Source organism: Fistularia commersonii, chromosome 4 (genome assembly GCF_037954325.1).
Source record: "Fistularia commersonii isolate RoL2024-O1a breed Wild chromosome 4, RoL_Fcom_v1.0, whole genome shotgun sequence".
In the NCBI taxonomy this organism is placed as follows: Eukaryota; Metazoa; Chordata; class Actinopteri; order Syngnathiformes; family Fistulariidae; genus Fistularia; species Fistularia commersonii.
Window position 1 is genome coordinate 16,106,023 of NC_141287.1, and position 143,857 is coordinate 16,249,879.

At 43.9% G+C, this 143,857-nt stretch overlaps 7 protein-coding genes across 11 annotated transcripts in view; 4 read left to right on the forward strand and 3 right to left on the reverse strand.

Moving 5' to 3' along the window:
- Positions 1–534: 534 nt before the first annotated feature.
- On the forward strand, positions 535–26,958 carry LOC147234896 (TSC22 domain family protein 1-like). 2 transcript variants are annotated; one of them, XM_086145580.1, is made up of 3 exons: positions 535–3,952; positions 24,193–24,244; positions 25,332–26,958. In XM_086145580.1, the coding sequence occupies exons 1-3, from the start codon at positions 1,290–1,292 to the stop codon at positions 25,599–25,601; spliced, it is 2,985 nt and encodes a 994-aa protein (XP_086001706.1). In that variant the 5' UTR covers positions 535–1,289; the 3' UTR covers positions 25,602–26,958. The 2 variants fall into 2 exon arrangements, with proteins under 2 accessions (XP_086001706.1, XP_086001707.1); XM_086145581.1 differs by lacking the exons at positions 24,193–24,244; positions 25,332–26,958 and adding an exon at positions 11,075–11,746.
- A 1,055-nt stretch (positions 26,959–28,013) lies between these two features.
- Positions 28,014–30,041, reverse strand: LOC147234897 (stress-associated endoplasmic reticulum protein 2). The gene is made up of 3 exons (XM_086145582.1): positions 29,829–30,041; positions 28,742–28,814; positions 28,014–28,421 (listed from the first exon to the last, which is right to left on the reverse strand). The coding sequence occupies exons 1-3, from the start codon at positions 30,027–30,029 to the stop codon at positions 28,381–28,383; spliced, it is 315 nt and encodes a 104-aa protein (XP_086001708.1). The 5' UTR covers positions 30,030–30,041; the 3' UTR covers positions 28,014–28,380.
- A 14,656-nt stretch (positions 30,042–44,697) lies between these two features.
- Positions 44,698–71,843, reverse strand: LOC147234898 (alsin-like). Of its 3 annotated transcripts, none has more exons than XM_086145570.1 (41): positions 71,651–71,843; positions 70,397–70,548; positions 69,460–69,620; positions 69,150–69,374; positions 68,302–68,492; positions 67,922–67,954; positions 67,642–67,824; positions 67,247–67,296; positions 66,882–67,117; positions 66,479–66,551; positions 66,190–66,371; positions 63,908–64,061; positions 63,624–63,720; positions 63,367–63,444; positions 62,153–62,359; positions 61,231–61,402; positions 60,946–61,141; positions 59,870–59,935; positions 59,578–59,737; positions 58,384–58,515; positions 57,605–57,736; positions 57,409–57,432; positions 56,013–56,083; positions 55,244–55,310; positions 54,918–55,096; positions 54,513–54,578; positions 54,335–54,433; positions 53,145–53,309; positions 52,422–52,533; positions 51,336–51,413; positions 50,964–51,094; positions 50,559–50,711; positions 50,333–50,447; positions 49,917–50,068; positions 48,732–48,824; positions 48,369–48,551; positions 47,934–47,979; positions 47,783–47,844; positions 46,785–46,934; positions 46,609–46,705; positions 44,698–46,488 (listed from the first exon to the last, which is right to left on the reverse strand). In XM_086145570.1, exons 2-41 carry the CDS (start codon positions 70,414–70,416, stop codon positions 46,450–46,452), a joined length of 4,830 nt encoding a protein of 1,609 aa, XP_086001696.1. In that variant the 5' UTR covers positions 70,417–70,548; positions 71,651–71,843; the 3' UTR covers positions 44,698–46,449. The 3 variants fall into 3 exon arrangements, with proteins under 3 accessions (XP_086001696.1, XP_086001695.1, XP_086001697.1); XM_086145569.1 differs by having other exon boundaries at positions 50,559–50,714; XM_086145571.1 differs by lacking the exon at positions 57,409–57,432 and having other exon boundaries at positions 50,559–50,714.
- A 13,567-nt stretch (positions 71,844–85,410) lies between these two features.
- Positions 85,411–89,576, forward strand: LOC147234899 (frizzled-7-A-like). Its single transcript, XM_086145572.1, has one exon. It carries the CDS (start codon positions 85,908–85,910, stop codon positions 87,633–87,635), a length of 1,728 nt encoding a protein of 575 aa, XP_086001698.1. The 5' UTR covers positions 85,411–85,907; the 3' UTR covers positions 87,636–89,576.
- Positions 89,577–105,615: 16,039 nt separating this feature from the next.
- LOC147234900 (sodium/myo-inositol cotransporter-like) lies at positions 105,616–111,894 on the forward strand. Of its 2 annotated transcripts, none has more exons than XM_086145583.1 (2): positions 105,616–105,802; positions 107,544–111,894. In XM_086145583.1, the coding sequence occupies exon 2, from the start codon at positions 107,830–107,832 to the stop codon at positions 109,963–109,965; it is 2,136 nt and encodes a 711-aa protein (XP_086001709.1). In that variant the 5' UTR covers positions 105,616–105,802; positions 107,544–107,829; the 3' UTR covers positions 109,966–111,894. The 2 variants fall into 2 exon arrangements, with proteins under 2 accessions (XP_086001709.1, XP_086001710.1); XM_086145584.1 differs by having other exon boundaries at positions 105,621–105,724.
- A 9,854-nt stretch (positions 111,895–121,748) lies between these two features.
- On the forward strand, positions 121,749–128,394 carry casq2 (calsequestrin 2). Its single transcript, XM_086145586.1, has 11 exons — positions 121,749–122,264; positions 124,631–124,715; positions 124,804–124,904; positions 124,999–125,110; positions 125,486–125,559; positions 125,636–125,766; positions 125,858–125,903; positions 125,985–126,039; positions 127,281–127,381; positions 127,485–127,559; positions 127,670–128,394. The coding sequence occupies exons 1-11, from the start codon at positions 122,031–122,033 to the stop codon at positions 127,910–127,912; spliced, it is 1,257 nt and encodes a 418-aa protein (XP_086001712.1). The 5' UTR covers positions 121,749–122,030; the 3' UTR covers positions 127,913–128,394.
- Positions 128,311–143,857, reverse strand: part of LOC147234902 (vang-like protein 1) — a 21,083-nt gene continuing 5,536 nt past the window's right edge. The window contains exons 2-9 of the mRNA XM_086145585.1: positions 143,276–143,506; positions 142,291–142,462; positions 137,167–137,595; positions 136,487–136,662; positions 135,772–135,905; positions 133,938–134,088; positions 132,420–132,654; positions 128,311–131,110 (exon numbers count right to left, since the gene is read on the reverse strand). Coding sequence (XP_086001711.1) covers positions 130,850–131,110; positions 132,420–132,654; positions 133,938–134,088; positions 135,772–135,905; positions 136,487–136,662; positions 137,167–137,595; positions 142,291–142,462; positions 143,276–143,337 — 1,620 coding nt within the window. The 5' untranslated portion in view covers positions 143,338–143,506 and the 3' untranslated portion in view covers positions 128,311–130,849. The remainder of the gene's footprint in view (positions 131,111–132,419; positions 132,655–133,937; positions 134,089–135,771; positions 135,906–136,486; positions 136,663–137,166; positions 137,596–142,290; positions 142,463–143,275; positions 143,507–143,857) is intronic.

Below are 143,857 nucleotides of genomic sequence, written 5' to 3' on the forward strand. Positions count from 1 at the left end.
ATTACTATTTTATCTTTCAATTTTTTCATTTCTTCTATCTATCTATCTATCTATCTATCTATCTATCTATCTATCTATCTATCTATCTATCTATCTATCTATCTATTATTAGTTTCATTGTTGGTCTATCTATTTATCATCTATCGTTTTTCATTGCTACATTGTCTATTTAATTTCTTCTTTATATCCTTATTCTTTATTATACCATCTTTATATCTTTATTACTATCTATCTATCCATCCATCTATATGTTTTCCTTACCCGTCTCCTGGCCGGGCCCCTGATTGCCGGCTTGGGCTCCGGCTTGGGCTCCGGCTTGGGCTCCGGCTCGGGCTTGGGCTCCGGCTCGGGCTTGGGCTCCGGCTTGGGCTCCGGCTTGAGCTCCGGCTTGGGCTCCTCGGTAATTTCCGTCTCTTTCCGTGGCCGTTGACGTCGGCCTCTCCCAGACTGCTTTATGTCTGGCAGCAGAGACCATGCGCGGTCGCCATATTGCGGAGCACCCCTCCCCTCCAGTCCGGTCCCAACACAGGAGCCACAGCAGCGGCGCAGGAGGCTTCACACACAACAACGCTACCGCTGGGGAGGACCAGTGAGACAGCAAAACCAAGAGCAACATCTCGGATCCGGTGGAATGGATTAAACCTTTGCGCGGCGCCGGGTCGTGATCACATGTGGATTTACATCAGAGCGCAGCGGACGAAAGGTTGCTCGTTTCTTTTGAGTTCCCGTGAGAGAATCCAGCTGCTGAGACGACTGTCCGTAGCCCGTGTTTAGCTAGGCGGTGATGGATACAGGCAGCTAGCTAGCTGACGCGAACGCTCCTCTCCTGCCAGGCTAGCATCAGTGTATCAGCCGGTTTACTCAGCAGCGAATTCGCTTTTAGCCCGTGTGTTCATCGCAACAAAAATGCTAGTTTGGGTGTAACAAAAAGGAGCAGGGAGAAAACACACCGGTGAATTGCAAGTGGCATCAGCTGACGTTAGCTCACTAGCTACCCATCCAGCCTGTCCTGCCTCCCTGAGCCGCGTATGAGAGGCTGTATCCACCGCGACATCTGCGCTTGATTTCCGGCACCGGTCGCCTTGACATTCGGCTGCTTTATTTCTTTTTTTGTTTTGTGTTGTTTTTTTTTTTCTTTTGTTTTGTTTAGTTTAGTTTAGTTTTTTGTTGTGTTTTTTTTTTTTAGTCGTATTGTCTGTTGACCGTAGTTTCGCCAAAACGGCGCCGTCAACGAACTGCAACCTTATTGCGTACTGTCAGAGACCAACTACTCCCCGGATTCTCACAAAATGCATCATCCGGACTCTGCAGGAGACTCTGGCAGTGTTAGAAAGATGGCGCATCCGGCTGTCTTTCACAGAAGGGGTAGCAACACCGGCGGCGGGAGCGGCTCTGCGCTGTCATCGCCGGCAAACTCGGTGGTCTCCAACAGCCACGTCTCAGCCGACGAGTACCAACCCTCCCTGCTGATCCAGTGCCAAACTCCCGCTGGCTCGGCCTCGCCGGGTCCCCACCATCCTCCTTCCCACAGCCTGAGTCTACATTCCCAGCCCCAGCCCTCACAGTCGGCCGGGGCTCAGATAAAGAAGAAGAGTGGATTCCAGATCACAAGTGTGACTCCGGCACAAATATCTGTTAGTACCAACAACAGCATCGCAGAGGACACAGAGAGCTACGACGACCTGGATGAATCGCACACCGAAGATCTGTCTTCTTCCGAGATCATGGATGTGTCGCTCTCCCGAGCTAACGACGTCGTCGGAGCGGAGAGGAGCTCCTCGGAGGAGACGCTCAATAATTTCCATGAGGCCGAGACCCCGGGAGTGTTGTCTCCCAACCAGCCTTCGCATCCCCATTCCCTAAACCAGGCCGCGCAGCACGGCGGAGGCATGGTGAACGGGACCGTACATCATCATCATCATCATCATCATCATCATCATCCCAATCATGCCCAGGCCTACCCTTTGTCCTCCAAGCCTGTGAGCACCCCATCGGCCCTCACCTCTGTTGCCCAGAAAATGCCTTGTAACTTCGGGGTCCCTCCAGAAAATGTTTCCCAGCCTGCCCCTCCAAGTATTGTTTCTCAGCCTGTCGGGGTTGTGGCCCCTGGATCCGTTCCTGGAATGCACAGCTCTGCTACAGGCACTACAGTTAGCATAGTTAATCCCCAGACCAGCAGTGTTAGTAATGTGAATATGTTGAGCTCTGCCAACGTGCCTGTAAGGGGGGGGATAAGTGCGAGTGCTAGTGGTAGCAGTGGAGGCTTTCCTCTCAATGTGATGGGCGGAGGTCCAGGTGGTGGCCCTTCGGCCGGGGGCAACCTCATGGCCGCCAATAATGTCAGCATGAATCAGCAACATCAAAACATCAACTCCAACATCACCATGACTTCTACAACCCCCGCCGTCGTTCCCGCTGCTAGTGCCTCTGGAGGGATGGGACTCTCGAGTGGCCTCCAGGGAAGACTTGGATCTACAGTGCCGCAACCCGTGAGTGCCCCTGCCACAGGCATAGCTGCTGTCCCCGTGTCATCGACCTCTGGCCAAGCCGCAACCGCACCCGCCCCGGCCCCCGCCATTGTCACCAGTTCTCGCTTCAGGGTGGTGAAGTTGGACTCTAGCTCCGAACCCTTTAAGAAGGGCCGATGGACATGCACTGAATTCTACGACAAAGAAAACCCAGCCTCTGCTTCCAGCTCCTCCACGTCTGAAACCGGGTCTCTCAGCATGCGTCAGTTTGTCACTGAGAGCTTCACCGGTGGCTCAGAGAGGGAAAGCACAAGTAGTAGTTCTGTAAGTAGTACTATGAGTACGTTGAGCCATTACATGGAGAGTGTGTGCAGTGGAGAGCCTGGGGGACCCCCAGTACCACAACATGCCCAAGATTATACTTCCCCACCTCAGGGCTTTCAAGCGATCATCCCGAGTGGCTTAAACATGGGTGTGTCTCAGAACCCATCTCACATGCACGCCCAAGACATCAACCATTCGCACATAAAAACTACTGTGGCCTCCTCGACTCCCGCAAACCTCCATCAGCCCGCACCCCTGCCAGGCCATCAGAGCACCATCGGACTCCCCATGCCTGCCGTACCCCAGCAGCAGCAGCAGCAGCTTACCTACGCCCAGGCTGTTGCTAATCAATCGCCAAGCTCCACGCAGGGCATTGTGGGCGTTCAGCAGCACAAGTTAGGTTATGCCTCTGTGCCGCAGCCATCTGCCGCTCCGCAAGCAACCCCAGTGCAGGTGAGGCCATCGGAGTACAGCCAGCAACACCAAGGCATCCCCCAGGCCACCGGCTCTCAAACTCTAATGACCCAAGCCGGATCAGCTCCTTCTGGCCCGGTTAACGGAGCGTGTCAGATTATGGGCGGGCCGCAGCAGTCGCAGGCCATCCTCCATTCACAACCCCAGCTCCCTGTCCCCCTCCAGGCCTCCGCCCCTCATGTCGGCGGAGCAGGTCTGGGGCAACAGCCTCAGAACCACCCTGCTCATCTGGATTGCCAGCAGCAGAAGCCCGGCCCCGGGACCCAGTTGCCCTCGGCAATCCAGAGCCAAGTGTCAGCACCAAGTGTGCCTCCTCCCAACTCTCAGAATGATACCACGGCCCAACCACAAGCCCACAATGCTGCGAATAACAGTAGGATGCCCCCACAGGGGGGTCCACAGAGCATGTCCCAGGACCATAGCAGCGCTCAGGCCCAGGCTCATGCTGCTCAGGCCAGTGCCCTCTATGCCAGTCTGCCCACCTTCACCACCACTCAGCTGCAGGATGCCCAGCGGCTGCTTCTCCAGCACCAGTCAGCACTCTTGGGGCTGCCAAAGCTGGCTGGAGGGGAGCCCGGGACAGGACCCAGCACCGGCCAGGGTCAAGAAGCTGAAGGCAATGCCACTGCCACCAGTGCCTTAACTGCATCAACTGGTCTTAAGACAGTGGATGGAGAGGAGGATGGGTAAGAGACTGTCATTTTCTTTCTATCCCTTTGATAGCGGGACTCAAAATTGTCCCTGATGATTATTGTTCTCATTCTCATGTGCAAGCATGGTGTTAATTGCCTCACAAATACGCATTAGCAGAAGAGCTTAGTGCTCAGTCTGTGCGAGTCTGCACAGTTTTACTGTTTTCTGTCACGGTTGCAGCTGTGAGGGAAGAACAGTGTTATTGTTTTCCCTGATAGTTAGCAGACGGTGGCTAGCCCAGTCTGTCCTCTGTCAGTGCGACGCAGTGCAAAGTTCAACCTGCTGTGACGTGTTAGTGATGCTGCAGTGATTAGACACTTTACCTGTCTGGCTTCCCTTCTCCCATCCCGATCGTTTGCCTTGCAGGACACATTTTTTGCTGGGTGCACAATTTGTTGCACACTCAGCACATTTGTTGTTGGCAAGCAGGAAATGTTGCAGATGTTGTATTATTTCATTTGAGGGTCCAAAGCAGGTGTTTGAAAATGTGAAGGGAAATTAAACAAGTTGCCGTTTTCTAGGTAAACAAACATTTTGCTTGCATCAAACTGGGGTTAGTGGTCTGACTTTGGAAGCAGGGGTGAACATTGTCCTTTCTAGCATTTTCTGTCCGTGAACTCTGTAGGAAGAGATGCTGGTTTACTTGTTGACAAGAAGGCTTTAGTGCATTAAACCACCTCCTTCACTAATAGCTTATTGATTTCATTAAGAGCTCTCTCTCACTCTCTCTATCTTATCGCTCTTCTTCAATCCCTTCAGTTGGCTGGTGATTTATGTTATGGCCTAACTGAAAATCCCATGGAATGTCCTTCCAATAAGACATTTTAAGAGCTCATTTTGAGTTAAGACAGGAATTTTAATCACCTTGCAGCAGCAGGAAATGTTTCTCAGTCACTCCTAAAAGCCCTAAGCCTTTTTTCCTGTCTTGTGAGAAACTTTTCATCCCCATAGCATTCAGGTTGTTTGCATATCTTGGCATTTTTACCAGGTGGGAAGGAGGAACCAAATTTGTGTTAATACATGAATGGCTTTTATTTCTTTGACGCGGAGGGAAACAACTGTCAGGATGCCTCAGTTAACATTGGTAGCTGTGTTTCTGCCACATTGGTCCGTTTTCAGGGCCAGTTAAATGGATATGAAGGATGGCTACTGTTACCACATGATGTTTAACTCGTAGGAATGTGGAATCTATGGGGATAAGGTGGATTATTGTCTTTGATGATAATCGGCATTCGTGCCAAACCCAAGTCCTTGTGACAAACGAGAAAATTGTCCTGACCAATTATGTTCATGGTTAGATACTGTCTGGTTTACCTGCTGTCTGATTGATCTGTGTAGAACTTGCTGATGTCTTTAAATCATGTATAGATAAGTTTGTGTGACGGAAACTTATATTTTCTTTCCTATTGCAAGTGAGTGGACCTTCATCCACAAAAACAGAATGACAGCCCCAAACGTGACCTCATTGACCTCTCCCAATACATAAGTTGACTATAAGAAAGTCTTCTCCATTGGCTTCGATGTACTTGATATGGACCTGTAACTAATGAATAGCTTTGTTTTATGGAGATGGTGATCTACCATGTGATCCTTGCAATATCGTACACAAAAACAATTTGCCATTCAGGGAAACCCGCATAGTTTGCATTGTTTACGGCTGTAGGTTTTTATCTTTTGGCTATTTTTCTGATTGAATCATTCTTTTGATTCATGGAACATTAAATACAAATTGTGCCAAGGGAAGAAAAAAATGTTTGTGAAAAGGGCAGTTACTTGGAAAGTTACATTGATTTGCCACAATGTTAACACCCCCGGCAGTTTTGAGTATTTTATATCACCCAGCAGTACAACTTCCTTTCATTGGGATTATAATGTGCAATTATTCTTGAGTTTATAAGGATGAAGCGTTGATTTATTTCATTGGTCTAGTTTGAGGTTGTGGGCTGTTTTGGTTCATCCAGAGGGACGCTCTCAATTAGGGCCAGACCCATAACATTTTGCCTAAATCATACACTACTTCAAACATGATATGGGCCTCTCTTCAGTGTTTAGTTACAGTATATTTGCTTGCCAATGGGATTTTCACAGTGGACAGTGGAAAACCATAGCCTTAGTGATTTAGGAATGATGTCATCATGTAGTTTGTTCAGGGCAGTGCACGTTGACACCAATAGTCATCGCTGCCTGCAGAAATTGGAAAGAAGTGGGGACAGACGGCTGTTGTTTGACTCCAGTGGATCTGTGTCTTCTGGTGAGTTACTAACAAGCTTGTGAAATATATCTGACACCCGTCATTTTCCCTTTCCATTTTACCAACCCTGCTCCCTGACTTAGATTTGGATTTTTTTTAAGTAACAATGGGAGCTGATACAGAATGCAAAAGGTAAAGATAAAGCAAGTTGGTGTTGATCTGGTTGCAGTCCGTATAGAAAAGGTTACCCTAGAGGAAAGGCCTAATATTTTCATAATACGACTTATGGTTGCTGTAATATCACCAATGAGTCCTAACTTTAATATTTTTTTGATAGTATCATATATCTTATCATATCCCATAATATCTCATTTTAGCGTTAGCATTCATTTTTACGTCTGCATCTTGAATCTGTGGTGTTCGTTTTAATTACTGTAACATACGGATAACAAACTCATTGATTCGTTGTTTTGTCTTTTTGTTAATATTGATTTTTAGTGTTATGTGAGAGCATATCAATGACAGATTAAGAATAGGAATGGCTGCTTTTAGCTTTAAGTGGTGAGCTGAATTTTGGATTTGGTGCTTTTTAAAAGAGGGAGCCCTCAATAACGTCTGCATTTTTAATTTGTGGGGTTGTTTACTCTTCACTTTCAAAGACCTGTTGGAATTCCCTTATTCAGGTCTGCGCTCACGCTCATCATCACAACATGCTGCGCGACTCGATCTAATTTTAAGACTTTTCCTCCATCTCAAGAACAGACCCAGTGCAAACACCTTGAAAAATATGAGAAGACAAACCTGCTTCGTTGCTTCCTATCTCCAGCCTAGACAGCCGCTTGGCTTTCATGAATTATGCTGTATCAACTCTCGGATTTTCTGCACTTCTAAGAAAAGTGTAATCTTGGGTATTAAAAGGCAACATGTGTGATCAGCAGTAAGGAAAGAAGTGCCATGGATGTCTCAAATGCCTCGCTCGACATACGAGCAAGCCAGTGGTGGGCAGTTGTAAAAAAGTAAAATTTAATTTTAGCTAATCACATAAATTACAAAAATTCACCTGAGAAATCAATCTATTCCAACTGTAAAAAACGCATTGAGATTTTCAAGTGTTCGCTGCTGGAAGAGATGCTGGGACTTATGGCAGCACAGAGAGTAAAGTACTGAAAAAAAAGAGTAGCGGTGTTGGTATCAATTCAAATGTGGTCAGCATCCAACCCCACTAAACTGGTGCCACAAGAGTTGAATTGAGTACCATACAGTGTAAAAATGGCATAATCCTCCCTCTGGCAGTGCTGGGAGCCAATGTGTGCTGTGCCTGTCGCTCATTGTGTGGAGATCAACATGATCCCCAAAATTCACACACATACAGGAAATGACCCAACCTGACCCAACTCAACTTTGTCAAGTATAAGCTGGTTGAGACCGTGATTGAGGACACAGCAGACTGGACTAAATAGAACCAGACTGAATTACATTTGGCACTGCTGTTCCAGCTCCGATAAATCCTACCATTGTGTTCCTCCACTATTTCCCCCACCGCTGTCTGCTGCGCACATTTTGTTGAGTCTTGAAGGTGAAAGTCAATTTCTTGGGGTTGATAGATGTTTTACCGATATGCAATTTCCAGCTTGTTTGAAACCCGCTCTACTGTTTGTCTGAGTAATTGCATTTGGATATTGATCCGTGATCATATGGAGTAATTGTGTTTCGATGGACACGTACATTATATGACTGATCTTCCCAATTCATAACTGAACGCTAGGCTGAAAAAAAAAGTTTATTGTTGATGTTGTAGATTTTAAATATTCGATTAGTCATTAAATTAAAAAAAAGACAGCAAGGAAATAAAATCTACAATGATCAAAGCTCTTAAGATATCTATTTGTTTTGGGGATATTTTATTTTCTTAAATCACTATTTGTAAGTAGTTTACATTCAGATTAACGTGCAAGTACTCAGTAATATCAGTTTTTATTACTGATGATGCTGACTACAGGTGTGGCATTCCTAATTTCTCTTACCTCATTTTAACTCAAAATTCTTAATCTAATCGATGTACTGTTTTCTAATAAGCTTTTAAGAAGATTTTACACAAAAACTTGAGGCAATCCACTAAAATAAAAAACATTAAAATTGTCACGGGAACGACAATCATGTCTGGGCTTTGAATGATTTCCCAATGTAGTCATCATGTTATCTTACGGAGAACACGTGTCATGGTAGATGTTGAAACAGTAAGTTCACTCAGGATTATATAGTGAACTAAAAAAAATAAAACAAAGTTCTTGAAAAAGGATTCTTACTCTAATTGGGACAAAAAAATTCTGTACTTTATTGTAAACTGGCAGGGACCCTTCAGGCTTTCTGTATTGTTGCTCTGATAACAATCCTTGTGTTTATCAGAAGTCTTATTCTCTGATGTCTTATTCTCATTTCCCAGCAACTATCTGGAGATGAGCCTTATGCATGTGTGAGTTGCAAGGTGTTACAGCAGTAAAAATGACACGCACTCTCACTGTATGAACAAAGTTGATGTCCGTAACAAGTACATCAACATGGGTCATTACTGGTGGCTTTTATGCAGGTTGTGGTGGACAGTTGTACATTACCAAAGTGAATCACTAAAAGTAAACAGCGTTTGTTATTTGTTTTGCTGCTGACACCTCCCCCATTCCACATAGACCCAGCCAGAGAACACGAGAACACTGCAGAGCAGCGACATGTTGTGTATGGGCCGGGATAATGAATATTTACATGTCAGTTTAAGCCAACCAGCCAAAGTATGAATGGCAGTCTGAACGAGTCGATCAGGAGCGGTTCTGTGTGAGGATACAATGGATGTTCAGACCAACGTGGTACCGTTCACACCTGATCTGATACTGACTGCAGAGGTGTGAATGCCCTAATATTGAATATACATTAACATAAGCTCATAACTGTGCCTGCGCCATTGTCCATGCAATAACTTTTAATATTATAAATATTTTAATCAAGGATTTGCTGTTGCGGGCCACTAATGGGGTTAGACAGCAATCAAAATGTATTGAAGCAGACATTACAACCTCTGACCTATTTTAATCTTGTTTATGTCAATTCACTTAGTTAATACTTTACCCTTTGTAAAAAACAAAAAACAAAAAAAATGTAACTGCCCCAAACAAGGAAATTTTGTTCAAACCAAGTGTTGCATAGAGCCAAAGGAGGATGTGAATTTTAAGGTCTGGACCCAGACCTTTTTTTTGTTTGGTTTAAATTTAATCCGTTTTCAGAGCATTAATTTCATTGTCTTGGCCTCCATTTGCTCTGAATGTTTGTTTTTACATCAATAAACACAATTGTTACACTTAGCATGACATGGGACAACTAATGGCCTGTAATGGAAGATAATGGATTGTGATTTTAGCCTGGCTTTCATCTTGAGAACATCACCTCCCCACCGCAGCACGGACACTCATCCAGAACAGAAAACTGCCCCAACTATAATGTAATTATTCATTTTTCCTTGTATCTCAGCGGAGGCCCCAATTGGAGACCTAATTACAACACTTGTTAGTAAACCAGCTATAATTGGTAGATCAAAAAAGGCATTTCACATTACGAGAACTTGTGTAGAAACCGGGGATAGCTTTTGGGCTCGCCATCTACTTGGAACAGTTGAGTTTAGTACCCTGGGAGTTGTAGCACAATATCACCAATACGTGGCCTAAATTGAACAGTCACAGATCAATTCAGTGGGATCACTTATTGATTGATGAGTGGTAGATTTATTTTAGACCCCAGCACAAAGCTGCCCTGCTCTCAGCTCGTCAAAATCCTTCGCCGTCTTCCTTGCTTTCTGTCTCTTGACTGCACGCTGGTGGAGCCTGTCGGATCACAAGTGTATCTTTGCCCCAAAAATCCAGAATGGATGTGTTGCCATCCTGCATTTTTTTTATTCTCCAGTAAGTCCTCAGGTTATCCATTGCTAGTGATAGAAGAGCACGTACCTTCACATTTTAGAATTTTAGCTTCCACTTTGTAAGTATCGGCTCTGTCAAACAACCAGAAAAAATGCAGCCCTTAATTGTTTAAGCATAGATTCATTAACGCCATCTTCAGGTGATATTTGTGCATTACGACAGCGCAGAGCAAAAAGCAATTTCTCAGCAAAGCCATTAGCAGCGTGCACAAAAACAGCCCTCGTTTAAAAACAAACAGTAGGATACCAGTCTCCATCCTTTGGTCCCCAAGAGGATTATTACTTCATGCTGGTGTAAATTGACTACTCACATCGAGGCTGTATGAAGTTTGGAAGATAAATAATGAAAAATATCACTTAGCAAGCAATCACTGTCATGAAATTACATTAAATACTACTTAGGATTTATCAACTCATCATATTTTGTTCAGCAAAATGTAATCGAAAGCTGTAACATGTAGAAACTGCCCACATTCTGTCATGCCAGCCATCTCTCTGACGACTTCCTCCCGGGCTTTGTATGGCCGTCGGGTAATCTCTTATGCACTTGGCTTGCATGGCGGTATCTTTAATTTTTACTTCTTGTGTTGGAAACCCCCACAGAGACGCTGCACAAACCTTACGAGCAGCATTTAACCGAAACTGGCAGTAGATACTTGTATTACTTCTTCCTTTCCATCTTTACGAGCCTTTCTAAGGAGGCAGTTTGTCTTTTAAAATTGCAGTTTCTTTCAAACACCGCTCAGGTCCGGCCGCTTCTTCTTCAATGGTTTGTTATTCATGCGAGTCTCTGAAGAAGATAGGCTTTCCCAGCGTTTTTACACACAGCCGTCGTCGCACAAAGCCGATATCGCGAGTAGGCTTGAATCCATTTTTGAACCCAGTTATTGTATTCAATTGTGCAGCTCTAATGAGTTCATGTCAAAGAGGTCTTATTTTCTGCCACCCGTTTTTATCTTTCAGCACTAGTCTGCTGCAGCTGCCATTCCCCTAAACATGCAGGCAATGTGCTGAATCATGGCCGGCATTCCTGTGGCCAGAACACTGTCCAGTCAGCTCCAGGAATCGCACGCACGCAAACACACACACACACACACACACACACACACACACACACACACACACACACTCACAAAGAGAGAATGCAGTGGATGACTTTGCTATCAGCCTTTTTCCGCCGTGTCTTTAGTTCATCGTCTCTCAAATTGGGTCATATTCCAAGCCTGACGATGATGAAAACTACCAGGCACCCCCATCCACTGCTCTCTCTTCCCTTGTTCTCTCAGTTCCTCTCTCTATACTCATATATAAATGTGATTTAATGTAATGACCATCCATCCATTATATTTTTTCTCTTAAATCTTCATCTTTCATTATCAAAGAACTGTTGTTTTCTGAGAACAATGCAAATACATCTATGTTTATAGTGAAGGGATTATTAATGTGAAAGATACTCCAGGAAAGCGTGAGCCAGTCTAGTGTTAAAAAAAAAAAAAAAAAAATTGTACAACTGATTTTTCTTGCTGTGATAGGAAAGCCTCCTCGTGGGTACTGTTGCTTCTTGGTTGGGTGGTTGGTGTCAGGTAGACTTTCAAGCAGCTCTGAGCTCCACTGCAGCCAAAAAGTGTCTTTTTTTCCCCCCATAGATTTTATTATTCATTCTGTGTTGCTTTGTAGGGGCTAATCCCCTTTCAATGCTGTGTTTAATGAATGAGGGAGGGCGATGAAGGGAGGGGGTGAAGCTTTCTTTTCTTAAAAAAATCTTTCCTTTGGTCGTTTAGCCAGCTGCTTCTTCTGGTCTTCGTCTATGTTCTGTGTGCATTGTTTCCTTTTTTATTTGAATTATTCAGGTGCTGCACCTGAAAGGACTCTCTCCCACCCAAAGGAATGTTTTGTAAAGCCTTCGTGTCTTTCACAAATCTTCTTTTGACTTAGCCTGAGGTGCACCCCTCACCTTATCAGAAAACTGATTTTATTTGTCTTCTCAGCCGTTGATAAGAATGTCGCCGAGTGATGTAAATTAATAGAGAGCCGTCAGCATCTCATTTCCTTGAGTCGATAGCAGCACAGTGGTGTCTGCTTTGGCAACCGGCCTGATAAACAATGTTCCATCCCCCCCTGCTGGTTAGGAAGTCCTTGATTCTGCATTCTCTGCCTGTATTCTCATCACAGGTCTGCTTTTTGCAGAGGAGGAACTGAGGCAGCAAGATTGCGAAGTGGCGCCATACACGTTCAGACTCTGTCCCTGTGAGTGTGAGATGAATTAGGCGACGAGTCAGTCCACGTCTGATCTAATGCCAGTACGGGATCATTCCACTAAAATGTCATGTACTTTTACGTTTATTATAAAAAACCAACATGCAGCTTTGCTTCAGCAGATTTGAGGCTTTGAATCACAATGAGGTGAAATTTCAGATCCATCAATCACCTGTTGGGAAAAATTGCCCCTACTGTAATTAGTGCGCTTCTTTTATTATCTGGTTGTTTATGTGATCTAAGGCAGGTCACTGGGTCAGAGGCTTTCTTTTATGTGCTAGTGAGTGGGCTCTGGATTGACTTAACAGATGAGTTGGTGTACTCCCACACTGCTCTCAACAAAAAAGAAAGAGAAAAATCACCTGTGTTGTCATTTAGATGGGGACATTTGCATGTCATACATATTCATGGCCAAAGAGCCTCAGCTGTGGGCAGTGATGATGGGATTCAAGTGTTATTTTTAAGCTTCATTAAACTTTGCCAGGCAATTGGTTTGTTTCAAGCTAAGCTCACAAAATTTGGGATTTAGTGAAGCCCCGTGTGGATCCCATCATCTGCCATAGAAAACTTTCTGGGTTCTCTAAAAAAGTATATGCAAGTCATCCGCCAAACCAGCCTTCAACTTACATTAAATTCTCAATTATAAGACACGTTAAATGAAAAAAAAAAAGTTTGCAGAACTTTGATTTCACCAACTTCTCCAAACTATCAGGGAGAGAATCGTTCATTCACGGTAAAGTTCCAGAAGGTTCCCGTTAGTCGTCTTCTAATGGCCTCCTCCTAGACAAACTGTGTGTTCAGATCTTTTTTCTCTTTGAACTAGGCATTGTAGAAAAATGATGGTGATATTTTTATTTTGCATATTACTTTTTTTATTAACTTAACTGCTTAAGTGCCCTGTTTGGACCGTTTCTGTAGCAGTTGGACTGGAGCATCAAAGGAAGCAGTCAAAACTAATGAAACCTCTGAGGTAAAACCTCCCAGACTCCTAAGCAGCGTTCAAAGACCTGTCACATCTGACTCACCCTCTAATTATGATACTTTGATTTTTTTTTTTTTTTGCACTGATTTTACATTTTGTGTGATCATGAAAGCTGTCTATTTGGAGGAGCAGAACAGGGCGTTGGAGGTTGATTGATGGTGTGGTCGCAGATCATTTATCAGCTCACTAGAATAAAGTCCTAGAGGAGGCTAGTCTACATCTGTAGGCTTAACTAGTGGTAACTTCAGTAACAGCCCTTTGCCACAGTGTGGCGCTACACCGCAGCCTGTGCATTTAGAGTCTAAAATAACACAAATGTCTGAATTTAAATATTGAATTACTGAAATCAAAGATAGTGTGAATATTCTAACAGACACGGAGATGCTTTTAGCACAGGGTTTTCACAGTATTTCTTTTCAATAGATTTGATTTGCCCTGTCACCAGAGTTACCGTCACACCCTCATAGTTTTGCACTTTTTCTGTAAGAGTACCCAGCAGTTCTGTTACTTCCAGATGCCTACAGAGTGTTTTCAGCAGCCAGGCTGTTCATTTTCAAACCAAAACCCAGAGCCATCACACTTCAGAAAATGCAAGTTTTGAATCAGTAGAAAACAATGATGGAGCTAAAAGAATTTAAAGCGATCAAGTATTGTAAAACTGTCACCTCCCTTGGTTTAAATCAGCCAGAATTTGCATTGAAAATAGCAATGTTGAGCATAAAATGTGGTTTATAGAGCTTACTGTACATAAAACACAAGATGTATAACTCATTTTTCTTTAGTTATGTGACCCATGTTATTTTCCTGAAATCTTCACAGCGCTCGGCAGTACTCCAAGGCAGCACCAGGGTACTTGTATCCACAGTTGAAACATACTGACATAAATCTCCTAGTAACAAATAAATTGCCTTGCCGTTGACTTAGATAACTGTAATGGCTGAAATGTGTTCCATCGCATACATTCTGCTCGCAGCCAGCTTCTTCCAGATTTATAGATGCCTGTGATTTTTCTCATCAGATAAAGCAGCCTGTCTCTCAAGCACGTGTTGCTTTCAGCATCTACATTTTTTATGGCCTTTTCATATTTTCCCGTGGCATGTCTCCAGGCTGTGGCACTGAAATCCGTCTGTATTCAATAAGATTTTTTTCCCCTCTTCCTTTCAGAAGCATAGGGGAATTTTAAATTTACCACCAGGAGATGGCAGCACAGACTGCCGTATAAGTCAGACTTACTTTGTCAGGAGGCAGTTGCATCCTTTTCATCTATTCATATTTTTTGTTCCAAAAAAATCACCTTTCTTTTTACATTTTTGATAAATATTTTAAAAAAATTTGCCCCATTTGTAATTTGATTTTGCGGCCATCTCAGAATCCAGCATGCCTGTTTCCATCACCGGATTTCCTGCAGGGCAACTCTTATGAAAATAGAAAAGAGCCTGGTTTGATAGCAGAAGTTGTCTGTATCGCGCTCGAAGCAGTCGTCAATCAGCTGCACCGCTGTGTTGCCGAGGAATATTTATTAATGATCCCATGGTATTGTTAGACAGGAAACTTCCTTTTCTGCATATGATCAGGAATTCACAAAGACATAGTTGTTCAGTGACAATTATGTGATGGAGGTTAATGTCAAGGCTAACTGCTCTGACCTGACTCAAAGTCCACAGAGGAAACAACGGCCTGCTTGTTTCCAGCTAAGCTGTGCCTATGATAGCTCTGCTGCCGTCAGAGATTTAGGTTCTGACAGTGGAGTCATCATTAGTTAATCCTCTGGCTGCTGTGTCCTCTTCAACTGTAATCTTCCATCAGGACAGAGACAGACACAAACACAAGTGGACTGATTAAGGTTGGTGAAAATCAAACCCCAGAATTGAGGACCGAGCGGTGGAGAAATGCAGCTGCATCACAGCTTTGATTCTCCTACTAGTCTTGGTCCAAAGAACACATCTGTTTTCTGGTTAATTTGACAGGAAAATAGTCATAGTAAGGGTTGTGTGTGCAAATTGTTAAACAGTTTCACAAAATAACATTCAAAAGTACTTTCAGCCTCCAACATGGGGCTTCCTTTTTTCTGCATCCCAGTGCTCCACAGCTACTCTGTCCTGTGGTGTCTGGACTTGGAGCGCTGTGTGTTCTTTGGCTGCTAATCCCTTTAATGCGAGGTTTCACCACACATTACTCAAACCTGCTGGTCACACACACACTCACACACACACACACACACACACACACACACACACACACACACACACACACACACACACACACACACACACTGGCACACTCTTACGTAATTTGGATCTATTGTCTGAGCGTGTGTGAGAGTGGGTTAGGGCTGAAAACTACCAGGACATGCATTAGTTTTCCCGCCTATGGGTTTTTCTCTCTTTAGGGCTCCCATACCAAACTCTCTACTTTATAGGTACGAACTGACTTACTGTCAATCACAGATTCATAGCTGTCCAATTTGTGTTAAATGATTGTATCCGTGAACAAATCTAGGCACGAGTGCAAAGGACAAATAGTGGAAAAAGGTGTGCGACAATACCACGGCTGTGACGCCCCTCGCACACAGCTCGCAGTCTCAGCTTGATGCAGGCAACATGCTCTGCAGTAAATCCAAAGCAGATTTCAAAGCTGGCCTTGGCAACACGTGGCGGCTGATGAATGACCTAGTCAAATTCAAAATACCTCTAAAAGCTTGCCTGTGTGATTTTCCCAAATGGCCCATTTTTGCAGCAGCAACCCAAAAAGCCATTGTACAAATATTAAAACACTGGCTCTGCCTCAAAAGCATTTCTAACAAGAAGACATGTTGAAAAACACATTCAGGGGAAATATTCCTCTGTGCAAGCAGTTATTTTTTCATGATCAAATGCCAGTGTTGCACAAAAAAAATTCATTGTGCTTCAAATTCGTAAACGTTAACCTCCATGTCAGTGACTGATATTCTTTTTTTACAGTCTTGCAAGCAAAATATCGGTAAAAGGATAACATGATTGTCAACTAATAATGATAATAAGCATCTGCGTGTTCAGCCAAAGGAAGGGTTCATGGCGTCAGGAGACAGGCTTGCCTGAAACACCGTCGGATTTGAAAATGCAGTGGAAAAAAAATCAAAGAAAAAGCTCAGAATCAGGTGAAGTCAGAAAAGGTTTTATTTGTCTTTTGCGTCTGCCCTCGAGGCCTTTCTAGCTGTGTGTCTCTGGCGGGCTCTCCCCTTCCTTCTCTCCCGCAGTGTGAGTTTAGAACAGAGCGAGGACTAAGGACTTGCTGCTGTCAGCCCAAACGCTCCAATGGTACCTCTATCTCTTAGGGGCCAAAGTGGCCACTCATCATTCCTCCCTACCTCTCTGACTGACTCACTCAGTAGCTCTCTGCCATTCTCCATAGTCAGGTTGGGACTATGGAAAGCCACTGCCAGGGCTTACTGGTAAAGTCTGTGCGCACTCTAAACTATCAAACTACAGTTCAGCCAAAAGCCTTTACAATTCAACAATTCAATAGGCCTCTTTTTTTCATCGCTGGGACATGCCAGGCCTCTTTTTATTAACTTTCAGAGATCGCATTTGCGCAGAAAAGCAGCAGATGTGACCGCAGAAAAAGACAGGTTACCAAAAACAGAAATTGATGTATTTTGTTGAAGCCATGAATGGGGCTTTGAAAGCCGTACATGCAGTAACCTTTTGCGTCATGTTTTGAGCTTCTGTTCTCGCTGACCTTTTTATGTCATTCAACTAGATTAACTTTGAAGTTATTTAATGAATCCAAAGAACATAACATCCACTGATATAATACTCCTGCGTATACATGCATTTACAGCATGAAAGAGCTGCACGGGACTTGACAGAGAGTGTTTGCAGCCCTGCAAAGCCAAACATTTGGGGCCACAAGCTCTGCCTTTGCGACAAAATGAAGCATACATGTACAGAAACTCTGTAGCCTGGTCAGGTGAATTAGTATGATTTACTAACTAAATTTGTTAGTAATCCATTTACAGAAGAAATTAGATTAAGACTAAAGTAACTTGCTGCGATGTTGCAGGGTTGTGTCATTGCTGTTGTCATTGTGCAGAGTAGAATGCTCGAATTACCAGCGTTGTGTAATATTAGAAGTTCAACACTTTTGCCTGCAGTTTTGAAGCTGCAGTTTTGATACCTTGAAAATGAGAAGTAATGTTTCGTCGGCTCCAGTTTGAGCCGACCATCCCCAAAGGATACAGCTACTGACTTATTGTAACTATGTCTTATTCATTGCGTTCCTTGCAACCAACAAACTCCTTAACACGTTGTAGTTATAAAAAGGAAAATGTCAAACAAGTAATACTAAGTTTACTCCCTCTGCAATGCCCTACATGTTGTAGCCAAAATCTTTATCAGGCAGTGGTCTTCCTTTGGCTCGGTTCCCTCCACTCTCTTTCTCTATCCCTCTCACATCCGTGTCAATAGCATCATTCATCATGAAGTATTAGGCTTTTTTCCCTGCAAATCATTTCCAAAAACATTTGTCAAACATGGGTGGTTTGCGCTTTTCCCATTGTGTTGTAACAAACTCTTGCCACTGCTCAAACCACATTCCTGACTGTGGTGTCAGCTGTCCCTGAAAATGCATTTTCCAAAGCAGTAACAATGGAGTGAACTCTTGTCCACCTGCTGACAAGGCTCTGGTGCAAAGCCAACACATTTACTCTAATTCTCAAGATTGGACGTAGCCAGAGATTTGAGGTCTTTGAACTGAACTCTTCAGATATGAGACGGGTTTTGAGGCTAGACTCACTCCGTTGGAGTTTGACGCGACCAGAAGTCATGTGATACTGATTCACCCTAGCACATCAAGTCTGTTAGGACAACTCAAATCCCCTGCATTGTGCTCTTCCTATACGTGTTGTTTCTTGACCGTTTGTCTCTAAGCTGTTGGAGGCTTTGTGAGTGGATGCTATGTTTTCTCTGTGCCAAGGCTCTGGGCCATCTTAAGGCAGCCTGTCAATGTGAAATGACAGGATAAGACCACGGGGCAAAGGGTCTCTTGTCTGTCACGTAGGGGACTGAGGGTACAAGGGGATAAAAACATCCTGATTCGTGGAAACTTTCAACTAAAGGAGCGGGAACATGGTCCAAAAGTTTTTTCTATGACTAATTGTGCAAACCTTTTTTCTGCACGTAGACACAGATCATCTCCTAACGGTAAATTTGTTCACCAGTGACATTTGGGCATTTGCTACAATCTTGGGATTTTTTTAAATTTTGGATTCAACTGTGACACGTGTTCCCTCCGGCCTCCATTTTATTAAGTTGTTATAAAACTACATTGTTTGGACTGCTGGCCACCGATGGAGCTGATTGGCTGTGTCAAGTGAAGGTAACAGCATGGCAGATTTTAGAAGCCAAAAGTTTTATTGAATACTCCTGTCTACGTGAAAGGCTTGTGATGTGGGAGCGTGGAAATCACTGGGCCACATCCTAATCTCTGTTGATGGTTTATGTAACTCAGAGTCACATGATCTCACGTCACCACCCACCCAGCTTCTGTCTCTTCTCAGTAATTCACCCACTAGTCAGCCATTCAAACACTCATGGATGACAGAGGAAAATGGGGAGGACACTTCTATACACTCTTCACATCCTGGCATGCTTTTAAATCCCAATGCAGCAGATCTACATATGCAGCTACGTAGAAGTGACGGTGACCCAGATCTCCTCCACTCTATTTTTTAAGAAACAAAGGCTGGTAGGAAACTCCAAACAAAGAAGCCCGAGACACAGTGCCACTGCTGCTTTGGAATACATACATGTTCCTTCAGACGGACAACTCGATGAGAGTACACGGAGTACGAGTGCAAGGCCATGATGAGATGGCAATGAACCTTTTGTTCTGGGAGCTGGAGCAGCATCTCAAAAGGTAAAATAAAGACAGTGAATCCCCGGGGAGTCAGTCCACTGTAGCGCTGCTGCCTGGGCCAATCGCCACAGTATCTGCACACAAAGGCTGCATGGCTATATTGTCTGTCTCTCTCTGAACTTTCTATTCAGTCATTCATGGTTAGAGGGTCTCTATTAACACTGAGAATGCTTTCACTAACTTGAAATGTACTGTAAACCGGTTCGAGTGGTGCTCAGGCTTCATTTCAGTGGCTGTAATTTATTAAAATGTATGGTCAGTAGTAGTAAATATTTACACATACTAAAATCTCCATGGAGCTATGACTAATTCAATTCACGTCCATGCCCCCCCCCACCTTTGGCAGAAGGCTCTCTATATTTAGTATTACGTCTGTTACCACCATGTTAGTCCATCTGCTCTAACATGAAGTCACTTGTGTCACACCATAGCAACCGTTTAATTTTTTTTTTTTTTTTTTTTGCAGACTGATTGTATTCGCTCACAAAGGCTAATCGTATTTGCCCAGCCTTGTCAAATATTTATTGCAGATATAATGTCTGTTTTGTTAAGAACACCTGAACAATTTGTTGTTAAGTGCTTTGTTGATAACATGGAAAATTGCTAGTGGAGAGTAACACTTGTAACCATACATATGATTGATGATATTTAGTAAAAAGCCCATTTTGGTTGATTAAGTTGCTCAAAAAAAGGTTTAGATTGTCCAAAACAAAGAATCCGTGTTGAATTTCTTTGCAAACAGTAGGAGACTTGTCAGTCGTAAAATAAGAGACTAGAAGAAATTGGATGCATTTGGGTCACTTCTGTCTTAAGTTGTGCCGGTAGGTCACTGGACTGTACTTGTTTTACAGCAAAGCAGCAGGACTGTCAGTTGGCTGGCCTACCTGTCACTACAGTATAAACACGTAATGATTCAAGTGTGTGTGGACATTTGGGGATGGCAGTTGACGAAATTATATTTTCTTTTCAATTTAGAAAAGTGACGATGCAGTATTTCGGAAAGACACATTTATCACTCAAGGAATGGCCTTTAATGAAAGTGAATAGCTGTTAAAGATTTTTTATTTATTTCATTTTAATATTATGAGTGATTTTAGTAATTCTCGGCATGCTGTTCATTCTAGGAGCAATGGCACTTCTCCTTAGGGCTGCCTTCACACAATATTGCTGACATTTATGGAATATAAGTCTATGCTACATAGATTCGCTCTTCCATATGTGTTGTGATATTGCAGTAGTATGCTGACAGCAAATTACCACGTTCTCTCCACAGTGACCCCCTTAACTCAGACATTTGACATCACTGTTTGACATAATGTTCAGCTCTGTGTCATTAGCATCGTAGATTGGCATTCCAGCTAACACGAAATTGAGTAAAGGACAGGTGGTAATAATTCTGGTACTTCATGAGCAGTTAACATTTTGTAAAGATCCCAACCATTTTTTTCAATCATTTCTATCATGTCACAAGTTTCCAGGGTTGTGAAAGTACTCAATTTTAGACCGCCTTGACAATATTGTCCTTGACTGGTTCCAGTAATCTATTAGTTTCTCTCAGCCAAATGCCAGCCTAAGCCAGTCAGATGGTCCTCAGTGGGCTTGTGTACCCACCTTGGATAGTTTTTACCCCTCCTGACCTGCAGTGGTACAGGCTAATTGGGTCTGGATAATTGGCTAAGCCCTCTACAGTTCACAGAAGAGACCGGAAGAGATAAGTGTAGCTTAGACTCTCATTAAGGTATTGGGCTTCTTGTTGTTTGTTAAGGTGTCTACCAGGAATCATAGCTGAGTTAGCTTATATCTGTACAAGTATTCAGGACCTATGTTCAGAGTTGTCTTACGTCTCCACTCGGGTGAAAAGTACATTACTGTGTTGTACCTAAATAACCCTAAAGGCCCTGTGAAACGGAAGTCAGAGCACTGTTTGTTTCCGCTTATCTAAATATTTCCAGTAAAAACACAAACCTAAGGAGGGACAAGCTGGTGTTTCCAAGCAGTGGGCAATGTATCCAGAACACGAAAGAAACTTCTCTCTGGGAGGAGGGACATTAAAATGTGATAAATCAGATGAATTGAATTTCCAAAACAGCATAAGTTTTAGACTTTCCAGGAAATGAATTGACTGATTTTTCTGTTAAAAAGCTAAAGTTAGATGAATCAGAATTAAACATCAGGAGACTTAGACAAAGGTAGACAAAATGTTATTCTTTTTTTTTTGGTCTGAAGGCCCCTATTTTAAAGACTGGGTTTTAAGTCATTATTTTCAGGGTTTGAATATTTCTTTAGATATGTTAAAACAGTTGCTGTACCTAATCTTTTCCCACTACCACTGGCAACAAGAAGTGCATCAATGTCACTATGTACTACCTTTAAAGCGCCTCTCTAAATTAACTCCACTTATTGTTATCACACAAATTTAATTTTTATCTGTCAGTTTACACACTTTTTATCAGCTTTATCTGTTTTCTCCAAACTACAGCTGTGCAACTATCTGTTTAGCAAAATGGTGTAATACATAATTACATATACTTGTAGTGATTTTATTTTATTTATTTTTCTATTTTTTTCTGACTATCTCAGCATGTCATCCTTTCATGCTGCCCAGCACTGCGACGTCCAGCAGATAAAGATGAAAAGTAGGTGTACCTGAAACATATCACTTCAGATTCTCTGTAACATATTTTACTTGAGGTACATTTCACAAAATCTTAGCAAAACCAAGCCCAAACAACTAGAGACCAGTCATATGCAGTAAGACCTTTGGTGCATTTCAACATGGAGGACCTCTATGGACCTCACTGCACATACTGTGACCTTCCATTTTTTTTCTTAGTCATTCCTTTTATTCAAAAGCCCTTATTTCTATTAGAATCTTATAACAACATGTTTAGTCTATTGGATGTATCAGATGCAGGATTGCAAAGAGCGTTTGGGTTCCATGTAGTGTGTGGAGTAGGTCTGTATGTGTTGGGTGTGTTTGTGTATCGGATCTTGTAAAGTATACAAGTATTTTGCTTATAGTAGGGAAATTTTTGTGTATCGCTGTTGAAGACGAAGATCCTCGCTTTGCCTTTTTTGCATTGTTTAGTGTTTGAGTAAGATGAACAACAAATGGCTTCAGTTCACAAAACCTCGTTGAAATTTTTTAAATGTCATTCACGTATTGTTTATTAATGTAGGCATCGACGTAATGTCACTAGGTATTTGTCCTCCATGGATCTGACTCTCCAGCTTAACTGGTGCAATATTAAGTGTATTTATGTAATATCAGTGATATAGTGTGTATTTGAAGTATGACTGGTATATTGTGTAGTATCAGTGATGTATCTGGAATATCAGTATCCTCAGTATCAGTGGTATAGCGTGTTAATGTAATGTTAGGGGGATAGTGTGTAACTATAGTATCACTGCTACAGTGTGCATTTTTAATATCAGTGGTATATTGTGTAACTGTAGTATCAGGGTACAGTATGTCTCTGTAGTATCCGTGGTATCATGTGTCTCTGTAGTATCAGTAATGTAGTGTGTATTGGTCATATCAATGATGTAGTGTGTATCTGTAGTATTAGTTATGTCGTGTGTATCAGGGATGTGAGTATCTGTAGCATTATGATGTGGTGTGTATTTGCAGTGTCAGTGATGTAGTATGCATCAGTGTTTTTATAGTATAACTGAGATAGTTTGTATCTGTAGCATCGTGATGTCAGTGATGTACTGTGTATCAGTGATGTTTGTATTTGTAGTTCTGATGATGTATTTGTAGTGTCTGATGTGATGTGAAAAAGAAGCTCGTACTGTGTCCTCCGCAGTGCTATCCATGACCACACGGGGACGACATGAGCCTCTAAGATGAGACCGGTCTAACCTTGTTCCTTCATCTTGTACTTTTTGTTTTGGTCTCCGTTGAAGCCAGGCAGCCGCTCCTGGCCTCTGCTAAGGCACAGGTGACTTTAAGCATCAGCGGATCGTGTTTTATATATATATAATTTTTAATGCTCACACAACTGTGCAAACGCGACATAAACCTCTCCACCTTTGTCGTGTGACAGCATCAGGACAAAGGAGATAGAGGAGATAAGAGGAGTATAATACATGTGATTCAAATGCAACCCCTCCAGATCCGGCCTTGTATCCGGGAAGAATATCTATGCGAGCGGCCGGTCCCTGGATCTTGCCCTTTCCCTGTTTTTTTCACGCTGTGGCGGCTCCTTTCTTTCTCCTTCTCCATCCGGTTTTTCCCGGTTCCATCCACCTCCTCCCCAGCCCCTTGAATATATTATGCTAAGCCGCGTCAGCTGAGCGCCAGGTGGGGGCGTTCCCGGCCGCGTTAGCCGCGGGGGCTCCGTCCAGACCAATCGGCGGCCGCGCTCGCCTCGCGTCACCGGCTAAATTATACTGGGCTCGTCCGAAGCCGCAGCTTCCAGATGAGATGAGCTGACCTTGAGTTTGCTCCGCACCGCCGAGGTCTGGCCGCCGGAGCGTCGCCGGACGAGTACGCGCGGGTTGCCGGGTGGATGCGGTGCGGCGGAGCCGGGCTGCGCGGCTACCGGGTCGGGGCTCCGAGACGCTGTTGACCGGACCGTAACGCCCGGGGCAGAGATGAATACTCCGTGCTACACCGTGGCCATGGATCTAGGCGTCTGTCAGCTTCGAAATTTCTCCATATCGTTCCTGTCGTCGTTGCTGAGCGCGGAGGGTTCGCACGTCCAGCTCGACAACAGGTACGGAACGCCGCCGGTGCCGGCCGCCCCGTCCCGCTGCCTTCTCGCTCACCTGCGTCGGCAGGGGACGGATGCTGCCCGCTGACCCGAGGCTGCATCGGTAGTCAGAATACGCCGTTGACATCAATGAACATTCTAGAGGCCAGCGGCGCCCCCGGACCTCCGTGAGAGGATAACTAGTGGCTTCCCCCCCCTTTTCGTCTAATTCGCCCTGTTTTCATTTGCAGTTCGTCGGGAGCGAGTGTCGTGGCCATAGACAACAAGATCGAGCAGGCGATGGTGAGTGTTCGGCTGCTCTTACACTAATGGATGGCTGCTATGCTAGTTAGCATAACGTTACTACCCCCCCCCCCCCCCCCCATGACTCCTCGACAGGAGCGATAACGTTTTTTGTTGTTTTTTTCTGTGTTATCTTGATAATCACGGATTATTATTTATTGATTAACAGATTCTCGAAAAGCCAGTTCAAACCGTCTTTACAAAAGTAACCGCTAACCCGACGTTACCTGTCCACCTTGAAACAATGCCAGCAGATAAAATGACGGTCTTCACCTAATATGTCCATATATTACGCGAATAACGCATTTTTAAATTCGTTCTAGACATTCCCGTGTGCCAGACATTACGCTAAAAAAACTAACAGCATTTCGAATAAATGAAACCCGAGTTATTTTTTTGTTGTAGCCGCCGTCGACTGTTGCTAGGCAAATTGGTGTCACGGGCCGGTTATAAATATCTCGGACTGTGATTGGCTGATGCTTTAATAAAGGCAGGGGGTTGGAAGAGGATGTATCTCCTCGGAAAGAGCCTCACTCACGGCTGTTTCAAAAAACAGATTTTATGTCAAAAAAAGTCAAAGTTAAATTAAACATATAGGCAAATCAACCACAACCTCATACATTTATTCCTATGTCTTGGCGTTTACATTCTACTGTATACGCCCAATTATTTACACCATGCCAAACCCTTTTCGGTTAGTCTTTCAATATTGGGATTCTTCAGTCCCCGTTGCATAAACTGATTTAATTCTATTGTTTTTAGATTTTCAAACCCCAAAGTGATTTTAAGAAGATTTGGTAGTTTTAATTGTTTTTGATGAGATCTTTTCCAGCAGGTCTCCTATCCTCATATTAACATGCTGTTGTGGACTTGATAATGGACAGAACGTGTCAATATAATTGCTGGTAGTCATAGTTTAGAGAAACTGAAACCGCAATTAATTTAGTTTTAACTTTGGTAATGACACTAGCATTACCTTTCCCTGTTGCATGACGTGTTGTTTCCTCAACTTGACACTATTTTTTTTTTTTTTTTTTATATCCAATGACAAAGTAATAATCTGTCATTACTGTATTGTCTCTGCCAGGACCTGGTCAAGAGTCACCTGATGTATGCCGTGCGTGAGGAGGTGGAGGTCCTGAAGGAGCAGATCAAGGAGCTGATCGAGCGCAACTCCCAGTTGGAGCAGGAGAACACCCTGCTGAAGACGTTGGCCAGCCCGGAGCAGATGGCCCAGTTCCAGGCCCAGGTTCAGGCCGGCTCCCCACCGGCCGCTCCAACGGTGGCCAACCAAGGACCCACGAGTAACGCCGCAATTGGCCAACCCGCCACACACAGCTCTGGACCCTCGGCGTAGCCCCACTTGCGCAGACTGCCTGACAGCTTTTGAGTTGAGCTCGGAGCTAAACCTTGCCTTCTACAGCAGGAGGCGATGCTGTTCAGACAAGAATTTGCACATATTTATCCCTCAGAAGGATGCGTCTGGCGGGACTTGCGGGGCAGTGCTGCGCAGCACGGCGGAGGGCAACAATCTTGAGACTGTATGGGGGTTGGTCTGAGAGGTGGATGAATCATTAAACATTTGCCAAATAACCCTTGGACATATCAGCTAGAATGTCTTTATCAACAAGGAGCAAAGCAGCTTATCAGTGGCGATAATAATCTTTACCATAGATACAAAAAAAGAAAACACTGTGCCTGTATCTGGATTTTAAGTGATGTCGATTTTGGTGAGGATGCAGGAGGAAGAGTAGATGGAGGACTGTATTGGTCGTTTTTGCTGAATGATGTAATGTAAATAAACACGGCGCTCTTTCAGGCGTAGATCATACCGTTGCGAGCGGAGGGGTTTGAGGAAGAGCCTTCTTAGAGTGACAAATGAAGAATGTGAGCAAATATAACAAAAAGTCCCCATCTGGAATGGGGGTTGGGGTGGGTTTCCGGGGCTCCTTTTGGACGACAGCAGCATTTACTGACGTTACTTCACCCGTGGGTTGGTGGGATGACCAAAACGTGGTTTCTTATGGAAATATATTTTCAGTATTTCACTTCATTTTGCCCAAGACCGAGCTCATCCTTGCTGTTTTTCCCCCAGCGCTGCAGTGGCAACCTTATTTGACAAGGTTGAGAAATGTGGGCTAAGCAGCATTCTTTTTCTTAGGATGGGCAGACGACCATGTATATTTCTGTATAGTGTAAGTATCCTGTAAAATAGTGAGAGGAAGACAAATGATATCTAGGTCACGCTGACTGAAGTGAGTGAGCCAGGAAGGTGCTGGTCTTGCTCTGTCGTCTATTTTTAATGCTGTATTTTCAGGACTTTGGATCAAAAGGAGTAAGGTTATTTAACTGACAACAAGCAGCCGACAACGTGCTCCACAAAACCCTGCAACATTAACTGACTGTAAAACCATTTCTTTTGTTTTCTGACGTATTGCACAGTTTCTGATTTATTTTTTTCATTTTGTTTCTTGACAGTGAACTACTTCTGGATGACTTCTATCTTAAAATTGCAACATTAAAGAAAAACAAACAAACAAACAAACAAAAAAAAAACAACTCTGGAACTGTTTTTCTTTTACATTCTGTGTATCAGTTGTATGCTCATGTTCTGTGCATGTTTCCGCAAGACCGGATGAGATATTGTAACATATGTACCACAATTGCACTTGAAAGCTGCACTTCAGGACTTTCAATAAAAGGCTTAAGAATAACTCCCTGGTCTCCTCTTTGCTGATCGCCTGTGCTTTGCTTTCTGCGTGTCAGAATCCGAACTCACAGCTGAACCCGGTCAGATGTTCGGCCAGACGCTGTTCAAGTTTCTCAAAAGTCGTCGAGAGTTCAAGGAACGAAACGGATGAGCTTTTTTCTCCAAACTGGATTTAATGCCTAATGAATTCTCTTGGAAGTTAGCAGCAGACTAATCTGGAACAGAGAAGTAAAGCTAACAGGAGTCAAACCGATGGCGGCAGTCGATTTTCGAAACTCCGGAAAGCCAGGAATTAAAACGCAGCGATGAAAATATACATTTCAGTGGATTAACAGCGTTGGAAACGGATTCAAGCAGGTTGGAATGGATGGAGTAAAGTGTAATTGGCACTATCACATAGAAGATAGGAATTGGTGGACAAGAGAGTGGTGAGACCAGCGATGCTGTATGGCCTAGAAAGTGCCAATGACCAAAAGACAGGAGGCAGAAATGAAGATGCTGAGGTTCTTTGATGAGTCCATCAGAGGGTCAGCACATTTTAGATGTTTTGGAGAGGTCAGAGAAGCCAGACTGAGATGGTTGGGTCATGAACAGAGGAGAGAAAGTGAATATATTGGTAGACAGATGCTGGAATTGGGAGGTCTAGAGGAAGACCAAAGAGGCGATTTATGGACGTAGTGAGAGAGGATATGAAGTTAGTTGGTGTGAGAAAAGAGGATGCAGAGAATAGGGTTAGATGGAGAAGGTTGATGCACTGTGGTGACCCCTGAAGGGAAAAGCCCAAAGGAGAAGAAGAAGAAACAGAGTTAGAAACAGCTTTGATTGACCTCTGCAGAGGTGAAGAGGAGCTCCTTCATCATTATGTCATCTTTATCCGTCATATGCATTGATCTTAACTTGCCGACTTTTAGCAAAGATTTTAAAGACCGGGATGCGATCGGACGTTCGAATCGGGAGGTGTTTTTTCCACGATCAGCCGAGTGTCCAAATGCTACTCTTCCCTGCGGGAGTTTGTTCTCGAAGCAGCAAACAGAAACACGACGAGCGTGAGAAAGTAGGCACTTGCTAAACGCTCCACGTTTATTTGAAATCTGCTTCGTTTCGCGCCAAACGGACGGACAGCAAGACGGGCGGGTATGGCACATGGTCAGCGGCCGCTAACGACCACGCACACACACACACACACACACACACACACACACACACTCACCCATACACTCATAGAGGTATTAGCCGAGTGGGTAACGAGACACGTTCTCCAGGAGGCATGGTTCTCAATGTCCGTAGAAAAGCTGGGCGGGTGGAGGCACCGGGTGGAGGGAACTTTTCTTTCCAAGCCCTGCTGGATCGAAGCTCCTGGTCGCCTGGAGGCGGGGCAGGTGTGTGCTAGCTGGACTCGGGGAGAACATGGGCGGAGGAGGGGGGATCACATCCCCATTCGGATGCTCTGGATGATCTGAAAGATGGCTGAGAAGATGGAGGTTTAAACAAACAGAGCAAGAAACGTCTCTGAAGAGCCAATTAGACCTTCTGACTAAATATTCCTACACATCAGTACAAACCGAGATGACCAACCAGGGGAACGGGTTGGAACAGGCGCGAATACGACAACACACTGAACGGCACAGTCTGAAGATGGAAAATGTACATGCGGAGGTCCCTCTTTGGGAGGGAGGAGGATGGAGAGCATCATAGGGACAACACATGGTAGATGATCTGGAGATAAACTCACACTGAGGTGGTTTGAGGTAGTGTGTGTGTGTGTGTGTGTGTGTGTGGCTACGTACCTGATCCACACACAACAAACACAAAGAGGGCGAGCAGCCAGGGGCCCACTGGATATTTCTCCTCTTGCGGTCGCTATGGGAAAGACACACACACGCAAAATGTTGTACATGTTGCGGAGTTTGTGGAGGAGAAGGTGGAGGTGAAGGAGGAGATGGGTTATCTCTGCTGAGGTGGTGTTTCAGGCCAATTACAGGTTTATTACCGTAGAATAGCAACAAACACACCATATGAAGGATAATGATATCTGACTTCTGGGTTTTTTATTTCTATCATCATAAACCTCCTTTTAATTGACAAGAAAAAAATAATGTCCTCAAAACAAAAGACGTTACAGCTAATTTTTAAGGTGATGTTGTTAGTATCTTTATGTTGTTATATTATCTTTTATCATTAGTATAATTATATAAATATATTTATATTTATATTTTAGTTTTTCAGGTTATAGATTATTGATTGATATTGTCTTGCTATTTTAACAGATTTATTATCATTATTATTATTGTTGTCGATCATAATGATAGTCAAAAAGAGTAATAATGATGATGTTGATTATAATGACGATATACTATTATTATTACTGTATTATTATGACTAGTATTATTGTTATTATCATTATTAACATCAGTAGTCAGTCTTGGTATTGTCTTTCTTCACCTTCCCTGTTTGTTTTCCAGCTCGGTTCTTCCAACAAATGTCTTCTAAACTATCAGACAAAAACAACAGATCTCTGCTCTGGGGTGGATATGAAATATTCAACCACCTTAAAAAAAACAAAATCTCAACATCGGTTGTTATGAACAGAAATAACATCTAAAGCTCTGACAGATATTTCTAAAAAAAAATCTGATTTAGTTCAGAGGAGCAGCTTAATATCTGAAATTCATAATGATTGATCGCACACACCGAGCCTGGGGGACCTGCGGAGGCCCGGAGATAGGTTTAAAGACCGGCATGCATGAATCCATCACCTCCTCCACCTCCTCTCTCCACCTCCATCTCCATCTCCATCCTCATCTCCATCCTCATCTCCATCTCCATCTCCATCCTCCTCCTCCTCCACCTGTCGGGCGGCAGAGAGCGGCTCACCAGCGTCTTGGCCACGTTTCCTCTCTGCGTGATGTTCTTGCTGTGTTTCTCGTTGGCCATGCGGATCCTCTGTTTGGCTACCATGTTCCGGCCAGCCTCCTTCCCCCTCCCGGGCTCCTCCGGTGGCTTTTTTTTCCCGGATTCTGTGCTTTTTTTTTTCTCTTCCTCTTCTTCCCGTCTCCGGCTGTCCGCACGAAGCATGCACCTGCGGCAAGCTGGCGCAGACCGTGACCGGAAACGGTCGGACTGCAAATAAAAGCACGGAGTCGTGGCGACAGGACGGCGAGTATCGGGGAAGAGCCTCGGGAATTTATCTCTCACGCGGAATAAAGTTGATATACCGTCATTTTATCCAAACTGGCTGTTTGTTTCGAGCTGCTGTTTCTTTTCCGGAGACCTTCCATTTGGTCATGCTCTTATTATGAAGGGACAGACAGGATGTTGCTTTGTGGATTTTAACGTCAATTGACGCTCCGTCCATCGATGGCTGATCGACTCTATCCGGGAGAAGTCGGGACTGAAAATCAATCGATTCGATCGGTGATTAGAAAACAGACACGGCGGGGAGGGGGGGGGGTCAGAGCTGAACTGTTGTTTTGCTTCTATTTATATTAAAAATGATTTTGAAATATCTATTTTTAAAGTCCCCCTTCTCTCTATAATAAAAATAAATAATACCTCTTTTTTTCTCCCGGGAGAAAAACAAAGCAGAACATCACAAATTTAACCTTTATGTGTTATTTCTGAGGGGATTATTCCATGCATTGATGGACTTCAAAGAACTTAAAGAAACTCTATTGAGCTAAACCTCAGTATCAGAGTGAGGCTGCATCGGTGCAGACCTTCTCAAACCCTGGATGAACTTCCAGCTTTTATTTCTCCACAGGTAAAGTCTGATAATCCCCCATCTCTTCAGGTTCTCCTGCAGGCCACATGTTTACCCATCTATGTTTCTGTGACAGTTACAGATTGGAATGAGCACTGCGAGTCTTCACCTCCGTGCTTCAGCCCTCAGCCTGCAGAGATGAAGATGGAGATACACAGACGGTTGCTTGACTCCACTGCAATCCCTTACTATAATGCAGGCGTCCTCCATTATTTATTCTTGGAACATCTAAGCTACTAATGCATCATTTTGGCTATTAGCAAGTAGCTGTTAGTGTTACTGGTAAAAGGCAGTGTTTCTGCCAGATACTCGCTGATGGGAGAACGTTGGGTTTCAGCAGATTGTCTCAAAGAGGCTGGTCCTCTGCAGGGACAGTGTCCTCAGAAACCTGGGGTTGGGATTTGGATCAAATCGGATTTGCCAGGTTTGCAGTTTGGCTGCATTTTGGCCGAGGTTTTGTAGTTAAGATGACCTTGTCACGTCCCTGCAGTTTGAGGTCTCCTGTCCTTCTGACAATTTCAGAAAATCCGCTCAGCGGTGGGTCTGCGTCATCACCCCTGGTAGGCCACATAGTGTGCGTCTGTGGTTGCTATGGTAACATAAACGTCCAGATTCAAGGGGACCGTGACATTTATTTCCTCTTTGATTTCACATTTCTGTCCTTCAGGCGCAGATAGACCCTTAACCTCCACAACTGTAATCCTCCCATTCCTTAATCCTCAATAATATCATTCTATCCTTTATTTACTATCTGGGCGTGAATATAGTTTGGACTCAAAACCCAACTGTAGGTTTAAAAAAAAAAAATGTCTTCTCGTGTTCGGGAAGCCGTCGATACTCACCAAGGACGGCAGATGAATGGCCTCCAGCGTGGAGGAGTCTGATCTCCTGCCCGGGACCTTCTGGGACTTTCTCTGGATGGAGGTTCCAGCTGGAACCCTCTGCCGTCCCACACGCTGACCTTCAGCGCTCCAGGCCTTTTGGAGTGTGAAGAACCGCAGAAGAGTTGGACAGCGTTGGCCTCTTACTTGCTTGGAGTAACTCTGGGATTTACTCACCTCCATTAGCTCTACCATTAATCATCTCCATCGCCGCAGCCCCTTGGAGCAGGAAGAAGAATAAACGATGACTGATGAATGAAAGTAATGCAAAATAAAGATGAAAGTTGAAAGTGAACGGGAAAGGAGCAGCGGGTAGAAAACACACACTCACGGCATTCGGATTGATTTCCAGATGACAGTGAGCTCAGCCTGGTGTCAGGCGGCCTTTGACCTCATTTCCGCTCCTCTGCCGGTCACTGACCGAAATACATCTATTCCAGGTGGAATCTCTCTTCCCAAGAAAGATTGTAAAAACAAAAACAGAAAATAAGTGTGTGCGTGTATGTGTGTGTGTGTGTCTCGGGGTGTGATTAGTGGTTCCTCGGCTGAGGAGCGTCTCACCTCCAGCTGTAGGCCATGGAGGAAAATCCACCAGACAAACACCATGGAGATGACAGCAAGGCACCCAGCCAGCCACAAACACCTATTATTCACTCAATGCCTCTGAGTCTGTATGTGTGTGTGTGTGTGTGTGTGTTGAGGAGAGAGAGAGAGAGCTCAGAAGAAGTCACCAGACGCTTCTGGCTGCAGATCAAATGTCCTCGCTTGTTCAAAGTTACCATGAATGAATGACCTGGTTTTCAAGCTTCTCTCTTTCCCATCCTGAGGGGCTTCATTGTCTGTGTCTGTGTGTGCGTGTGTGTGTGTGTGTATGAGAGAGACAGTGGGGATGAGTGTGAAGGGAGCCCAGAGCAGGGGAATGTAACTGCAGTGAGAATGCGTTCAAGTCCTGCAGGAACAAAGTCGATCCAGAACACGTGACAGTAATCGTCTCTTGTGGGCCGAGGAGGTCCTTACTTGAGCCGAGGACCTCCTTGCTCAGTGAGGACTCGGATGGGAGATGGCCTTAACTCGAGCGGAGGACTTCTTCTCCTGGACCGTTTCAGCTCGCCAGCCAGGGAGGTCCTTGGAGGTCCTGGGGAGTGTATATATTTATATATTCTTCTCAAAAAATAAAGGGAACACTTAAACAACACATTGCAACTCCAAGCCGATCACACCTCTGTGAAATCAAACTGTCCACCAAGGAAGCAACACATTCATTTTGACTTGTTTTAAGGGCATGACATCAATGTTGGATCAGCTTGTAGTGTGTTTTTCCAATTTAATTTTGAGTGTGACAAGAAATCCAGACCTCCACGGGTTAATACATTTGATTTCCATTGATCATTTTTGTGTGATTTTGTTGTGAGCACAGTCAACTATGTAAAGAAAAAAGTATTCAATAAGAACATTTCATTCATTCAGATCTAGGATGTGTTATTTTACTGGTCCCTTTATTTTTTAGAGCAGTGAATATATATATGTATATATATATATATATATACATACATACACACCACATATGGGCACTTGACTTTGGTACAAGTCTTTTGGAGTTGTTTTTATTGTGCACACATACACACAGACACACACACACACACACAAACACACATGCACAGAATATACTTGAGATCTTCATAGGAAACCTGAACAGATTTCTGGCATGAATGCAAACACTCTTTTCCTTTCCCCCGGAGGAAGGTCCAGATGTTCTCAAATGCATGCATGGAGAAACTAGAACATCCCGGTTGTGAGAGCAGAGGCGACGAGGCCTCAGAGCAGGAAAATGTAGAACAGGGGTCGGGGAAGCTGTTTACCAATCCTCCAGGTGATCATTATGAGAGGCCTCAGCGGGATGGCATGCAGACCTGCAGACACCAGTGTGTGTGTGTGTGTGTGTGTCTCAGCCCGGCTTTTATAGGGAAATACCTGAGGAGACGTGCTTATGTAATAACAACGGCACCGGATGTCAAACTCTGACTAAAGACAACGCTCTATCATCACTAGCACCATCAATTCTTCACAGCTCAGCCACTGAACCCTCACCCTCACCCTCAGTCAAACACTTGACCTAAATCCTGCCGTGTTTACCTGAAAGGGGCATCCGTAATTACAGCCTTGAAACATGTGGAGGAGAGTAAACAGCAGTTAGAGCCGTGAAAATAAACCCTGAAACGTGAGCGACGGATTCAGGTAAACAGAGACGGGGAGGTGTTTGATGTCTGCGCGTGTGTGTGTGTTTGTGTATGTGCGTGTGTGTGTGTGAACTGAGGGATCTCTGTGAGAGCACATACAGGTTGTCCGGCCGCTCCAAAGCCATTACCTCCCAAACAAGCCGTCCTTTCTTGCGGCAGCCCGACCCGCCGCCCGGCCGCACAGAATGCCACCTGTGATTGCGTAGACAGAAACACGGCAAAGCCCTGCGTCCCGCATGTGTAGCCGCTCTGTCGTGTCGGAAAACATGGACGCTCATATTCACGGCTGTCAGTCTGGCCGGGTCAGCCATGATGCTAATGGTGCTACCAGGAGGCTACCCAACCCTGTTTTCCCAACAAACCTGGAAAAACAGCCTCACACACACATTTTCTAACCACAGAAGCTCATTTTTAGTAGGCTGCCCTTCCCAGTGTTTATTTCACACACACACACACACACACACACACACACACACACACACACACAACTTTCTGTCCAGCCCCAAAACACATGGTGTGTTTTCCGTATAGCGTACACAAACGTACACGTCACGAAAACACAAAATGTTTTCTCAGACTGCAAACCTAGAGAGACGCCGCGTTTGATCCTCGCAATGGACAATTTGGGGGTTTTGGGCGGTGCGGCGGTTAACGCAGGAGATCTTTCTGTGTGGAGCCTCCGTGTTCTTCCCATGTCTTTGTGGGGTTCCTCAGGATCCAGTCCAAACACATGCAGGAAGTGCAGTACAGACCCTGAGCGGTCCAGATATGTGGATGAAAGGATGAATGGTGGGATGTGTCCATGTGTGACCCTGTTATTGACGGCCCGGGGTGAACCTGTCCTCCGGCAGCGCTCGGCAGACTATCGGCTGGCCCGCGGCCAGCAGGAGTAATCAGTAACAACAGCCGCAGCCAGGCGAAGTGCACTGAAACGTTTGTATTTTGATCCACGGTTTAGTTTAGCTATTGTCGCCGACCCTGTCTGACCCCTGGCCTGATTCAATCATTGTCATGATACAGAGGCGTGCACAAATAAGATAAGATAAGGGTTTATCGGTGAGTGTGCCAGGAAGGAGGCACCAGTCCCACCTGGAAAAGGGTGAGCTGGGATGGACGGAGTCCATGAGTAGCTCCGGCCAGCCTCACGTATTCACATGAATGATTGCCTCTTTGTTGAGAAGGGGAGGTTTGGGAGCGAAGTCAGCGTTTGGTCTGATCTTTGAAAGCAGCGCTTGGAGTGGCTGTGTTTCCTGCACAGTAGCAGCCTCTGCTGGCCAGACGAGGTCAATAATAAACTCCGGATGTTGGACATTTGGATTGATTTGACCCGAGAGGAGCTGAGACACGCGTCCGCCAAGATGTGTCCTCTGCTGTGATCACGGACATCTTTATGTGATTCTTGTTCCTTCTACTGGTGACAGTTCACAATTTGTGAGAACCTCCTGGGAGGTCTTCATGGGCCCCGACCACGCACCAGGACGGTGGGCATCTGACAGCAAATTTGGACTTTGCCGGTGCGTCTCCACGGCGTCACTATTCATTGCAACAGACTCTCTACTCTGTGTCCAACCTTCAAGCTCCTCCTTCCAAGAATTACTGGCCATTTGGGGGCTTCAAACGCCTTACTAGACGAGAAACAGGTTCATACTTCATCCTCAAAACCATCCGTCACTGGAGAACCTTCTGGATTCCTGTATGAACCCCACCCAGTCCCGAAGTTGTTATTTCCCCTCATCTCTCACCATGTGAAGGTCAGCTAAGCTCATTAGCAGAACACTGCACCATTCACTCGCTCTCCTTTTCCAGACCTTCAGTCCGACATCCCATAATATTTCTTCCCGATAGCTCCATTTGGAGGCTGTTTCCTAAACATCTCGAGTACCTCTCCAGTATTATCCATTCCCTAGCGATTGCTAGCTTGCTGGACACGCTAGCTGTGTGAGCATTGTTGCTACCAGGCTAAGCTAACACAAGCTAATGGACCAGAGCTCCAGCCCCGGGTCACTTGGGGCGGAAACACTGTGGTAAACAGATCATTCAAGTTATTATTATTATTGTTGGGTTTATTCATCTACTTTTCCCTCTAATGGTGTTGGAGGTCAAGGTGTGGAGGGTGAATTCCAAGCGTGAACACCTGAGTTTCTCAGACATTCATCATGTTTTCACTCAGAGTTCGCCAGTATTTCACTGATCCCACTAAGATTATTCAACATCCGGGAGAGGATGGAGCTAAGGTGAGCTAAAGTGCATCAAATTTACCGTTCATGCATTCACTTGAATTTCTTCACTTGAAGTCTTTTCCCATCTCATCGCAGAGACTTCTTCAGTTCTGAAAAATGAACTGAACATGAAACATCTTCAAAAGAAGAAATCAGGTTGCCATGACAACAAGGTGTGATGACTGACAAGAAGGAACGGGAGGAAAGGCTTAATGGCCCCCGACCCGTCGGGGGAAGGACCCATCGGCAGCTCGGCCGTCAGCGTGCAGATCCTCCCGGAGGCCGGAGACAGAGACTGGATTGGTTATCTCGCCCTCTTTGTCCCGACGATTAGCGCCCCCGCGCGCTTCTTTGTTCGGGTCTTGCGGCGATTCTGTAGCTCCAGCTGGATTCATATTGTCCTGCTGCTTTCGAGACACAAAAACCCACCACCGAACATCCAGCGGGGGAACAAAGGGAACAATAACTACATGCATGAAAACCCCAGAGAACGCAAGAACAAGGGTCAGGGGGTCAGAGGACACACACGTGTTTGCACTTACTGTCGGGCGTGAAGATGCGCTCGTGGCTCTCACATGCGCAGGCCCATGTGTGCATGTCTGTGCAGGCAGGTCTGCAACCTCCAGCTCCACATCGACGGTGAGGTTCTCAATGCTGGGATGGATAAAGACGTCAATGCAGATGAATGGATTAAATGCCAAACGTAACAGGAATGGAGAAAGATGGGTTCATTCATTCATGCTGCTTACCTGCACTCAGGGGGCGGAGCCTATCTCAGCTGTGATTGGGGGACAGGTGGGGTTCAGCCTGGATCCATCACACATGGAGACATGCAAGCAGTCACCGTCTCATTCATAGGTCTGGACCATTCAGGGTCTCCAGTGAACCTCCTGCATGTGTTTGGACTGTGGAGAGCCTGAAGAACCCTGAGGAAGCCCACGTGGAGGCTCCACACTGCTGTGGGAATCCTACCAGGGACATTCTGGCTGGGAGGCGGAGGATCTAATCATTGCAGTGGTTCCGTTCACGATGGATTGAATCCACCTTCATCGGTTTTCTTCATCAAGCTCTCCAAAAGCTCAGGTCCAAACCCTGAACCCTGAGGAGCAGCAGCCTCACTGCTTTCAGCTGCCAGTCCTCAGGTTTGAGGAGCTCTGATGGAAAACACACCGCCTGTGTCACTTTCCAAGAGGAGATATTTAGACCTTCTTGGCCTGAGCTTTTCATTTGAGCCCGAGGTGCAATCTCATCGTGTGTGCGTGCGTGTGTGTGTGTGTGTATTAGTGTGTTTTGGATAAACACGCGGAAAATGTTGTCACGCTGCCACAAAGTAGTTCAAAATTGTTTAAAGAATCCAGCATCTCAGCCAATCAGGATACACACTCACACACACACACACAGAGCCATCTGAATGGGCCTCTGTGCCGCTGGCAGGCGATGCCAGCCCACGGCAGAGGAGAAAGTGGGGCAGCAAAGGCCGGACCGAAGCCTCTGACGGAACTGGAATATGATGTGCTGCAGAGCTTCTGGGGTAAAAAAAACAAACAAAGGTTTCGTTGGTTTCGTTTGGCGTGAAGGTGAAGAGATGGTGGCATCAGATGGTTTGGTCCATTGGATTAATCATTCATTCATTCATTCATTCATTCATTATCTGGCCATTGGGGGGCAGAGCCTATTCCAGCTGCCATTCACCCTCTCACACACACAGCTGGAGCATTCAGAGTCTCCAGTGAACCTCCTATATGTGTTTTGATGGTGGGGGAAACCGGAGAACCCTCAGGAACCCCATGCAGACATGGAGTGTCCACACACAAAGAAAGACCTCCTGTGGGAATCCAACAAGGAACCTTCTTGCTGACCTTCTGACAGTCCTGAGGATCTGCAGCGTCAACAAACACTCGTGGGTCCAGAAGGACCTGAGGTGTCCTGTGGAATCTCCATGTCGGACTCTGACCTTTGAGCTCCATTCAGCGGAGGAGTGATTGAATCACTGCACGTCCTGCAATCAGATGCCGAGCAGGTCGGTGTCCCAGCCAGCAGGCAGATCTTCACGTCTGACGCTCCTGGAAGCGTCCAGTCTGAGGAGACCTTCAGACACAAACCGCTCATTAATAAACAATAAACATTTTTTTTTTTCTCCTCATCCTCATAAACACGCCGCTGGTCTCCGCATTCACGGAACGGAGAGCCGGTTCCTGCAGGAGACCTGACCTTTGGCGTCAGTATCTACTCTATGTCGTGGTCCATGTCTGTGAAGGTGCAGCCATGGATGAAGAATGCATATAAAAAGTGAAGCCCGAGGCAGAAACACAAGCAGACTCATAACACTGACCGGCCCGGTGGGAGGCCTCCTCTGAGGCCTCCTCTGAGGCCCTGACATGACCTTCATAAAAGTCCATCAGAAGGTCCTCAGGGTTCCTGGCAGCTCCTCTGTAAACGTGACAATAGAGACGACAGTTTTATTCTCACGTGTTTTCTCCTCAGCATGTTTAGGATTTCACCATCAAACATCCGCATGTCTGGACAATGTAGGGTCTCCTGAGAACCTCCTGCATGTGTTTGGACTGAGGGAGGAACCAGGAGAACCCTGAGGAACACCACTGGGAGAACATGGAGACTCCGCACAGAAAGACCTCCTGTGGGAATCCGACCAGGGACATTCTGGCTGTGAGGTAGAAGCTCGAAAACAGTGACTCATAAACAAATTTTTATATTTCTGGTCTGGAGGTTTTCAGTATTTTCAGGGCAAGTGATTCTCCGGAGATGTTTGGAGGTCCATGTTTGGAGCCACCAGGGCCTGGAACACCTTGCATGAGATGTTCAGCTTCTTGGGTTTCACGGGGACACACAAAGAGTCACTGTGGCTATAAATTGTTTCTGACACACACACACACATGCACACGCACACACACACACACAGCAGCTCATATGGCTGAGGGTTGCGTGTTTACCTATGTGGGCCTGCGAGGAGCAACACGACACTTGAGGAGATTGGCGTGATGAAAATGCGGCTCATTAACACACACACACACACACACACACACACACACACACACACACACACACACACACAGAGGAAGAAACATCTGTCTGTCCCTGGTGCTTTAAACATTGACTAAGGTTCTGCTGGAGGCCGAGTTTGGTCCGACCAGTGTGTTTTGCATCTTGCATAACAGTGTGTGTGTGAGATGGTGAATGATTTATTGATGTGTGCACGCCCAGGGATGTGTGTGTGTGTGCACGCCCTGACAGGTTGTCCTCTGGATGTGAAGTTGGAAGTAAATGTCAGGCTTTTCACTGGAGCGGCAGCACCCCATCATCTCCACCGTTCAGTATAATCTGAGTCTTTACCAAAATATTCAAGGTGTTATTGTCTCTCTGGTGACGCAACGCAATCATAAGCTCCAACAAACAACAAACCATAAAGGGAAACCCGATAGATGAACCTTCACCAGAGCGGTACCGGCGGCAGAAATATTTGTTGAACGGGAACCGTGAAAAACATCCTGATCGTTGCCGAAAGACAAGTGGCTGTTTGAGCTCCCGGCTTGGACCGAATAAACTCTCCCATGTTTCACCACTGAGTGGAGAAGGAGAGGAGATGGAGTGAAACAGCAGAAGGTAAATATTGGTAAATATGGAGACTTTTTTTAAGATTGCACTTTACACTTCAGAGTTTATTATAATATTTATTTTTACGTTTATTTTTAGCTCGTCTTGTCCTTGTATGTCTTGCTGCTGCGAAACAATTTCCCAAGCATGGGATCATTGAAGTACATCTCATGGTGGGAAAAACTGCTGAAAGAATTGAGTTCTAGTTGTAAATAGACTCACTAAAAACTTAAAACAATCTTTGGATTTACTTTTTTCTTTCTACGTATTTATCTATATGTCTAGATACTTTATCTACACATATATTTATCTATCAACATAGAGACAAAAGATTTGGTGATAGAGGTTCAGAAATGGAGGACCTGTCCAAACAGCATCTCCATCAATGGGACAGATGTGGACACTGCGGACGAGTACATGTACCTGTGCGTCCATATAGACAATAAACTAGACTGGACCAAAAACAGAAAGGTCAAAGCTTCCTTTTCTTTCTCAGGAGATTCAGGTCTTTCAGCATCTGCAGAGCCATGCGGCAGATGTGTGATCACCCGGTGTCATCTTCTACGCTGTGGTGTTCTGGGGCTGAAGGGGGCCGACGCTAACGGACTAAAGCTCATCAGGAAGGCCGGCTCCGTCCTGGGAGTCAAACTGGACTCGTTGGCGGAGATGTTTGAGAGGAGGATGGACTGAAGTCCTACCAGAACACCTCCAGCCGTAGACTGAGACCACCGAGGAGCTCCAAAGAACACCACAGAAGGTCTTTCTTACATTTGACCATCAAACTATGCAAGAAGGAAACCTGACAGCAAGAAAATCAATATGTTTCAATGTTTCAAGTGAATGGATGTCAGGTTGGAGCTGTCCGGCGAAAGAATTTTCCTCGAGATTGATAAAGTTCTATTGTATTTCTATTTTATATATCTTTTATTTTGTATTTTTTCTGTCTTATACCTCTAACCCAGAGATGCTGCTATTGTTGCATGATTTTGTTGTGTCCTGCCTTTTAAAGTTGTTTGTGTCTGTTTTTGATTCCACTGAACCTGAAAGCTGACAATTTCATTGAACTCTGTGTCATGACAAGAAAAGTCTTGGATCTTGCATCTGAGCAGGTGCGATATGATAGTTTTCTACCCATCTTTTCCAAGAGTCTAGACCGCAGAGGTCAGGCGGGCCGCTGCCGGCCAGATGATTGAATTAGAGGTGGTGACGAGGGCAGACGCCTGACGTCTCACGGGAAACATCGAAGTCACTTTCTCTCCCATCCCAGACCTTCTCCTCCCAGCTCAGAGGACACTCTCGTGTCCTCTGTCACCGTCCAATTTGGGCATCTGACCTGAGACAGCTGAGGGTTTTATAACTCCGATCTAATAGAGATCCTGTGACACACGCACACACACACACACACACACACACACACACAACACACACTTCTGTTAATATCCGATCACAAGACAGACAGGTTAAAAAAAAGACAAAAAACTAAAAACTTCTCTCTGCACATTTGCGTCATCTTGACATCCTGCTTTCCATCTAAACCAGGTTTTTCAAATTGTCGTTTTTCTTTTTATCGACTGAATTATTTTCAGTTTTAATGTATTTTAAGGGGGATTCCTCATTGTGGGCATGTTGACGCCACGGTTGGAGCCTCTTCGTGGCAAAAGGGCCTTGGTTGGGTTCCGACAGGGGGCCTTTCATTGTGCATGGGGTTCCTCGGGGTTCTCCGGTTTCCTCCCACAGTTCAGGAGGTTCAGGATAATTGATAACAATGTTGGTTTCTATGAAACTTCTAGAAACCTTCATTGTCTCATATCTGTGCTGACCCCGCCGGGTCGGGACGGAAAGCCTTCCTGCAAAAGCGAATGTTATATGTTCATACATCTTGTCTGTGCACGTCTTGGCACGACCTGCACCCAGGTGTCAAGATCAGAGGGTTGCTCGGGGAAACACGCCGCCTGCGCGGTGTTTGAAAAATATCCAACCTGCTGGTGTTTGTTTTGGAAAAACAGACGGAAAGGAGACATCGGAAGCCGTCTTAGACGGGCGTGGAAACATGCCCGCGACCTTTAGCCGGAGACAACAACCGCCGGGCGGGGGTTCTGGCGTTGAGACACTCCACCTGCACGGGTGGCGTCAGGTCGCGAATGGCGGGATGGTGGGAGCTCCTGGAGGACGTGAGAGCCGCCGATTAAACATTTCTGAATTCTCGTTCAGCGTGGCCATCTTTGAAATTCAATTGTTCACCTCATCAGATGGAAAAGCAGAAAAATGACGGCTTTGCATGTTTTCCAGGGTCAACGCGGGGTCAGTCCGCAGAACCCAGAAAGGCACAGCGCCTCCTTGTGGCCGAGGGCAAAATTCAACCGAAAACATTGCTGATCAAATCGGTTTTGAACGTTCGATCTAAAAGTCCCAATGTCGTTTTGGACACCGATAAGGTTATTGGGTGTTTTGGTAAAGAGCAGACCAAGTCATACCTTCGAATACCCTGACAGATGGCTGCTCAGCCGCTGCAGGAGATGAACGCCGTCCGGACGCCGTGACGCAGGAGCGGAGCGCCATTGGGCACAGCGAGTTCGACATCTTGGGTGGAAGGAAGGTGCGACATGTTCCAGCAAACCGGCTCTACGGGGGACTTGGTGACCTTTAGGAGAGGAGGGTCAAAGCTCTTCTGACCTTCAACATCAGGACATCTTCTAGAGTTCTGCTGTGAAAGCAGGTTCTCCTCACCTGCATGCCGAGTGGAGGTCCAGGTTCACTTCATGAAAACCCTGGAGCTTCTCAAGAGAACAACTTGGCGACTCCAGCGCCGGGTGACCTATATTTGAAATAACGTTATGAAACATAAAAAGGTCCTCCCTGGCGGGGACGGGCCAAGATTCAAAATGACTTTTCTTTTTCCAGCCGCTTTATTACATTCCCCCTTTGGGACAAAGCTCCGACGCGAGCTCTCGGCGCAACACGGGACGTCAGCGTCGCAGCTCGTGTTACTTCTAAGCACAGGAAGGCTGGAGAACAAGGAGTTCGGTCAAAATCCCGCGAATAAAGCGCTAAAAGTGACCCAGTTACCTGCTGCAACGGCACGCCTGGCGCCCTGACCCGACCGCACCGTCGCACCCCGCCGCCCGTCCGGACCATTAACATTTTTCCAGTTTACACAATTTAAGTCGGGATTAACGACGTGCCACGGCGGCGGCCATGTTCTTTCCACTGGAGCCGAGCGCAAATATGTGTGGAGGTGACACAAATATCATTTGCTCCGAAAAGTTGCCAAGTGGGTCAACGATGTGCAAAAGAAACACGGGACGGAGAGAAGAGAGCCGTCTTTCTACCGCGAGACGTCGACGACCTCCTGCACCTCGCGGGAAGCGGACGTTCATTCTCTCCATGTTCACGCTTTGATGGTTCCTGGAGGGATTTCGCCGCGAATAACGCCGCCGTTATGTTGTCGTTAAATGGCCTGAATCCAAGATACGGCACGGTGGTGCCTCTGCCGGAGAGCGCTTCTCTCGTTTCATTTGTCCAGGATGTCTGCGGAGGTTCTCGGTCATCCAAGTCATGGTGAATTCTCGTCGAAATCTTCACTTTCAAGTGAAGAAACGCAAGTCCAGTTGCCCAGACAAGAAGATTTCGACAATAAATTCATCCAGGAGTTTTAAAAGGTGTGAAAGGATTTGTTGAAGCAAAGAGGGCGCCTGGCCGACAAGCCCTCTGCAGCCGTTTGGGGATCTGCTGCAACCTCCACCTCCACAGAGGATTTGGACGGGGAGGCCGAACGAGGAGCGCCTCCGGGTCCGTCGGCGCTCGCCATCCCCCGAATGGCAACATCTGCTGTGAACACAAATAGCCCTAGTTTGTTTTGGTCACAGCTCTGCTGTAATAACACTTGCAACATTTTCCATCCTGGTAGACAAAGAGCGGCCCCGACTCACGTTCCCTCTTGACCTTCACCAGCTTTTCTGACCTCAGTGCCATAAAACTCGCACCTGAGAGCCGCCGGGACGTTTGGTTCAATGATTTACTTTCCAGCCCGACCCGGGAACGATCGACGCCCCGGGACGTGTTTGAAAACCATCTGGAAAATCGAACGTAGCTCAGCAGGAGAGGTCGCCTGCACAAAAATAACACCTTAGTCAGACATTTTGCAGCAAAAATTCCTTAATACACAACACCTTATGAAAATAGAGGGGTATTGTGGAGTAACAGGTGTGCAGACAGAAGGCCAGCATGATGCTGCCGAAGGTAATAATTCAGATCTCACTACTGTTTTCTTACAGTAAAACTGAACGCAAACCAACGAGAGGATTTGCCTCCGACCCAGAGGTGGTGTGTCAGCCGGCCGACTGCTCGGGACGGCTGTCCTCTTCATACCTCATCACCTCTCATGGAGAAAGAGACCAGCCGTCTCTGCTGAGCTCAGGGAGGTCTGAACCTGCAGCTCTGCTCCTGATAAACTTCCTCATGGACTATTTTTAAAAAAAAATCTAACATCACTTCTTGTTTTTTTTAGATTTCTCATTGGTTTGAACGTCATTTCAGGCCACCTACTTTGAGCACTTTTTCATGATTTTAAGATAAACATGAATATAGATACAGTTTTAATGCCAGGGGGAATTAAAAGCTGGGGGACTTAAATATTGGCTAAATTGAGGTGCAAAATACAGGATTCCTACCCCACAAACACACACACAAACACACTTCCTGTGCTTCACATCCCACTATTGTAGCTCAACCACACCATCTTGTGTTCAAAGCGTGTCATTATAAAAATAACTTAGATCCTCAAAAAATGTTTTATAATTATTAACAACATTCTTAATGACTATTGAGGGATTATTTGTCCTCTCATTTGATTGGTTTAGGAATAATCAGCTGGTGTGCTGAAAAAAGTAAAGGAAGTTATTTGTGTGTGAAAAAGAGCCGTTTGTTTTATGATTATGACCAAATTAGGAGGATTTGTTTGTGATGATAGTTGAGTGTTGAGTCGAGTGACAAACTGACAACAAACGACAAACATCATCCGGGAGACATTTCCAGACTGAAATTTATTCTTTTTTTTTTTTCTCCCCAGTGAATCCCACTGGTGTTAGTGTCCTCTATCAAACTAACGGTCCATCAAAAGTAAACTCTCTACTAAAAGTGTTAAATCTCAAAAATAGCTCGAATCAGTTATGTCAGTGAGGTCCATCATGTTGGAGGCTGTGCTTTGCAGCAGAGTGTCAAGTACCTCTGGTGTCCTGACGGTCTTTATAAGTCCTCAGGCGTTTGGCACCTTCTCCCCGAAAGGAGATACAGTTCTTTACAGTAGCAGGATGGCCGAGCCCCGGGGCCTCCGGGCCGGAAGATTCGGTCGCAGGCAGCTTTCAGGGCCAACATCATGTTTACGATGCTCGAGGGAGCTGATTTGTTGGTGGTAGATTTTAAAAAAAAAATGCATTTGTAATACATTTAAAAGTAAAAAGCATCTTAAAAATAAATAAATAAAGTAGTACACGTGCCCTTAGGATCCCAGAGGAGGTATATATATGTGAAGTGCAAACTAAAAAAAATAAAAACAAACCCATGAACCTTTGCTTGGAATTGCAAAAAATGGTGATTTTGACGTCGGGAGGAAATATTCAGGACCGGTACAAAGTGCCTTCTTCTCCTCGAGTTCCAGTGAAATCAGTCCATTTTGTTCAAAGTCAGGGGCGATGAAATGGAGAGGGAGGAGGAGACCGTCCGTCTTGTTGAGGACTTTCAGTAGCAGAAACATCTCACCGAGGACTGAGCTTGGTCTGAACTCCCAATCATCACCTTTCCTTGTTTTACACTCAAAATAAATCATCACTGAGGTTCCTCCTCAGTCGACGCGCACGCACACACACACACACGCGACCAAATCCTTTCATTCCAGCTGCAAACCCGTCCCTTTCATTTATTTTGTATCCAGTCCGGCAGTGTAGCATGTTTTGGTTTCTGAACCGCCGGATGTTTCATTAGCATTTAGCGCCGGCTATCACTTGAACCACGAGTGTGTGTGTTTTTAAAACAAAGCTCCGGTCTGCTGTTCCCTTGCTGGTGTTTCATTGATCTACTTATTCTGCCAGAATGTGTTCTGTCGACGTTTTGGACTGTCAGAGCAGCAGGTCCCTGAGTCTGGGAAACGGTAGGAGAATTAAAAAACTTCTGTTTTAATGCCTCCATCCACCTGAATGTTCATTCTTAATTAACTAACCTGTGAGGTTTAATGTTATCTTGAGCAGGGTCTCTGCTGAGGTTAGACTACAACGCTTCACACCCTTGTTTTAGTCCCTTTCACTGCACTCGGTTATACTTGGTTACTCAGGCGGGGCTCGGGGTTTGGCCTGGGGTCCTTTAGAAATATGTGAGAATTCAAGTACATGTTACGGTTTTCCCTCGGAGTTCAGATGGGAAGCAGAAGCAAAGAGGAAAACTTTCCGAGGGAACGCTCCCGCAGAAACACCCTGGTGAAAACCAAACCGAAGAACCGCGCCGTGCGCCACGGACATTTCCGATCAGTAGTTTCGACCGAGCTGAAGCTGAAGTCAGATGGGGACTGACTTGGAGAAGATTCAGCTGGAGATACATGTGGATTTCATTGTCTTGTCTCTAAAACAATAAAAATAAAAAAGCTTAAATAAAGTCGTACCAAAACCAGGGAGGAGGTGGGAGCGACCCTCCATCCTCCTGGAAGCCAGCGCCGCCCGACATGGGAGGCGGTGGATCTGTTCAGGCGGCTCTGGCGTGTAAAATCAAAGTGCTTCCGGAACGCCGGTCTGTTCACTGCTACTGGTTCAGCTTCTCCTTGATGTGGATGTAACAGGCCTGCACCAGAGGATCACACACACACACACACACACACACACACAACCGTGACACCAGAGAACAGTAATGGTAGCGCTGGTCTGACAGTTAGCTTGTTAGCATGCGTGATGCAGCTCCTACCTTCAGAGTGGTGAACATGAGTCCTGTCTCTCCGTGCTGGATGTTGGGATCCATCAGATCTTCTATCAGAGTCACCTCCGCACCCAGGTTCTTGATCCTGTTCCGCCGGGAAAGCAACACAGTTTGTTGCACATCCTGCTGTGTCCATGCGTCATGTGTGTGTTCCTCTCTCCCACCTCGCCCGGATCACGACGTAGAGGAAGAGAGGGAGCAGGTCATCCATGCTGAGCTGGAAGTCTCCGCCCAGCGTGGGTCTGATCTCCTGGGTCAGCTCCTCAAACGCCCTCTGGATGACCAGCAGCTTGTCCGAGGGCGTGAAGGTGGTACTGCGTGTGACAGGGATGGAAACGGTCAGATGATGCGAAGATGACAATGCAGCTCTGGAGGCCGAACGGAAGAAAGCGAAGGTGAAGCCATTCAGAAGCCTGTCTCTTGTGTCACCACCTCGAATTTTGGGATGTTTAATATCCTACCTCTCGGTTAATATAATAATAACATTGATTGTATTAAAGTTGTATTACAGTTGCTCCTTGGTTGAATATGAGTTGCAACGTCAGACAACGTTAGATAACTAATTATACAACGTTGTCCCAACCTCACACTAACTTAAGGTGTTTGCTATCACTGGCAAGCATAAACCAATCAGAGAACAGTACATAGTACGCTTACCTCCGGTACATACTGTGCTTCAGCATAATATTTCTTTACATTTGTGTGTGTGTGAGGACCCCCCCAAAACATGGCACCTGTTAAGCCACAGGCTTACAAAGTGGAATTGAAACTCAAGGCTATCAGACTCGCAGTAGATCATGGGAATAGAGCAGCCATGAAAGAATTCAACATAAATGAATAAATTGTATGGAAGTAGAGGAAGCAAGCAGATGAACTGCGCCGAGTAAAGAAGTTTTTGAGGGAACAAAGCGAGATGGCCACAGTGAGAGGACTAAATTGAACAGTCTGTTATTAAACCAATAAATGAGTTGAATTAAGTTTGACTAAACTGGCTGTTTTGTTTTACTTTATATACTGTATGTTTTATCATGGGTCTTATAACACAGTGTGCCTTATGAATGAAAATAGACCCGTTCATTGATATTGCGCCTTATAATGCGGTGTGCCTTAAGGTCCGGAAAATATGATAATCTTAATTGGTGTCTGATCCGCCCGGCGCTACCTGATCTGCTGGAGGGTCTCCACGGCGCAGACGAAACAGGCGTCTCTGCTGCTGGAGACGATCTGGGACCAAAACAAGAGTCGGGAAACGAACGGCAGTAAATAACGGATCTACACCAGTCTGACGCGGAGACGGCAGATTTTTCCCGGACCTGTTTCTTCTCCCCCAGAATGGACAGCCACAGCGGCCAGAACTTCCTGCAAGACACACAAAAACCAGTCAAGATAATGAATAACTATAACTGCCCTCTGACAGCTTAACAGCCAGTAATGAGCCCGTTCCTGGATGTACTGTGTTTACACTGGTGCTAATGGTGCTGTGAGCTTGACCTTTGACCTTCAGGACATTAGGCTTCACTTCATCTTCCTCCTGGTGCAAGTCTTGTTTTGTGTGAATTCTTCCAATTTTTGCCAGAAAGTAGCGTGAGGTCAGCTCTGTGCACGCAAACACACGCGCATTTTCAGGTAACCTAGATTTGCATCTCACATGATGGAAGGGGGACCATAAACACTGAAACTGCATGGGGTGAAAACAGAAACGCCTCTTTTGCTGACATCACTCGGTTCATCTGTGGGCTGACACTCACTCCTGCACCTCCAGGAAGTTGAGCAGGGACTGGTCGGGCTGTTTGTTGAGTTGCAGGATGTGCTGGATGTAGCGCTCCTCCTCCTGCTCCTGGTGCAGGCAGTACAGGGTGAAGAGGGGGTGGTAGAGCCGAGGGAGCAGCAGCGGGAGGAGCAGCGAGGAACAGCTCATCACCACCACGTAGCTGGAGGAGGAAAAGAAACAGCTTAGAGAACAGAGGAGGAGCTGAGGCGTCGGTGTCCGCTTGTCAGCACAGCAGTACATCTGCAAAACTAACCGCCAATGTCTCAAGGTTGCCTTAGCAACAAGCAGAGCGTCTCCACATCATCATGGCTTCCCCCGCGTGTGCGGCAAGGATACTCACCCTGATGTGTTGGAGTTGTGTCTGCCTTTAGCTGGAGACTGGGTTGCCTCCTGTAGGATCCCACCGTCCTCCGGTAATCCCGGGAAGAGAAACCTACATAACAAACTGAGTGTCACTGCTTTGGACACGGAGCCGGGAAGCCAACTGCCGATTGAGGAAGTTTGTGGTGCATCATGCACCTAAATACCATCACGGAGTCCTGCCTTTCAAGATAAACTACCGCGCAACATGCGGGCGAGAGCCGCGAGCCACAGGATACACTACGGCGCTGTGTGTGGATGGCATGTCATTAATACAGGAGCTGTTAGCCTACCATCCAAACCCCCCCAGTAGCATTTGATGGACATACAGAGCGGCAGATCTGAGATCTCCATCCAAATACCGTTCCACCATGGCTGATGGTGATCTGGAAGAGTGTCTGAAGCTGATCTACCAGCAACTGCTGTCCGGACTACGTAATCTTGCCTGAGTCTATCCAGGGCAAGATGTCAGTTAGTTAATGGCCAAAACTGTACAGATTGTATTGTGCCAAATATGTTCATGCTATGATGCAAGGGTATATACAGCAGAAAATCAGCTTAGGAAAATTAATTCCTTCTTTGACTCCGTTCATGAATCAAAACAATGTTTCTTATTGAACCCAGTGCAAACCCCATTTATCTGTTCTCAGTATCCTCCTCTCTCACACCAACTGACTTCATATCCTCTCTCACAACATCCAGAAATCTTTAGTCTTCCTCTAGACCTCCAGCTCCAATTCCAGCATCCATCTGCCGATATATTCATTATCCCTCCTCTGTAAATGATCCAATACCATAGTTTGTACATCATACACCATACAGCATCACTGGTCTCACCATTGTCTTGTCCACCTTTTCATTCTTTTCTCCACCCATTCCAACCTGCTTAGACGTGTTTATTTACCCCTTTCCCACACTCTGGACTGTTGACCATATAAATGAATATATGTTTGGCATTTTTATTGTTGGTAGGTCATTTTGAAAGTCACTTGCAAGACAAAAGAAGCGTGTGCTTCCGTGGTCTTTATTTCATACAGCTGACACATTGTTCAGCTGTTAAAGTTTAAAATGCACAAACAGGGAGATGTGACTCAGTAGAACTGCAACCAAATGCACCAGCACTTCCCTTTAATGAGGACGTTGTGGAGCGTCGGGGTGAAGCTACCTGACAATTCTGTAGAAATGTCGCACATAGGCCTGGACCTCCTGGACCGCCTCCCCGAGCAGCCTATGGTTGGAGCCCACGTAGGTCATCCTGTAGACGGTCACCAGCGTCTCCACAAGCCAGCCCAGCGGGTGGAGGGGGGTTTCACACGCCTCGCAAACACAAAGATTAGAGAGAGTAAAGCAACTCTATGGCTCACACTTTCACACTGCCGCCTCAAAATTCATTCAGTTTGATGAATTCTGCAGGCAAAATATAGTCTGATACAGATCTGACTGGCCAGCCATGAACATGCTGCCACGGTAATCGGAGTGTATGAAATCTTTGCAAAATGTCACGGTGGAAGCACCAGGAGACACGTATGGTAGCAGATTTGATGCATCTTTCTTTTCCCGCAGTCCGTGCGGCATCTCTACCTTAGTGAGATATCTCCGGACGTTGTCGTAGTTGGCAGTGGTGACGGGTTCTACGTGCTGAGGAATGAGCTCCAGGCACTCTAACACTTTGCGCTGCGATCTACTGAGGTCAGGGCTGAAAACACACACACAGGTGCGCAGACACACACGTGCACGGACGGAGAGAGAGCTCTGTGTCAGAAAGGTGCAGTCAAAGTTATGACCGGTGTATTATGTCGGCATCTACCTGTTTCTGCGTGCTGTTGTTATGGTAACGGCGATGTTCTCCCAGGCAGTCATCCTGTCTCTGCTGCCGGCGGCGCCGCAGCCCAATCGGCTCCAGCACTCGTCAAACACGCAGCCCCACCGCTGGCCCGCAGCCGCCACGTACTCCCCCAACCTGCTGCATTCACACACACACACACACACACACACACACGATTTTCAATATCAAGAAGAACATACGGAATTCCTTCACAACAAGGTGAAAACACCACATGGGCAGACTCACGTGTAAGAATAAGTGAGGAGTATTTCAAATCAAAACATGACACAAATAAAATTTACTTTTGCCTACAAATGTCTGCTCTTGTAACACAGCACTAAACTTAAACTCAATTTCCTACAATTAGGAGTGCAACTGAATACTGACAGCACACTGTCCTTGTCTGGGGGTGCGTCTGTGGCCGGTTTGCTGTACGTCCCGTCCACCTTCAGCCCCGCCGTCCACTCTCCGCTGAACAGGCCCTTCAGCGAGTCACCGTTGGGCAGGGACAAAACCCCCTGGGACGCAGACGGTGCATTAAAAAACATTTCAAAGTCTTATGAAAGTGCCGTCAGAAACACGCAATTGTGTTTCTGGACAAAGAGACCAAATGACAGCGGCTTCATCTGCCAGCCCGTCACAAACACCCTGCTGCTGAGGACTGCAGCAGGTCCACGGACAGCATGACATCAGCGCCGGCTCATTCAGGCCTTTTTTGAGACGCCGCTACAAGGCTGAACAAAAACAAACATCTCCTACCTTCCCGTTGATCGTCCAGTCGTCGGAAAAATCGCCATGGAAAGCTGTGTCGTCCTCCGAAATCAGAAGGCCAGGACCCTGGTATAAAAACACACTTTATTCCCCGGGACGAGAAATAGCTTGAACGTTCGGGTTTCCAAAATGGTTTTCATTCTCGAAGATATTAGAACATTACTATTATTATTGTTGTTGCTGTTATTATAACTTCTCCTAGCTGTAGTATCACTTTCATAGCAGTGGTTTTGAATGATACAATATTTTTTCTTAAATTTTTTTTAGAATGCTACAGTGTTTTGAATTTGAATTTGACACAGATGCGCATCATTGGTATGGCGTTAGCTCGAGTTCATCATCTCGTCTGTCCAAAACCAATATGAGAAACAGTGCTCTTTGGCTTCACCTGCTGTCTCTACATGGTAGTACAGCATGGATACACGTAAGGACGACACTACCTTAATGTACTGTCATTTCTGGACTATTGAGCGCACTTGAGTATAAGCCGCACTGGCTAAAAATAAAGAAATTAATATATGTGTACATATAAGGGCTGCATCGTAACATGAGATATTTACAAAGATTTATTTTTTAAACTGAACATCCACAAACACATACTGGAAATGTTTATTTTTTCCAAACAGGGCCAGTCACAAGGCTGATGAAAAAGATTAATAATAAATATCACAAGCCATCCATTTTCTATCCCTGCTTTGTCCTACTCTAGCCGATCGTGTCTTGCACACAATCCTGCGCACTAAAACCATTAAATTCGTCTTCTTCAGTGTCGGAATTGAACGGCCTCAGAATTTCACGGTCATTTCATTGGTCCGATGTGACGAGGCTAAATGTTTCAGTGTCATGAAGCTCATGAGCTCCAAAAAAGTCCATAAATTACCCTCATCGTTGTTTAAGCCAGTGTTCGAAGCGTGAAAAAAGCAGTGGCTTATAGTCCAAAACATAAGCACGGGAAATGAACTACTACTGAATGACTCCATAGAATACATTGAATACATATGTTGAATCAAATATCTTATATGATAAATATCTATTTTTAGGGACTGAATTCGAATGGCACTGATGCTCCCTTACGCTCATCTTGTTATCCCTGAAGGTCCCTTCGAAGTAGATACCCTGCTGGGTGACCACCGCAGCGCTCCCGTGTCTCTGATCGTCCAGCCACATTCCCATGTACTTCTCACCTCTGGGGAATAATTAAACAATTATAAATGAATCAGGGACGTGACGAACAGCAGTGCGATTCTGTATGAAACATGTAGAACTGATCTGGATGCGACAGGTAAACGCAATTATTCAGAAGAAAGGTGAACGCGAATGCTAATTCCAGCGGACAGACTGAGTGGCCGCGGGGAACGGCTCGACGACCGAAAAAAGAAAAACCCATAAGCGAGGGGGATTCTTTTTAAGCAGCCAAACTAAAAAACTGCTCTTGTGTGTCACGTCAATTGGATTCGGTCCATTTCAGAGATAGTGATGCGGTGGTGCTTTCTTCTCTTCAGAGGGTTTTCACCGCTTCACGTCTCGTCAATAACATTTACCTGCCACCGGGGCCTAAAAGGATTTTCTCTCTTTCGGCCACGTGGAAAATCCCTCCTTTTTCAGAGGATGCATTGAGAGAACAGCGCTGAGAGCAGAACCAAGGATTCTTCCCTGGTCACGGCGAAGGTCCAACATCAAAAAGATGAATTCTTTTCACAGAGGGGGGTTCTGGGTGGGCTTCACGCCGCACGCCAGCTTAGGAGAACCTGCTACCACGTGAGCACTGGTCGCCCCCCATGTGGATTCCATACTGACCTGGTGATATCCTCGCACACTCCGTATCCTGTTTTCCTGTCATGGACCCAGTGGCCGACGAACACGCTGGACGAAGCCCTGGCCAGCTTGCCGGAGCTCAGCATGCCGTAGCCGTGTCGCTGGCCGTCACAGAAGCAGCCCTCGTACACCTCGCCGCTGGCGTACCTGCAGGGTCCCACATCTTTTATTGGATCTTGGAAAAGACAAGGGGACGTTTCCTCAGATTGTGTTCGGTGTTGGGATGCAAGCTTAAGTCTCCGGCCTCTCGCCTTTCTGGCCTTAAATAGCCGGCAGTCAATAACGCGTGAGCCGCAAATGCAGGATTCGGGTTTTTTTTCCCCCCGACCCGCTGTAAGCATGAATCCTGAGGGATCTGAAGACTCACTTAGGAAACACTCACATCCCTGTGGCCGCCCAGAGTCGGACTGGACACACTTCTTTTTTTGCAGCGCAAGTGGAAATTACTAAGCGGGCCGCACTGAGGGACCTCTGTGCCATCCTCTTAGAACGAATACAAAACACCAGCAAACATCCCAAAGCAAATATTAAACCTGCCCGGGACATCTCTGTTGATTTGGCCCACCTCGAAGAAACAAGATTAGCGATGTTTGCTTTTCCTCTCCTCGTAACAGTCGAAGCAAACTCCAGCCAAGAGCTTTGGCTTTCTCTAGAAAAGAGCCGAGCTGCCTCTGGTTCGTCTCTCCCCCGCCAGCAGATCCCGCTCAGACGCCCTGAACTCCGGCTCTTAAAAGCTCCACGGATCTGGCTCGAGTTTTGTTCTTTATTTGAAAACTGTCTGCTGTTTTCCACTGAAACTCCAGATGTGACGTGGAATTTTAATCCGGTGATTTAAAAAAAAAAAAAAGGGCTTTCTTTTAAGGAGCAACTCACTTAAAGTAGAATTAATAAGCTGCAATTTTAAACTTTGCCCATTACTTTTCAAAAAAAAAAAAAAAACAAACAAACCAAAACAATCATTTTTACTATTCTGGATTGAGATGTCTGGTTTCCTGGATGCTCCCCAGACTCAGGAAACAACAAAACAAATCAACATTTGTTCTTATTTCTTCTTCTTATCCCGCTGCAGTCAGTGAAGACTGGATCCATCTGTGTTTCTGAGTGCAATCACACATACTGGGTGAGGTTGTGCTCTTGTCAATCATGAAGCTGACAGGAAGCGGCGCACTGACCTGTACTTGCCAAACCCGTGAATCTTGCCATCTCGCCAGTGTCCTTGGTAAGTGTCTGGTCTATTTAGCAACCTGTTGGGTATGCTGCACTCTCCATAGCTGGAAAGACAAACAACAGTCGGACAAATCCTTTTAAGCACCGCCTTTTCGTATCAAGTCGCCGGCTTGGCGTCCTGACCCGTCCTCCAGTCCGTTCTTAAAGTTCCCGCTGTACATCCGTCCATCGGGCCACTTCATGCTTCCCCTGAAATAGAGAAAAATCCTAAGTTATCAGCCATTTCCTAGCTTCTCCTCCTGAGAAGAACGTCCTTAGCTACAGCGGGTGGGAAAGAGGCGGGGACCAGAACGACAGGAAGTTTTTCTGGAGTAAACCATTTATTCTTCTTTCCAAAAACCGCAAGTGATCCCTGTATATTTGTGATGCCTGTCATACGAACACCGCCACATGATTATATTTTTAGCCTTCTCCATTGTGCATGGCCTGTTTGGATTTTATTCGACCTACTTCTTTGGCTGATTTGGGAAATGGGAAGCAATTTGGAGCATAAATACTGAAGGTGTAGAGTTGGATGTGGACTCTGACCTGCCGTGGACCCGTCCTGCCAGCCAGCTGCCGCTGTACTGGGCATCTTTGAATCTCCCCTCTCCGGTGAACGTATAGGAGGCAGTGCGAGAGATCGCTGTCGCCCCTGGCGACGACCCCTGGCCACCACCACCCAGCACTCGGTCCACCTCCTGGTTAAGAGCTCGCAGCCACTTGTTCTGCAGGTAGCGTGGAGCAAGGCCACATGAAGCACAAGCAGGGAAAAAAAGCCAAAAAAAAAGATAACTGTTTGTCTTCCAAGATCTGGTGAACTTTAGCTGCTCCATATTCTTCCTCTTCACTGTATTTCAGAAGAATAAATGTACCTTCTCTTGCGGCGTCGATGCCACTAGAGTGAAACTCTCCTCTGGACATATGATTTTGATGGCATAGCTGAGGACGCGCACAAGAAAAAGCAGCGTTAATATCAATACAAGTTGCACAGAACAGTGTTCACTTCCTGCTTTAAGGAAGAGAATTGTATGGAAGACAGGAATGGCATAACTGGATATCTCCAGTAATATCTGATACATCTTCATATTCATCATCAAGTTTCATCAAAATCAGCTCATGCAGAGCAAAGGAACCCTGACTTACGAGTGCATCAACTTATGAGTTTCCAAGATACTCGGTGTCACTCAGTGTTTTTTTCTTTATATGGGCCGATATGCCAGTTTGATAATTTTTAAAAAAAACGAGCGTCATTCACTCTGTCACTAAAAGTTTTATACTATAAAGTTTTATTGGGTATTCTTCTCTGATACATTATCTGTTATTTAAAAAGTACATTTTTCCCCATTTAAAAACCAGGGGGCTGGTACGGATAAATACCGTTTAAATTGATTTTAATGGGGAAATCGAATACGAGTAAGCTGAGTTATGAATAAACTCAAATTACAATTTCATGATGGCAGGGAAACAGAAAGCTAGTATCAACGAGGTGTGAATGGGTAAAAAAAAATAAAAGGTCCACATGAGGTATTGATTCAAATGAGAACTGAAAATCATGCTTTACATTGGTGTATTTGTGACAAGAGCAGCAATTCGGACACCATTATGTTGGAGACAAGTCGGTTGCATCGAACGCAAACTCACAGTCCGCTGCTGTCGTCGCTCACCGGTTTGACCCACAGGCAGCTCAGCGGGCAGACGTGATGCTTGGGGAACTGCAGCGAGACACAGCGGCAGTCAAAGGACTGAAAACGTCCTCGTCCGCAAACGTGCGGTCGACAGCGCTTCTCACAAAACCCTGAATAACGGAATATTGCACATTTCGGAGACGACCACATCCCTGTCTGGGGTATGGTTTGAAATGTGCAAAGGTGAGAGGAGGTTACGTCATTCAGACGGTAATGCGCATCACTTTGTGCGACTGAAAGAGTGACACATTCTGCTGGTCTAGGTTCACCACTCACTGACTAGTACTGCTGCTGTAAACCAGCCTAAACCCAAATCCACAAACACCACAGCCTCTTTAGTAGTGGGCAAAGCTCAGTCCAGCCACACTGGTGATACCAAATCAACATGCAGGCATCACATTTTAAATCAGGACATGTGTAATGTTCACGGAATTAGGGTTTCTGCAGTCGTGGATGTGTTAGAGGAAGGGAAATAATGCAAAGATTTTCAGTGGATGTGAATAGAAAGCTTCAGTATAGCGATTCAACAAGGCCAATATTGCTAATACTTAATCCATTGTTTCCCAACATTTTTTGAGCCACGGCACATATTTTACTTTAGAAAAATCACACAGCACACCACCACACAAATAGGTCAAAAATGTTTTTAATGAAATAGAAGGAAACTGTAGCCTCAATTTACTTACTCAGTGTGAAATCTGACCCTGTCTGCTTGAACACAAAGCTGATATTCCTGCAGGAACTGAGAAAACACAATCTAACTCTCATCGTATTGTCTTGAGCTGGTCTTTTTTACTTTCCTCTCACCACTATGCATACTTGGGTCTTGTTCTTCAGGACCAGAAGGTCCTGACTGAGTAGTTTTTCTTTCCAAATATTTATCCATGGTGTACCACTGCCGCTGTCTCGGTCAAAGCGTCGCTAATTCCTCTGCTGTTTGAGCAGCAGCAGGTAGATCCACAGGTTCATTCACTACCTGTTGCCATGTAGTGGGAGAGCATTTCATTGTTCTGCCTGTCATTGCATGATGCCCACATAGGTAGAACACACATTATTTGCATTGAATAAATAATTTTTGGACCAATCAGGTGAAAGTGGCCATTTTTCCAAAGCACACTAATGTGCCGCGGCACAGCGGTTGGGAAACACTGCCTTAATCATTTGTATCCTGATGAGGAGAGACTCATGGAGACCAGACTGTGGAACATCACACAAAGTCCTGCTTTAAAATTCACTCATTTTCGGACTATTCCCCTATGGACCTGTAAAAAAGGCGTGAGCACTGAACAAGGGCCGGCCCACCCATGCGGCTGCAGCACAAAGCGTGTCTTGGTGGTTTCAAATATACTTACAAAGCTCTGAGAGGCAATGGCACCCTGAGTGGATGAAAGACAGAATGTGAAAATAAAAATCTCTCTGCAAAGTAAATAATAAAAAAAAAAAAAAAAGGAAGAACCTCAGAAGACCATAAACCTGCCTGGTAGATTTATATCACCACTGTTTGCCTACAACCAAACTCATTTCCCGTCGAGGTGTGCGTAGGTGTACCTGCGTGTGAACCAGTGTGTCATTGAACAGTATGAACCAGTGGCTGGAGAAGCGCCCGGCGTTCTGCAGAGTCAGGGATCTGCTGCCGCTGCTTTCACACACCAGCCGACGGCGAGGGAAACGCAGAGCCTCCTGGGGAAAGTATAGAGAGAATTTTGCATGATGACAGCAAGCATCCCTCGATATCACGATAAACAAAAGGAGTAAATAAAACAACAGATACATCTCTATGTGCAACAGGCACCACATAATTACTGATTATAGTCTATTTGTATGAGCTTATTGTCATGTTATGACCGGAGTCCCCGGGAAACTGGTTTGGAAACGGTGACGTAACGCCGTCAAAAATATAAAAAGATTTGATTTCTGCAAACCGAGCGGTGGAAACCGTTAAAAAGCCAAACACTGTTAATTAATAGCTGCATCACCCAGCTATCATCGGCCCGTTGCTGCTGTCAGAAGCAAACCTCCAGCACCGAATGCCTCGCAAACGATGACATGTGGTTTTCATCTGAGCGCTGCCACCAGAGACAGCACGTTATAATTTAGCTGACACATGGACGGCCGGCCCAGTTGCGGCCTCCTCTCGGTGGAACGTGGATATTATCGCCTCGCCCTTTGTAACCATACCGCTGTCATTAACTGACCCTCGGCATGGGAGCAAGGACGTGACTAATTGTTTCCAAGATCATACCCTTCCTTTTTTTTTTTTTTTTTCCAGAGTCCGTTCGTGAAACGTATGTGACTGCAGGTCAAGGCTAACATTAGCGTGTGCTTACAGCGGTTTTTCCAGAGTGGTTCTTCCAGAAGAGTAATGTAGCCTCGGCCTCCTTTTCCCGCCTCAGCAGAGATGAAAACAGGGAGCCATAATGGCCACTGCCCTGGTGGAGGGACTGGTACTGTGCTGTTAACTGGGGGATAAAACATGTGAGACATGTTCAAAAGAACACACCTGAGAGAGCACATAGCAATGACAAGGGACTTTTAATGTCAGCCAAATAGGATGAGGGTTTTTTTGATTCAATTACAGTGAAACATTGACTTCTGAGTGCATCAACAAGCTTTTCTGAGATCCGAGCCACGGTCGAGGGGATGCTTAATTATGTGATCGAAGCCCAGAGCTGATTTAGGAGCAGAATAAGGGTTTGACGTGGCCGGCGCTGTCCATGAAGAGGTGTTTAAAGACAGTGAGACACGCCGCCCACTGCGAGGTGGCCCAGAGTAAATCGTGGAAAAACACCAGCGAGGTGTGCGTGCGGTGGACTCGTCCGTGAAGAGATCGAGAAGTTGTTGTCGGAGAGCATCGTCTGTGAGAAGGCGGGAGACATTTACAGGGATTTGTTGCGGCCAGCGGATGGCGGGAACGTGGACGGACGAGGTGTCCGAAGAATCGTTCAACGCCGGTTGGGGACGGTTTAATGGTTTTAGAAAGAGGAGCAGCTTCACTCCGTCCATACGTTTAGACATAAAGTGTAGCAAGACACATTTGGCAACATATTGTAGCATTAAGTATGTAGCCACTTTGGTGCTCTATCCAAGTTAAGGATACAGAACCCGATGAAAAACTCTCCCTTCTCCTACTGCTTCTCCTCCAGTACCAACACCTTCGTCTGATCGTCAAGGCAAATACACTTCATAAAACAAACATTTTTTTTTACATTCTGTTTTATAATGTGTTATTATTTGTTTTTTAAAAGGATGTTTTTCTTGTTTAAAAACACGTAACAAAACCGCACGGTTTGAACAGATTAATAGCATTTCAGTTCATTTCAATGGGGAAATTTAATTTGATATGAGCAAAGTGAAGTTACGAGCTCAGTGACAGAACCAGTTAAGTCAAGGTATGACTGTATCTTCTATTTTAGCAAGTAACATTACATGAACACTGACATTTAAGCTAGAGTCACTTAATGATGGGGAATGAGGAGAAAGATCCAAGCAGAAGAAGACAAGGGAAATAAAAGAAACGTCACCACATCATAGCAGGCCGCCATTTTCATCAGCACGTTGCTGTAGTGTTGGGGCTGCTGCAGAGGCCAGTACAGCAGGGACACCAGGTCCATACTCCCCTTGGCGGGCGGCTCTGACGGGCACAACTGGGCGAGCACCGTCTGCGGAGAGCCTAAACACTCACTAGGCAGACACAGGGACACCTCAGACACCCGGAGGACCACAACGCATGGGTTTTCATGTGTGGAGCTACGAAGCAGGGATTTTCAATCTGTTTCACTGTGTGAGATGTGGAGGTTGAGGAGAAGCACTTACTGGGAGAGTTTGTGGAGTGACTGAAATCCTCCCATCACCTGGAAGTCACCGACAGAGGAACAATACCTGGAGAGAGAGCTTCATCAGCCGGGATAACACTACCGTTTTCGGAAAACGATAAGAACTGGGCACTGGAGGATGCACCCTTTCTCACAAGTAAGTGATTTTCCTCTCCAACATCTCAACCGTAACAATTTCCAGTCTGCTGAAATTTTTAAAAGATGTTTGCAATGAGAAAATAGTACTGTCTCGCTGGATTTAGTATTAAATATATAAAAAAAATACAATCCCGAACAGAGGCCCCTACTTGGGAGGTTAAACTACCGCCAACAAACACAGACTCCAAAGCCGGGCTCAGCGCTCTGACACGCGGGCTTCAACGCGCTGAAGATGCAGCTATAACAAAAAGCTGATCTCAGTGCTGAAATGGAGAAAACGACACCAAATTTGATCGGCACAAGATGTAATTCTTATTTTCTGAACACGTTCCCAAGCCTTCCTCCTTGTGTCAGATATCCCATTAGAGCCTGAGCGTGCTGCTGGACAGCTGATGAGACGACACCATGTCATCTTCATGTAACTTCTAATTCCCATTGAGGGATGTTTCCTTTGTGCTGCCAGGAGATGGCGTCACGAGCGCGGCTGGGCTGGAATCCCGCCCAGGCATGTCTCGGTATGTCCAACTTCGGAGAAGATCAGGCCCCGCGGGGTCGAGTTACGTGCAGAAATGCCGAGCCCTGCCACTTTTGCCTCCATCACTCAGTGATGGAACGGTGAGATCCCCCACTGCTCTGGTTACATCTGAGGAGCTCCGTTACACATCTAGCCGGCCTTGCAGGGAAAACAGTGCTCCGTCAAAATGTTGGGATTTCTTTTGACTGTTATTTGTATCTATAGCTGCTTCCCACAACACGTTTCCATGTATATAGTGTTTCTAGATATTGGAGGTGACACTCGCGGGGGATTTCTGCATGCCCAGCTTCCACCAGCTCTGCCGTGTTTTGATAACGCGCTGCCTAATCGGGCAACAGCGAGATTATTTTTGGAGTAGAGCCCCCCCAAACAACAATACTTACTCATTGAATACGTCCACAAAGTAGTCGGTGTGTGTCAGCAAGTGAAGGGAAGTGACATCGTGACTCTGAGCGCCTTGCAGGAAGTTGCTGAGTGATGCTGAGTGTCGGCCGATCAGAGCGCTGAGCCGCACGAGGCTCTCGCATAGCGTGGAGAAGAGACGACTGCAGGGCTCGCCTAGCGATTGGTTCGCGGTCTCTGCGGGGCGTCAACACAAAGACACACCTCGCAATCGGCTCGAACCGCCGTCACTCGAATCCACACGAGCTCCCCGGGATGCACCTCACCTCTGCTGCACAGCGGGGCCAGGAGAACTTTCCTCACGCTGCTCAACCAGCAGTAGAAGCGCCTCTCTCTGGACGCCAGCTCGTGGATGGCGGAGATAAAGCCCATCACATTGCGGTCCGTCAGCAGCGCCCAACTGTGACCGCCACTGGAAACACTGCTGATGTAACCCATCTACACACACACACACACATGAGAGAAACACACATGCCGTTCATTCTTTTATAGCAAACAATCCATCTTGTTAAGATAACAGAGATAAGATAAGAAGGGTGAAAGTTAGTTGATGAGGCCACAAAGATCAGGAGAAGAATGTACTGTATGCACCAACCTCTCCGCTCGCAAACCCAACAAAGCACCAAGTACAGAAACTCCACTGCTGGTTATTTATTTTGATCGAATTACACGGGAGATGAGAGATAGGAGTGGGGACGGCAACTCCGTCTGCCTCCTTCAACCCTTTTGTTTGCCAGGACTGGGTTTTCTATCATTGTCAAAAGCTTTGTTACCTAAATGGCCCGCTGGAATCCGTCCCTGAGAAACCTGCTGACATGTCCGTCAAACCGGTGCAGATAAAGCCCCATTTCATGCCAAAGGAAAATCAAAAATCAAAGCAGAAATTGGGTTTTTGTGCCAATCTGAACCTTTAACAGGAGAGAAAAACTTTCTGGGGCTGATACTAGTGTTGCCAACACATCACTGACAAAGTCTTCAACCTGTCCTCTGAGACCACATTCGACGGTTTTCTGCTGTGGACTTCAAAAGTGGTTTCACATCCACAGCGCTCCATCTGGTTTGTGCTCCTTTCACTTTTATGTTTTGGCCTCTCTCTTAGAAATTTTTATTTCCGCTGCTGGACAGTTGAACTCGTTTTTTTAACTGTTCGGGGGAAGCAAATAAAAACAGACATCTGGGTTCACCAACCTCGGTGTGGAGCGGCAGCAGAGACGGGCTGAGTGCGTAGCTTTCTGCTCTGCTGGGTGACCTCTTGGATGACCTTTGACCCCGCTCACGAAGCTCTTGCTGCTGTCCACAGTACAGCAGGGCCGGCAGAAGACCATCTCCGTCGGCCAGGAAGAGCGAGTGACTCTGACCGGCTGAGACGTCCCACACCCGTAGCCCCATGGACAGCTAGAGACCGACCGGGGACAGAAGACGATTAGGACTTTCTCATGCATGCGATAACATTTGCTGTTTACCTCCTATAAGTTTCAGGCTTTCTGTCGCCTGTTAAATCGCAAATGTTAAATTGACTGAGGTAAGCGCGGGACAAGAGAGAACCCATAAGGTCCCAGAGCAATTCCCTTTCACGTTGCATTTTTATTTCCTGAAACTACCCTCTTTAAGCTGGAATTGGCAGAGCTTTGCATTCTCCAAGTTCCTGGCTGTCAGCAAAAGATTAAGAAAAAACAATGGGTTCCGTTTGGGTTTCATAACGCTCGCCGAAGGACGGGCACGGTGTATTTCAATAATTGGGGAAAAAAAATAAAAAATCACGCTCATGGTCATCTCCGGCCCCGCACCCACATCCAGATCGTTAAACGCAATCGTATGTTTGTTGAAGCTGGGATTTGTTGGAGCCTTCAGACTGAATCTGCATTGGTTTTACCTTTACCTTTTCCATCGCCACGGCTGCGGCTGACCTAATCGTGCTGGCTACAAACCCAGGGAGGGGGGAAAAAGGAGCATACTGAGTTTACGGCGTGGAGAAAACAAGAGAAAACATCACCGGGCGATGGAACAAAATCTTGCCTCACTTCAAGGATCTGGTTTTCATAATGTGGGAAATTTTAAGTGGCAATTAACATTAGATTTCTTGAAGTCTGTGGTTTGTGGGATGTCATGAAGCCATGTTTCATCATTTATTATATTTATCAATATACAAGACATTCAGAAATTGATGATGACGACATCATGATGCAATTATAATTGTAATCAGTGTGCTTGTCAAGGATCTACGGCTCTTTTTGAAAACCTCTAACCAGAAATGATCACAAACATTTGGTATTCATGAATAGTTTTATATTGCAACACAAAGTATCAAAGAAAACATAACGTTTCAGTGAATTAACACACGAGGGATGGCAGATGAACAAGTGAATGGAGTGCGAGTGGCTGCGGATGCAGCGGGTGCATACCTCAGCGCGTCTGGGAACGGTGACGGGACAGCCGACGTGGCCGAGCTGTCCACACATGTTGCTGCCCCACGAGTACACCTGTGGTGGGAGGCAGGACAGGTGTCTTGAGGGTGCGGTTCTCACAGAGCAACTGTTTTATTTTGGTTGATCTGAAGAATATTTAGCTCTCGTGATGATGGAGGAGGAATAAGGGGGTAATTTCAACAAAGGGCCCTCTAGATTAAGAGTGTCGTCGTGAGTGTGCGAGTGTCTGTGACCTGGCACTGAGCACTGAGGGCCAAAGAATGGTGGGATCCTGCAGCCACTTTGATTATTTCCTCGCCTGTCAGTGACTTGATGCACAAAGGCTGGAGCCTGGACACACACACACACACACACACACACACACACACACACACACACACACACACACACACACACACCAATGTATGCACAAGAATGTGTGTATGTGTATTGATGCTTGCACACATGAGCATATAAATTTATAAAGGCATAAGAATGTTTTCAGCTTTATTGTGTTGCTTTATGTGTGCACACACACCTGGCGAGCTGATCTCCATGGCCCAGCTGTCCCTCGGACCCTCTGCCCCAGCTCCACACCTCAGTCTCCAGAGATGGCAAGCCGTGTCCATCTTCCTGCGGGACAGTGGTTGGCGACGGCCTGCAGGCGCAAAGGTGCCGTCGCCGCGGAGACCCTGGGAAGGATTGATTCACGAATCATCTGCGTGCACAATTTGCGGATTTTTTTTTTTTTTTCCCATGAGGAGATTCCTGAAATTGGTTCCTGAATTTTCCTTCCTTATTTACAGGTGACACACAAAGTAAGCAGCTTTTACGTAGCCGCTGAGGCGGATTGGTAGAACTGTATCAGCGAGCGAGGCTGAAACCGATCATTCACAACAGGTTTGTCCTGTTAAGGAAGTTTGGTGAATCTCCACAGGCTTATGTTCTCCAAGCAAACTTCACTGAGCCATGTCATAACAGTATGAAAATCTTCAGGCTAGAGATAGAAGACGTTCGAGCTTGGTGAAAAAAAAAAAATGACGCAGTGTAATCGCGTCGGCTGCATGTAAAGCCTTTTCTGCTGGACTTCTTCAAATCTGTAAACACCAAATCAAAAACGCCGCGGGGGCAGGCGCGGCTACACTGGAAAGCACAATGGAAACACTGACCTAGCCAGAGCGAAGAGAGAAACCAGAACGGCTTCATTTTGTATTTAACGCATTGACGCAGTGGAAGTTTTCAGCCTAATTTGCGCTCATTATTGGACTCATTCATTATTCATCCCTCCATTTGTAATGCCGAATGCCATCGACTGTCGGAAGTCACCCGGCAGTGAGAGGGAGCCAGTCTGACAACCAGGAAATAGACATGTCATTCATCAGGAAGCTGTCTTCCCAAGGGCTGGACAGACACACACGGAGGGAAAGAGAATGGAATAAAAAAAGATGTCTGTGGAGGATCTAAGTCATCAAGGTCATGGTGAATTCATGTCGAAATCTTCTTGTCTTGGCAACTGGACTTGAATTTCTTCACCCAAAGACGTTTCTCCCCTCATCCAAGAGGCTTCTGCAATTCTGAGGGGGAGGATGAGAACTGAAGAAGCCTCTGGGATGAGGGAGGAAACATCCTCAAGAGAAAAAAATTCAAGTCCAGTTGCCAAGTCAAGAAGATTTCGACAAGAAATAAAATAGATATCTAAGTTTAAAGACAGTGCTTTTATCTGGGTACAAATAAACAGACTACAGTAATTTCCGGACTATAAGCCGCTACTTTCTTCACACGCTTTGAACACTGTGGCATAAACGACGTGCAGATAATTTAAGGATTATCTGGGCTGACGAGCTTCCTTCAGGAGGAAGATGAAGACAGCGATCAACTGAGATAGGATAAAGCGGGGATAGAAAATGGATGAATTGTGTTATTATTGTATATTATTTTTTTCATCAGCCGTGTTAGGGGCACTGTTTGGCAAAAAGCATTTCTGGTACGTATTTGTGGATGTGTTGGTTATATATATATATTTTTTTCTTTCCATTCTGTTGTCTGTTCTGATCCTTGTTGTTGTTCACTATGCTGTCTATTTAGTTGTGGATGTCTTTTGCTATCTTAATTGTCTCTATTTATATTTATACCCTTATTTATTGATGCTGTAATAGTAACGCTGCTGTGACAAAAGAATTTCCCCTATGGGGATCAATAAAGTATATCTTACCTTATGTATGTATTTAATTAAAAGTTAAAAAACTGTTTCTGTGTAAATATCTCATGTAACAATGTTGACACCTACAGTCCAAATATGTACACATAGTTAGTTATTTTAGCTGGTGCGGCTTATATTCAGAAACGTTCAATAGTCCAGAAATTACGGTAATCCCCACAGCTTTGTGAACGCTGTCACACATGGGTGCAGATGGACACTGCTTCCCTTTGCACTCGCCTCACGTTCTCACTTTGGACCAATGACAACTGCGGTTTATGCAATGATTTCAGGTGCACACTGGAACGACCCTGTATCTCCCACGGGCCCTGGCGTGTCGCACCCCGCCCCCCCGCGTCTCATTCCCCTCATTCCAGTCATTCCTTGCCGGACCTGATCATCCAATACGTGTTTTTAAAATGCACCTCTGATGAAGCTGTATGTGTGGAACTCCTTAAAGGGGCAAGAAAGACCGTGTGCAACGTTTCCATGTGCAGTCAGAAGAGGGATTTGCATGAAGTCAGCAGTGATTTGCCTGCAAATAAATACTCGTTCTCAGCTCCCTGAGGCGAGTTCCGATGTCTTGCTCGCCGTTAGCAGCTACTTTGTCCAGGCTCACATACCGTGGCTGGGTGTTCCCGGGAGAGAACGTCGCCTGCCCGATGCAGTTTTCCCCTTCTGGTTTATGTCTGTGAGACTGGAGCTCTTCTGTCCTCGCAGAGCCCCTCTCGCCTTCTCCAAAAAGCAGCGGACATCTTCCAAACACACGGGGGAGGATGAGGAACACCTGGCCTCCGTGCTGCTACTGTACAAGGAAAAGTAAAGGATCAAGGTGCGTGCAGGGCACATAGCGGAGCGAGGAGCGCTGGGGGAGTATTTCATCGAGAAAGCGTAGACTAAACACTGGCTTACCTAATGGGTGAGTCATTTTTATAACTGGAAGTCAGCGGATCGGTGGGAGGGGTCGAGGAGACAAAGCTGTCCTCTGGACAAAAGGATGCGGAGAAGGACAGGAAGAATCATTACTGAATGAAGACAAAACAGACAGGAATGTGAAGAAAAGAAAGTGGACAAAAACCAGGAAAAGTGCATTGAAATCAAGTAAATCTACTGATTTCTATTATTTCACTTTCACCGAAGGCAGTGCTCTCTCTCTGGTGAGAGTTGATGCACCCAGAATTTTCCAAGACGTTTTGCCTCGTCTGCTCGAATGCCTCGAATGCTAACAACGCTGTCAGCCTTTTTCATGTCATGTTCAATTTAAAGGAAAAAAAAAAAAAAACAAGAACTCAAGAGGAACATGTACGTCACTGACCAGACGTGTGACTGCTCAGTGAGTCAGTATCTCCCGGCCCTCTGGTCTGCTGCGTCTCAGGCGGGTGGTCTGAGAGCTTCTGAAGGAGGGTCTGAAGCTCAACACCGTGAGAGAGGTCTGAAGTCTTGCTGGCGCTCGGTCCGAGCGGCGGGCGGGGCACAGGGTTAACGTCGGTCCTTGTCGGAGGGTCTGTGTGCGCATCAGGCCCGAGACTCCCGGCAACTACAACATTGGTCCTTCAGTTGGAGAAAAAAAAAAGCGTGGCAAGGAAAGAAAATGGCAAAATGGTAAGAGAATGACAGAACTCCAGGCTCTGCAGCGTCCTCGGAGGATGATGGGGGAACAGATGAGGAGCTGAGGCTAACCTTCCCCAAAGCTGGACCCTCTGTTTGGAGCTTCTTCTCCCGCGAGAGGTCTGCAGACACAAACCAATGGGGAAATCAGGACTGACCTGTCAATAACCTCAGGAACCACAAAAAAATCCCCGTTAGACCCCACGCCAGGGCATTTTAGCCCCCTTGGAGACGGCCTCTTTATGAAGGATTCATAATTTCAAATATTTAAAAGTTCCAGTCTCACTCATATGATAACTTCCTTTTACCTTTTCTTGCAATTTCTGAATAAATCCTTTTTCTTATGTTTGAAAAAGACTTAAGACCTTTTTTTTTCTTATTTAATGGCACATGCACACCATTTGGACTATTATCAAAAAAATAAATAAATTCAAGTTTGGTATTTTGATCCCTTCTCCTCTAATCACCTTGACAGTCGCGGCCTCAGTCAGCTCCACCCCGAGTGGACAGTAGTGAGCGTCGGCATCGGCCTCAGTCTCTGCGGCGGGTGAACATCCTGGCTCCTTCTCCTCCGCGGGTTTCTGTGGGTTATTGTTGTGTTGAGGTAGACAGCGGACCAGGGCCAGGCTGTGGTAGGCCCCACACACCACCTGCGGAAAGACAAACCAAGAAATATTACTGGAAATTTCAACCTTTTTTTTTCCTTCTTTCTGATGAGCCAATAAAGGCTGTGAGAAGATACATAACCTGAATGACATGTCTGCCTGCCAAGTGCTCCACCTAAGCGTCAGGAGGAGAAAATGATTAAGAAATATAATTAGTCATGAACTAAAAAACACCCAACGTTTAATGGTATGCAGAAGTACACATATTAGGCCTTTTTCCACCGAACCAGATACGAAAACAAACAAAATAAAATCTCTGCAGAGTCAACAGCATATAAGCACAACCCAAAATAGACAAATACAGATGTTTACCAAAATAAATGTTAGGTTAATGTAAATTAAATTAGTTTTTCAAGTTCCTACATAAATATGACATGGTTGGGTCAATCGCTTTAAGTCTGGCTTTTTGATATTGGACTCAATGTGAAATGCTGACATGAACTGAGTTTCACACAGACTTACCTTCTGTGGTCTGGACACAGGGAAAGTGTTTGTGACCAGGCCAAGTTGGCAGCCGCTGCCCCAGGCCCACAGCTCCTTCTGGGCTGACAAAGCCAGACTGTGCTCCCGTCCACAGGCCAGACTCACAACTCGAACCGCCGTCGGAGGAACCGCCTCATTGTCCACCACCGTGACAGGGCTCGGGTCGGACACTGACGAAATGCAGATGTTATAAAGAAAGATCAGAATGCATTGTTTCATTTTTGCAACTCTTTCCTAATGTTCAAATATTGTTTCCCCAAGGAACCAGGCGATCTTTTTCAGTTGCTGTCACCTGGGTGGTGTCAGCAGCACCAGGAAAAAGCTGTTCAAGTACCAGGACAGCAGATACAAAGCTCGGCTGAGACGAGTCCACAGAGCTCGATCAAATGCGGCAGGATTCTTCGAGTATTAGATCATTAATATTGCCTGTGGGTTGGTCAACGGAGTTTGGACTTCAGTTGTCAGGTGTTCGACAAAAGCCAAACCAATTACTAAATGGCAATCATCCTCACCTGGGCATTTATCACAGCGGCGAAGACAAACAGATAAACAAAACCAAAAAAGGCATGCAGAATGGACTCAGATGTTTCCATGAGTCACACTGAAGGCCCTGGAGCCCAACAATCACATGTCAAGAGACCCAACACCCGAGATTTTATAGCAACAAAATCAATCAGAAAGCCGAGAGGGAGAGGTGAGGGCAGACTGGTTGGAAGGGAAGAGGTGTAGAGAAGTATGAAGACGCATTAGAGATGAGAAATGAGCGAGTCGGAGAAGACTGACAGCTGAGCACAATGGAGGAGTTCCAGGGGGAAATTCTGGCTAACCTGTGATATGCGTGGCTACGCTTTTCTCCATCAGCCCACACTGTCCCGCAGTGTTCTCCCCCCACATGTAGACACTGCCCTGCTCAGTGAGAGCTCCACAGTGGAAACCGCCACAGGCCACATGGACCACCGACTTCCCCTGCAGGGACACCTCCAACAACGGGGCCGACAGCGGAACGCTCAGGCCTTTCCACAGCAACTCCCCAAAAGAAAACACCAGACCACCTGGAGGACGGCAACAAACACATTAAGAAGGTCTCTGTGCGAGGAACGCCTAGCACACAAGCACGGTGGGATCAGGCAGTCTCACCCTGTGTCAACACCAGTCCGTGATGTTCCCCCAAGGCCACCTGTAAGACGCACCTGGACAGCAGCACCCTCTCCGGGGAAAGCCGCTCACCGGGGGCCCCTGACTGCCAGATATGGAGCAGGCCACGCGCAGGAGGTGCAGGGGCCTGCTCATCTGCAGGGCTGCAGGCACACAGGAGAACAAGCGGTTATTTAAACCCAACTTGGGCCCGTGCAGGTGAATTTTCCGCCTTTTTTTCAACCGTAAATGACAACAGAGCCGAGGTATCCACAAAGTCATTCTGAGCTCAGGACAAACGCTCTGCAAAAGCGCAGGGACTGGAACCAGTTAGTGGTACGGGCTGATTCCGCAGGCTAACTACAGAGATATTTAAATGGCTGAAGAGCTTTGGAGGAAAGACGAAAAACAGAACGACTTTGTAGAACTTATCATAAAATTCAAACCAAAAGTGATCAATTCTAACGCAGCTGAATACCTAAGACATCTGACATCTGCTCCGTCTCGTCCAGAACGCAAGCTTTCAATTTGATCCAAACCAAAATTGCATGTGTAAAGACTCTGGCCGACCACAGTCTGGACCACTGAGGAACCAAACAACTGCACCGCCATCCCGCTGCTCGGCAGCAGCAGTCGAGCCATTGTGCAAAGAAACTCCAACTCCAACTCTAAATAAAGAACTGATAAAACTAAACTGCAATCTTTCAGTTATGATTTTTTTTTTTTTCATATTTTAGGGAGATCTCCTGCTGATCTATTCTCATTTATAAAATCTCGTTATCTCGTTTATAAAAATGAAGTTAATTCCTTGCTGAAAATTATACTCCTTACATTTTTTTTTAGCACCTTTTTCTTTAAAATTGCGAAAAAAAAAAAAAAAAAAAAAACTCCGAAAGCTGATATTCTTGTGCAACTGCAAGGATCTCTTTTAATTTTTCACCTTTCCCTGCTGCTGTCCATCACTTCAGCCTCTGCATCCCAAGGACAATAAAGGCATGTCGAAGGTTTTTCCGAATGTCATCCTCGCTTTGCTCCGCATTAAATGAATGAGCCAGAAAATAATTACATCCTTTTCACGCCCTTGATAAATACCTGCCAAAATACAAGAAGAAGAAGATCACAAAAACAAAGTACACTATACAGGCCACGATCAAGTCTTTGTATATATTTCTTTTTGGCATGATTATATATCGATGGCTGGAATACAAAACTTCCTATTTGAAAAAAAAAACAAAAAACACTTTTTTCAGGAAATGAAAAAAACGTTTCATTTGATTATAGTATGGTCTTTGTTAAAGATATTCAAGAATATTCTATTGTTCACATACTATACTTCTATGTTATAATTTAAAAATACATAGCATGTATTTTTACCACTAACAATGCAGATAAGTGTTTATTTTCCTAATTTTCTCTGCTTCATGGTGCACATAGGAGTTTTGTCATGTGACATTTATGTCCAAAGAAAGGGCGGGATTATCTTGCGGATAGACTGAAAATGTGGAGCCATCCCATTTCTCACCATTCAACGCAAAAAATCCAAAACCGAAAATTTTGCAGATAGGAGATTTTGCATTACAGCCATCGATATATAAAATCATTATTATTTTTTTACATTTTTTACAGGCTGTTTCAGTGTTCAGTGTGCATTAACCAAATTTCCAAGTCAATGTCAACATCACAGATTTGCGTGGCCTTGAATCTGCAAGTTTCCTGCAGCTTCAAACCAAAACTATCAGCACGTAAATCAGTGACTAACCTTCGTTCAAGCGTGGCTTTGGACGGCTTTACCGGCCCAGCCCAATGGCATAGATAAGATAAGATCTATTGTTATTTAATTCAACACAACCAGCATGGACAAAGCTCCCTTCAGGCTATAAAGAAAGTAGACGCGGTTTTAAATGAAATAGTATGTCCTAACATTCTTGTTTTTTCTCTTCTGCTATGTTCAATGATGGGACTGTAGACAGGATTAAGTTCGCAGCTTAAATCTATGGGAACACCGACCAGCATTCACAAACGTAGTCTAAATAGATCGTATGCAAGACAAGCTTGCCTTTTTTTTTATTCAAGAAGACATTTTTCGACAATTCTTAATCACCCGGAGCAAGCCGGTGTTATTTGTAATGGAATGGAGAGCGTCTATTTACTGAAATTAGCTTAATGCTACCGCAGCGAACATAGCTAAACTTACCAACCGCCAGACTCAACCCGCTGGAAAGTGTCGAATATTTACAGAGCGACAATTAGTATACGCCCAGGTAACCGTGTGTGAACGAGAATGTGTGTGTTGCAATTAAAGTGCATCGAGAGAGCTAAACGAGTTTTGAGCACTTTCAAATCAGTGGGGCGCAGTGACGGCAAAAGTTAAATCTGACAGTTCAGTGTTGTCGCTCCGAGGCGCGCCTTGTTATGCGACGGAAGCCGGCGAGGGTCAAAAAGGACGAAGCGACACCTGTTGCTGTGTGTGTGTGTGTGTGTGTGTGTGTGTGTGTGTGTGTGTGTGTGTGTGTGTGTGTGTGTGTGTGTGTGTGTGGTTCTTATACCGGTTCTTTCTGCACACATTCCCCTCTGAGACAAACTTATCACAACTATATCTGCTAAAATACATGTTCTACCCTGTGTATAGATATGTGCATGATGGGTATACAGTTTCAAGAACACTTAAGCAACGCCAGCTTCTTGTGTTCAAACTTGTAAAAATAACAGGGTTTTTTGAATTCTGGAATGGTTCTTGAGGGATAGGGATATAGGTGGTATTTTAAGGATTTTAATGTACTTTTTTTTCTCTTGCAGGGACCATCTCAGACAGGGATTGGAGTGTTTTAATGTGTTGTGGATTGGATAATTAAAGGAACTACAGCAGCAAAGGCAACTTTTATGTTTCTAAAGTGTCGGCTGGATTTGGAAACGGTTCCACATCATGTCCCATATAATAGAGAGGAAAAGTATCCATCGGGAGTTTTTGTTGAGCGTTAACAGTGTTTAGATTATTACACAATGTTGCTGCCAAGAAGAAGCTGCTGGATGAGTGTGATGAATCACACCGGAACTGTAATTTCATGCAAAAACAGTTGGATTTATTATTTTTTTTGCGACAAAAAATTGAATAAAATCATGATCAAAAAATAAATCTTGTGACTGAATACAAAAAAGAAAAACAGGCATACGTTATGTTAATTAAAGAAAATGCAACAATTGATGAAAAATCATCAGACGTTTTTTTATTTTGCTTACATTGCTACTCATTAGTCAAATGAGTCATCATTTACACATGACAATGTTTTCCGTCTGTATCTTTTAGATGTGTAACAAATAGGAGAAGAGGTCAAATATGTGTAACTGCACAAATATTCTGATGAAATAAGGGTCATTATTGTTTATCTTTCATTTCCTGTCTTTTCTCTTTTCTTTAAATCTGGATGAATGAACTGCCAGACTGGCAATAAAAACAGGAGAACGTGGAACTTTCAGCCGACAAAAATCACACCCGCTCGATCAGCCGTCCGGCCTGATGCCAAGGGTCGGGAGATAGAAACTGACCCCAGATGGACGTTGTGTCTATTAAGATGACTGAAGACGAGACTCGTCCTTCGCAACACTGGCTCAATTGTGCGACTAAACCCAATATTAGATTATCAAGAAAAGAAGGATTTGCCTCATGTGAGGCCAAAGATGCTCCGGCCAGCAGCTACGACGCTTTCATGTCTCATGTTCTGCTCCAAGAGAGGAAATATATTGGATTCTCTCTCTGCCTGCATTTCCAGCTCTTGCTCTTGCTATTTTTTTCCCCCTTTGCTCTGTTTTATTGCAGATAGTTAAAGTCGGAGCCAAAACCGGCTGGATACTTTTATATAGAAAACACTAAAACGGCAAATGAGAGCTGATCACGAACATGGGCTGGAGGAAAAGGGGAGGATGCAGAAGGGAGAAACTGGCCTCTGCGGTGGATAAATGAGCTGGGAGCGCCATTGTGTCTGCTGTTCTGAAGAATGAGCATCCTTCAGGTGAAAGACCTTACCTGGCAGGTGCTTGAACAAATAATAATTTATCCTTTATTAATCCCTGGGAGGAAATTTGTTCTCTGCAATTTATCCATCATGGATGAACCCTGAACAGTTGGTTGACATCGACAAGCGCCAGGAGAGCAGTCAGGGGTTCAGTGTCTTGCTCAACAACACTTTGACACACTAGGCTGAGCCGGAATCGAACCAGGAATGTTTGGTTCCAAAGAGCCCGAAGTTGAGGACCAGAGGAGTAATTGCAGTCACCTTTTTTAATCACTTATTGCAGGATTCCCAGCACGTGCATGCCAGGGATTTGGGGTGGCTGACATCTACGCAAACAGTCAGCTCTTCCAGAGAGTGGTCATGTTCCTTTGAACAGAAAGCCCCGCAGGCCTGGAGACGTCCGTCCAAGCTCATCCGTGCCCGTGACACTTTCAATAACTCATCGCTACTCACTTCTAAACTAACCCTTTCTACAGCTTCTTGAATCCTGGCTCTGTAACTCTTCTTTGTGTTCCATGTATTCCAGCATGGACTCACAGTGTGAGGAACTTGAAAACTTCCAATCTGCACAGGCAGAAGATCCATCCATCTCAATCCTCTCTTAGCTAAAAAAACGGAAGCTTCTGAGAGAGCTGTACAAATCTGATATTTAAGATTCTTTTCATCTCCTGACATCATAAAAACATACAGACACCAAGATACACACCTACACACACACACACACACACACACACACACACACGAACCCCATGTTGTGACCTGAGCAGCCAGTATTCCTTCATGTAAATCCCCATAATCTTCTACCACAGCTGGAAACAGCACTTTGTGTGCATATGTGTATCTGTTTGTGTGTGTGTGTGTGTGTGTGTGTGTGTGTGTGTGTGTGTGTGTGTGTGTGTGTGTGTGTGTGTGTGTGTGTGTGTGTGTGTGTGTGTGCAGAGGTTGAAACCATGCAGAATCGAAGCCAGGCCACATAAACACATCAAATCTAAGAGGGTGGTTTGATCGACCACAGTGTCGTGAGGAGAAGGTCACACACACACACACACACACACACACACACACACACACACACTCAGTTGTGTTTGAGTCCATTTCAAGGATCTTGCATTGGCTTTTATTCATTTCCTGGAGACTTGCTTCCCCTCACACCCAACCCCACATTGCCATCAACCCGGGTTTCTTACCTAAAATGTGTGTGTGTGTGTGTGTGTGTGTTTCTGCTCCCTGAATGCACACACACCTCCAGTGTTTATAACACCCAGTACACATGGCTGTGCCACCCAATGTCCTCAAATCAAATCTGATAAAGCAATAATAAAACATTCAATAGGCGAGGCAGGAAGAGATTGACACAAAGATACATCATGCAAAGTACTTTAAGAATGTCCCTCTGATGGACTCCTTCCTGATCCTCCCAAAGAGGAACCTCCACATCTCCACCTCTGCCGCCTCCACTTCCACCTCCTGTCTTCTCCTCGGTGTCTCCAACCCAGACATCTATCCATCAAGCAGAGGATAAGAGGAGCCCGCTGCCAACCCTTCAGCGCCATATTGTTGGTTGTCACTCATTCCTTATCCCTGGATTCTACATCTTCCCTCTCCTCGCCAGTTCCTAGTTCCTGTGACTCCCGACGCCTCTCCTCGCTAGTTCCTGAGACTCCCGTGACACGCCCCCAGAAACTAGCCGACCCCAGCACACCTCTCCATTCATCTTCCTCATCAAATAAACCCCTTAACCCGCCTACCTCCTGAGTGTCCTTGCGTTTGGGTCAGGCTCACCCTCCAAACACATGCCACAATGGCTGCTCTCACCTCCGTCTTCTCCACCTTTCCTCCACTCGTTCAAACCCGCTTTAACTCGTCCCTCCACCTTTTCTCCACCCTCTCCGTTGCTCTGGACTGCTGACCCTCCGGACACCTTCTCCATCTCCACCCACCGTCACCTGATAATGTACAATAATGTGAAAATGCCTTCAGAAAGACATAATAAAACAGAAGAATTCACCTGATAATACTGTGCTGACATTTTGCTTGCAATGGAGAATTTCTAGAGAGCTGTGTTTTCCCCAGACTTACTGCAACCTGGACCAGGTTCTTCACACACCCTGATCCGGAAGTCACTGTCAAAACTCTTCATGGTCTTCAAACTTACAAAAAAAGTACTTTGAGGGGCATTACACTCTCTTCAACATCTGCAACATGCCATAAATCATCATCTTCCAGGACCTCACAGCACAGAAGTTACACCGCATTATTCACAAAATCCGTATTTCATTCCAAGGGGAAAGCGCAGACTCGGGCTTTGCAGCCGCTGGAACCAAACACCACAGGTGCTCGGGGTTCTCCTGACGGCGAGACGTCTCTCGCTGCTCCGCAACCTGAATCCACAGTCCCTGGCGGGTTTTTTTTTGGGGGGGGGGGGCAAATTTGCATTCATTTCTTTGAAGATTTAGTTTATATGTGCGGCCTATTTCTGTGTGCAGGACAACAAGGGCGGGGTTTGGGTCTGAGCTGTCTGCCAGCGCAGGCCGTCTGCATGTGTGTGTGTAGGCGGCGCATTTAAAGAACATTGGAAACATATGTCTGGAGCCATGAAGAAGGAAAAAAAAAGAAAGAATGGAGGCACCGGTGTAATTTAGCATGATCTTCCCGCGCACAGACATGCACACGTGCGCACTCAAGGCTGGATACTGTTACCACGGAAAAGCTGCATATGCGTACATGTTAAATCCGAGAAATCCCATCAAAACCGTTGATTTTTATGGATTTTGGCATCGAATCTTTGGGTTTGTCTTTGTTTTGTTGATCACGAATCATGAATGAACCAACGAATTGTTCATTTTGCGTGGACTTTTTTCCGAGGCATGTCTGCGAGTGCACTCCGGATGGCATGGATGAAGGCGGTCAGTTGTCATCGGAGCGTATCCAGCTAACTCTCAGCTGAGCGAAAGCTACCATCCCGGGTTTTACACGATCGCAAACAAAAACACACGCACTGAGCAGAAAATACCAGTATGAAATGACCTGAAATAATCACTCCACAAACACATTTCCCACAAATCTAACTCTATTTTCATACGCAAGCATGTAAAAAGAGGACTGTTTTCAAGGTGGCGAAGGCTGCGCGGAAACCTGAGCGCGTTGGCTTCAGGGCCGCTGCGGTCGGGGAGCAGCCTTGATAGGTGGTGTGGAGAATCCCACCGAAGGAAAATGTTTTCGCAGTTAACCGGTCGGTTTCGCAGCACTTGGGATGACAAAACACCAATGAAATAACCTCTCACAGGATCTGTTTGTGCTGGAAAGGTCGGTTTCCGCCCGCTGTCTTTTTTTGATGCAGGTGCATTGTGCGGCCCGAGGACGGCTGGCGGCTGGCGGTGCAGTGTGCTCTCTGCCTCTCGTAGCGTCGTGGAAGAAACGCCTAGAAAAATGTTTGTTTTGCGGCGCGGCATCGCAGCCGTCAGGGCGAATGTCTGGGAGTTGTGGTTTTCTTCCAAAACAAATTCAACGCCGGCGCTCCTGCTGGAGGTCTATGCAGCTTTAGCAGCTCTCCCTGTCCGTGCATTAACACACGTACAGTCGTCAGTGTTACGGTGTATAATTACCGTACACCTGCTGACACATAGGCATTTTCCTCCAGGCGTGAACCGGGCCCCCCCGGGCCGCACGTCGACGGCTAGCGGTTTACGTTTCCCGTCCCGTCCTCATGTTGTGTCGACTCGACACTCCTAGTAAAATCCAATAGGGTGGACGCGCTGCAGGAATCTGCCCGGAATGCTGGGAAGAACCGCTTTTAGCTGTTGGGCGACAGTGAACGCAACATCTGTCGCAACAAGAGGAAAAGAAACGCTTCCTCACGAAGAGCAAACCCCGTCTTTCCTACCAGCAACCCCCCGCCTCCCGCCTCTGGATGTGTGTGTTATTAATTCATTATTGATTTGATTCACTGATTGATTAGCTCATTCACACCACAATGCAACAGCGGTGTTTTGAAATGTAGAGTGTGTTTGAAAAGCCCAAGGTGTGGAGGGGCCCGGGGACGACAAAGAGGGCCGTCATAAAAGGAGTGCGGGGACCATCTGGCCCAGGTCAGCCTCCCGCTGAGAGTGATGATCACAGTGGTTTGTGTGTGTGTGTGAGTCCCTCGCAGTGAAAGGTGATGACCACAGCTGTGTGTGTGACCCCGGAGCTGCAGGGGGCCCCCCTCCTAATCCTCTTCCTCCTCCTTCTTTGGCGTTTTGCTCTCATTCTCCACCTCACCGGTCCCTCTTTCCGTTTTTTCCTTCATTTTTTTTTTCATTCCCAGCCCCGACTCCGAATCTAGATTTCGCACACGGGCTCGGAGTGTGTGGTGATCGTGGATGGAGAGAGCGGCAAGAAGCTCCGGGGGCCGGCCCTTGTGGGGTCACCTCCTCCATTACTTTGCATCAATTAGCACATGACCTCCAACACTGCATGTGTGAGTGTGTGTGTGTGTGTGTCTGTGTTGTGGGGGAGGGAAAAGGAAAATAAAGGTCTAACCTTGCCGCTGGAACTCAACCCCTTCATTGTATATTATTTGCACAGTTACCACGGTGACATCAAGTGCGCGCATCTATGGTGTAAACAGAGGAGGATGCATGTTCTCCCTCATCCCACCTTTTATTTTTAGCCGTGGTTCAATGGAGTGAACAAGAAAAAGATGAAAAAGCATCTGCACGATTATCGTGCGGGCACGGGGGGGAAGAATGCCCCGGCCCCCGGACACAAATCTTTTTTTATTTTTTTTTATTTTTGTGGAAATTCTTTACTAATTTGCTGCTTTTTTTTTTCTTGGGCCAGGAAACAGCCCTGAAAGCAACCACGAACGTCAAACACTCATAAACAAGAACTTCGGAAAAGTGACGCGAGCACGAGTGAGTGAAAAGATCTGTGAAGAAAAACACAAAACTATTTCCAAAAGATGTTTTCAGGAGTATTTTGATTGCGTACTGGCCGCGGAATGCCGTCACATGCCTAGAATTAAACTCTAAGTGGTTGCCGTTGGTTGCAAAGAGGCAGTCGATTAATGCGTTTGCGCGAATTAGAATGAAGAGAAGACAAGGAAGGCCGGCGTGAGGCCGAGGGCCCCCAGGCACTCGCCCAGTTGGCACCGGAGGGAATCCACCGCATGTTAGAATAACGGCTGGGGGGAGAGCACACACACCCCCTCCTCCCCGCTGAGCATGTCGCGCCTTTCTGCGGCAACTCAAAAATTCAAGGTAAAAAGGGAGAAAAAAAGTAACCGCGTTTACAGGCAGACGCCGACAGACGCTCCGACGGAGGCTCGTCCGAGGGGGGCGGCGATGACGGCCCCTCCCCGCTTAAAACAAAGAAAACACAGGCCGGAATCCGGGCACGTCCACAATCTGCAGCTCCGACACGGGAGTCGACACCTTCCTCCACCGCCGGGTCTCTGACTTCCTGCTGAACAGACCTCAGGTGGTGACAATTGCCCCCTCCAGCCCCGTTCAGCCCCTGCGCCCCTCCCCCGACCCCAAACACATGTCAGCAGAAAGAGCCAGTCCCCGTCGGCCGTCGGTGAAAACACATCGGAACTTCCCCCTGACTTTTCCAGCAGGAGCGCGGATTCATGAAATCCGGGCTTTCGGGGGCGGCGATGCCTCCCGATCTTCATGCAGGCACAGAAGCTGAAGGATCTTCATTCACGAGCAGCAGAACCGCCACCACCACCACCCCTGCCACCGTGACCCCTTTGTTCTGTCTTCTCCTTCCCCAGGAAGAAACCACACCCCTATAGATCTGATAAAAAAAGACTGGGTAAATGTCAGAATTCCACGGCGTGTGCATCACTAATGGCCTCCGCAGCCGCCACGCTGCTCACTTTTCTCTGGAGATATTCTAGAACGGGTGTGTGATTGGAGATCATTTCCAGATCACACAATCAGTTCCCCGCAATAATGTACCCCAAGCAGCGAGGCCCGGCTTATCCAGGTATCAGCCCAGGTAACTTCTACTAACCGAACACACACCACGACCACAGCAGACAAAATAATTCATTCTTTCATCGCTCTATGTGTGTGTGTGTGTGCGTGTGTGTGTGTGTGTGTAGTCCAGTACTGTAGGCTCTCTGTGTTGCACTGACAGACACAAACCAGCTGCCTGCATTCCTCTCTCTCTCTCTCCGGAGCTCTTATGCCCCCCCGCCCCCACCCCATTCAGGCCGGTGCCCCACATGCTTCTTGTGCTTCATGTAGAAGAACCCGAACTCGGCTCTGGTATGTTTCTGCGGGGGAGGAGCCCCGACGTTCACCCACCTTTCCGTGGGAGTGAATGAGAGGGTGAATGACTGAGTGAATCCTGCGTTGGCTTCCGTTGTCTTTCCGGCTTCCTCCGAGCTGCAGAACCTCCTCCAGCTTCGGGGGATGGTAGGAGGCGGGGGTTACCGCCGCTGCATGTGAAGAGACCCCCTCCACCCCCCTGGATTCTCTTCCCTGGATGCAACACCTCCGGATCTTCTGCACCCCGCTGTTCTCATGTGGAACACCCCGAGGTCATTGCGGGGTCCAGATTTGCCGTTCATGTTTTCATCTGCTCTCAATCAGGTGGTTCCTACTGAGCTCAAGCAGAAAGCTTCATCTTCAAGTTCTCTGAGCGATTCCCCCGGTGGCTCCATGAGCTTCACTACTGGATTCATCCCGTTCGGCTGCTTAGACCAGTTTGTACCTTCCGGCCAAACCCGCCTGGGTCTCTGCCGAGGACCAGGGCTCCACACGGCCAGATCCTGAGTCTGCAAGAGCAGAGTCTGCTCTCAGGAAACATCAAACCGGAGACGCTGCCTTTGTGAGAGCAGCCGACGGTCCCTGGTTTACCCGAGACGCGTGTGCCGCTCCTTGATCACTGCCGGGTGAGAGACTTTCAGGGTGGTTTCAAGAACTTTTACAAACACTGACATTGCCAAGCCGTGCTTCTGCAGCCCTTCTTTAATAAACTCCTGCAACTTTTACAATGTCAGGCAGAATCAGTAAACCAAACCAGGCTTCTTGGAGTCCCTGAAACACTTATGGCGTGGGTCGGACTACCTCGGGCTGTCCTGTGAGCCGTCCTCGTGCCGAGAAACCTCCTCGGACCGAACTGGAAAGCTCCTGTTTTTCCACCTCAAGGCCGAGTATAAATAGTTGTTCGGGATTGGTTTTCACACGGTAGCTCAAATGCCCCGCGTGGCGGTCACGCCTTCGGCTGTCCTCGGACCCCGCCGGCTGATGTGCGGCTAGAATCCCTGACACCCCCCCTGCCTTTTCTTTATCTCACCTTAGTGCACAGTGGATCTACTTGTTTGTCTAGGGCTCCCCAGCAGATGTCCGGCCGCAGCAGACGGCCGTCCAAACACCAGGCGACTGTCTGGAAAGCCCGCTGGACTTCCTCCATGCGCCCGACCGCCGCAGACACAACAAACAAACAGCTACAGTTGCGCAGGCCGGTGTGCGGTGGTTTGACCCGGCGTAACTGCTAAATGCAGTGTTTTCCCTCGCTAGGCTGGAAGGAGGAGGCGTCTCAGCCTCATTAAAAACCCCAATCATCTTGCTGCCGCTATTTGTAAATATGAACATGTGTACACTGGCAAGTCTCATTTTAGAGGTTTACCATCAAATTCCAACAAAGTAACTGCATGGCAGATTCAATTCATCACCACTCTCCTTCCGAGCTACATTTGCTTGGACTTCCTCCTCCACCTTCTTGGTTTCTGACACACTTCTGCGACCACAGCGCCGGTTCTAGTCAACGACCTCCAGCGGAGGCTTCGCCTTAACGCGCCGTATCGCGATTCAGATAAACGTGACACCGCGCAATCACTCCCCTTCAGGTCTTGGTGCACTCCGCTGAACAAACCCACAGCAGCTGCAGAAGATCAATGAAGAGCCACAATCCTGCTGATGGACTCTCGGGGGTCATAGCTCACATCAGGGCGAGACAACCCAGACGTTTGAGGGACGTGAGCTATGAAAAGGAGGAACTGTGGAGGTCTGGTGGCCTTCATCAGACTCACAGATGCTGTCCATCACACAATCCAAGCTAAAACCACTTTTAATTCCAGCTGTCGTTAGGGTGACCGCCGGGCGCTCTCAGCTCCATCCTCCTACGTCTCAGCTGCCTGGGTCCATCCTCACGCGCAGCTGCAGGAGATAAATCACATCGTGATGATCCTGAGCTCTTTGGCTTTAACCATATTAACTGATTAGCTAACAGGGGGGCGCAGGGGGTTAGAGCTTCCACCTCCCAACCAGAAGGACCCTGCTTGGATTCTCACAGCCTTTTTGTGTGGAGTCTCCATGATCTCCTGTGTCTGCTTGGGGTTCCTCTAACAGTCCAAACACATGCAGGATGTTCACCAGCGACCCGACATTGTGCAGTGAATGAGAGGGTAAATGGTTGCTTGTCTCCATAGTTGTCCCTGTGGTGGACACCCCTGACCCTGAGTGGATGGTGGATGGATGAACTTTCTTCGCGCTCCTTCCTCCTCCCAGCCAGAAGGTCCCTGGTTGGATTCCCACAGGAGGCTTTCCTGTGTGGAGTCTCTATGTTCTCTTGTATTTCCGTGGGGCTCCTCAGGGTTCCCCAGGTTCCTCCCAGAGTCCAAACATGTGCAGGAGGTCCACTTGAGACCCCAAATGAAAGGGTGAATGCTTGTAGGTCTTTCTATGTGGCCCTGTGATTGGTCCACGGTGAGCCCACCTCTAATGACAGACGGGATAGGCTCCGCCCCCAGCGTGCAGGATCAGTGACATAGATGATGAAGGAATGAATATATTATTATTTACTGATTAGAGCGACATCAACCTGCAGGAGAGAGTAAAAGTAAAAATTGAAGTTCAATTTCCCGCCCTGCTGTGAACAATAATACTAAAGTAGCTGCCTGGCGGCTCATCGCTTCCTTCATTCATCAGAACATTGGTTGTGAAAAAAATCTTCAAAGACTAACTGTGTGTGTGTGTGTGTGAGCGTGTGTGCAAACTGAACACACACTCATCCCATCAGTACCTTCCATTCCTCCATGCCGAGGTGCGTAATCTGTGACACATTACTCTGCGCTCTCCAGGGAAATCATGCCGCGCCAACAACGCGTTTAATCAATACTTTTAATCGTCGACGTCTGCAGTCGTTACACAGATCATCAACTCCGTCTGCGGGACCAGTGAAAACAACCTTCCAATCAGAAGACGTGCTTGGCATATTGAATGAATCCTCTGCACGGGCCGCAGTTTGAATGTTTATTTCTCCAGATGTGGCCCGTACGGGGCTCCCGGCCGGACCCTCTCCTCCGCCCCGGTCGCTAATCAGACACTCAGGCGTGTCCATCTCAGGAGACGCGGCCTCGGACCGAGTTGTCAGATGACGTCCGAGGTCACGGCGGCGACCGCTGGCGAGAACTTGTGTCGTACGGCGGAAGGCTGGGCTCTGCCCCCAAACGCGACAGTATTGAACATTTCCACACACTTCCAAAAACATAAAACACATTCTTTGCAAATCATTTCAAGTTGTTGGATTTGACACAAGCGTTTAGAAATGTTTTCCACTTTTTGGGGTGTGTTTCATCTTTTTTTTTTTTTTTTTTTTGCCCCCGAGATGTTTTTCTAAGAAATTCTTGAACAGATGTTGATTTTCAGGATGTTTCTCTGGTTTATCACAATACCCAGCAGACGTTCTGGCTCGGCCCTCCTGTCATTTTCAAACTAACTAAAAGACGAGCTTCTTTCTCACAAAAAAAACAAATTAAACTACTTTGGACAAATGCAGGCAATGCTCACCGCTCTAAACTTCACCACACTTTAAGAAGAAATTTCGAGAATCAAGACTTTGTGAAACGAGGAGAATAATCACCCGCTGAAAGAGGTTTATGGTTTTTAAAGTGTGATTCTGGACGGGAATTTGATTGAGTGACTGAGGAGAAGAAGAGAAACAAGCAGGATCCTCAGATCTTTCCTGAGCGAGGCCATCCACCAAACTAAATCACGAGCTGTTGCGTCAGCGCGGCGGCCGCTGTCGGATAACAAAGGCGGGTCGACTCCGACGTTGCAAAACCCTAGCGAGTCCTCCAGCTTTCCCTGCGGCCGAGTGCTCGCAGCCCCTCCGGCCTCTCCTCTCACACGACTTCTCCCCTGGAGAAGGGGCCAGCTGACGGCGGGGGGAACTATAGTGACTTTTCCTGTGGGTTCTCCCCCTCTCTTTCTCCCCCTGCCCTCTCCGACCTTCCCTCTCCTTCCTGTCCCTTCCCCCACCCGGACCCACCCCCACCTCCTTTCATCCCACACCAAATGCGGCCCCACCACCAGAAACCGCCTCCCACACTTTGCGGCCTGCGGGCGGATCGATCAGCCCGCCGAGCCAAGACTCACGGTCTGCCGCCGCTTGTTTTCTCTCGCGCCGCTCGGAGGTGTTTGCGTCCGGTTGTTGGAAATTAAGTTCTTCAGGCAGAACAGTAAACAGCGAGAAGTGCCTGCTGCGGTCGAGCGGTTACGACGCCAGAATCCATCTGGGTTTGCCGAGCTTGTGTTCATTGTGTGCAGGCGGCGCTGCAGCCTGCGTGTGTACATGGGTGCGTGTGAGTGTGTGTGTGTGTGTGCGCGGCTGACAATCTGCGAGGACGACGAGGACCGCGGGGCTCGCCGTTTGTGCGTGTCGACTTGTCACTTGTCGATAATTATAACTCCTCCGGTGAAGACAAAGTTTGCACCAGGGCCTTCCCCACTTCCACCCCGGCTGGTTTTAGCCCTGCAGCTAGACACTGACAAACACAGGGGTTATCTATGCAAACTATTTTATTTCAAGTCCCTTTTTTTTTTTCCACATTTCAGTCAGATTTGGAAGAAAGTACACAAATACCTACTTTAGCTTATCCCCCACAGCAGTATTCTCAACCCAGGGTTAAAGAAATCACCAGAAACGGTGTGTAATGATCTCAACGTTGTCATTACAAGAGTGAAATCTCTTGTTAGTTCTTATTTGTTTTGAGGAAAGTTAAATTGTGGATTTTAAGGTCCCGTTCCAGGCAGTGATTTTAGCCATTTTCCGTCATTTTCCGGACCCGATAAGTAATTGGTTACCCCGGGGAGTAAAATACGTCTCCAATAAAGTTTCCTGGATGCCTGTTGGATTGTGAAAATTGTATTTATTCCCGCATACTCTCCATTTTAGCCGAGATAATTTAATACTTGAAATTAAAAGCATAAGCTGAGAGCTGAGGCGTCTAACTTTAGGCTTTTATTGAATAACCAAAGGCAGTGTGAGCGACAAAGGAGATCCTCTGACGCTTTTCACTTCATTTTTGTCCTCCAGTTATCGAACAGGCGTGAGAACAATTCTAATGTGGCACGTGAGAACAATTCCAACGTGGCACTTAATTTTTTTCTTATTTTTTAAATATGGTTATCACTATAACATTTGCACTGAGAACAGCTTGGGGGGAAAATAGCTGGATATGACCCGCACTTAAAATGGCGACACTCCGAGGAGGCTCCTCACTAGCCACCAAATGCTATTTTGCAGAAGCTCATTCCTGAGTTGGGTTACACTTTAATCCCTCGGGATTATGTAAACTTCACTTTTAATATGCAACGGTACAAACCTGTCAAACACGAAGGGGGGGGGTGAATGATGAAGAAAAAGTTTGACTTTACGCTTTGGACGAGTGCATTTCAGGTTTGGGGTTTTAATTAAAATTCCCATTAAATGCAGAAGTGTTTCTGGAGACAGAGATTATTTGGGTTTTAAAAGCTCTTGTGTGGGCTAATATAATTACTGTAGCATACTTTCCTCCGATGGGGAGCGAGCGGCCAATCAGGGACGAGTTCTGTAGGAAAACAAGCGTTATGATTGGCTGAGACGCGGCGTCCGTTTCAAGGCGCCCGCGTTTTGTCGACCGGAGGGGGCGGGAGGAGGGGCCGTCCGCGTAAATGTCGGGGCGCCTGAAAACCGGCCGGATCGGCTCCGAGTGACGAGAGCGACGCTTCGGACTTCCAACAACCGGAGAGAAGCCGCGGTCGCGGGACAGAAAATGGGACTATTCGCCGTCTAAAGTCGACTTTTTTTCGTTTTTGACACCGCCGTGGGGACGCGCGAAGGCTTCGATTTGATTTCTCGCGTCGGTTTTCCTCTTGGAAAGTTTACTCATTGTTCCTAGGAGAGGAGGAGAAGGAGGAGGAGGAGGAGGGGGAGAAAGAGGCGAGAGCGGGGCCGCCCGGAGTCACTTACAAAGACCGTCGGGAAGTCATGATCCGCCGGGGGCCGCCTCCCGAGACAACGCCGTGAAAAGAGCACCGAAAGTCGGCCGCGGCCGCCTCCGCTCGGACCCCACCGGGATCCACGCCGCGCGTTGGGACCGTAAATGTGGATCGCTCGGCGCTTCTCCCCGTGAAAGTCCGTCAGGATCGAAGTTAGCCGTCCCCTCCCCCCTCCTCCAGTGCTATGGCGGCGGCCGGCTCCTCCGCGGGCCCCGCGCAGCTGCGGATCCTGTGGCCGCTGTGCGGGCTCCTCTTCCCGGCGTGTGGGCTCCTCTTCCCGATGTGCTCCGCGCAACACTACAACTCCGACAGCGGGATCTCGGTGCCGGAACACGGATTCTGCCAGCAGATCTCCATCCCGCTGTGCACGGACATCGCGTACAACCAGACCATCATGCCGAACCTGCTGGGCCATACGAACCAAGAGGACGCGGGGTTGGAGGTGCACCAGTTCTACCCGCTAGTCAAAGTCCAGTGCTCAGCGGACCTCAAGTTCTTCTTGTGCTCCATGTACGCGCCGGTGTGCACGGTGCTGGAGCAGGCCATCCCGCCCTGCAGGTCGCTGTGCGAGCGGGCTCGGCAGGGCTGCGAAGCCCTGATGAACAAGTTCGGCTTCCAGTGGCCAGAGAGGCTCCGCTGCGAGGCCTTCCCGGTCCACGGCGCCGGGGACATCTGCGTGGGCCAGAACACGTCGGAGCCTGGTGGGCCGGACTCGTCCGCATCCCCTTACGCGCCCGACCTCGTGACCCTGCCGCCCAGCCTGGGCCGACCCAACTCCCGGGGCCCTCAGCATGCCCAGTACCATGACTTCTCCTGCCCCCTGCAGCTGGAGGTGCCTTCCTACCTGGGCTACCGCTTCATGGGGGTGAAGGACTGCGGGGCCCCTTGCGAGCCCACCAAGCCCACCGGCATCATGTACTTCCGGGAGGACGAGGTGAAGTTCGGCCGGCTGTGGGTGGGGATCTGGTCCATCCTGTGCTGCGTCAGCACCCTGTTCACTGTACTCACCTACCTGGTGGACATGAGGAGGTTCCGCTACCCGGAGAGACCCATCATCTTCCTGTCCGGCTGCTACTTCATGGTGGCGGTGGCGTACGCCGCCGGCTTCTTCCTGGAGGACAAGGTGGTGTGCGTGGACAAATTCAAGGACGAGGGCTACCGGACCGTGGCCCAAGGCACCAAGAAGGAGGGCTGCACCATCCTCTTCATGGTGCTCTACTTCTTCGGCATGGCCAGCTCCATCTGGTGGGTGATCCTGTCCCTGACGTGGTTCCTCTCCGCCGGGATGAAGTGGGGCCACGAGGCCATCGAGGCCAACTCCCAGTACTTCCATCTGGCGGCGTGGGCCGTCCCCGCCATCAAGACCATCACCATCCTCGCCATGGGCCAGGTGGACGGCGACGTCCTCACCGGCGTGTGCTTCGTGGGGATCTTCAACGTGGACGCCCTGCGGGGCTTCGTCCTGGCGCCGCTCTTCGTCTACCTGTTCATCGGCACGTCCTTCTTGCTGGCTGGCTTCGTGTCCCTCTTCCGGATCCGCACCATCATGAAGCACGACGGCACCAAGACGGAGAAGTTGGAGAAGCTGATGGTGCGCATCGGCGTGTTCAGCGTGCTCTACACGGTGCCAGCGACCATCGTGATCGCCTGCTACTTTTACGAGCAGGCCTTCCGGGAGCACTGGGAGAGGACCTGGCACATGCAAACCTGCAAGCGCTTCGCCGTTCAGTGTCCCGTCCACAACTTCGCCCCGATGACGCCCGACTTCACCGTGTTCATGATCAAGTACCTGATGACCATGATCGTGGGGATCACATCGGGCTTCTGGGTCTGGTCCGGCAAGACCCTGCAGTCGTGGCGGAGGTTCTACAAGCGCCTTAGCAACGGTAACCACGGAGAGACGACGGTCTAAGTAGTTTAGCGTCGGTACGATAGCCATGAAAATGAGGTCAGAAACCTTTCGCTCTTCGCTCTATTTTGGAAGTATTTTGTCATTGGGTGATTTTTCTATTTGTGACAGGAAGTCCGGGTTTCCAACACAAACGTATATTTTGTCTATACTCCATGGAAGACCCCGCATAGCCCCCCTTTTTCCCCCTCGTGTCTCTGGGTCGCTGCCGCCCAGCCGGCGTTTGTATCTCCGGATGGTGAGCTGTGCGAACGGCCAGCGGACTGTTTCGCCGACGCTGGACTTGAAGTTACTTTAGTACGAAACTCTTTTATTACTTATTCTTTTATACTACAAAGTGAATGTACTCCTAGCCTATTCCAGCGAGAGGGAGAAAAGAACCCCCACACCACGGCGGGGTCGCCGTGCCCCCGACCCTGAATGCATCACGGCATTTTTGCCCAGATCCTTCACCTTTTAATCCGCAGACTGAGATGCTTTAAATTTTGTGCGATGGTCACCGTGGAGTAATTCTGCAGGGGCTCCCGGCCCTCCGCTCGTGCCAAGAAACCTCCCACAAAACCTGCGTTGCTTTATTTTAATTAGTTATTTTTTTATTTTCCACGCTGATGAGTTATTGCTTCCACATTGAATGAATGTTCACTCCGAAAGGTGAATGAAGTTACTGTACGTATCGGTTTGCACAGCTTTTTTTCCTGTTTTTTTTTTTTTAAGGTCAAAAGTGTTAAAGAAGCGATTGTCGGGATGGCGGCGGCTCTTGGGCCGGTGCCGGCTCCGGTGCCGCCGTCCACTCACCACGACCTCATTTACAACAGCCGTCGCCGTTGCCCCCCCCACAACCCTCCGTGGGTCGCTCTTAACATGCCGCATGTGAGTGTTAGCGTGATAACTCTGCAGAGGTGCTAACGCTCCGTCCAGACAGGACACACACACTAGGTGGGCCTTCTCCACGGTGCGAGACAAACACACACACTCCTTGCGTCGCAGCCGCGTCTTAATCCCAAGTCCCTGCTCACGTTTTGAGACCACACACACTCACACATACACACACATTTGGGCCTGTCGTGGTCTCCGCCTCTGTCACGCGGCGTTGGGAGTGCGTCTCGGTGTGTGGTCCCCGCTTGGCGGATCCCTCGCAAGAATAAGATTTAATCTGTGTGGGAGTGGAGGCGATGCGTTCAGATGTCGGCGGTGGTGGAACGTGCGCCCAGCCCTCTCATTCTGACTCTTCATTTCAGTGTTAAATGTGTTCTTATTGTTTTTTTTCTTTTCCCTCTTAGTTTGAAGGAGTTCTCAAAAGTTTTTTTTTTTAACCCTCCCCCCCATCTCCCCCGCCTTATATTTAATAATTAACACAAGTCGGTTCACAGAACTTTGTGGGTACTTGTTTTGTGTCTGCAGCTGAAATACTGCCGTCATTTTACTTGATTTTGGATCCAAACACTAATGTTTATCTGAGTTAGGAGAAAACATGTTGTCAATCAAACGGCCGTATATCTTTGAGGACCGTTTCTCCAGGTGACTCCTGAGCCATCAGACTCTGCACAACTACAACAACAACAGCAGCAGCAGCAGCGGGGCGAAGACCTCACACACACACTTGTGAGCGGAGGTGTTTAAAGAAAACACCAAACTCGGCGGTGAAGTGGAGGACGCCCCTCCAACAACACACTCCACAAAACCCACCTCTTTGTTTCGTACGAATGTGACTTCAGAAGGATTGTGTGTGTGTGTGTGTGCGTGTGTGTGTGCGTGCACGTGTGTTGCGTGTGTGTATTTTCATAGGAACATATGCAAGGTATCGAAATACACAATCTGTTTTCAAAGCATATTGTATTTATGGGGATACTCATTTTATGTCTTTTTTTTTTTACCTTTTTTGTCAGAAATGAGCTAAGCCTGTTGTATCTGTACAGTCTGAATAAAAGCGGTTAAGATTTGTAACCTGAAGGTCCTCCTGCTTTCTGCTCACCAACCGTCCACAGTTTAGACAGCCATTGGAGGGAATCTCCATTTGACTTTCCACTATTACGTCTTCCTCCATAAATCGGCAATCTTTTTTAAACTTTGGGTTTCTTTTTTAAATTTATCCAGATTTTCCCCAAATGCAGATGTGCTGGAGCTCGGCATCAACTGGAAAATGCGATTATCAGCGTCGTGCTGCGAATGTGACGCAGGATTTTATCCAGGTGGACATGATGTAGATTTAAGAGGGAATGCGAGTGAAGGTCCAAGCCCGAGGCCCGCTCGGCCCGGTTGCGCCACTCGCCACCTCAGCTTTTGTGGCATCCCAATAAAATGCTTATCATGCATGCAGACACATGACTTATAGACTGCAGCGGCGGCACAGAGGCCACATTGTGAGCGGCTCTGGGGAGGAAACGCCGCCAACGCGCCAAGAATGCGAGACCTTGACTCCTCAAGTGTCGCTGGTACATTCAGGGCCGTTGCTTGTAAATATAGAGCAAATACTTTTCACGGCTCGACATGGCGACTTCTGGTGTATCGGAGCAGATTTCATGGCGCAGAGATGCATTCGAAGTAATCGCGGTACTTCTAAAAGTAAAACTAAAGCTGTGAAAATAATGGCAAGTAGAAACCCACCTTCTGAAAGACACCTCCATTGCACGATCCTCCCAGGAGCTCAGCAGTGCGCGCACATTTTCTGCACCAGTAAATAAAACAACTCATGTTTTATAAGTACCAGCAGTTTTGCATCATGAAAAGTGCTTTGTTTGCCTGCGAAATACTATAAATCAGAAGCACTGGAGTGGTTTGGGATTTGCAATTCAAGTGCAGCTTCTGACTTTGGCCTTTGCAGGATTTACGGTGTAAAATAGTGGAAGAAATGCAGAGATGAATCAGCTTCGAGGGCTTGTTGTGAATTATGATGGATGAATTTAGACAAATGAGGAGAAAAGAAAAATAATGAATGATATCGGGAAAATTCATGAGGAGAATATGTGCAACATCAACAAACTCCGTCAAAAAATAAAAATGTGAACAATCCAAAGGATTGAACTGGAGATGGAGCTTCAGCAAACGTCTTGTAAAACCACCTCTCTTTTCTAAGGTTAAGATTCTTAATTAGGGGTTTCTGCGGATCACTAAAAAGCATTCAAAGTAATTTAATAGATTTTGCCAAAATTAAGGCCTTAAATAGCATTAAAAAGCATTAAATTCCACGGCTGCAGGCATTAAAACGTTAAATACACTTGAAAGCATTATTAATCGCAATTTATTTCGATCAGGCTTTATAAACATTTCATCATTTCTGTCGGAATAGTACGATGATTTATGATGATTGACAGGCAGAAAAAAGCGTACAAAGTTACAACAGAGTTGGACAAAAAAAAGGAACCATATATAATCTGCACATATATAATCATATATAATAAATCAGACACAAAGTGAAATCCGTGTGATTCTTTAGTTCCATCGTCACTCAGTAGGTTGCACGTACAAATCTGCTCCTGTGCCAAATCTACTGAGATCAAAATGACTGCCACTATTACAAATAAATTCACATTCATTCATTCTCTGTACACCTTATGTAGGGCTCAGGGTCAGGAGGGTCCAACATAGGGAAAACTATGGAGACAAGCAATCGTTCACCCTCTCATTCACTGCACAATGCAGGGTCTCCAATGTGCATGTGTTTGGACTGCTGGGAGAACCTGAGGAACCCCATTTAGACATGGGGAGAACATGGAGACTTCACAAAAAAAGGTCTCTTGTGGGAATCCAACGGGTTCTTCTGTCTGGGAGGAAGAAGCGCTAGAAGGGTAAGTCTTGCACAAAAAGAAGTGTACAGTTGCTTCACTGTCACTGAGCATCCATCCTTCCATCCATCCTTCCATCCATCCATCCACCCGTTAATCCTGCTCCTCCTCATGCCTCGGATCGATGAGTCCAAACCGACCTTTTTCTGTTTTGTCTTTTCTTCTCCAAACGAAAGGGCTCAAATCACGCTGCACGGACACGCGGACGTACCACTGGCCGACACTGCCCTCTAGTGGACTGTAGGTGCAATGAACGCACGAATCAAATGGCTGGAAGTCCACCTTTTAAAACTGTCTTGGGTGAAAAAAAATTTTTTTTTTTGTTTTTTTTTTGGGGGGGGGGGGATATCATGGAGTCGTTTTTTGCACGATCATATGTAAAGATAAGCAAATCACATAGATCTATGACATAGGTGTCAAACTCTGTCCCGCAGGCCAAATTTGGCCCGCACTGTATTTATATTTGGCCTGCAAAGCCATACCAAATGACTATCAGAGCTGGCCCGTGGTATAGTCTACAGTGCATGTACTGCATGTACCCAGAATTTTCTGACGGTATTTTGGCACAAAAATCACAACAGGACCCATAAACGCCCTCTCCTCTGTGTATAGTAGTCATAGCGACCTTATGCTAATACTGGCACCCTGCTACCTAGGCAGAAAACAGGATTTTGCATGTCTGCAATATTAAGTTAGATATTGTGTAGTATTAAGCTATGCTTGTTCCATATTTTTTAAGCAAAACTTGTTTGGTTCCATATGAAAAGGTTCATTGTTATATTTGGAGGAGGATTTTTTTTCAATAAATATCAATGTTGGCCAGCCATTTTGTCCCAGTTTTGAATTTTGGCCCACTGTGTATTTGAGTTTGGCACCCCTGATTTATGATGTTCCTCCTGCAGCCTCACCTACCTGTCTCGCTGTTAACTTTAGTTGTAGTTGTCCAGTCATCTGGAAGCTCTCCCTGACCACCCAGTCTTTCTCAACTCCTCCCTGAAAACCATACAACACCTACAACTACTGATCACAAACAAACCTGCCTACGAATAGTTTTCAATTAAATTTTGAATGGAGCTGCAAATAAGCCCTCGGTGTCCGAACGCCCAGATAAAAAAAAGACTCATGGGCTTTCTGTGTTGTAGCGTAGCAGCAGCGGTGCGTGCCACTCCTCATTGTTTACATCATTTGGTTCTCATGTTAAAATTATTTTTTCAGTTGGTTAGCTTTGAAAAATGTTAAAAGCGTGAAATTAAGAATTACTGTTGGTCTGAAGAAGGAAATAATAGCTAAAAGTGAGAGCGTCATTTGCGTTACTGATCTCCTAGTCAACCATCTGTTCAATTCGCCCTGCCGTGGAGAGCAAAGAGGCGCTGCAGATGGCTGATGTAGCTAAAGGGGCAACTACGTTAATGGAGGAAAGGTTTCAAGTCTTGGAAGAAGTAGATTTGGATGAATGAAAGATAGCTTACTGGAGATAGTGTTAGTGTAAGCGGGCGTCTAATATGCCTGGAGACTTTACTTTTGATGATTCAGCGGAGAAAACGGTGAATTCAAGTGGTGGCAGAAATACAGCAATAAGGAAGATTATCTTCAATTACTTTCTGTATATTTGCTACAAATTAATTCATAAAAAAGTCTGAAAAGAGTTCAGTATGTTTTTGGTGCTGGAGAACGGATCAATAGGGTTTGCGCTGATTTCAGCGGGAAACATCGATTCAGTTCGCGAACATTTCCGTATGCCAACGGATTCGAAAGAAGGAATTAAATTGGTAAAGAGAGGTTCTGCTGAATGTATATCTACTGCCAAAGTAGAGCAGTGGTTAGGCCCCTGGTTGGATTCCCACAGGGCCTCTGTGTGGAGCCTCCATGTTCTCCACGTCTGCATGGGTTCATCAGGTTCTTCAGGCTCTTTCCACAGTCCAAACACATACAGGAGCTTCATTGGAGACCCTGAATTGCCTCTGTGTGAATGAGAGGGTGAATGGTTGTGTGTCTACATGTGACCCTGTGATTGACATCATCCTGAGGATCAGAAGCCAGGGGACCTCGTGCAGGAGGCCGGAGCACCGGGGGGTCTCTCGGGAGGTCAAACGCCCGAGGGCAGGTCACGCCGCTCCTCACAACTGGTAGGCCTCAGATAGAGCTCAGGTCCTCAGGCTGGAGCGTGCGTCTCCAACGGCCGAAACCTGAGCTCCATCAATCACCAGCCACTGTCAGTGACCTATGGTTGGCCTGCTTGTTGCCGGGTTGAGGCCCGAGGGGGGGAAGGGGATGGGCAGACTGTAATACACATCTGTGGTTGGAAGGGGATTACACACACACACACACACACACACACACACACACACACACACACACACACACACACACACACACAGAATTACCATGGATGTATCAATAGTTAGATATCTACATACAACAATGGTCTCCCTCTGAAAAAGACCAAGGGTGATGCAAATACTGGTTGTCTCTGTCAGGCCATCAGCCAGGCCATGTCATTATATAATATAATGGTGAGGGTGCACTGTTTGTGTCTGTTTACCATCCACACCTATCAGTGGCTGCAGAGCCTTGACTTTCGCGTGAATCAGCGGAGGAGTTTAACTCTCGGTTGTTTTCTTTTTGTTTTTGCTTACAAACCCAGATCTAAGGTGATCCATACAATTGCTGTTGTTTTGTTTTTGCATTTTTTGTATTTTGAGAGAGTGTGAGCATGGTAAGTGTGATTTTGATCAATTATTTGTTATTTACAAAAGTACATTTTTCTGATTTAAAAACATGTAACAAAACCCACGGGCTGGAACAGAATGATAGCGTTTTAATTAATTTTAACGGCGAAATCTAATTTGATAAATGAGCAAAATGAGTTATGAGCTTGGTCACAAAACCACTTCCACTCTTATTATTAATAATAAGGTATTACTGTGTGCATATATATATACATCAATATATAGGTGCATTTCACACCTAGACTGGTAAGATAAGATAATAAGATAATGGGAACTGCTGGAATAGGCTGCCGTCTTCCAGCGCCATCTTGAACCAAAAGAAAAAAAAAGTAGTAGCAGTGCTCCATTTATCAATCCACCCCTGAAGAATAAAGTTTTATGGCTACAAAAACCATCTCATTACGCAGAAAAGCAGTATAAAGAGCTGTTACATCGCCAACATAACTCGTGTTGCCACAATAATTGCTGTTTCTGAGGAAACAAACCACATCAGTTTCTTCTCTTCCTTCAGCCATCATGGGTTGACAAATTTGACAAATTAGCTATTATATCTTCTATCCATATTATACCTTCTGTGATATCTGAGCCTCAAACATCTTCTCTCTGGGCCTCCAGCCTCCCCCAGCTGCCTCCCACCATCTCCACATCTGATCTTTGGAGGGAGAAAGCCTGCCGTGACACGGCTCGCCTCTGAGATATCCGAGGATCTCCCCCGGGGCTCCAGAAGATAGGAAGACTTAAAACATCGCGCGCAGTCCGACAGGCCGGGACTCTCCCACGTCCTGTCCACAGGATGAAAGTAGCAGGTATGAAACTTCTAGAAGACAAACGTCTGCTCGGGTGATGGAAGGTTGAAATGTTCATTCTCACGTCAGAAGGTTTGAGCTCCTGCCTCTAAGACGCACTCGTACTCCATCTCCAGGAAGTTTCCCCTGAAGCGAGTGGGTTCAACTTGAGCATCGACCTGAGCCGTGGCCCTCACAGCTACCCGGCGTTCCTCTTGTACTCCCTGCTTTCACCTTCATCGTGATGGCCAACATCTCCATCGCTGCAGAAGAGGTTCACTCTCTCATCCACACGCCTGGGCAATTGTCCAGTGAACCTCCTGCATGGAGGAACCTGGAGAAACCCTGTGCAGACACGGGGAGAACATGGAGACTCCACACAGGAAGGAACCTTGTGGGAATCCAACAAAATTTTGGCTGTTTGAATCGCCAGTGTTGAGAAAACATTGTACAAAACTGTTTTATTTAAGTGCTTATATGGCAAAGATTACTGGTGAAAGCAGGACTCTGGTGGACGTTTAACACTCTCCACACCCATGGCTGTCAAAATAATCCCAATAATCTTTTTTAATCTTGACTGAACTGTGGCTCCCGGATGTACGATGAGACTTTATCGATCCTCATAGGGGAAATTCGTTTATCACAGCAGTGCAACAATGACAATAAAAACGAATATAAATAAAAACAGAAGAGACGTGTCTGTGGAGGTTCTCAGTCATCCAGGTCATTGTGAATTATTGTCCAATTTTTCTTGTCTTGGCAACTGAACTTGAATTTCTTCACTTGAAGCCCTCATCCCAGAGGCTTCTTCAGTGCTAATGACCTGTGGGGAGTTTCCCGATATAACTGCCAGGGTTTTGGGTGGGTCTAGGTTATGGTTGCTTGTTGTGTAAATGGAAGAGCTGATCTGCAGAAACTAGTTGTAAGGAGCAAATCTGACGCAAGGTCTCAGATACACTCTTGGATGAGGGCGGTGCTAAACCGGCCTCATCCAATCTGACACCTGAAGAGAAGATGGCGCTCTTCTCAACCCAGAAGAATGACGCAACAATTTTGGACCAACTTGTAAATTACTCATGAACTGGAAAGAGCTGGTGTGTGATGCCGAAATATGTTGAATGGGATGTGATTCTACACAATATGTCAAAATCACTGAAACCCAGCTGTAACTTTTGAAGATGCAGCGATGTGGGTCTAAAAAGTACTTATTATATCTTTCTTAGTTGAATCGTTTTGGACCAATTTGTAAATTACTCACGAACTGGAAAGAGCTGGTGTGTTGTGCCAAAATATGTTGGATAAGATGTGATTCTACATGATGTGTCAAAATCATTGAAATCCAGCTGTAACTTCAGAAGATACAGCGATGTTGCTCCAGTAGCGATTATCTTACTGAGTTGAAGTGTTTTTGGACCATCTTGTAAATTACTCATGAACCGTAAGGAGCTGGTGTGTGGTGCTGAAATATTTTGAGAAGGATGAGATTCTACACAATGTCTCAGAATCTCTGATATCCTGCCAAAACTTCAGAAGGCACAGCGATTGTGGTCCAAAAGTGTGTGGTACTGAAATATGCTGTCCAAGATCTGATGCTGCTCAACATGTGTCAAAATCACTGAAATCGAGCTGTAACTTTTAAAGATACAGCTATGTTGGTTATCTTGCTGAGTTGAAGCGTTTTGGACCAAATTATAAATTACCCACCAATTCATAAGAGCTGGTGTGTTGTGCTGATATATGTTGAATAGGATGTGATTCTACTCAATCTATGTCAAAATCACTGAAATCCAGCTGTAACTTCAGAAGACACAGCTGAAAGGCGAGGCGTCGAATCCTGGAGCAAGAAACTTGCGAGGAAAGCGTGGCGTTGAATTCTGGATTCAGGAACGAAACAGAGATAATGGGTCTTACCGTGGAGATGAAGATCTGCCAGGAAGGGCTGACTGGAATCCAGGAGAGACGATCCGTGTGGAGATACAGGCTCCTCTTAAGCCGGATGATCTGCACCGCACAACCGCTGGAGTCCAACCTCCTGCGCAGCTGCTGCTTTACAAGGCTCTCTGGTGAAGAACCGCAAAGACTGATAACCCCGGATCCCAACAACAGCAGGTGCGGTAGATTAAAGATGGAGGGAAATGTATTGACAGATGCTAGAAGAGTGACAGGAAGATGGAAAGAGCACTTTGAAGAGCTGATGAATGTTTAAAATGGAAGAGAGGGAAGGGTAGAAGAGGTGACTATTGTGGACCACAAAGTAGCAGAGATAAGTAAAAGTGAAGTGAAGAAGGCATTGAAGAGGACGAAGAGTGAAAAGGTAGTTGGTCCTGATGATAAATCTGGTGTGGACTTTAGCAAATTGTCAAAAATAAAATAAAAATTTCCTTAATGTGTTTTTAGCATTTTGGCGTAATGAACATTGATTCCACTCTTATTGCTTTGTCTCTGTGTAATGCATAATCCTTAGACCAGACAGATTTTTCCCTTGGGTGGAAACCTTGTATTTCTAAGACCATTCATTCATTATTGTAATTATTGGTGGAAAATAGCAAACCTACAAGCTACACAGTGTGTTGCAATGCTACTTTCACAACTTGTGGGACACCGTTGTGTGATGAAGTAGTATGGAAAAAAAACAGTTGAAATATGTTGGAAGAAAATTAGAAAAATGGCGATCAAAGCTTTCTGCCCAACAGCAATCTCCAATATTTGTTAAGACTGTAGTTTTTTTTTTCTACAAAACCCGACTGAAACTAAACTTTGGAGCTTTCATCAACGAGACCTGGCGCAAAAAATATATAAACATATAGAAATGACTCAAATATAACTAAAAAAAACAAGCATTTTAGTCCAAAAGACTAGAACTAAATCTAAAATGGCTGCCAAAACAATACTGGGTGTGAGTCTTCCATCTCAGATCACTGGTGATACTGGTGCCCAGAAACTCCAGAGTCCACCACTTGTACTACAGAGTTGTAAATGAAGAGTGGGAGGTGTAAGGTTGAGTGCCTATTTAAGTGTGAACTAAGTTGTTTTTGACACAAGGTCAGAGAAGCCCGATTGAGATGGTTTAGTTGTGTACAGAGGAGGGTTGGTGAATATGCTGGTAGCAGGATGCTGGGTTTGGAACTGCCAGACCAAAGAGAAGATGGAGTGAAAGACGACATGAATTTAGTTTGCGTGAGATAAGAGGAAACATAGAATAGGGTTAGATAGAGGAGGCTGATTCGACCCCCCGAGGGGAAAAGCCGAAAAGTAAAGAAGAAGAAGACAATGGTGGTTGTCTTGGGGCACACGGCATTCAGAGATGGACTGATTAAAGATGTGCAAAACAAGGGTAACTGCTGGGCAGTGCTTCATTTTTACTGGGGAGACGCCATCAGGTCCAGGGGCTTTCCTAGGCTTCAGCCAAGAGAAGATCTCAATAAAAGGGTGGAGACCATGGAGCAGCAGGGAGTTTCTCCACCTGGTGTATAAGCTGTTGATCGTCAGCTAGCCCGGGATTGGGGGGACAGCGGGGCTTCTTCCTTTGTCGTGGTGATGGTTCTGAGAGTTCTCCAGACAGAAGGAGGATCGTTGGTGACCCACACATGCTCCAGTCTGGCTCCGTGGACCTCCTTGGATAGACCTCCTGTCTGGCCTGTATGAACATATCCATGTTACCTCGTCTATACACCTACTCTTTCTGACGCCTGAAGTCACCGAGCTGCTCGGAGAACCAGCGTTTTTGGTTATCATATCTTAAGATGGTTTTGGTTTGGAGGCAGACATGCACACAGAAGCGGATGCAGGAGCATACTTGGTCAGAAGAACTGTTGGTGTCATCCACAGGGCTTCTTGGTGACCCCGTGCAGTCTTGAAGCATGTCCATTGCCTCTTCCACTTCCCTGCCGTGGCCCTGAATGATTTGACTAACTTCACTTGCAGCCCTTTATGTACAAACCATCTGTATGATGCAGTGGTGTGTTTGCCCAAGGGAGGCACGTAACAGCATTCAAGTACACAAAATCTCTCTCTGTAAAACAATTGCTGGGTTCAGTATAAGAGGATACGAAACCTCAGCTTACTGTAATTACAGTGACACCCAGTGTAAACATATACATTACTGGCAACTGAAGAGGTAGGTGACCCAAGTTACCATAATGTTATTGTTCTAGTTGATCAATATTTGTACCAGCTACATAAACACGATAATAAAATCTCTCAACATATCTTACTCTGCGTAAAATTGTGAAAAAACTTTTTTTTTTTTCGCTCGTTGGCTGAGTGAACATCTCTCACCTAACAGGAGTGTTAGGTGAGGGATGTTGTTTACATCCCTGGTGTTTTCTAGTACAATGTGTTCCTTTGGTTTTAGTTTGGTCATTGTATTGAGGAATAAAGCATATCCTCGCCTTCATCTCTGTTATTTTTCCTCATCCTGCCACAAGATGAACAAAGACGTGAAGAGGCAAGACTCGGCAGAGGTAGGATTTCCTGAGGACCTTTGACAGAAAACTGCAGGTGTCCGTTTAAAACTAACAGCACAGTTCAGCTCTTTCAGCAGCTTAACCTGGCTAAATTTGTCAAAGGCATCCCGAGAGAAGGGATGAGACAGAGCTGCAGATTCTAAGGAAGTTGTGTACATCCACAAGCAGTTTCCCACTCCTTCACTTCTTGTTCTTTGGAAAACTGTGTGGACTAGCATCACTTTCTTTGTTTCTCTTGGACAGTAGCAGAAAAGCAAAAGCAGCAGAATATGACATTACTATGATATATACCATATCATACTGAGCAACAGTTAACTAGCAGAAAGCCAAAGTTAACACAAGCAACCCGCATACATCATCAACCCAGCATGCACTGCGCTGGTAAAACAATGGCAGCGCTGCTGGATTAAAATATGTGTGAAAATTTGTGATTTTTCAAGAAATAATTGTTTGTGCCTTTTTCAACATCACATTGTAGTACGAGACAAGCAGTGAAGCATTTTTATGTCAATTTGTCCACCAAGGCGAGGTTTCCTTTAACAAAACATACACTCCTATTGATCAGAAAGATTAATAGGGAGGACTCACATAAAAGCAGGTCAATAGAGAACATTGGCAAATTCAAGTCCAGTTAACACGATGAGAAGATTTCAATAAGAATTCACAGTGACCTGAATGACTGAGAACCTCCACAGACTCTGCTGCTTTATACACTCCTGACGTTGGGTGTGCAAAGAACTTGCATAAAGTGAAACTTGACCCTAACATTTCTCCAGTGCATCAGAAGCTGTAGCACTTGCCTTTTTTGCATCAGAGACTCTGTCTCTGCTGAAATGGATCGCTTGATGAAGATAGATGTAAGATGGAGGTTACTGACAACTATCCACTGCCTTCACTGATGAACTACTTGCCTGATTAGTCATTGATTTTGTGGTATATTCAGTTATAAAGATAACCTTGTAACTTTTACTCAAAGTACGCTCAACAGTCAAAATAACATCGCAAGTTGTTTCATTTTCTTTTCTCCTTCTCGCACAAGCCCATCTTCTCGCACAATCCCATCATGAAGCCAAGTTTCAGAAAAAAGGACAACAGAGATCCTCTAGAAGTCCTTAATTTGCTCAAATGGAGTCAAAAAAGTTGGAGGAAACTCAAGAGGCACATGATTGATGAAGTGCACTAATAAAAAACACTGCAAAAAGACACTTATAAAACCTACCATGGATAAGAAATGTTTAAAGAATAAATAATTTATGAAAAATAATAAAATAACAAGAAAAGTAGGAATAGGCACAGTAATTAAAAACCACAATGAAAAAGCGCACATAGTCAGGGGAGCTGAAATACTGCAGCACTTACAGTGTTGTGTTTTGAATGATGTTGACGTCCAATGAATCAAACTATTCGACACTTTGTGCACAACTATATTAAAGTTGGATAAAATTTGAATTCTTGCATTCATTTCATGAATGCACTAACAAAGAACATTAAAAAAAAAATCTGATAATTCTCATCCATGAAAAGTGAGCCTAAGAATAGGATATCTGTATATGGACTTACTAAGAGAAGTGGAAAAAGAAACAGTATCAGAAAGTATCTGATAGCTCAGCTATAAATGGCTGTGGGTGATTGGACTTTTTCATGGAGACACTCTCAAAGAAGCTCTGATTAGCTGTTGACTTGACAACCATGTTGCTATTTTTTTTTTCTTTTACCGAAGGGTCTTTTATATCCAGATTGTACTGTAGCGTTTTAGTCAGGGAAAACACCTGGTTGCCAGTGTTAAACATTAGCGTCCGTTTAATAAGCAATAGCTGTTGTTGGCCATAACCAAACCACACAAGCCTGCAATACAACTAACTGTTCCCGCTCAATTCCAGGTAAAAAAAAAAAAATCAGAACTCCTTGCACTCCAAACCACAGCCACAAAATTCCCAGTAACCCCAAAATCACACAGACACAAGCATCAACATAAACCCCAACATTCGTGACTCGCTACAGTACCTTCAGTTGTGTAGTTGTCATGAAACTTTTTTCCCCTGATAAACTTCTTATATTTGCATGGAGCATCTGAGACCAACCAATTTTCTCTGGGATCCAAAAAATGTTGCTGATTCTGATTCCTATTTTTATTAGCAATTTCAGCTACCCTCAACAAAATGCGGTCCTTGTATGTATTAAGTGGTATAAAAAATATTGCCTTATTATTTACATATTTTACAATAATAGCTTATTCCAGTCACACTTGAAACAACCTGTTCACTCATAGTGAAATGTTAATATCTGCTAGTAGAGCAACATCTTGCAGATTAATAACAACTTTTCTGCATAAGTGATTTTACTTTGCAGCCGTAGAGCATGGATTAGCACTTCAGCCACGCTGAAGGAAGGAGCGTGGTTCAATTCCCGCAGGGGGCCTTTCTGCATGGAGTTTGTGGGTTGTCTGCATGGCTTTCTTTCAGATTCTCTAGTTTCCTCAAACAGTTCAAAAACACATCTGAAGTTAATTGGAATAAAGTGGCAAAAATTCTGATTCAGATCACATTCTGATTTGTGAGAGTTGACTTGATGAAAGTCAGTGTGTCTCTACCCCACCTCTTGCCCAATGACAGCTGGCAAAGGCATCCCCACAACCCCAAGTGCAAGAAAAGAGGTAGATAATGGATGGATGGATTTTACTCTCCTATGGTTTTCTCATTAACTGTCAGTTTTTGATTTTAAAACCTATACAACGCCGCTCGTTTTCGAATTATCCAACTGCAATGCCCGGTGCTGTATTGCAGTGGTGGGCCGTCAGGGTTTGCAAGGCCTTCTCTTCTGGCCTAAAAAAATATCTGAATCACAAATGTTAATTATATTTTGTCCAGGGGAAAAGCTATGAAAGGAAGTAAACAGACCATATGGAATTATTTAATAAGTATTCATACTTATTCCTTCCATGTTCCTTCCATTCATAGCTTTTGCCCTGGTTGTGCCGCTTCCAGACATGTATTTTCATTTTAAAGCACTTAACCAATCACATTTCAGCCATCATCTGTTACCAGGCAGGGTCAAAGTAAAGAAATCTGCCTGTGCGTATGTGTGGGGGAGCTGCACAATCAATTCTACCAGCCCTTAACGGAAAAAATAAGTGTTGATGACGTTGTTGCTTCAACCAATCAGATTTTGAGTTGGCAAGGTCAAAGCCCTCTAGCAGGCTACAGCAACATCAGGCTATTCACACCCTCTGATTGGATAGTCAGAGAGCGGACTATTGTATTTGTTGTCCTGTGATGCGTTCCTGTTGGCGAATTTTAACACTACACGAGGTATCTATCTGTGATGCACCTGTCTTTATACTGAATCTCGGCATAATAAGATGTTTTTTATAGCCATAAACTAATTATTGGGGGGTTGATTGTTTATGAGCATTACTGAAGGCCTAGGTGTAAAATGCACGGCCCGCCACTGCTGTATTGTAATAAACTTTTACAATCTGTGATCAGGGGGATGCAGGGGCTGTATTGTAGTTTTTTCATACATAGAGGGCGCTTTCATCATGGGCTAAATGTTGCACAACAAGTGCGTTGTTGAACATTGCTGTTTTTGATCAAGCAAAAGTTAGTTGGAATAAAGAGGGAAAACAGCAGATCTGCCAAGATCCCCTTCTGCCAAGGATTGCTCCTCATTTCTGTATCAATTGGTTTTGATCAGGGTATATCGTAAAAAGGGATTCAAAAGCTGAAAAAAAAGAGAGGAATTATTTTATTTTTGTGCTCAACAGTTAAAAATAATACATTTCAATTTTGTTCCACTCTGGATATGATACATTTTAGAACCATCTCCATTAACATATTGCCAGGAGCTTAATACTTTGCAGAGTGACCTAAACTTTTACAATTCTTGTGCAATTTCAACTACAGTCAGATGACGTGCACAAATCAAGTGTTCCATAGATCGAACCATAGATCCACATTTCTAATGGAACTTAAAAAAATGACAGATCATCAAAATGTTGACTGATTGGTATGATTAGATAAATGTCCTATTGCACAAATGAAGCTGAAACAAATCCTTTCACACAGAAAATCTGCTCAAACTAATAGAATTGAAAACTTGGTCAACTTACAGTTCTCAAATAATAATGTCCACTTCACATCATGTGCGATTACTCCCAAACAGTGTAATTATTTATTTGAACTGCACTTGTTCTTTATTAACATTATTCCCTGGGCCAGTTAATTTAATTGTTTGATTTTTTTAATGTGTTCATATTTCCCAAAGAGCTGTCAAAATAAAGCAAAAACTAAATAAAGTATATGTAATACATCTGTAATTATTCATAATCAAGCGTACATAATTAATTGTTATTATTTATGTAATAGCTTAGTCTTATCTTAATCTATTGTATTATTTACATCTGTCCATTTGATGGTCAAACAACACGATTTCCTTTCGTAAATGAAGGAAACCTGATAGCATATCTTAACCTAAATTTTCTTCCATGTGCTTGTGGATAGTCTGCCAGCAGGAAGTCTCATAAACTGCCGCAAAATATGACACTTGTAAACACCATGACAGGGATGACAAGGCAAAGGCTGAATGCTGCAGCTACATCTTCACGTGCTGTCAAACTCCAAGGGCAAGAGTCAGAATCAATAATTCACTGCGCAACCCATGATGGCTGATTTGATCCATGCTCTCAGTAGCTTATAAATGCAATAAATGGCCATATTCTCCAGGGATTATTGCCCTTATTTGATTAAAAGTGATTCAGTTGTCCCTTCATTTCAGTTGTAATAACAAAATAAAATATTGTAACAAAATTACAAGTTACAGTTATAAAGCTTCTTTTTTTCCCCCAAATTGATTTATTAATTTTCATTTCTTCAAAAGCAGGATAGATATAAAATCTTGCTCTTTTGGGTAGATTTGATATGAGGGAAGGAAAATTGAACAGGATGTCTTCATATATAATTATAACTTGAGCAAAAAAAAAAAATGCAGATAAAGAAAAAAAAAAAGTTCTAGTTCCAGATGAAAGAGTCTTGAATCGGGTTGGGTGTCGCTGGAATACGGCATGAATTATTTCATTTAAAAATCCCCTTCAAAAAGCAAATATTTGTTTGAATTACTATCTTCAGATGAAACGTAAAAGCATGTTGATCCAGAAACAGCTTTTTTTTTTTGACCCGCTTTCCCTCACTGCCTGTCCCATAACCCAACGTCTCTCTGATCAGGGAACGCAGACACGCAAGGGTTGATGGGAAGTGTGGTTTTCCGTAAAATGGAAATTTCCACTATGTCTGTCTGAGGGAGCGAGTGGAAATTTACTCCGCGTCCCTCCCCCTCCGATATGCGGAGCCGTGTCTGCCTTTTAGGATGTTTTGCTGGAAGTCAATCACCCTATTAATATCGTCTTCCAGCGTGTATTGGGGCAGTAAATGGTGATTAGTTATCACTGGGGCGTAACAGCTATGGGGGGAATGTGTCTAATATTAATAACAATTCATAATAATAATGATTAAAATCCTTTGAAATATTATTGGGTCAGTATTTAGTCAGTATTATCCTTCACCGTGGACGTGGATGCCCTCAGCCGCACCTGGTCGAGTGGAAAAAAACAAATGTGCGCTTGCATGTCTCTTTGAACGGTCAAAATTTGAAGAGATTAAAAATGCAATAGTTTGAGGCTAGAAGTACACATCCAAGAGTCAAAAAACAAACATAAGAAAATCCTCAAAAGTTATTAACTTGGGGAGTTTCTCAAAAAGATATCTCCAAATTCAAGCAGATGAGACGTCAGTTCTGGTTCTTTTTATCGTTAAACATGCAATACCATCCCCCGACGAACCACCTTTATCCTCATTTTAACACATGACATTGGTAGTCATTTTCTAAAACTCTATAGATATGTGCACGCTCTAAATTGCGTGTTATATGGTGTGATCGCAATAGTCGTGCGCTGTTTAAGTAAACCGCGATCACCGCGCAACCGAAGGCATGTCGCCACTCTCCCTCATCCAGTTTTGCGTGGCAGTAATAATAAAAAAAATAATCATAACAAAGGCCATAAACCGTGGGTTAATGGACCCAATCTTCCAGCATGTCAACACAAGTGTAATAAGCCAGCGTGCCTCCCAACGACACCGTGCGTTCCCGGGAGGCGTGGGTGCGTCACGGGTGAAATACACATGCGGGGCGGGGCGGGGCTTCGTCCGCCGCCGCTCAGGATAAAGACGGCTAAGAAGACGCGACCATCCTGGTCCATTTCACCGGTTCCGAACCCTGGAGGGAACCTACAAGAGAAGACACCGCATCTTCTTCGGGGGGGGGAAGAATATCGAAGAGGTGCGCTTTTCGTCATCACCATCGGCTTGTGTCGTTGTTGCGCTCTTAAAAGCGCGTCTGCAAGCCGTAGCTAACAAGGTACATTTTTTTAGTGTTTTTATTTACATGCAAGAAGTAATACCGGTCAGGTCGGTTCCTGACAGCTACTTTTCTGCTTGATTTATTTTTGCTCTTCATTTATTATTCATCCCGAGTCGTTGTTTTTGCAGTGAAACTGTTTTCAGGGATGCCAGTCAATCGATTATAGCCCGTCGTTGTCAAAGCCTACTTGTTTTTTATTTATTTTTTATTTTTTGCAAAATAGTTTTTAGTATGCACCTCCAAGTTCGGTAATATTTGCATTCTACAATAAATGCAAAATTCGTATTATGCGGCGCCTTCTCGGTTGCAAATACTCAAGATAGCAAGTCCCCCTCGGAAGATGCGCAGCTTCCCCTGCCGGCTGAATGAATGATTGTTCTAGAAATTTCCCGAGCCAAGTAATCCCGACCGTTTGTCGTCTCTTTCCAACAAAGCTCCCTCAGGTCGTCACATCTGGCCATTATTTAAATGTTCTTCTTTTACTTGATTGTATTTTTTTTCCCTCTACATCAGTGATTCATGACGCCATTGTTCCATCATGGTGTCAGCTGGCAACCTGCAGCCATTATAGACAGGAGATTGATTATAATAATGTGGAGAAGTGAGAATTTAGTGTCTCATTTAAGCTTCTTTGCCTGAATGCCATTCATATGATTGTCTAATTTTAAAGAGATCAGCACGAGACACCGCATCTTTAGCAGTAAATGGTAATTGTATTGCTATAAAATTGATAATGTTCTAATCAATGCACGACAAACAGGTTGCACTGGTATTTTTTTGTAAATAGAACAATGTTTGTCAGAGACTTGCACTTTTAACCGTTCATCCCGAAGAGTCAGGGATAAAATGATATCTGGACCATCGCTTCAGCGACGGTTCAGCAAATTTGATCATTTTATTAAATTTATATCAAATTTGTTTATAGAGGAGGAGTGAGACATTAAAACAAAGGACTTATTTTCTCGGAACTTCATTTGCTTGAGGTACTTTGGTTTAAGATATTTGGTTATTTTCTATAATATGTCAAGTGAGAAGTTGACTTGCCGACACATGACTTTCTTAAATTCATATAAATGTGAGCTACTCGGAGAATTATCTCTTTGTGCATATGATTAATGCTGTGAATGCAAAATGTAATTCTTTGTTGATTTCTGTTCTTTACTTGATATTGGGTTATGTCACTTTTTTCATTCACGGCATTAGTTTACATCATTATTCACCAAACTTACGTAACTCTTAATGGTATTCTTCGAAGTTGTTTAAAATTTTTCCTCTTCAAACTGTGCACACAGCAGCTATGTTTTCAATTTCACAAGTTTTGGATATTTTGGAAAACCTGAGTAAGGAACTGAGTTGTGTTTGGCCAGAGTTTTTTTTTTTCTTGATTTATTGCATTTTGTTATTCAAATTTCTTTGAAGTTTCTGAGAAATGTTGCGGCCAATATGTTAATAGGGCATGTCATGAACGAGATCTACTGAACCGTAGTCATGTGATATAACTAAAATCAAAAATCTTTTCATAGTACATGCGATGCAATAAAGTTTACTTGACATTGGAGTTGTTGATTTCTTGTTCCTTGTCATGACATGGTGTCAATTTTAACATCAGAAAAGCTAAACCTTAGTTTGTATAACATGTTCAGACAGGCTGTCTGCTAAGTTTCAATTCTGTCCAGTGTTTTCACTATCAAATTAAGGCTCTAATGAGGTGTTTTTCTTTGCCTTTGCTGTCTTGCAGGAATGTTAACACTAGGCTTTTCTAGACCAGAGGCCTACAACATCTTCCTCTAAAACTAGCACGACTTCAGTGCCGGTGGATAACCCCCCCCGAAGCACATCTAGTGAATTTGACCTGACTGTGGATACTACAGCTTCCATCCAGACAGCAAACCAAAGCAGAGCATTTCCATTGCTTGATTTTTTTTTTTTTCTTTAATGTATTTTTTTTTACAACTCAAACACTGACAATATACAATCAATTTTTTGGGGGGAATTTCTGACGTTTCTTAACGTAACCTTTCAAAATGGCTAATGGAATGGAACCGGCTGATATTGCTGTAGTAGTGCTGTATTTCATCCTGGTTCTTGTCATTGGTTTTTTCGCCATGTGGAAAGCCAATCGCAGCACGGTGAGTGGCTACTTCCTGGCTGGACGGTCCATGACATGGATAGTAATTGGCGCATCGCTCTTTGTCAGTAACATTGGCAGTGAGCATTTCATTGGCCTGGCTGGTTCGGGAGCAGCGAGTGGCTTTGCTGTCGGAGCATGGGAGTTCAATGCCCTTCTACTTCTGCAGGTGCTCGGCTGGGTTTTTATCCCCGTTTATATCCACTCTGGAGTCTACACCATGCCCGAATACCTGTCCAAACGCTACGGAGGCAACAGGCTCAAAGTTTACTTTGCTTTCTTGTCTGTCTTACTCTATATTTTTACTAAGCTGTCTGTGGACTTGTATGCTGGCGCTCTCTTCATTCAGGAATCCCTCGGGTGGAACCTTTATTTATCTATAGTTTTGCTCATCAGTATGACTGCACTGCTCACGGTAACTGGTGGATTGGTGGCTGTTTTGTACACAGATGCCCTTCAGGCAGTGTTGATGATCTCTGGCGCGCTCACCTTAACCATCATCAGCCTTATTAAAGTCGGTGGGCTAGAAGGTGTTAGAACTAAGTACATGCAAGCGGTTCCCAATGTTACCGCTATAGTCGCTGCTGGAAACTTTACCTATTGTCCCTCTTGCCGTATCCAGCCCAAGCCGAATTCTCTCCGCATCCTTCGGGGTCCTTTGGATGAAGACATCCCTTGGCCTGGCTTCATTCTCGGTCAAACTCCCTCGTCTATCTGGTACTGGTGTGCCGACCAGGTGATCGTTCAGAGAGTCCTAGCGGCGAAGAACATTGCTCATGCAAAGTGCTCAACACTCATGGCTGGATTTCTGAAGGTCTTGCCCATGTTTGTAATTGTCATTCCAGGAATGATCTCCCGCATTATGTTTACAGATGAGATAGCCTGCATTGGGCCAGAGCACTGCCTGTCTGTGTGTGGCTCTCGAGCTGGCTGCTCAAACATAGCCTACCCACGCCTGGTCATGGCAGTCATGCCCGTTGGACTGAGAGGCTTGATGATGGCCGTAATGATCGCTGCCCTAATGAGTGACCTGGACTCAATCTTCAACAGCGCGAGCACTATCTTCACTCTGGACATCTACAAAACTTTTCGGAAGTCGGCATCTCAGCGCGAGCTGCTGGTAGTCGGACGAATGTTTGTCGTCTTCATGGTGGTAATCAGTATCGCCTGGGTACCTGTTATTATTGAAATGCAAGGTGGACAGACTTACCTTTACATCCAAGAAGTTGCTGGCTATCTCACCCCTCCTATCGCTGCCCTCTTCCTGTTAGGTGTGTTCTGGAAAAGGTGTAATGAAAAAGGGGCGTTTTGGGGTGGCATGACAGGTTTCACACTGGGTACCACACGTCTTATCTTAGCATTTGTATACCGGCCGCCTCCCTGCGACCTCCCAGATAACAGGCCTGCTTTCATTGTCCATGTCCACTACATGTATGTGGCTGCTGGTTTGTTTTGGATTTCTGGGTTGGTTGCCGTGGTGGTCAGTCTCCTGACGTCTCCACCAGATGAGGAACAGGTTCAGACCACCACATTCTGGGGGCTCCGCAGCATCAAAATGGTTCCCACTAAGGCCCGTGAGGAAACGTACGGGCTGACTGAAAAGAGCCACTGCAGCAATGACGGAAGTCTGCGTAAAGAGATGCCACAAGACTTAACAAATGAGAGGTGTTTTGATGGGGCTGATATCAAACTACTGGTCCCATCCACTGACCGTGACCCAGCAAGCCCCAGTCCTGACATATCCCCGGCCACAACTCCTGCAGAACAGTTTGGTAATGGCAGGATGGAGATGATCAGAGCAGAAGATGGCCGCGGTGATGGTGTTGCAACTAACAAGTGTTTGCGTTTACTGGATTGGTTTTGTGGATATAAAGAGGGTTCACAGGACACTCTGCAAAAAGGGGTACATGTGGAAGCAATAGTCATTGCAACAATGCTGTACGAGCCACCCAGAGTTAAACTCTTCCTCAACATGGGGTTGCTTTGTGTCTGTTCCTTGGGTGTGTTCATGTTTGTGTATTTCTCACTGTAGTCAAACCTTGCACTATACTAACCAGCACTGACTGGAGTTGGATTCTGTTACAAACAGTTAAATTTTTAAAGATTTGAGAAGCTCTGTAATATTTACAGTTGTATTTTGTAGCTCTCTAACAGGGATCTAAGCTTATCCTAATCATTTTTTTTGGAATGATTAAAGCTTCTCCACAAACATAGTAAAAAAAAACTCAAATATATCTATATATATACATATATGTATATATGTGTGTATATATATATATATATATGTGTGTATATTTATATATATATATATATATATATGTACAAATATATGTATACATATATATATATATTCTCATATATATACAAATAATTTGGCACTTCTGTGTCCATTTTGTACTGCGCTTGTCGTTCATCCAACCGGGATTTTTAGAATTGTTGTACTCTCGAGTGAATATAAATTTGCCTTATTAATATATGCACTTGTCTTTTTTTAGCTTGGTGAAAATTATTTACGTGATATTAAGTTTTTTTTTCATTCTTGTTGACAGTGACTGTGGGCTTAGTTGCTGGTGTAGCATAGAGAGACCAACTTTTGTTTTTAAAGTTTATGCTGCTGAACTCTATGATTATCAGTGCATTATATTGGTAGAACTGTATGATTAATTTCATTTTATTGTGGCCTGGAATGGGGATGTCACAATATACTGGTACTGATGATAACTGTGATATTCAAACCTTGATTAACTCTAGTGGTTGCAAATTGTTTACCATCACTCACCTGGATTCTGAGATAAAATCACTGAATGATAAATTCAAATAATGGCACGGTTGATCTTTTTCCAATTTTTTCATAAATAGTGAATTCTAGTATGGCCCTGTCAAAGCACTTAATGATATATGTCCAAGTGACTCAGAAGAAAGGTTTGTAAATCATAATCAAGCTTCTCTTCAATACCGGGACCATATTGGGAGTTTTTAAGACAGGAGTTTATATAATTTGCTAAGAAGCATAACCTCTCAGCTGGTTTTGCATATTTATCCTGATAATTGTTATGACCACTACTGCTATAAAACTATTTTTTTGTTTGGCTTTTTTGTCGTTTTCAGAACCAACACACAGGTTTATATGCACAATAATATTATCATAACAAAAAGCCACAAGAACCATTACTCATGATTCTGTATCAATTTATATTTAATGCATAACTTTCTATGTTACATACTGTGACAAAATATGTTGACTCAGTTTCATTTGTTAACGTTGGGCTTGTTGTCACCTCACAATACACATCTTCTATTGTTGATATCTGTTGTGAACCTCCTTGTGTCAATGTATATTTAGCACACTGCAGTGCTAAAATGTCATTAAATGTTGTTTTTAAGTGCATCTTTTATAAACCTACCAAATGTGTCTTAATGTGAAATTCTAATGTAGAAAAGTTAAATTAACAAACACAAAATGGTGAATGGTTTGATTTCACACCGTGAAACTTGTGTGCAGTGAAGATCACACTCCTTCAGAGATGTTTGAGGTATCAGATTTATCACATTTCCAAGTCACAACATCTCACCAGGAGGGGATAACACAGAGCAGAACAGATATATAGACATTTATTGTAGGATTAACACATTACTGGATTATTTTGCTCAAATTCAGCCAGGTACGTCAGGCCTTTTCTACCCTTCTGGATTGTGGCCATGGTTTCCAGAGTGTAAGGTGTACAGACTTTAGCACTACGAATAAAAAACAGACTGTGTTCGTATCATACTTAGGATTTAAACTACAATGGGTAATCCAAGATGAACAAAGACAAAGAACAAGCGATACATAACATGGAGGCTAGAAAAGTGATAATTGCTATTTGGAATAGAGCTTTAAGACATTTTCTTTGTATTTAAGAGAAAATATATGTTGTAATTTTTATGGATTTTATTTTAAGAGAGAAAATAAAGATTTTGTGGAGACAAAACTGTGTTTATATTCTTGATGTTGCAAAATCAAACATTGACTTGTTTCCTCCAACACCACCAGTGATTTGTTACTTTTTTAGTCCGTTGCAATTTATTGCAAAATACATGAATGTGTCTGCTTTTATTTCATTTCAGAATATGGCAACACTAGAAAGGTCCTTTATGGATCATGAGATTATCAATTGGTTTCAACTTCTAGGCAATACAAGAGGTTGCTTTTACAAAATAGATAACTGGTTTATATTTAAAACAGACAAATTTTGGACTCTATTGTGAAACTTACTCATATAATTTAACACGTTTTTACAATTTTCTATCCTGTTTAAATCTTTTCTGAGTTTTTCACCACTGTATTAGGCCTCGTAACATAGACCAAAGCACAATTTTATAAATCTTTCCTAAGGCAGACTAAGATTAGATGGGTCTTGGCTGTTGAAAAAAAAAAAAAAAAACTAAATGCATAGACCCACAATTACTGCTAATCCATCATAAGTTGTTAATCAAACATCACACCTTTTATCCTTAACATGTATGAATGAAATAATGCAATACACACAGCCGTGCTCATCACCGAACACTCAGCTGCTACTGGCCATCAGTGAGGGTTAAAAGCCATAACTTCAGCCTCACTAGTTTATGGGTGTGTTGCCACACTGTTGTTCCTTCCTGGTGTCGGCCGGTTGCAGGAGAGCTCCTCCTCATCCTCTCACCTCTTCTGTCTGTTTTTGTGGGTCTGTAAGTGGGGGGTTCTCCTCTCCCCATCTGCCTTCCTTTCTACTGTGCCCTGGCTCCCTTCTCTTATCTGTCTATTGTTCTGCGTTTGTTTGTAGGGCGTCGTCGCCTTTTGCCGACTCCTTCTAGTTCCCTGGGTTTCGTCGCCTTTTGCTGTCCTCCTTCTGAGTCTGTATGGGGTTCATTCCCTGTCACTTTTGGTGTCTCAACTGGATCCTGTCGCTTTTCCCCGTTGAATTTTTCCGTAAATTTTTCCGTCTCACTTGTATGTCCTCGTGCCGTCTTCTCCCCTGAGTCTGTATGGGGAGCTGTGTCTCCTGTTCCATCTTCCTTCTCTCCCCCAGGGCCGGCGACCGAATTCCCTCTCTCTCCGCCAGTCCCGGCGGTTCGTTGGCCAGACCTTCCAAATCTCAGCGTTCTCCTGCTTGGCCTCACAGCACTGACCTTGCCTCTACAAGTTCCCGGCCCTGTCGGCGGATGCCAGTGTCCCCCCGACCCGTTCCTGCCCTCACCTGTTTTCGAGTAACCGTTCACCTGCCACTGTACCCTGAGTAAACTTGTTTATCGCTGGTGTGAAGCCTGGTGTTTCACTTGGGTCTGCACATCCCCCGGCCCCTCAAATGACACTGACCTTTGATAACCTTGTGCCTGAAGAGATTACATCCAGTCACATCCATGAAGGCATGATAAAGAGGCATAGGTGAAAAGTGCAAATCCCTGCACTGTTAAGCCATTAAAGTGATTATGGTGCATGTAAAATGGTAAATGTAATACCAGAATATACACCTGTTTTAGATGCACAAAAAAATCACATTACTCCAGCAATATCACCAATGTCTCTGCTTCTTGTATCGAAATATGCTATGCAGTGATTTTACATTGTGCCACAATACGTAGTGGAAACCTAGAGCTTCTAAACCTTGTGCTTCAAACTCTTTTTGACTTGTTGTTGTCACTCATCATTCCAACACATCTGTTTCAGCCACCCGACTCATACATGCCCTCCCTTTTTACCCAAGAGGAAACCAATGATATTGTCTCTCTGGAAAAGTACTGGCATCCAGGCCAAGCGTTGTTCATTGTCTATTTTGGGCAGTGAAACCATGAACATTATTCTGAATCAAGTGCTCTAAGTGGCCCCATACCATCGGTACAATATTCAATTTAGTAAAACTATGTGCAATGTGTATCAAAATTATTAACAGCTATGTGGTCTAAAAAGTTTAAAATATCTGAAATTGATAGGTTTGTAATTTTTCATCTTTATACCCAAAGGCTGCAGTTTCTTGCCTGAAAACCTGCAGGACGGGACTTTGCCAGCAAAAAACTATCAAATGAAAACTATATAGATGTTAAGAGTTTGCAGGAATAAATTTGGTCTTCAGGAGGGTGGTTTGATTAATGTCCCTGAGCCAGTTACTTCAGTCATGTTCTCTTAATATAACAGCTAAGGACAAGAATAAGGCCTATCGACATAAACATATTATATCACTGGTTTGATTACATACCTTGGCGTAGGTTCATACATGCATAGGTCCAAGGAGGTTCTCAGCAATTCGGGTTTGACTTGCTTGACGCTCAGCCTCCGTAAAGCTTCATTGGTCTCTTGACAGGTACTCATGGGAAGGGCTCACGTAAAAAAAATAGATTGAATAACAATAATAATAGCCCTGTGATTGACTGGCAACTAGACCAGCGTGACAAGTTGGATTGTTTAACCCCCATGACCTTGAGTGCAGGAATTAGTGGTATAAATAATGAATGATAAAATGATGATAAGTTGGCATCATGTTGTAATTTTTCAATAAAGGATCAAATCTGTTCATTTTGTCATGACAAACAAACATGTCTGAATTGCTATTCTTTTATTTTCAAATGAGGTTGATAAGATTGAAGACAATAAATACCTGTGACTCACCTTTAGAGATTTGAGTCTGTTCTGCAATGAACAGAATGAACGCTGCTGAGTCACAAGATCGAACCTGTCATCCGAAGCCTCGCATCAGATTTTATCTCATTGCACTTTACTGAGGACAAACCGGCATAGGGGTCAACTAAATTCAAGTTACTGAAGACATACCTTTCTATTTTTCTGTTACAAATGTATGAAAATCAGTTTCCCTATAGGAAATCACTTGGTGACAGTGGAGAGGAAACATTGATATTCAGCTGGAATAAGGGTGCGACGTAAGATCAGTGATGCCATATAATTCTTTCCCCCTATTCATTAATAATGGAGCAACTAAATGAAACTCTCTGTTTGAGGCTAATTTGAACTATACTCTTTTTCTATCTGACTGACAATTAAAAGTAAATGAAACAGTATTTAGACTGTTTCTAAGAGCACAGAAAAATATTTTGTATATCAGAAAGTACTAAGTACAATTAAACTGTTTTTGGCATATCCAAATAGCATTTAAGGACTTTTCCTACCCTACCATTTTCAAAGTCAACTGACCAATCAATCAAACAAACAAACAAGTAAAAAAAGTGTAATGTTTTTGTCTAATGTGGGGGACACAAGCATACACCATAGGGAATGTTGCCCCCAAATATATGACAAACACATCCTCAATGCATTCCAGTCATTCCAATACACGGCCCCAACTAAACTATGGCGGCATGCTTGGGATTCTGACATTAATCCATGGAATAAGGCTTCAATGGCAAAAGGAAATATTTACCACATTTAGTGATAACAGTTGGGAGAATTGTGTCTAGGGCAGCCATGTAATGAATGAGAACCAGTGAAGTGTGCATTTAAGCCTTTTTCTCTCTTTACCGGTTAAATTGTCCAATGACAACAACATGCCTTAGTGACAATGAATGGCATCAAAAGTGTCAAGAAGTGATTTCTAAAGAAAGTGTTTGCTGATTTAAAAATAATGTTTTTGATCACATTCAGCACAGACACCAAAATCTCAGCTCGTGCAGGACGAAATAAAAAAACAATAGCAGAAACTATTGGTTGATGCTTGAAAGGAAAAACAATTCTTATCTCCTACCTCATTTTACAACATGAGACTATGAACTCACTGTCACAATATCCATGTGGGTGAAGGTTTATGGAAAAATTCAACGGGGAAAAGCGACAGGATCCAGTTGAGAGCAATGAGACAATATGAGCCTTTCATATTCTGGTTTTGTAGGTTCTTTCCACTATCTGTCAGTCTGAAATCCCTTCTTCAATTCATTGTGTCGAAAAAAAAGCCCTCCATATATTTGGTTTTCTGAAATTTCAGCTTTTATTTATCTATATACTTGTGTTTCCGATTGCCTGTTGATTGCACTGTTAAATAAAATATATAATTCTCATGAAGCCAATTTTTGGAACTCGAATTCGAGGGCCTGGTTCATTTGTCGGAAACATGGTAACATATTGGTAAATGTGATGACGAAAGATAAAATACTGGATTTCACAAAACGGCCCCGATAGTGAAGAGGAGGTTAAAATGTGTCTGAAATCAATTATTTTTATACTTATTTTCCAAACAATCATCTGGCTTCTTACTTATTGTTCTGTAGGCCATTAGGACGATTTGTGGTGGGATCCCAAAGGAGACCAATTTAAAAACAATTAGACATATCTCATTTCAGCTATCAGAAGATAAAAGGTAAATAAATTATTTAATGGATGCATTTCTCTTTTCTTTTGATTTCAAACAGTCTGTAGATTTATCTTATATATTCTCTCACTGTACCTGATTAGACAATGTCGGAGCCATCCAACAACTTCTCCCCTTAAATGCCTTGGATCAGAAGTGAAACTACTGATAAGAAAGTCCTGATTTCCAGGCTAACTGCATATTTCTATATCAGATTTCCAAACAAAAATACATCATCTTACTATGTATAATGATAATGATAAGTACTCTAAAGTCAGCCAAAATTTTGGTCTAAGTAATGCCTGCAATGTTTACATTTTAAGCCTCTGCTGACACAGGTGGAATTACAAGTCCTCTTTATTTTTTCATTTTTTGGGTTTAACATTTTCGGAAATAATCAAATGAGATGCTTCAGATTTTGGATACACTGTTCAGATCTCTAGACAACTAATAAAGCAATTTTAATCCACATGCAAGAATGTATGCCGGTGATTTGTGCCACTGCATGCATCCCATATCACAAATTACGAAATTCTAGTAAAGGGGAGTTTTGAGAATTAAAATTAAACAGTTATAATAGGTTCAAATGTTCTCACAGTTCGTGAACTTTGATTATAGTATTTGTATATTCCTCGACTGGTAATGCAACTTTGCATATTACACGTAAATGGGCGTACTTTCTTAAGAAAGATCTGCCTGTCTTTCAAGTCTCCAAACAGTTCTGCATTCTCTAGAGACAACAATTGCCAATAACTGTGGACAAAAAATTGCCTATGCCCTTTTTTTTTAACCTTTTCACATTCATAAAATGACAATATGATGATACATCATGTGTGAGTGAGTTTCAGTCATCATCACACTGACCTTGACCTGTTAACGACCGAGCACAACATGTTTCAAATTTTACATGCTAAAAAAAACCAAAAACAAGTATTGTGCAAACTCACCTCATTCTAATCCAGGTGTTTCATGAACTCTACATCCTGGGACTCGTTTGATAGAGCATTTAAAACTTACATAATGTCTTTGGTTTTTGTATTAACAGCATGTTTTTTGCCACACTGCAGGGAAACAGCAAAGGCGTACAATTTAGCATCATTGACATTTTGTTAAGGATGGATGTTCAGGATTCATTTTTATGATACTGAATGTTGCTTTTAGGTAGAAATGCAGTAGATTTAGACAAAACATCAAACTCTGGTGAATAAAACCTTTACCTTTGCTACAGATTCAAGATCTACATTTTCTACCTTGTAAAAGGTGTGCAACTTCCTACTGCTGGGCTAAATTGTGAAATTGAAGATGAGAACAAAGACTGGTCCTGTGTCTTTTTCACTTTCACAATGAATAGTGTCAGATATTTTCTCCCCGAGTTATTTCACTTCACACATTGAGATACCAAAGACATTTAGTATCACAATTAACATTCAAATATCCGGATAGAGCATGGGATTAGCTTTTTTGAAAGCAAACTTTACCTTTACATATTTGCAAAACATGAATTCTCATTTCAGTAAAAGTCAGTATGCTTTGCGTTAATTGTCCAGTGTTGAAAACACCTTGAAAGTTTCAGGTACTTTTCTCGATTTAAAAGGTCTGCCAAACATCATTTAGCGGCGTGTTCTTATCATTTGCTTTATTATTTTATCGGTATTTCTTTCTGCTCTTCATTGAGGCTGTGGAAATTGACAGGGCGCAGGTTAATAGTCCAACTTATCTATGTGTCTATTCATGTATGCATTTCTTTCAGCATGTTTTCAGTCTTCATGCTGTTTAAGTCTTTCATTTCACTTTGCTAAGCAGAAAGTCAGCACAGAGCCCACCCGCTTGCACTGCTTTGCAAAACATGAATGGTCTGGGAATGATCAGAAGTGATGGGAGTTGTTCACTCCTACAGAGTGTCTCAAAGGGGCGGGGCGATGTCCTCAAAGAGATTCAGTTTCGGGGAATTCTTGTCAGAATAGATATACTATTGAAGTGTCTTTAAGCAAGATTGTAAGTAAAATGACACTGGCTTTCCTGCTTTGTGCCAGATTCTGGCACCCATTCTTTTTCATGTGAAAAACATCTTCTGTTTCTTATTTTTGCAAATTGAACACATTAATGTTTATATAAAAAACAATGTTCGACCAAAAATAATTTCTGCAACATATTTTCATTCATTTGCTCTTGAAAATATATCTTTGTAATACATATCACGCTGCCATCTGGAGGAGGAAACGGTAACTCATGAATTATCATTGTATTTGTATTGTGCGCCTCCTGTGGTAAAATATCGGTATTACAGTTTCCATATGATCAAACCGGTCACCAGTCCTCAGAGCCAATCAAGTAGGGATATTGATAAAATGGTTTATTATGTCCTGTGTTGTTGGTTTTTTTTTTCAATTATTACAGGAATAATTTGATTTTGTCCACCAGATGAAGAAAAAAAAAACCCAGCATGTATTCAAGGTCATAGCCACTATACCCACTACACAAACACAAACAGAAACCACCTCTCCCGACGATTAAAAGATTAAAAAAGTAAATAACATGAGAAGCTTTGTGCCCATTAAGTGGAAAGGAAAGGTGTGGCAGTGTGGCTTTGAGAAAGTCTGTGTCCGTCCAGCTCCTGGTTCAGGGGGTTTCCTGATCATTTTTTAGATGTGGTTTGCACCAGCTGGGAAAATGGTGAGTACACTTCAGGGAATATTGCATTAATATTCTTTCTCTTTTGTCTAAATGTTTTCTGCTGACTTTAACATGTCTGGTTTTACTGTTTTGTCTGAGAGAAGACACGTTATTAGAAATATGATGTATTCAGATAAATAACAGAAACTCATGACAAGGATTAAACTTTTGGAGCTTAATTATTTCGGGTCATGTTAGTTTAAAACAAACACAATTTCATTGAAGGTCATTGATTGGGCTTAAAACGTATTTAGTATACTTACTTATACTTGCACACACGACATTCAAGTAGCAGTCTCCACATCTATTAACAGAAATTACTTATTGGTGTTAGGCCACAAAAATATTTCAATTCTTTTGGATAATGATGATTTGAGGATCTCCTTTTTTTTGACATAAGCCTCTGAATGTTTGCCTCCTCAAACAATGGAAACTGGAGCAGAAGATAACATACATCTAGTGCTGAAAATGTTGAATATCTGAGATCGCTTAAGTCTCTAGCGGCCCTTGTTTTACCCACTCACAGATGAGATCATCTGATTGGTCCAACATGACCCTTCAGCTGGAGGACTCCCTAACTCGTGCTTTAGGTCACTTCCTTGACAACTGGAGGCGAAACATTACGGCTGCAACAAACGCTTTGGACAAGACCCTGGCTGAGGAGAACTTCAAGAATGTCATCTGGTATCTAGCCGTGATGATCGGCATGTTTGCCTTCATTGTGGTGGCAATCCTGGTGAGCACAGTTAAATCCAAAAGGGGCGAGCACTCAAATGACCCGTACCATCAATACATCAAAGAAAACTGGACTTCTCAGCTTGAACAGAGTGTGACACAATGACTAACTTTGCAGCTTAATAATTCAAGTACACACATGAAAAAACAAACAAAAAAATTGACTGTGAAATGTAAAATCAAACTCAATATTACGTTGAAAATCATTTCTCAATTTTACAAATAATTAATTTCGTTATCACTTTTGTCAAGAATGCGGTCAATAAATGTTGACTTTTGATTAATTCTTCGACGAAAAATGGATATTTCTCTTCTGGTGAGGGAAGTTTTAATAAACATTTGAATCATCTTCACTTCAGTTGCTACTTTTCTAAACACAGTATGGTTTAACTAACTAGGTATTAGGTCTTTGGAATTATGTATGATACAATTCATCTTACAATATATAATTCAATAATGGTTCTTAATAATGCTTTTTTTTGGTAAAACTACTTGCTAGTGAAGTGAAAACAATATCTCTGTCTAATTTTAAAGCTTGGTGGGTTTTCAGTGATCAATAATAAAGAGGATTTTAGCATATCTTTCACTAACAGATCATAATAAGAGCCTGTACAAATATGGAGGCTTGGTGTCTACTGAGAACATTTTTGTCAACAAAAATTGTTTTTTAAAAAAAAATGCCATTCCAGTTCCAGAATTTGTTCCATTATTATTATATCATTATTTATTAGTTTTATGAGCTCATACACCGTACAGCCTCTAGAGGCCAGCATACAGTCATGGAAGAAGATGGCCCACAGGTTTTTAATCCACACCAATTTAGTCCTTTAAGCATTTTATCTCTGTTACCAAGGTTTAAAAAAACAATGCACTACATGCACTCGGAAACAGACCGGGGTGTCAGATGAACAGTTCAAACACAGAAAGTTCAATCGGGGGGCAGAAATTCTAATCTAACAATTTGAAAATATTATTCAAACTATTCAAGCTGTTGTAGTATCATTTTCAGACAGGCAAATCATAAAAATTACACAAACACACACACACACACACACACACACACATACACACACACACACACACACACACACACTGATGGAGAGTACTACATGAATATTATATTATATTAGTTATATATAGTTTTCCTGTTTCTATATTTTAAGAGGCTATCATGCAATATTAGGTGTGGGCAATTATTTTGCCTGCCAAGCCACATTTCTGATTTAATTTTAATTCGCGGGCCATCTAGTGATTAAAGTAAATTAAACAAAATGAACATTGCAATTCAGATATTTAAATATTTTGGCATTTTAATTTCAACTTTAAAATAATTCATGATCATATAAATGTGCCAACATTATTTCGTATGTAATCAACCGTACAAAATTAAACAAAAGGAAAAAATAACGAGTTTCTAAATTCAATATTGATTGAAATTACTTATTAATATATTTAAAGAAATTAGTTTGGCGGGCCAGATAATGCCCAGGTCTGCATATGATATGACATGCATATCATACCATACTATCCCAATTTCAGTAAGAAAGAGTTTCTGGCAGAAGTCTATAAGTTTTAGTTCTAGCAGCATAAGTTTAAATGATATTGTGCCTATCATGTATTGCCATTAATTGCACACAACTTCTTTTTTTGAGAAGTAAACAGTCCAGAGAAACCTCTCAATGTTCATGAACTTATAAATGCAGCATCAGCTGGAAGACAAATGCCGTGCAACAAATGCCATGCAACAGGCACATAATATTTGAGTTGCCCTTTGCACACCTGTTGGCAGATTGTCATGTTGACTGTCTCTGAAAACCTGAACCACTTCCCTATCAACATAAGAATCACTTTCCCTCTTTGATTGGACACAAACTTCTAAAAATAACAAAGTCTTTGGCATCAAACCATTTCTTATAGCCATCAAGGACGAACCATGTGTTAAGGTACCATAGCTCACAAATAAGCCCTTGCTATCGCTCTTTCTTACATGCACATTTATTTTTAGCCCTCAAACAACTGGTCTCCTAAAAATGGGCCTGTCCTGTATGGGTGGAGGTGGAGCACTGCTAAGTATGGTGTCCTCCCCCTCAATCTCTCTGGGGTCTGACTCCTTTTTCTCCTTTGTGGAAGCGTCAAGGAGGACAATATTGGAAAAAGGGGTTCTGGGTCCTGGGAATGTATATGGAAGTTGGATTTCTCTGGACAACTTGGGATGCCTGATAACTGACCCACTTTATATCCTCCAGAGGTTTTCTGCAGCGTACAACGCTCATTTTCTCCTGTACCCACTCAAGGGACTTGGGTGACCTTTGAGTTTGTAGACTTTTATCTTTTGAATCAAACCAAAAACAACTCCTTAGGTGTGTGGTAGCCGTGGACCATGCTCTTCTGGTTGTTTCTGATTCCTTGCCTTAGCCTCGTGCCTCTGGCTCCAGCTGAGAAGGGCCTTGAGTTCCCACAATATGATGGGAAAGACCGTGTTATTGACATCAATGACAAGAACTACAAGAAGGCCTTGAAGAAGTATAGCATGCTCTGCCTTTTCTATCATGCGCCGATACCAGACAACAAGGAACTGCAAAAGCAACACCAGATGACTGAGCTGGTACTTGAGGTAAGAATATTAAGAGGTGAGGGGTAAAGGTCATGCTGTGAGTGAAAGAGAACGTGTGAGATTATTAATCTAAGTCAGCAAAATGGAGATAAGTAACCCATATTATGTATACACATAGCTCTAGTTTACAACAAAAGGAGGTTGTGCGTTCAAAGGAACTATTCCCAGGGTAGCTTAAAGGCTGATGCAAGCGGATCTATGACAGTTTGGTATTTTCTTGACCTTGAACCTTTTTTAAGTTCATGTTAGAGACCGCGGGGAGCGGGTTGAAGGGATTCGACATCGATCATTGTGAAATCCACTGCAAATTGTGGAGGTCAGATGTTAATAAGACATATTTCAAAGCTACGTTTTTCATATGAACAGTTAATTGATTTCAATTTGGATAATTTAAATCAGTTAGTCTCCTAACTGCAATCACTTTTGAATTGATATAAATAGTTTTTGGAAAATCTAAGTTGACACCAGAAAGATTAAATTATTGAATTATTTGAATATTTTTTTTTCCAAAGCTAGAGTTTTATAAACTGCCTAATAGCTGTTTCTTCAAAAAACATAAAAAAACAGCTTTTGCAGGAATAAGTAACAACAATTTTAATGGTTCTTAAAATGTGTCAATACTACATGTGAAGGTTTCAGCAATTCCTGCCTGCAGGAAAATTTGACAATTTAATGCCAACTCTCAACAACCATAAAGATGACCAAAGATAAATCAATGTCACACAGAAAATGCAAAGATGGCAAACTCATCAACCCCCTTCAGGATAATTTTGGGTGGAGGTCTCCCACCAGTTTTGGTAGCCTCAGTATGAAAACTCAGCTATTTTCCATGAGCTAAAATTCACAAAACAAACCATATATTTAGTGCTGCAGTTACCTATCAACATTTGTTGACTGTAGAAAAAAGGAACACAGAACAACAATAATATATATCAAATATGCTGTGCCTACTGTTAATTGTTAATTGTCATATTGCTATGAGGATTGCCTTGGTGTGAATTTAAGGTTTGTAATCATTTGTGATTGAAAAGGGCCTCACACTTGCAAACAGCATTTATGATCCAAGAGTGGCATTTACAGTGTGCTGTTATTAGATAGATTAACCAATCTAAGACATATAAAAATAAATGACATCATTTCATTTAGGTGACGTTACTTTAGAAAATGCTCATGCTGGTGATTAGTCGGTTGCAAAATAGTCTCACTGCCCTACAATTCACTTTTCTGTTTGCAGTATTGTTCTTAGCAATTTGATAATTTCAAGTCATTCAATCAAATCTGTTTTCTCCCCTCGTATATTTAAACAGCTGTGACTCATTGTCACGTCGCGAAGCTTCAGTTTACCATACAGCCATTTATAGAGTGACAACCTGAGAGTTTATTCCTCCGGGATATCTTCACATTCATCGAGCACTTTTTGCACTTGTCAAAATAGCAGGTGCACTTTGAGACATTTATAAAGCCAGAGCCCACCAGAGGTCTTGTTGCTGCACCATTACATTCCAAATAAAACCTTTCAAGTTTGCACTGAAACTGGTCCACTTTCGATGACATTGTGGAAACCTAATGAACGCAGTGAAAATGTCTAGTCTTGCCAGCACTGAAGTACAACGAGTGGTTCAATAGTGAAAGAAATAATCCCTCTCTTGCAATGTAATATAGTGGAGAACATTGTGCACTCTCTGCTCTTCATCTCATGTTACCCAGAGCTGAGTTCCTCTTTGATTTACTGAGCTTGAAGTCAATCCTGCACTTCTGCACTTGTTACACTGCATTTGCATAACTGAAGCAAGAGGACTTACTGCACCAAGATTAACATTGAAGGAATCATTATAGTTTACTGCGCTAGTTACTGTGAGATGTACGAAGCGAAAATCTCAGACAATGATAGATGGTGCTTTGAGTGATGAAAAAGTGTGAGGTACGGTCTTGACAGAAAAGAATACCAAACTTGGCAATAAATGAAAGTGCCCTAGCCAGGCTGCAGGACATGTAGAAGAAAGTTACCAAATAATCCATTCTGGCCTAAAATTACAATAACCATGGTAACAGTATGTGGCAATTGTTCCATGGAGTACAGTGCCTTAAGACGATTTTAGACCCTGGTTTGAAATGTGCGACATCAGATGGAAAAGTTTCGGGTGAAATAAGATGGGAAGATAAGTTATTGTCAAAGACAAAGAAATAAAAAAATGTACAAATGTTAGACAGTCATTCAATTGTTGAGAAAAAATAAGTCATATGTTGGGAAGCTGGTGAATCGGGATGTTAACTGTCATTTGCTATTTATATTCAGAACTCAATTTTGTCTGCCCTATCATAACTGCTCTTGATCCACCCCAGACCGTTCTCCCTATTCAATGCAGCTAATAGCTCAGGTGATGGAGGAGAAAGACATTGGCTTTGGACTGGTCGATTCCCATCAAGACGCTAAGGTGTCAAAGAAACTAGGTGAGTGTTTCTGGCTACTTGCTAAGTGCTGAATAAAAATGGTCCCAAAAGCAAACGTTCGGAATCACTGTAATTACATCTGTCACAGGCCTGGAAGAGGAAGGCAGCATATATGTTTTTAAGGATAATCGGGTGATCGAGTTTGACGGCTTGCTCTCTGCGAATACCCTGGTGGAGTTTTTGTTGGATGTAAGTAGGCTGGTTAAAAGACAGACTCTGAACTGGTCAGACTAACCACCACCCATCTGACCAAAATTCTCTTGGTCGATCCGTCTCACTCCAGCTGTTAGAAGAGCCGGTGGAGGTGATTGGAAATGCTCTTGAATTGAGAGCCTTCGACAGAATGGAGGAAGACATTCGTGTCATCGGGTACTTTAAGAGCGAGGACTCTGAACGTGAGTATGTCGCACCGAGTTCTGTGTTTGCAATTAAAAGGGACAGTGATGGGCTCTTGCCCTTCATGCATACATTCTTACTTCCTAATCTTCATGGATTTACAGACCCATTTTTATCACCGTTGCACACACAGCTGCTTCTTTCCCTGCCTTTCACATGGCACGGAGGGATTGAATCTATTGTGGTTTCACTTGTGGTAATGAACTGCAGCCACCTCTCGTCTGCCCAAAAGTGGGAGCATTTAGAAGAGGTCACGGTTCAGTTATTTTCACTCTCTTATTTCAGAGCTGCAACTGACAAAGACAGTGTATGAAGATGTGTGATAAAAAGTCTTTGATGATGATGCAATTCTGTTCTGCTTTTTTCACTGTCAGACTATGATGCATTTAAAGAAGCCGCAGAGCAATTTCAACCCTACATCAGGTTCTTTGTCACATTTGAGAAATCCGTGAGTAAGAACAAGACCTATACGCGATTAAATGTTTCCACCATTCGTCTTGAGCGCCCCGTGCTCCTTCCCACAGGTGGCAAAGGAACTGACTCTCAAGTTAAATGAAGTGGATTTCTATGAGCCCTTCATGGAGGAGCCTGTTACCATCCCAGGCAAGCCGCTCTCTGAGGAGGAGCTGGTGGAATTTATAACTGAACACAGAAGGTACATAAACAACAAAATGTATATTATGTATTTTTTTCTCTTGAGGTTAACATAATGCACCAGGGCTCAAAGCGTAATCTGCTCTCATTAGACCAACTCTGAGGAAGCTGCGTGCGGAAGATATGTTTGAAACATGGGTGAGTGACAATAACCTGGATGCGGAGGCAGCATCAAGATCTCTCATTTAGTTTTCATGGACTTTTCAATTTTGGTCTCAGGAGGACGATATTGATGGAATCCACATTGTGGCTTTTGCAGAAGAGGAGGACCCAGGTGAGAGCATTCTCTTTTTATAAAAGGTCTCCCAGTTTCCAACCCATTAGCAAGGATAAAAGTCTTACACACAAAAAGTTTAAAATTAACTCTATGTAACTTTTTACAGTGACCCAGGGTCCCAGCATTTTCCAAATTTAATTTCTATGCTTTCTTGGGGTATTAGAATCAGCAACTGTGACCAAAAATATAACATATTATAATATAAATTGTATTGATCCCCATAGGGCAAATTCCTTTGTCACAGCAGCGTAACAGTTATAGTGTAAAAAAAAAGTAAAATAAATATGAAAATAAAATCAAATAGAAAGGCAGAAGACAGAAGATACCAAGACAACCATGAATAAATAGACAGCAGGCAACAACAACAACAACACCAACAACAGGGATAACGATGGGCAACATCAAGGAACAGTGGGGTGAAAAATACACAACCAGAACTAAATGACAATATAAATAGAGTAACAAAAATAAATAGCAATGAATAAAATAAATAAACAAAAATAGGCGGGATATGTGCGGGCTGGGACAAACAAGGATAAGAGCGACAGCAGAGTGATGGTGTGACATGTGAATGTAAATATATACCTTTGCAATAATATGCTGGAAAAAAAGAAAAAACTTGGCAGCTAGATTTAATAACATTCCATGAATAGATAAAGGGAATGCAAATTTTCATATTATTAAAAATGAAAATACTGATACATGAATGACTATCCTTACAAGGGTTTTACAAGGTTCCCATTGGCCCTTGGTTTTTAATTTTAGGAAATGAATGATGTTGAAACTGATATTTTAGCATTTGTCCACCCTGATTATTGGTAATTAAACAAAAGCACAGGGTTTTTATACAGTTTTTTTGCACCATTTTTTTCCAACAGTTGTTTCTCTATCAGACCAAATGACCACCAGTATCAGTTATATTCATTTGAATGCTACCACAGTTCCCTCGGTCTCACACCTTTGTCCTGCAGATAAATCATAGCAGTCATGTTAAACACTTGGCATACTGTCTAATGCAAAAATAAAATAAATATAAAATATTTTTATGTCATGGAAATAAAAGCCACAAGTACATAAACAACAGACTACATTTTAAACAAGTACAAGTATCAAGGTGTTTATTGTCTTGATTTTGCAACACAAAACACCTCACCTCAAATGGAATTTTACATAGATTACACAGAATTACTGATTTGTCTTCAGTTCTGAATCTACTGATATGATTTTATTTCTTCCAGATGGCTACGAGTTCCTAGAGATCCTAAAGGAGGTGGCCCGTGATAACACACACTTACCTGACCTCAGCATTGTTTGGATTGACCCTGATGACTTCCCCCTGGTGAGCCCTCATTTCTCTCTATTCATACGCACAGAGGGAAAAGCAAATAAGACGGCTTATGGATGAATATACTATTAATGTGCTTTTGGCTTCTGTCATTCAGCTGATTCCATACTGGGAGAAGACCTTCAAGGTTGATTTATTCCGACCTCAGATCGGAGTTGTCAATGTCACAGATGTGAGTTCATCAAACCTGGCAACCTGCTGTGTTGATTTTCTTCCAATAATATCATTATTATCAGTAATACTCATTTGCTTGTGTGTATGTGTGTGTGTGTGTGTGACTAGGCCGACAGTATTTGGATGGCGATGGAGGATGAGGAGGATCTGCCAACAGCAGAGGAGCTGGAGGATTGGATTGAGGATGTACTGTCTGGTAAAGTCAATACAGAGGATGACGATGATGATGATGACGACGACGACGACGACGACGACGACGACACAGATGATGATGATGATGATGATGATGATGATGACGACAATGATGATGATGAAGATGATGATGATGATGAAGATGATGATGATGAGTAAGTCTTAGCCTGAGAAGGGGCTCTTCAGACTTGAACTTGGACAGCAGACTGTCAACTTCTCACAACAACATGATTCCATGCATGTACCGAATGTGTGCATTATAATGAAACAACTGTCTTATACATAAATGTATAATTTTCAATAATGCAAAGAGAATTTCGGATTCCAAATTACAGAGCTCATATATGTCACTGGTCATGAGCCTTTTATTCAAGATAACAATTAATAATAGATCTATTGATGTGTGGTAAACAACAAAAGTTTGTTAACTTGAATGTCATTGTTATCAAATGACTTTCTTCTGTACATCCAGAGCAACAAAAGCACAAGAAACCCAAAAAATTTAGGGCAGAAAATGATCAGCAGCATTAAGGATAACAAAAATAAAAAACAAACACAAAAACATTATGTGTCATTTCTCGATTTGTTTCTATAGGAAGTGGTTCATTTCACACATTGTCAATAAAGCTACTTGGATGGTTTGTGTGATTCATTGTCCCCACTTCTTTCTATGCTAATTTTCCCTTTCCAATGAAAAAAAAAAAAAAGATTACTTTTCTGCCAAAATATACATGAGATATCTACAGAGCATTGTTAAAATCGCAGTGCTCTTCTTTCTTCCCCATCAGATTTATTTAATTCACCTTATATAGTTTCAGATTTCTTCGCCACCTGCTACCTTCTTTCTTCTATTACACAGTTCATTACTCACAAAGAAATTTAAACAAGTAGTCACAGCAACCTCTGGTGCTCTAAAATCCAAACTTCTGAAAGGAGGATTCCAAAGTAGATAACATTTAGAGCACTGACTATCAAAATGAAGGGAACCACTGTTTATACTGAACCTCATTTCTTATTGTAAAAAGGAATCTAAAGTGAATCCAGGGATCTCTCTCTCCCTCTCTGTGTCTCCAACCAAGACTGGTTTGACGGTACTGATAACCTCTTGCGTCATCTGAATTTTCAACTTATGCCACCAAATAAATTTTGTTACTTCAAAGTGCAAACATAAAAAGTCTTCTCTGGAAAAACAATGGAACAACATGATGGGCTACATATTAATTGCAGTCAATAGTACAGTTTGGTTATTGAATGACATTTACATAAATCCCCCCAAGATTAAGACACTGTGAGAGAAAAAGTAAGGCAATATAATTAAGAAAAATAGTAAATTGTGAAGAAATATGATATTCCTCAAGACGATAGAAATTTAAACCTCATGACTGTGTGAGGAGTAAAGTAATCAATCAATATCCCTACAGTCCTGAAATGAACTCCGAAATGTAAATGGGCTAATCTGACATGGTGGAACTATTTAGAGTGGCTCAAAGACCAAACTAGCCATAAAATATCATTGGTTGTACTAATACAACTACACATCATGATGACACAAAAGTAAAACATTGGGATAACTTGAAAAGGTCAGTACAAATGTTTATTTTAAAAAGTGACTTTGACACAGCTGCTGTAATTTCATTGCTATTCTTGTACAAAAGACAGGGACAATTTCAGGCCTCTGATGACTGCATGGCATTTGGAAATTTGTTTGCTTATCTTCATTTTGTTCAATTTTCTCTCAGACACACGCACACATGTGCATGCATGCACAGATGCGCACGCACACAGACACACACACACACACACACACACACACACACACACACACACGCGCGCTCTTGAAAACTACAAAACATGTATGCGGAGCAAGGAATATGCTTTACTGAGGCACACGTGTATTTAGAAGTATTAACAACCATTAACAATTTAATACCCTAAAATTACCATCAGTGACAATAGTGACATTTGTGTACAACACAACATATTTTATTAAATACAAATTATTTTAAAATACAGATATAATATTCATATTACTGTGTAAATGAGTAAATTTGGTTCTTGCTTTAGTCAGTGTTGCTGTTCTAGTATTCAAACATAGGAGGCAGTAATGTGGTACAGGTTCATACTGTTGAAATTTGGATACACAAAGTTTTTCGATACTTTCCAGCAGAGATTGATTAATTTTGAGTATTGAGGGGAAGAAAATTGCTGCAAAATTTGACCATCATAATAAATCTATTTTTGAGCCGAGGCCATCCTTCCAGAAGTGTATCATCAAGGTTAACCATAAACCATAAAGGTTTAACCATAAACCGCAATGGTTTAACAAAAAACACAGCCGTGACAATGAGTCTTTCTTTAAAATAAAGAAATAAAATAAAAAGATCAAGTCATACTTCACATACGTCATTGTACAAATCCAAATATAACAAATATATGGATCATTTTATTGTCTCTTGGCTAAATCAACTGTATTCATCTGTACAGTGGTTGTTGTTCAGTCCAAGAGAGTCCAGTTTTTTTCTGACATTTACAAAACAGCTATGCACAGTCCATTAATTACCACAAATACAGTGCAGATAGACAAAGTATAAAAAATCTTTGACAAGGTTATAAAATCATTGAGGGGTGCACAGTTTTTAAGGACAAAGTTTACTCATGTATAAATACTATATACATATGTAACACTTGACAGTTAAATCACAATTTTCTAAGACTAAAAAGGGTTCAATTTCCAGCCTGTGGCTTTTGGGAAACCAGAAGTTTGCGACAAGAACGAAAGGACATACTCAAGAGTTAAGTCTAAATAAAAAGAAATCTAAATCAGTTGCTCCACCTAAACTTTGAGGTCTTCCATGCAGGCACATGATGGCACATGCAAATAGAACAAATTGTGAGGGTCTTTTATAGTGCATAGAGGAATACCCGAACTACCTTCAACTGTCAGGACAGAAAAATCAAAGCTATTTTTATGTCTCCTGGGACAAAGCTAATGAAAAAATGTATGTAAGCAAAGCACATAAACAAAAACACTTTGCAACATCTTCAAAATATTCGGTCATGTAAGTCACTATGAACACTGCCAGCACAGAAGATCTGTTAAACGGAGGTTTCAGACTGGAGCAGCAGTAAAAACTTGTGAGATTTAGGGTCAACGTATTCCTCAATCAGTCGAATATAAGGGATGGTCTTGATGGTGACAGCTAAGCTGAAGTCAAGACACCTGAGCAGGAATTCAGTGCCTTCCTTTATGCCGCTAGTTACGGAGGCCTCGCTCACCAGAGTCCACTGATCTGCCATCCAGCGTTCGGGGCCATATTGTAGCGTTGGACCAGGGGACAGGTAGGCCTCAAGGAATGCCTGGATACAAATAGAAACACGCTGACAAAAGTTGCATTTTCAAGGTAATCTGAGCAGCATGGTGCTTCATATTTCTCCTGGTAAACCAGAAGGTGGCACCAAAATGCAAAGGAGGCATTAATGTGTAAAGACCATTGATAATTTGTCAAATTCCGACATAACCTGATGCCAACTGACCAAAAAAATGATTTTTCTTTCAAATATTGTCACTTTGAAAGAAGAGCCTAGAATATCATTAGATACAGTAAATAGATATAACATGATTTGAACATCTAGAGGAGCCATGACATTTAAATACTAAGCCACCATTAAGTCACTAAGAGCTGAATTTACTGATTATCTACATCCAAGGTGATGAGTATATCTAAGAAGTTGAATATTTCCTGCACTTCATGCCAAACCTTTTCAGGAAAAGAAATGAAGCGAGTGCTTCCTCACTGTGGTGTGTCCTTTTGGAAGAAACCAGGAAATACTAAGATCATTTGCATGAGATGATGGCATCAATGCACATCGATAAATCAACAAGTCTATGTTTGTAGATTTTAGCCGGCCCTCTGTCACTTCCTCACATGCTATAGCCAGGGATCAAAAGTGTGAGCTCTGGATAGAAGTCAAAGGGAAGCCTGAACACCTTCACAGTAGCTGCTCATGACTCATTCTTAAGGAACAAATTGGCAGCATGATTAATGACAGAGACTTACTAGGTTGTCCCTTTCATGGTGTAATCCATAAATTGATAATTTCACCCTGAAAAATGTATCGCTACTGGTGCCGGATTTGTTATATCTTGTTCCTGAAAAGGAAATAGTGAGTCATTGTGACACAAAGGAATTGTAGCTTAGAACTCAAAACTTGGGCCTCAGTGTTTTTGATTCTTTCACGTCGCCTGAAACAATGCTAAGATGTCAACATGCATAAAGGTTCAGGATGTCGGTGGAGGTTCTCAGTCATCCAGGTCACGGTGAATTATTTTTGAAATCTTCTTGTTGCAGCAACTGGACTTGAATTTCTTCACTTGAAGACATTTCACATTTCAAGATGTTAAAATAAATAAATGAAGTTTACAGTGAGACAGGTAAATAAAAATAGAGTAATTGTTGCGTATCCAGATGAACAGATGTCAACAAATATCTGGCTGTTCTTTTACCTACTAAATTAATTTCATAATTCTGAAATAACTTTTTAAAGGAAAGTAAAAGCCCCAGCTGAGTGCGGTAAGACCTATTTTTTTGCACATAGTGATAAATACGTCAATAAAAGGAATACATTTTCATGGAAAGGCAAATTACTTTTTAAAAAACAAGTTTACCTTAGGACTCATGTTATTGACTAAGCAGAAAGCCAGATGCTTCTGGATGCTCTCCATACTGTGGCAGTGCTGCCTCCTCGTGGTGCGGAGGTACTTCTGCAGGGCACGAGCCATTGAGGGAAAAATGGCCAAAGCAGCTTCTCGAACATCCATAATATCAGCTGGAGTTGCACACTCGTCTTCTTTCTTCATGTGGCGCACGTGAGTGAAGGCCTCCTCCACTGCCACCACCAGCCTGACAAGGTATGTAGTACACCAATGGGATTCTTAAAAGTTTGGCTTCCAGTGCCAAAACAGACTTACTGTTGTGTTCAAAATAATAGCAGGGTTGTTAAAAATGTGGGTAAAGCTCATAATCCTACTGATATTTTTATTTCCATTCACTGGGAACACTGCACATTATATTTTACGTGAAAGCATCAAGAAAAAAGTAGATATATTTGAATTAATTCACAGAAAATGAAGAAAACGTGGTTGTGGGCTGTTCAAAAAAATAGCAGTATCTGAATTTTTCATAACAAACACAAATGTTTACTCAATGAACTGAAACAACATTAAAATTTAGCATTCCTGTGATTTACCAAACTAATATTTAGTTGCATAACCACTGTTTTTGAGAACTGCTTCACATCTGTGCTGGAGTCAACCAACTTCTGACACCTGGAAACAGGTTTTCTATCCTAGGAGGATTTGACAACCTTCCACAATTCCTCAGCATTTCTTGGTTTTGCCTCAGAAACAGCATTTTTGATGTCACACCACAAGTTCTCTATTGGATTAAGGTCCGGGGATTGGGCTGGACACTCCATAACTTTGATTTTATTGGTCTGGAACCAAGATGCTGCTGGCTTACTGGTGTGTTTGGGATCACTGTCCATTAATTGAGTGGCTGAACCAGACAAATGGTGCATATACACATGGTCACACACGGATTTCCTCATATATCTCTTGTCATTACCCCCTTAACTAATGAAGTACCTTTCATAACTATTTATAAGGAATATCTTTTACACTTTAAGTTATTTTTTGTCAATATATGTTTTTTTAATACTTTACCTCATGCTTAAGTATAAGTCTATTTTAGAAATGGCTTATAATGATCGGGTAAGTCCTTTTGAATCCTTTACAAACTGTTTTTGCAAAGTGATTGACATTGTGACGTGAATTTCTAGGTAATTCATTTATTATCTTTACTGCTTATCCTGGTCGCAGAACCCCGAGTAAATCCATGCTGACGTGGAACATGCAAACTCCTTTTCTCGGATCCATAGATCCGAGAACCTTTTTAGCTGTGTAGTGGAATTACTAACTGACGTATCCCCACCCAACTTTCAGTTGATTTATCAGAACGTATGAAGATTTTACGAATCGCATTTTTTTATCACTTTCCTTATTTGGTGGCGGTGGATTTAAACCAGATTAAAGGTGGCATGGCAATGTAACCTGCTGTTGTTCTACACCTCCTGTCTGACAGCATATGCAGCAATGCCCCTGCTTTAAGATGTTTCTGTGACGCACCTTGCTCTTCGTTTGCGGACCCTTCGCTCATAGTCAGCCTCTTCATAATATATTTCATTATGGGCGCTGTCTTTGCGCTTTGCAGCAGCTGCAACCATCGCCCGTGACTGATTTCCATTACCAGGCTGTGCCCCTGCTGTGTTCCCGGGGGCTGCAGAAAATCAGAGAACAGACACAAAATGATAATATCTACTGGGGCTGGAGGAAGTAGGCGCTGACCCCACCAGGCTCTGATTAATGGGCTGCTTTGAACTGTTGGGAGGAAAGATTGGATGTGGAGAGCTTAGATCTGGCACCTCATTATATATCCAATGCCTATGCAAAATAACAACTGTAAATAAATCTTATAGATCGTTATTCTTTTTTTTTATCTCAATCCTGCTTACCTATTTCAAAGTGAAGATGGGTTGATACTGCATGCTAATATCTGGGGCATCCTGCCAAATCACATTTCCTTCATTGAGAGTTAATTATACAGCAAAGAAAAATTTCCGTTGAGGTCCTTCTGTTTGTCCTCAGACAGTTACATCCAAGATGCTTAATGGGGCAGAGGGGCAGGGACTACTAAACTGCAATGCAATGCAAAGCCAAAGTTGTTGCCTGATCTGTCAGTTTCTCTGAAAAGTTGCTGTAGCTTTTGTACCAGTTTATCTGAACACATAGATGGAGTAAATTTAGGTAATCTATCTATCTATCTATCTATCTATCTATCTATCTATCTATCTATCTATCTATCTATCTATATGAATTTATAAATTACTAACATATACTATATATTCATTATTTATATACTATATTTAATTTAGGTATTTTATATATATATATATACTTTTCAATATTATACATATATATGAATTTATATTATATATATATATGAAGGGTTTGGGGGACATTACTGAGAATGAGCCCTCCAGTTCAGGTAGGGATTTAAATAATTCATTTTCTGCATATGCAGGTTTGAAGTTTGCGTATATGTGCTAATTATTGGATGGAAGTATTTAAATGAACAATGGATGCATGGATGTCATCTCTTGTGATTATTTTAGAAGGACAAGAATGTCAGCATGAGTGTTGCTTTGACTTTCTAACCTACATATTCAGAAGAGTGAGAGTAGTGGGGGGTGGAATGACAGAGAGGGGAAAAGATGGAAGAGAAGGAGCGATCTGGGGGAATGTGAGGAATGAGCACTACTCTGATGAATTATTTAAAGCTTGAAATTCCATGCCGCCCTAGAGGCCTTTCTGCTGAATTTTGATACAGAGGGTGGGGTGTGATTGGAGGAGCTGTGAGGACGTACTACTGTATCCAGCAATAGATCATAAAAGCTGTGGCAGCGGGCAGGGGATTGATGGTCACAAGTAAGACTTCTGTAATAAAGAAAACTACAATATGTGAAAACATACAACAGGCCCTGTGTGATTTTGTAGACGAGCACTATGTGAAAAGGATTGAGGAATCACAGTTTGAGTGTGTGTGCAGTGATATTTATCAAGGATACAGTTTTTGTAGATGCAATATATACATTATGTCATGGATGGAGGCTTTCAGAGTGCCCTAAAAATAGAATGAAGTGAACCGTGACATTTGCAACTTCCTTTGATAAAGTGCTACAGTCAGCAGGCAGTATTGTAGCTATATTTGTACTTACTGTCCAAAAGATATGCTCTCAATTTGTTTTTAAAAGCTGCTTATGAAAGAGATGGAAATGGAAAGAGAGGGCATCACAACAAAGAGGCACAGGGACCAGAAGCCCAGCAGGAAGCGACCTGAGGGCCAAAAGCGGTAACATTTTGAAATATATGATGTAATGATTGGTCAGGTCAGGTAACAAACCGTCAACATTGTAGACTTTCAACCCTGCAAGGTGTTTGGCAGCCCGGTGCTTAGAGGCAGACAGAAGGGATGGGTTATGTAGAGGAAAATCTCTGTAATAGTACTCCAAAATCAAGAGAGCAGCCCTCTGGATGCTGCGGAAGGGAGAAACAGCGAAAATCAGCATGAACGCAATTTACTTTCATGGTTGAGACACTTAACATTAATACAATGGTTTTCTGTTCTGCAGCAGATGATATGCATCGCTCCAGCTCAGAAATGTATCTGCCTGTTTATCACCTTTCCAAGTGACTCAACATTACCGTCTCATCACACAAGCCGTATCTAATTACCATTGTTGTCTTTTGCTCCGGGCAAAGTCACACACTTGATCAGAGTAGAAACAAAGGAAGACAGCGAGTAAATGAATTCCTGTGTCCAGCACAACCCCCCCAACCAAAGTCCTAGAATAGCCTGCCTGGAGCAAAGTGGACTTGGAGAATGATGAGTAACTCAATTACTGCCTATGCCAGTCTCTTTTCTTTGCGCATGGGCCTCCAATTACACACATTCTTTGCTGTGGTCGAGTGTAATGGCTGTGCTCTTTATGTGAGTAGTACTATGAGGTCAAATTCAAATTCAAAATGACTATTTTCCATTCAGCATCTGCTACAACGCTCTGTCATTTGGGACTGCATACGATGACAAAGAGGATGTAATAGACATGTATTTATACCTTAGCTGGCCAATGTTGTAGTGACGTGTCTCTCCGTCAGTGGAGCGTATGATGCGGACACTGTAACACGGCTGGAGTTGTCGGAGCTCCAGCAGCACCACGGCCAAATAGTGGACAAACAGTTGTGAGTCTACGAGGGACACTGCAAATTGTACAACACCATGGTAGTCCTCATCCTGCATTAGAGCACAAAGTCACAGGTTTAGATTGAAAATGAAAAAAAAATATTCATAACTGAATAATGCAAACCAATTTCTTCACTTGCAAATGCTTCTTTTTATCATGAAAAGAATAACTGTGAGGAGCCATTGATACAGTACAAACTAAATTGCACATGTACAAAGCAATCACATGATTATGTACACACTGAGAAATAAAATAAATAAAACATCAAAACAAATATCATACGCACAAAAAAAAACTAATACAATATCTCTAATATAGATGTTTAATCTTGATGTATGAAAATCTAATTTCAGAACATTGGAACTACTATGCCACGAGGTAATTACTTAATAATACACAAATATGATCACAACCTGATAACCTGATAAGAGAAGTTCTGCTGCACATTGTAATTTTTTATGGGCAAAACAGCTCCGCTGGAGAAGACTTATTACTGATTTGAGTACTGAAAAATATTTGTAATAGAAATATAGAAAAAAATGTAATTTAGCCACCTGTGCATCGAGGATGCGGACCCCATAGAAGAGCCAGTAAGACATGGTGAGCAGGAGTGTGAGAGTGGTCAGGAAGGCACGATAGACACACACTCTTGGCAGGCTTGCGCGGGCTGGCCTGAGAAACAGCGCCCAAATGGCCAGCAAGAGGATGAGGAGCTTAAAAGAGATGGAGAGGAAGAGGCCCTCACAGGCTGCACCGCAAGCCTGCAGCCTTTCTGGCCACATTATCACAGGAAGAAGCAGAAACACTAGGGGTGTGGCCAGCACCAGCAGCCCCACACACAGGCCCACTGCGAGGGGAAGGTAGCGGCGGAAGCCATGGGTCCGGTCCTGAATCCCCTTTCCCAAGCCAACCACTTCCTCCTGGGAAACGCTCAGCTCTGACGTGCCTGTTACAGCCGTGGTTGTCTCTCCCCAGTTATCGTCCTGAGGGAGGAGAGATGAAGACAGAACATTTTGATTTGCGGTACTAACTGGATTGTTTCACTCATTACAAAAAAGAAATAAAAACCCTCTCGCTTGAATACGTAATTTCACAATATCCATTTAAATAGTCATGATAAGAGCCATATCATTATGTTGGTGCTGATGACTACTGTCATTTCTGGACTATTGAGCGCACCTGATTATAAGCCGCACATAAATATATGTGTACATATATAGGCCGCACTTGTCTATAAGCTGCAGGTGTCCATGTTGTAACAGGAAATATTTACATGAAAAGATGTTACACAGAAACATCTTTCAAACATTTAATTAAATACATACCGGTAACATCCACAAATACGTACTGGAAATGCCGGATGAATAATAAATGACAAGGAAAGTCCATCCATCCATTTTCTATCCCCGCTTTGTCCTACTTCAGCTGATCCCTATCTTTGTCCTTCTCCTGCACATTAAAACCACTAAAGTAGTCTTCTTCAGTGTCGGAATTGAACAGCCTCAGAATTTCACAATAATTTCACTGGTCCAATGTGACGAGGCTAAATATTTTGGCGGCATGAAGCTTGTTAGTCCAAAAAACTCCATAAATTAGCAGCATTACTGTTAAAGCTGCAGTTTTCAAAGTGTGTGAAAAAAGGAACGGCGTATAGTCTGGAAATTACGGTAATCAAATCACCATCTCGACTCGCTTTCTCCTTTTCCATATATATAAACATAACCACAGAGATTTCACACGCCTGATTTTATACATATTTAACTAATGCAAATAGCTCAATTCTCACAAACACTGTAGCATGTTACATGAAGTCCAATGTAACGTGGCTGAACTGACCCATTAAAATGGTTGTGTATCTGAAAGTAAATTCACAAAATCGCAAATCTAACCTGAGTCATACAAGCAGCATTCCTTTCATTATTCAGTTTTAATCCAGTTTTAGCACAAGCAGTCATAACACATTTTCTGCTCCATGCACACACCACATCCTTCGCACGATATAAAGACTTGGGATTTTCTTGGGACTTTTGTGATATATTTTAAGCGTTCAAACATCCCTCGAGATGCAACGTGAGATGACAGTAAGGGATGTGAAGTCACGTGCATATTTGCAGGGAGATGCACACGCTAACATATGAATGTACCCTAGACATACACAGGAACCACATTGCAACAAAACATAAGCCGATTCTGTCTTCGCCTGTCATTTCTTATGAGTGTCACATTTTTCTCCATGCATGGCCATTTTTAGTATAAATCTCTCCAACAAAGACTCTTAAAAAGAAAAAGAAGTGACAAGTCTTCGCGACAGAGGCTGTTTTATGCTTGTCATCAATTCCTGTAATTAGCTAGTCATTTCCCCCCAGAGTGTGAATTTACTGTATTTCTCTCAGCAGTTGATGACAGATGAGAGAAGTACAAGGCCAACACACACACATATACACACACACATGCACAGACACACACGGCCTGGCTCTGCACACACACACACACACGCACACACACACGCACACACACACACACACACACACACACACACACACACACACACACACACACACACACACACACACACACACACACACACACACACACACACACACACACACACACACACACACACACACAGTACTGCCAGAGTTATACATGAAACTAAATATCTGCCACTGAAAATGAAAACCTTTGTTTAGTATCTGCCTTAGTTACACCCTGCAAAAATGGCTGTACTCTGCTTCCTTGCTTGAGTCATTTATCCTGAGGAAAAATATGAACAAAGGGGTAACTCTGAAGTGACTATTTGATGAATGAGAGGTCATACATAAACAATATATAAATGCAGAAATCTCAAACCACAATGACTTTCTCACACCTAAAATCGGCGCATTTGGAACGCTTCCCCCATTGTGGATATTTCTAAATATTTGAGGTGTAAATGGGGGACATTTTGATTTAAAACTAGGATGGAAAGCTACCTGGACCATGTACAGTAGCTGGTTTGTGTCACTGAAGGTACAGACATAGAATTCTAATATGCTGGGAAATGACACGGAACCTCACATTATCATTTATTGCCATTTCACAATGAATGTGGACACTTTTCAAGCAGGTTTCGGACACATCTTTCATTTTAAATTCACAATTTTTATGTGAGATATAACATTATATAATTCTGAGCCCTCTTTGTGTGTATGTTTGTGTGTGGCAGCCTTGTACTTCTCTCATCTGTTAATTTCAGATCCATAAACCAAGCCATTAAAGTAATCTAACCTTAAAAACTGGGATTTAGATATTTACCAGTGAGATGTAATTTGGGGTGCTATTGGAACATAGTGATATGATAATGTGATCACATGCAGGTTCTATGAGTGCAACTTGAAGATTTTCTCTTTATATACTCAAAGAATATTTTGACATTAGGAGGAGATGTTGAAACATATTTTTGAGGGTTGTGAGGGTTGGCTGTTTAATCAGAATTGTCTGTACTCTTTGTATCGATTGAAATACTCCTTTAAGCTCAGCTCCTCTACTAAGTTGTCAAAAAGAGAAGTTTCATGCCGATGTCTCAGATCAGAGAGAAAACAACATTACTCTGGCAGTGGTAATACACTGTTAAATCCTGCCATTAACTCTCAGCGGACTAATCCCTATGATAAATACTTCCATAATCAGGATTGATCTGTGCGATAAAGCAAAAGGGGCAGGCTGAAGTGGAGGACGCTGGAGGAGAAAGGGACAGAACCAATGTGGCCTGCTTGGCAGCCTTTTTGTCTGTCAGAGGTTTAGTATGGATTATGATTGCCCTGCCATGCGGAGTCCCAACAGCCTGATTAGCAATGCTTGCACAGTTCTCGCTTAAACAACACATATGCACACATGAGTCTGCCAACTTGCCACACTGGCATAGATGGAGGTTAAAAGGACATTTAACCCTGGTGGTCGAGTGTGTTTGTCAAACCATGAGTGTATAATGAGTCATCAGACCGGCGAGACGAAAAATGGCCAACAAATTTACACATAGTAGATGAATACGTTTGTATTACAGAAAAAAAAAAGGTAAAGACGCAGAGTTTGATCGAAGACAGTGGGGAATCTGAAGTCTGCGAGTGTTTTAAGCAGCATGTGGTGCTTCAGTTCCAGACCTGCCACCTTCCCTATCTCTGAGTCACTGACACAAAAAAATCTGGTCCTGTCCTTATGTCATAGGCATGAGCGTGAAATTGGTGGATTATTATATCGGCTTTCCTGAAATTGGCATTCAGCTCAATGCTTTAACTAATCTCACGCTGTGAGAATCTCGTGCTGAGATCAAGTCTGTTAGTGTTACAACAGCTCTGCTTCCCTGATAGACCTGCTCCAGAAACCCCGTTCTGGGATGGACTTAGTGCTGTAATGGGGCTGTTGCTGGTGTTTCATTCAGACGTGTCTGTTTTTTGTAGCGCTAATGCGTCACAAAGGCAGACTACCTTACAATTCAGACAAAAGACGGAAGCGGCAAGTTGACAATCACATGACATTCTGGAATGTGCATTTTTCTGGAAGGCAAGAGGGGTGGAGAGCAGATATAACAGAATAGATCTGGCCTCACAGAAGTTTCCATTAATTCTGGATGAAGAATTATCATACTGAATTATGCTGTTAATTCAGGGAAGTACATCTTTTTTTCCAAAATGTTTCTTACATCCTCTATTTGTATGCGGTAAGACTTTGAATGAACCTTAGCCATTCGAGTTTATGTGTGTATATATATATAGACACACACACACCGCATATATATACATATATATATTATATACACACACACATACACATATATACACACATACATATATATACACATATATACACACACACATATATGTATATACATATTTTTGTAAATATATATATATGCACATATGTACACACACACAAACATTTATATAGATAAATATATGAATTCAACTGCTTTTATGTCAAATTTAAATATGCATTTGACTGATAACATTTTTAATAAACATTGGGAAATCATTGAATGGTGTAATGAGAGAGAAAATGGTTTGTATTATTTGACGAGTTTAACTGGGGCGTATCTTCAAGACGAATAGTGCTCATTCCTCGAGTGACAATGTGGGAAGAGGTGAAATTGAAGATATGTGGTGTTTTACGATGTTTCCCTTACCCATTTCTGTTTATCTATTGCGGATATTATACATTATAATGAATGTATAATATTTTTGTGTGATGTATAATGTAAAAGACGTCACTCTAGACTTCCATTAGGCTTAACTACATGACTAAAATCCACTGTACTAATTTACTGTGCATATGAAGCTATCAGCATTGAATAGGCATGAGAGTTGTTCCCAGTATTACACACACACACACACACACACAGATGCACACATACACACCCCCACAGTTAGAGGAGGAACACTAATCCTTTGGCCTATTTGATCCCTGACACCATTGTGTGAGAGCGTTGTGCCGATGTGGAGCCCACTGTGTGATGACAAGTTCAAAGGTGATGATGCAGAGTTCACAGATGGATTAATGGGTGCTCCAATTTATTCCGGATGAGGATTGCAAAGACAGCATAGATGATCTATAAATCTGTATTTAACAAAGAAGGCAACATTTGATCTCAATCCTGTGCGCATAAGACTTGATGTCTCACTTCTTCATTGACTTTGAATTCATACCTGGCCCTCTTCTCCATGATCTGCGACCAGCGTCGGTTCTCCCGGCAGCGGCTCACTGTTGTGAACAGGGGACTCCTGGGAAGGTGTGTCGGGGGGATTGATGATGACCGATCTTTCAGAGCGACTGCTGTCTTTACTGTTGCTGGCCTTTTGCCGTTCACGGCTTCGTTCTCTGCAGCACATACCACATACAGTGGGGAAGAATGGTAGAATGAAAAAAAAATATGTTGGTTATTTTGGTAATTTTTTAATAAGATGAAGACAATTTGTACATATTGTCTATGAGCTTTGTAAAAAAAAAAATGAAAAAAAAAGTCCTTCAACATAGTCAATAAAAACAAATATTCTGAAAACCCCTTACAAATAACAATACATCCATATTTATATCATTATATTCGACATTAAGAATGTGTCATACATGGAAGCTAACAAACTGTCTGTCTTCTTAAGAACATCAAGGAGCAGCCATGGAGATGACAATTCTAAAGGTTATTTTGTTTATTTTGTGATTTTTAAGCTGTTTCCTGTTTGCCTTTGGCAGATGCGTCGTAACAATTTCTCACAATTTTTTAAAGATAAAAAAAAATCCTTAGTTTCATAAACAAAATGTAAATTTTGAATAAAATAGATGGACAAAGATGGGTAAAGAAAAATCCAATGCATCAGATCAACTAAGTGATTAATATGAGTCTCTACTTGTTAGACCAAGTCAATAAGTGATAAAGGTTGGAGTCATCAATTTGTCCGTCTACCACTTCTTCTCTATTAGTCTCTGCCGAATTCACTTGGCCACATACGGACATGAGGTTGGGTCACGGACAGGCTCTGCACAAAAACACAACGGCCTCCATTCAACAACCACTGAAACTGTCGGGGTGAAAGATATGTTACATTTGAGTTCTTAAACACAAATTCAAGGCAAGGGGAAGCAGAGACAGTGAAGAAGCAAAGGGTGAGCGTCAAGGCAAACAGACGAGAAACGCACCCATGTCGGTTCGATCTCCCGGAGCGGCTGGAGTAGCCTGAGTGGGTTGACTCAGTGTCCATTCCAACTTTGTTCACAGGAGAGAATCGTCTTGTAGCGAAGGGGGGGGTAAGTTGGCAGCAGTCCTCAAGAGGAGGGAGGCGTTGCTATCGAGACAAGCCTATGAAAGACCTCAGGAATCCACAACTACTGACTACAACCCCAGGGAACTGCTGTGGAAGTCACATTGACCTGAGAAACAGAGATAAGGGAAACCCAAGTCTCACAAACAATGCATCATATACACTTTCAGTCTTGGTAACGGAGGATCCAGGCATTCATTGCATTCCAAATGGGTCGGATTGACCCTCACATCATTTGATCAGTGTCATCATCACTTTTCTTGTTACAGAAGCATGCTTTGTAAGTGCGCTCGAGCCTTATCCTCCCCTGGCCAGTAGATGAGCCTTGATGAAGAAGACCGGAAAGAGGGGCAGAAACATTCTTCCTGCTGTCTGTCTCCACCACTAATGATACTAAATCACCAGCTAGCTTGTTGCAATATTTTCCTCATCCCTCGCCAGTGGATTTGAAAACACATCA

Coding starts and splice junctions, on each gene's coding strand:
- LOC147234896 (XM_086145580.1), top strand. CDS start 1,290: ATGCATCATCCGGACTCTGCAGGAGACTCTGGCAGTGTTAGAAAGATG. Junction 3,953..24,192: donor GTGGATGGAGAGGAGGATGG/GTAAGAGACTGT, acceptor TTTCATTTGCAG/TTCGTCGGGAGCGAGTGTCG. Junction 24,245..25,331: donor ACAAGATCGAGCAGGCGATG/GTGAGTGTTCGG, acceptor TGTCTCTGCCAG/GACCTGGTCAAGAGTCACCT.
- LOC147234897 (XM_086145582.1), bottom strand. CDS start 30,029: ATGCTTCGTGCGGACAGCCGGAGACGGGAAGAAGAGGAAGAGAAAAAA. Junction 28,815..29,828: donor GAAACGTGGCCAAGACGCTG/GTGAGCCGCTCT, acceptor TCTTTCCCATAG/CGACCGCAAGAGGAGAAATA. Junction 28,422..28,741: donor GTTTGTTGTGTGTGGATCAG/GTACGTAGCCAC, acceptor CCATCTTCTCAG/CCATCTTTCAGATCATCCAG.
- LOC147234898 (XM_086145569.1), bottom strand. CDS start 70,416: ATGGACAGCAGCAGGGAAAG. Junction 68,493..69,149: donor CGTAGCCACGCATATCACAG/GTTAGCCAGAAT, acceptor GCATTTCGTCAG/TGTCCGACCCGAGCCCTGTC. Junction 55,097..55,243: donor CATCGACGCCGCAAGAGAAG/GTACATTTATTC, acceptor CGCTACCTGCAG/AACAAGTGGCTGCGAGCTCT.
- LOC147234899 (XM_086145572.1), top strand. CDS start 85,908: ATGGCGGCGGCCGGCTCCTCCGCGGGCCCCGCGCAGCTGCGGATCCTG.
- LOC147234900 (XM_086145583.1), top strand. CDS start 107,830: ATGGCTAATGGAATGGAACCGGCTGATATTGCTGTAGTAGTGCTGTAT.
- casq2 (XM_086145586.1), top strand. CDS start 122,031: ATGCTCTTCTGGTTGTTTCTGATTCCTTGCCTTAGCCTCGTGCCTCTG. Junction 122,265..124,630: donor TGACTGAGCTGGTACTTGAG/GTAAGAATATTA, acceptor TATTCAATGCAG/CTAATAGCTCAGGTGATGGA. Junction 127,382..127,484: donor ACCCTGATGACTTCCCCCTG/GTGAGCCCTCAT, acceptor TCTGTCATTCAG/CTGATTCCATACTGGGAGAA.